A 117,463-nucleotide genomic window follows, 5' to 3' on the forward strand; every position below is an offset into this window, starting at 1 on the left:
GGAGTCCACCCAAACCCATGTCCATTGAGTCGGTGATGCCATCCAACCATCTCATCCTCTGTCGTCCCCTTCTCCTCCTGCCCTCAATCTTTCCCAGCATCAGGGTCTTTTCCAATGAGTCAGTTCTTTGCATCAGGTGACCAAAATATTGGAGTTTCAGCTTCAGCATCAGTCCTTCCAATGAATATGCAGGACTGATGTCCTTTAGTTTAGACTGCTTGGATCTCCTTGCAGTCCAAGGGACTCTCAGGAGTCCTCTCCAACACAATTCAAAAGCATCAATTCTTTGGCGCTCAGCTTCCTTTATAGTCCAACTCTCACATCCATACATGACAACTGGAAAAACCAAAACTTTGACTAGATGGACCTTTGTCAGCAAAGTAATGTCTCTGCTTTTTAATATGCTGTCTAGACTGATCATAGCTTTTCTTCCAAGAAGCAAGCGTCTCTTAATTTCATGGCTGCAATCACCATCTGCAGTGATTTTGGGGCCCCCCAAAATAAAGTTTGTCATTGTTTCCCCATCTATTTGCCATGAAGTTAGTTTCCTGAATGTTGAGTTTTAAGGAAAATTTTTCATTTTCCTCTTTAACTTTCACCAAGACGCTCTTTAGTTTTTCTTCGCTTTCTGCCATAAGGGCGGTGTCATCTGCATATCTGAGGTTATTGATATTACTCCCGGCAATCTTGATTTCAGCTTGTGCTTCATCCAGCCCAGCATTTCTCATGATGTACACTGCATATAACTTAAATAAGCAGGGTGACAATATACAGCTTTGATGTACTCCTTTTCCTATTTGGAACCAGTCTGTTGTTCCATGTCCAGTTCTAATTGTTGCTTCTTGACCTGCATACAGACTTCTCAGGAGGCAGGTCAGGTGGTCTGGTATTCCCATCTCTTGAAGAATTTTCCAGTTTGTTGTGATCCACATAGTCAAAGTCTTTGGCATAGTCAATGAAGTACAAGTTAGATGTTTTTCTGGAACACTCTTGCTTTTTCAATAATCCAACAGATGTTGGCGATTTGATCTCTGGTTCCTCTGTCTTTTCTAAATCTAGCTTGAACATCTGGAAGTTCACAGTTCACATACTGTTGAAGCCTGTGCAAAGATGGGCACAATAAAGGACAAAAATGGTATGGATCTAACAGAAGCAGAAGATATTAAGAGGTGGCAAGAATACACAGAACTGTACAAAAAGATCTTCATGACGCAGATAACCATGATGGTGTGATCACTCACCGAGAGCCAGACATCCTGGAATGCAAAGTCAAATGGGCCTTAAGAAGCATCACTACAAGCAAAGCTAGTAGAGGTAATGGAATTCCAATTGAGCTATTTCAAATCCTAAAAGATGATGCTGTGAAAGTGCTGCACTCAATATGTCATTAAATTTGGAAAACTCAGCAGTGGCCACAGGACTGGAAAAGGTCAGTTTTCATTTCAGTCCCAAAGAAAGGCAATGCCAAAGAATGTTCAAACTACTGCACAATTGACTCATCTCACATGCTAGCAAAGTAATGCTCAAAATTCTCCAAGCCAGGCTTCAACAGTATGTGAACTGTGAACTTCCAGATGTTCAAGCTGGATTTAGAAAAGGCAGAGGAATCAGAGATCAAATTGCCAGCATCTGCTGGGTCATCAAAACAGTGAGAGAGTTCCAGAAAAATATCTACTTCTGCTTCACTGACTACACCAAAGCCTTTGAGGGTGTGGATCACAACAAACTGTGGAAAATTCTTCAAGAGATGGGAATACAGACCACCTGACCTGCCTCTTGAGAAATCTCTATGCAGGTCAGGAAGCAACAGTTAGAACTGGACATGGAACAACAGACTGGTTCCAAATAGGGAAAGGAGTACATCAAGGCTGCATGTTGTCAACCTGCCTATTTAACTTCTATGCAGAGTACATCATGGGAAACACTGGGCTGGATGAAGCACAAGCTGAAACCAAGATTTCTGGGAGAAATACCAATAACCTCAGATATGCAGATGACACCACCCTTATGGCAGAAAGTGAAGAAGAACTAAAGAGCCTCATAATGAAAGTGAGAGGAGAGTGAAAAAGTTGGCTTAAAGCTCAACATTCAGAAAACTAAGATCATGGCATCCGTCCCATCACTTCACGGCAAATAGATGGAGAAACAATGGAAACAGTGACAGACTATTTTTTGGGGGGCTCCAAAATCACTGCAGATGGTGATTGCAGCCACGAAATTTTTTAAAAGATGCTTGCTTCTTGGAAGAAAAGCTATGATCAACCTAGACAGCATATTAAAAAGCAGAGACATTACTTTGCCGACAAAGGTCCGTCTTATCAAAGCTATGGTTTTTCCAGTTGTCATGTATGGATGTGAGAGTTGGACTATAAAGAAAGCTGAGCGCCAAAGAATCGATGCTTTTGAAATGTGGTGTTGGAGAGGACTCTTGAGAGTCCCTTGGACTGCAAGGAGATCCAAGCAGTCTATCCTAAATGAAATCAGTTCTAAATATTCATTGGAAGGACTGATGCTGAAGCTGAAACTCCAAAATTTTGGTCACCTGATGCAAAGAACTGACTCACTAAAAGAGAGTCTGATGCTGGGAAAGATTGAAGGCAGGAGAAGGGGACAACGGAGGATGAGATGGTTGGATGGTGTCACTGACTCTATGGTCCTGAGTTTGAGTAAACTCCGGGAGTTGGTGATGGACAGGGAGGCCTGGTGTGCTGCAGTCCATGGGTCGCAAAGAGTCGAACACGACAGAATGACTGAACTGAACTGAACTAAGCCAACCCACTGTGCGGGCTAGACTTGTGATGACTTTGTGGTCAGTTCTTAACCTTCAGTCTCCTGTTTCAAACTGGGAGGAGTAAGTGCCTAGCTCAGTGGCATTAGATCTAGTAAAGACCCGGCTAACTGAGGCTGTTGATCAGGCGCCCACTACGCACAACACAGCATTTTCTAGTCACCATCCTGCTTTCCAGAATCTAGCTTTAGGGGTGTCTGATAGGTTGGGGCCCTCTTTGGGGGTCTCACTGTCAGATTCTCTGGTAGCTTTCTAGGAAAAGTAGTTGTAGGGGAAATAGGACTGAAAAGGGAAAGATTCTCACTCTTCAATCCCACTCACTGGTGTAGTCTTCCCTGAAAATAAGAATGTGAAGCCACACGACCATCTGTCTGAGCACGAATAGTGTTGCTGGTGGTCAGGGAAAAACATGGGCTTTCATTTTTTTTAACACGGCCCCCAAATACTGGAGCATCTGGTGCCAGTGCTTATAGGCTCCGTTTTCCACTGCTGTATTCCTTGTGAATTTTTCCCCCAGGAGAAAAAAAGTTTTAAATCAACTCAAATATGCAACAAAAGGCACACCATCTCTTTTATTTCAGTGTTTAACCTTTTCGAATTCTGCAAGAAAGTGCCACTTCGTTATTGGATTTTTCTTTTGGTAAGAGATTAAGAAGTGGTGTCTGCAATACACACTAGTACTGAACAGATATACTCATGTTTGAATTGCAAACATAACCGCAACTGTGAGAATGAGGATGATGCTCGAAGCAAAACTTGTTTCAAGTTATTTAAAAAAAAAAGTTTAATGGCAATACTTGAATAAAGCAAAGAAATTTATTTTTGTTTCCAAATTAATCTGAAGCCTTCTTTAAATAAGATGTCTTGCTTTCGAGTTCTATTTCTCTGGTATGAGATTTAACTTGACTAAAAACTGATTTAATCCAATTCATTGATGGAATGTAAATGTGTAACAATTAAGTTTCACAGTGCTTGGAGAGTATTCTGGTTTCTTTATAAAAAGTGAAGAAATATTAAAGCTTGCAAAATTCCAGGACATACTATTTCAATCACATATTCCTAATATAGTTCTTTTATTACTCTGAAGTACTGTGTGAATTCCCAGACTGCAATAGGTACTGAAAATCAAATAAAAATGCAAATACATCCCAAAGTAAAAATGGGTTATTTTAAGACTACCCACTAATTTAGTGTCCATATTATTTGATCCTAATAAAAACTTCAGATGAGGGAACATGCACAGTATCTTGAAACTTCACAAAAAATGTTTTCTTGAACTCAGCATCCATATTTAAATTCTTCCCCTTAATTATAGGGTTGAGAACCAGTGGACTGGAAGGTGAAATGGTTCTACTGCCCATCCTTAGCACCTATCGGGGGAGGACAAAGGGAAACTTTGACTAGGGGACCTATTTTGTACATAAAAGAACCACTAGGAATATTAAAAAAAAAAAAGAACAAAACCTTTTACGCAGGCCCCATCTGCCAGAGATTCTGCTTTAATTAGGCATCTGTATTTTTAAAAGCTCCACGAGTGATCCTAAAGTGCAGTCAAGGTTGAGAAATACTGATCTAGGTAAAAATGTTCCATTTTTTTCCCTTATGGGCTGAATAAGTTAATAAAAGAATTAAACAGTTTTAAATAATATCAATAAGGAATTAAAAAGATTTTCCCAATGAACAAATCAAGAAACTGTATAATGGATCTGTGTATTTAGAAATCTGAAAAAGTGAAGTAAAGTATAATCAGTTCTCAGACGTATTTGACAAGTTGTCTTTAATGTAATAATGTTTGCAAATAATCAAATCAAGGCCAAAGGTAAAGACATGACTGGCATTACCCTGGTCACTGGCTTCCTATCTAACAGTGATGAAATATGCAATGGTTTTTGCTGGTGTGAAGAAAACAAAAAGAGATGAGGAAAAGTGTTTATCATGCTTTCAAATAAGTACATTTCAAAATGTTTTGCCTTTGGGGAATTCCTTGACAGTCCAGGGTTTCCTTGATAGCTGAGTTGGTAAACAGTCCACCTGCAATGTGGGAGACCTGGGTTCGATCCCTGGGTTGGGAAGATTCCCTGGAGAAGGGAAAGGCTACCTACTCCAGTATTCTGGCCTGGAGAATTCTATGGACTGGGGGTCCATGGGGTCGCACAGAGTTGGACACGACTGAACGACTTTCACCTTCCTTCACTTTGGCAGTGCAGTCGTTAGGGCTCAGTGCTCCCACGGCAGGGGGACAGGTTCAGCCCCTGGTTGGGGAGCTTAGACTCCGCATGCTGGTCAGTATGGCCAAATTAAAGCAAAATACAGTAAAATGAACTTTCCACTGCAAAAAAAAAAAGAAATTTAAAAAATTGCCTTTAGAAGTTAGTCCTTTGGCTTCTCCTGTCTATCTTATTAATATATTTCACTTTTTGTTGGCACTAATACTTTATGGAGAAGGCTGACAAGTTAGAAAATGAAGTTGTTAGATTCTCTGTGGATTTCATTTTTCTGGTCTCTTCATGGCACAATTAGCATCAATAGTTAAGAAACTCCTGTATCAAAATAAAATATTAATTATACTTTACAATATATAAAGCAGCTGGCTAAATAATGCCACTGGCATAACAATCTGAATCTTTATCACTGAAACTCTTGTAACCAAAGTCACACCCTTTACATAATATTTATTCTGTATAGGATTTATTATCCACATACAATGACGTCAGCTTTAAAACAATTGTTACTTGTATAAACTCATCTTATAAAATAGAGTAATACACAACACACCTCAGTGATTTAAGCTGATATTCTAGGATTCAGAAAATCTGATTATTCTAATTCCAATTTCTGCACTGTTTCACTGGGTTGTCTTAGGTAGGTTGCTTTATTGTTCTGTGCCTTAATTTCTTTACCTTTCATGTGATAAACATCCTATTTCATAGATACTTAAAGAATAACATAAAAATTATTAAATACTTTGCAAATATAAAATGCTATATAAATGATAAATAGTAATACTGATCCATTCTAATATAAAATAACATACAACTTTCCATTTATAAAGTTTGGTCCTCCAGTACCTACTAATATCAAGCTTCCCAGTTAAACACATCTTATGCTATTTTTTTTTTTTTTTTAGTGATTTTTTCCATAGCATGAAGTTTAGGACTCCAAATACGTATAACCAGTATGAGTGGAAATTTCAATACATCTTAGCAAGACTTGGCAAAATAACTTTAATGAATTGAGTTCTGAGCTCATAAGTAACTGAAACACTAAACTTTTTATCCATTCAGTGGTAACTTGGCCACATAAAAGAAGTAACCATGTTTGATTTCATCATTCAAACATACAATATTGAAAAATTTTTTCTGAAAAAGGTCTTAAGATGTGGTAACTCTAGAGGAAACCTTGTAAAGATGTGATTTGCTGCTCTAAGAGATTCTATGGTTACCAGCTTAGAAGTGCCAGGAGTAGCAGGAGTAATAAAGTGAGAGTGTAATGCTCAAAGGGAATTTAAAAAGTGATCCAGTCCAGGGTTTTCAGTGTTGGACTCCTGAGCTCTGCAGAAGTGTGTGGGGAAAGGCTTGCAAAGAGCTTTAACCAGAGCAGCTCTGTTATTAGTTTCCTTTAAATGCTGAACTTCTCTACGAAACACTTTATTTGAAGAAAGGGTTTCGTGAGTTAAAAAAAAAAAAAAAAAAAACCCTTTTAAACCACCAACCTAGTCTATTTTGCTTCCTCCAGACACTAGCCATGACTGCAGTGGTGCTTTATTTTTGCAAAACTTCATCCCGTCAACCAGATACTCTTGAGGACCATAGCCTTACAAGGGTATTCAGAAGCTGACAAACAGCATTATTGTAAGAGCAAACTTTGGTCTAACCAACTTCCATTATTTTCCTAATGTTAAAAAAAAATCTTGGCATAAATCAAGTTTATATTAACAGATTATACCCCTATGTAACATTTTCCCACATTTAAGAGCCAAAGAATTCAGTTTTCTTAGAAACCATTAATCGACAGTTTCACTCTAGGAAAGAATTGGTCTCTAAAGTCTTAGATAAATATGATATGATACTGTAGCTATTATTTACAACTTACAAACATGTCACAAATGTTCTTTTATATACTAAAATAACAGAACAGATGTGCTATCTAATTTGGTGAATCTGATAGCTGTTTTATGGGGATTGCTCAATGCTTGTTATAAACAATTATGAGAAAGCATATCTCTGATAAGGCTCTACAAGTGCTGGTGGCACTGTGTTCCGTGGACGTTGCTGACATTCATGCTGATGTTTGCATGCAGAATATAGTAGCATTAAAGAACATTTAGGTCATAGACTAAAGTGCGTTAAAGTATACACATGCACGCATGACTTCATTTCTATAAATAAAGCTCAAATCAGTCATTTTTCTTATTGGCTCCAATGGTTCAGAATCATATTATGCTTATGTTTCCTCTCTCATGTGTAACAGTTTAATTGTTAAGACTCCTGATTCAGGAATGGTCATACTGGGAGATAACAAACGCAACGCACACTATCCAGTCTTGAAGCAACTGGAAATTACCATCAGGACAATCTCGAAAAAAAAAAAATCAGAATTAAGTACCATAAAACAAAGTGGTTATCACCTATTAATTTAAAAAAATGAAAGAAATTAACCACTTTAGCCCACAAATTGGTGTTAAGGACAATCGTTAATTAAAGAATAAGAGAAAATAATAATATAAAAACTATATTGAGGTATGTCATGGCAGTTAAAAATACAGAGTACTACATGGAGCCTCTCTCTATCAAAATTAAATTAAAAGAAGCTTAATTGGGATAACTTGCCAAGACTTCTATGAAGGACAATTTTTACTTCTAGTATTTAATCTTTACAACTAAAATAATGCTTCTTCACTTTGACTGTAATTTTGGAATGTTTTATAATTTATGTAGGGGAGGAGTTAAAACTTCATTTTGCATCCTAGTAGAAAAGTTTGTTTTAAAAAATTACATAAGCAAAGATGTTTAAAGAACTTAGGAGAATAACTTGTTCAAATAGTTTTATACATAAATTTTACATATAAATAACATAAAAACATGTCAATAGATACTGTAGGGACATTGCTTGACACTTCTTGAATAGCTCTAGTGCAAGGTATTATATGTTGTCGAAGGTGATTAAATTCTTCTTCTTTCATATGTTCTCATTCTCATAGGCTTCTTTTATAATTATTGCAGACTGGTGAGGTTTGACAATTCAAGGAGAGACAGTTGAAAGAGGACTATTTAAAATCAAAACCTGTCCAATCTCTGGTCCCACCACTTACACTTTCTGACCTTAATTTCCTTATTTGTACATTAGAGACAGTGCTATCTACCTTGCTGATTAGGTGGGGAAATGCAAGAAAGAGCACTTTATAAATAATAAAGCAGTATATATATGTAGGAAATTACTCTTAAGAACTGGTAAGAACCTCCAGTTTTCACTCTTTTTTTTCTTTAGAGAGGAAGATAGCTATATTGACCGATCTTCAAAAACTACGTCGACAATATTAGGTTCCCGCTTTCAGAAAATGATGTCTATATATAATCTCTGGTCAGCTTCTTCTTTTTTTTTTAAATACTGACTACATAAGAGTAACTTCTAATTTAATGACAAAAATTTCAAATATGAATGACTTCAAACATTTAGACTTGCCTTCTGCCATAATCCTAAAACACTTTGCATATTGGAATTATGATAGGTCATTTTAGATCCAAAGTTAACAGAAAGTCTAATTAGTTAAGTCAGGTAGGTTTCCAGACCCTTAAATGTGCTCTGACCTAGTTCCCTGCGAAAATTTAATAGTGGTAGTTTACATGTTTGTGAAATACTTTGAAATTATTTTATATAAAGTTTGGTTGTGGTGAATTTATTGAAAATATTTTCTTTGAAAATAGTTCCCTAAGTAGATTTTTCAATATATTTTTTTAAAAGGTATTTCTGTAACACAATAAAAGTAAGAGGATTAAATTGTTCATCCAGCGTGTCAACTCAAGCTAGGTCTTTCTTTCTAGTGCAGCAACAGATTTTAGGGCAGTAAAGTTCAGAATGGATACAATGGCCTGTTCAGAAAGCATGCAAGTGGTGTCAGGCCATTACTTTTAAGTTGATCTGAAAATTTGTTGATTAGACTCTGACCGTGGAAAGAGAGTGACACATGAACGTCAGTGTAAGCTGCAGGCCCTGTTGGTTCACATTCCAGCTACCTGATGTTGGGCTTTATTTCCTTTTCTTCTTCTTCTTCACTATCATCCACCTGTTGTATGACCAGATCGGCAGACCCATCCTCGACTATCTCCACGTACGATCTGTTCTCATCTTCACCCATGTGCCATCTGGAATCCTTATCTCCATCTGATGGGGACATAAGATGCTGTTCAGCTTCCAGATCAATGGGGAGGCTGTCTATGCCAACTTCAGCAAGGCACTCATTACAGAGTCTGTAGCGCCTGGTTCCTTCCTGTACCACTTGGCCTGTTAGGTCAGTCACGTGGCGCTTGCATTTTCTGCAGATAAGTTTGCATGCCTGGTGAATCTGTGTAGAGAATTAAATAGCGATTAAAAAAAAAAGATTTTTCAAAAGCAGAATAGTTTGATATTCTAAGTACCAGTTCATAAATTTAACATGTTCAAAGCCAAGCATTAATATTAAATTAACATCTAGTTTATTAGAAAAAGGTCACAGGTTTTGGTAATAAAGTAATGTCACAGAAATATCAAACACTAGCTTTCTCTAAATTATGTCTATTATGTTTTCATGGTTAATATTACATACTTAATAATTTCACATATCCCTTAATCCAATAGTATTTTTATTTCTGAGGTAAGTGAAGTCGCTCAGTTGTGTCCGACTCTTTGTGACCTCATGGGCTGTAGACTACCGGGCTCCTCTGCCCATGGGATTTTCCAGGCAATAGTCCTAGAGTGGATCGCCATTTCCTTCTCCAGGGGATCTTCCCAACCCAGGGATCGAACCCGGGTCTCCCGCATTGTAGACAGACGCTTTACCATCTGAGCCACCAGGGAAGTCCATATCTGAGGTAACATGGGACATATTTCCAGAATAATAATTGTAAACACTTAATATCTGCCATATACTATTCTAAGGACTTTACATATCTTAATTCAGGAGAAAAAACTATTTTGTTATTTTGCTTGAGGAAGAAAAAATAATGTCCCAAATGTAAATTTATAAAAGAATATTTTTTGATGTAAGGATTATTGCCACTTTTATTAATGAAAGATGTTGTAGAAAGAAGACTGGTCTCTCTGCTTCTGTTATTTTCTAATCTTGTCATTTACTAACCATGTATAGTGAAGCAAGTCATTTAAAACAGAAACCTGCCTCCAGGGTGACTGTCAAAGTATTTAGAAACTGGTAAGGTATGGGTACCACGCAAACAGAATAGAAGCTTGATGACCAGAACGGATACTAGTTATAAACAACCAAGATGGTGGTTCTGCTACATATTGGTCTATTACTATTCGCAACCGCTCCCTTATTACCAATAGGGATACACTTCAGTTTGTGTGGACCAAATGAGTTAATATGTGTGAAATGCTTTGCGAAGAGGTTATAATTGATGAATAATTATATATTATAGTTAGTAATAAATAACTTTGTTCAATAACTATCCGAGTAGTAGATTATAGATTCTAGCCTAAAAATTATTGCATAATATTAACTATTTAATGCTAAATTAATATTTATGGCATATTCATTCAGATAAAGTTGGAATGCTATGAAGTAGACCACCAAATACAAGTAATCAAAAAACCCAAGAAAACTAATGCGGTCGGGTAACATAGCTAAGAATATGTATGGGACTAACACTCAGTACACTTATTATCTTCTGCTTAACCACTGACATATTACTCACTAAATGCTGAAAGTACATAATTTAAGTGTATCTTTATTTCTCCTGAGACAGTAGCAGTATTATGGTTATCATCAGGCATTATTCTTGTTATAAAGTTTGGACACAGATTCATGTTCACCCACCTTCAAATCCAACACAATTAAGAAGACAAAGAAATTAAGTGAAACACTGTAATGTTAAAATTGAAAATATTATCATGAACTTGTTATTTTAAAAATTCGCATCTTCTAGCTCAGAAAGGGGCTTCCCTCATAGCTCAGTTGGTAAAGAATCTGCCTGCAATGCAGGAGACCCAGGTTTGATTCCTGGTTTGGGAAGATCCCCTGGAGAAGGAAATGGCAATCCACTCTAGTATTCTTGCCTAGAGAATCCCACAGACAGAGGAGCCTGATGGGCTATAGTTCATGGAGTTGTAAGAGTTGGATATGACTTAGTGACTGAACGATCACCAGCTCAGAAAGAATATAAAAAGAATGCCCTAATAACAGTGAGCGCCCTGGGTGTTCAAATGTTGGTTTCTAATTTCATCCCCCACTGAAATGTACCATAGCTCCTTTGAGAAAAGGCTGATTCCAGTTTTGTGTCTGGGGAAGTACAAGACTGGCCTAGGGCTCTTTTAGAGCCAGAAAACTAATTCACTTTGAAAATTTAATGGGTTGTGAGCCAGCTTCAAGGGTACCCACTGCACAAATTTGAAAACCTGAGTATCAAAAAGAATAACTGTTATGGATCCAAACACAATGAATCAATGAAAATTCATGTAATAACACTGTATGTTATTAAAAAAAAAAAAGCCAGAAGAAACTCATACATCATTTGAGGCTACTATTAAATCAACTCCTTACTCTGAAAATTGCTAATTAAAGGGAAATAAACATTTATATGCTTTTTCCTGTAGGAACCCTATTTCAAAGTAACCTAATAGCCCCAGGTGATGAAGAAAAGCTTTACTTTATAGAATTCCAGCTAGTAATACAGAAGGAAGGATAAAATCAGTAAATCATTTCACAACTCCAAGTAAAATTAATCATTTGGACAGAGATTACCAATTGGTATTAATATTATTAAATGAATACTGATGGGGAAATAGTAATATAATACCAAAGTAGTTCCACAGAGATTCTTTTCTAATTATAATGCAATGGTATCATCACCCTAATCCAGAGATCGATCGTAACGGGAATGATGGGTCCACCAGATATTATGTGTCTCCTAAAGTGCTGTGCTGTGCTTAGCTGCTCAGTCATTTCTGACTCATAGCGACCCCATGGACTGTAGCCCACAAGGCTTCACTTGTCCATGGGGCTTCTCCAGGCAAGAATACTGGAGTGGGTTGCAATGCCTTCCTCCAGGGGATCTTCCCAACCCAGGGATCAAAACAGGGTCTCCTGCATTGCAGGTGGATTCTTTACCAGGTGAGCTACCAGGGAAGCCCGTCCTCAGGTGATACAATAAGAAATACATAATTTCTTCCTTGATGAAAGTATTTAACTTGAATCCATTAAGCCTTTAGACTAAACTTCTAGTTTTTGGAAAATGCAGGGGGGATAGAAGGACAAGCTAACTGACACCATGTAGAAGCAAGCAGAGAAACCCAGATGTAGGATATTTTGTAAAACAACTGGCTCAGTAATCTTCCCAGACCAGGGATCAAACCCGTGTCTCAGGCACTGAACCACCAGGGAAGCCTCATGATAAAGTGTTAAGAATGGTACTAGCTAGGTGGTAAATATGATATTTTTATTTTCTTATTCTTACTTCTGTTTATTTTCTTACTTTTTATAATGCATATTTATTGCTTCTGTAATAATAAAAGGTTATTTTAATTTTTGAAAATTTAGCTTCAGAAATTAAGGAAGGCAGAGAGTTTGTTTTGCTCACTGCTGTATATCTAGCATGTAGAAAAGGGTCTGGCCCAGAGTGTGCTCAATATATATTTGTTGAATAAATAACTATAAAGTAATGCACCAAGTGACCCAATGCCCTTCAAAATTAAAAGGAGTTTGTATAAATGGAATGAAAGTATGAATAATACTTTTATTATTATAATACTTATAATACACAGATTTTGAAAAAACTTCTTGCTGCAAGATGAACAGTGGAATAAATCCTGTGTCACTACCTTATTAAACCACCAGAGCACCGAACAGAAAATTCCCTGGGATCTTTCTGACTGTTGACAGCCTACTCCCTGATTGACAGTCGCTCTCTAACCCTTCTTATTCCTTTCCTTGAGGAGACTAGAGAAACTGGAGAGGCGTGATGGAGAGGGCGTAGTGTGGAGAGGTCAGACAGCAGAAACCAGACCGACAGCCTACCAGAAAAGGATTCAAGAGTTACCAGTGGATGCCGAGTATCTGCAGTGGTGATTCTGACCTAGACATTTTTATAGCTTACGTTGTCTTCAGCTCTGAAATGACTGGGATATAAAAACACGTTAGATTTTAAGTGAATTGAGACGGATATTCAAAAGAACGTCGCTTGGACTTTCCTGGTGGTCCAGCGTCCAGAGTCTGCCTACCAATGCAGGGGACACAGGTTCAGTCCCTTGTCCAGGAAGATTCCACGTGCCACAGGGTGACTGGGCCTGTGCATGACTGCACCTGCGCGCTAGAGCCCCTGCTCCGCAACAAGGGAAGCCTCCCCACACACCATAACAGAAGTAGCCCCTCACAACTAGACAGAGTCTGCTCGAAGCAACGAAGATTCAGCACAGCCAAAGATACATAAGAGCTTTAAAAAAAAGAACATCCCGTACTTCAAGGTTTCAAAGGAGACTAAGAAAATCTGTTTTTAAAAATGTATAGGGACTTCCCTGGTGGTCCAGTGGTTAAGAATACCCCTGCCAATGCAGGGGACAGGGGTTCAATCCCTGGTGCAAGAAGCTCCCACATGTTGGGGGGCACCTAACCCAGTGGGCCACAACTACTGAAGCCTGTTCTCTACAGCCTGTGTTCCACAAGAGAAGCCGCAACAGTAAGAAGCCAGCACACCACAGCTAGAGAGTAGCCCCTGATGGCCGCAGGAGAAAGCCTTCACGCAGCAACAGAGATCCCGAGCAGCAAAAAAATAAAATCAACAAATAAGACAATGCATTATGTGCAAAGTAAAAACATTAAATTAGAAACTTAAAAAGATACTGCAGAGTTATACGAAAAGATTTTCCTAGTAAACTAAATCATCCTAAGGCAGATAAATGCATATATTTCCTAAAAGTGAAACAATGTAAAACCATGTACATACTGTTCGAAAATGGCTACTTAGATGGTCGAGCCGACTAAATCTTTTCCCGCAGGCTTGACAGGGGTAGGGTCTTTCTCCAGTGTGACAACGGAGGTGGCGCTTGAGGTCTGCCTTCCGCTTCACCACATGTGTGCAGTATGGGCACTTGAACCTCATCCTGGGCAGGTCATCTGTCAGGAGACAGTTTGATTAAATCACCAGAAAGTTTGTCATCACAATCCTAATAACATCAAGAATCCAAAAGGGGCTGGAGAGTCCAGTCTCAGAAAGGTAGGCAAAAAGGAGAAGGAAGACATTTAATGAAGACTAGATTGTTGATGTTATCCTAAGTACAGAACTATAACTTCAGGATCTGATTTATTTACAAAGTCTGGGTAATTTACACTGTCCAACTTATCTTTTTATTTAATGTCTTAGAGTCACTAGATTTGAAAAGCAAAGTGGTAGCTGCGTGTTTAATCATTCAATTGTGTCCGACTCTTTACAACCCCATGGACTGTAGCCCACCAGGCTTCTCTGTCCATAAGATTTTCAGGCAAGACTACTGGAGTGGGGTTGCCATTTCCTTCTCCAGGGGATTTTTCCCTGCCCAGCAGTCAAACCCATGTCTCCTGCACTGGCAGGTGGATTCTTTACGATCTTAAAATTGTAGACACACTCCAAAAGTTAAAGTGATCACTGTTTATGTTTTTAAGTAACTCATTTTATTTACACATATTTATCCCCCCTGCTTTTACTTTTCATACAGTTGTACTGCTTTTCTTTCAAAGGTGAAAAAGTTTCAAGGATATTTTACCCTTTAGTTTCAAAACTCATATGGATTCAAAATGTTACTTGTAGTTGAAGGCAAACATCATCAATTTAGTAATAGTTAAATTCAGCTGTCATTACTCATTTTAAAAATTATTTTCTCATTCTTACTGTCATTTTGCTTGTATTTTTTGGCTGTGCTGTGTGGCACATGGGATCTTAGTTCCACCGCCAGGGACTGAACTCTTGCTCCTTGCACTGGAAGTGCAGAGTCTGAACACCTGGACCACCAGGAAGGTCCCCCAGTGGTTCATTATTGAAGTCAGATTTAAATAACCTAGAATGATAAAAGGGCAAAGCCCAAGAAACCATAACTTTTTTGCTGTTTTAAAATACAACAAAGATTTCCCATATTTGCTGTTATTTCTGTCTGCCTTGGCCAGTGGTAGAGTGCCTCAGGATTTTCAGTAAGCTCTGCAATATGATACAATCTTAAGTATTTTCATGGTAGCATCCTACAGGAAAATGTGATCAGTAAAAGTCAATCGGGATGAATATTATTTTTAAATGTTATCTACAACAAGATTATTTTCTAAAATTTATATCACAACCAGGGAAATGTGAATATTGACTGGCTTTTAGTGATATTAAGGACTTGTTAATTTTATTTACATATGATGATAATGGTATTGTAGTTTTTTAAGTTTATATTTTAGGGACACATTCTGAAATATTTACAGATGAAGACATATGATGTTTGAGATTTACTTAAAAAGGGGAAGACCTGGAGAAGGAAATGGCAACCAACTCCAGTATTCTTGCCTGAAAAGTCCCATGGACAGAGGAGCTTGGTGGGTCCAAAGGGTCACAAAGAGTTGGACATGACTGAACAAAGCAGAGCAGACATACAGTGGATGCTGTTCTAAAATAATGTACATAAAAATTGTTTGTATTCTGAATATCCTATGTACAATAAAAGATTATTAAAATAAAAAGGGGGAAGAGTCAGGAGCAGAGGTACAAGACTGGTCATGAATGGGACTGGGTAATAATGGGTGCATGGGGTTAATTATAGTATTCTCTGTACTTATATATATATATTTGGAACTTTTCTAAAATTAAAAAATTTAAATATATAGTCTAAATATTATGCTCTGCAGTTTAATTTTATCACAATTTTCCTTTAAATTCACATGTAAACTATTAAGCATGGCTTCCCTGATAGCTCATTTGGTAAAGAATCTGCCCGCAATGCAGGAGACCCCAGTTCAATTCCTGGGTTGGAATGATCCGCTGGAGAAGGGATAGGCTACCCACTCCAGTATTCTTGGGCTTCCCTTGTGGCTCAGGTGGTAAAGAATCTGCCTGCAATGAGGGAGACCCTGGGTTGGGAAGATCCCCTGGAGAAGGAAAAGGCTACCCATTCCAGTATTCTGGCCTGGAGAATTCCACGGACTGTACAGTCCGTAGGATCGCAAAGACTGGGACGTGACTGAGCAACTTTCACTTTCACTTTTCAAACTACTAAGCAAATCTGCTAACGATTAATTGGGGGGACTAGATGATATGCCAGAGAAGGCAATGGCACCCCACTCCAGTAATCTTGCCTGGAAAATCCCATGGATGGAGGAGCCTGGTGGGCTTCAGTCCATGGGGTCGCTAAGAGTCGGACACGACTGAGCGACTTCACTTTCACTTGGCAACCCACTCCAGTGTTCTTGCCTGGAGAATCCCAGGGACGGGGAGCCTGGTGGGCTGCCATGTCTGGGGTCGCACAGAGTCGGACACGACTGAAGCAACTTAACAGCAACAGCAACAGATGATATGCATTTCTAATCTTTGTTCTCTACTTTGAAACTATCAGCCTACATAATCTCTCTGCATTTTACTATCATAGAAATGAGATATCTCATGGTGTTGCACACAGAATTACAGTATAAATGTTGTTTTTAAAAATTATGCATTAAAAAATAAAAAAAAATTAAAAAATAAAAATTATGCATTTATATCTTAATAAAGATTTAATTTATTTTAGGTATTAGGGCTGTAAACCTTTGCCAATATGCATGATTGCTCTATTTAATTTTTCTATATAAAAATACTCCTCCTGAGTGAATACTCAGAAGAAAAATAAACTAGTTAAAGTGAAAGTGTGATGTATAACTGAATCACTTTGCTGTACATCTGAGACTAACACAATACTGTTAATCAGCTGTTCTCTAATATAACTTTAAAAAAATAAATTGAAAATATGTTTCTTAAGGACTGAGCCATTTAAAAAATAAATTAAAAATATGTTTCTTAAGGATTGAGCCATTTACAAAAGAATTTTAAACATCTAACAGTAATCTAATAATCTACAGAAAAGCAGGTCTGGAAAATCATGGGTTTCTGACCCTCAGAACTCTATTGTTTTGACTTACTAAATTTATCCAATATTTTAATTTTAAAAATTAACCTTTTATGTATAGAAGTCCTTCTCTTCATTAGAGAAGTATGACCTTTTAAAAAGAAAAAAAAAAAAAAAAAACCAGACTTGGTTCAACTGCCCTAAAACCAAGGGCATGTTGAGACAGGATTGATTTACATTGGAGTCTTGGAACCTGACTGAAAGGACTAATTCTCTATTTGGGTACCTGGAAAACTTCTTGACGTGACATCAGATCCTTGACCATACTGATAGCTAACAGGAGTAGAGTCCATTTCGGCATTCATCTGCGCCTGTTCTTCAGACTGGGAAACGTGGCTGGAAGAATCAGATGTCCGTGCTTCTCGCTTGCTTGACTTATAATGAGTCATTTCAGAAGGCTGTGACAACCTCAAATGTTTGGACTTTTTAATGGAATCTTTCCTTTGTTCATGCTTGGTCAGAGGCTGTTGAGTATTCCTTTGGGAGGCTGGGTGGTAATTATACTTACTCCAAGATTTCCCGCTTATTATACCTGCTCCTTGATCTGGGCTTAGGTGAGAACGAGGAGAACTGCTTTCATCTTGCCAGCCACTGCTATAAAAAGAGGAGCGTTCTACACCATTAGAACTGGCATCTTTATCAGAGAGGCTGAAATAGCGATCCTTTTCTTTCTCACTAATGTCTAACGAAGATTTAATAAAGGTCTTACATACACTGATGACATCAGTCATCTGAAGGAAGCTAGCAGCTGACATCACTTCTATGACATTCTGACCTGTGAGAGAGAGCTTGCCGGAATAGACAAAGTCCAGGATAACTGTAAAAGTGTCAGGAGAGAAGGCCTGAAACGTTGCTGTGGTTGGCTGACTTGTCTCCTTGGAGTTCTGAGAAAGAAGCATTTTAAAGTAGCCGCTACTAGCAAATAAGACATTTCGATGGGCTTTGAAGACCTTCCCTTCAACCAGAATACTGCAGTCACAAAATACATCCTGCCTGCGCTGCTCATTCAGTTGTTGCAGGAGGTGAGACTGATGAGAGGAGATCTCCATTCTAGAGAAGAAAAGACACAGTGGTTACCAACACTGGAGTAACACTGCTTCTCTAAGATGAGCCAAGTGAAATGACAGAAACCTCTGTCCTTTTTCCATTAAAAACACTTCTCCTTAGAGAATATCATCTCCCAGACATAGAAGATAATAGGTTTTAGGATACCAGGTAATACTTCTTTTATGTGGAAACTTAGTTCCCTGACCAGGGATCGAACCCATGCCCCTGGCAGTGGAAGTGTAGAGTCTTAACCACTGGACAGGCAGCGAAGTCCCTACTCTACTCTCGTGCGTGAGTGCTCAATCGTGTCTGACTCTTTGAGACTCCATGGACTGAAGCCCACCAGGTTCCTGTGTCCATGGGATTTTTCCAGGCAAGAATACTGGAGTGGGTTGCCATTTCCTTCTCCAGGGGATCTTCTTGACTCAGGGATGGAACTGGCATCTCCTGCATCTCTTGCATTAGCAGGCAGATTCTTTACCACTGAGCCACTTGGGAAGTCTTCTGACTATTTGCGATCCCATGGACTATAGAGTCCATGGAATTCTTCAGGCCAGAATACTGGAGTGGATAGCCATTCTCTTCTCCAGGGGAATCTTCCCAACCCAGGGATCGAACCCAGGTCTCCCTCATTGCAGGCAGATTCTTTACCAGCTGAGCCACCAGGGAAGGGTAGTTAATTCTACTCTTAGTTGTTTGATTTTTAGACAATTATTTGTTCAGTCATAGAACCTGGCTTGAGCATCTTCTATAAATCAGGCCTTCTGCTATATGGTAAATTAAATAGGCTTCTTTCTTGCATCTTATGTAGTTTTTGACCTAAAGGGAGTATCAGCATTAAACAAATATTCATGTGGAGTTATAAATGACAAGTGCTAAGACAGAAGGAGGTTACTCTTGGTATAAAAGTATAAACTAGTTTAGATTGGGATGGAGTGTGTTAGGGAAGGTCTCAGAGTGTGACCTCTCTGAGAAGTGCTAAGACAGAAGGAGGGTGCTCTTGGTATAAAAGTATAAACTAGTTTAGATTGAGATGGAGTGTGTTAGAGGACTCAGAGTGTGACCTCTCTGAGAAGTCACATTTAAGTTGAGACCTCAAAGGCATAATTAAGTTGAGACCTCAAAGGCATAATTAGCCAGGTGAAGAATGAAGGGAGATGATTTCTGACCTCAGCAAAATGGTGGTCTAGAAAGTATTGAAACTTCTGGTCACAAATCTCTAGAGATGCTAGCTAAAATTCAGTCAAAACTTTAAAGGTATGGTTGAGTTGCTGGGGCAGCAACATGGGCTCTGGTTTTCATCAGTAACAGAAACTGGAACTCTCTAGTCAAGGCTATGGTTTTTCCTGTGGTCATGTATGGATGTGAGAGTTGGACTGTGAAGAAGGCTGAGCGCCAAAGAATTGATGCTTTTGAACTGTGGTGTCGGAGAAGACTCTTGAGAGTCCCTTGGACTGCAAGGAGATCCAACCAGTCCATTCCGAAGGAGATCAGCCCTGGGATTTCTTTGGAAGGAATGATGCTAAAGCTGAAGCTCCAGTACTTTGGCCACCTCATGGGAAGAGTTGACTCATTGGAAAAGACTCTGATGCTGGGAGGGATTGGAGGCAGGAGGAGAAGGGGACGACCAAGGATGAGATGGCTGGATGGCATCATGGACTTGACGGACGTGAGTCTGAGTGAACTCCGGGAGTTGGTGATGGACAGGGAGGCCTGGCGTGCTGCGGTTCACGGGGTCGCAAAGAGTCGGACACGAGTGAGCAACTGAACTGAACTGAACTGAAGGGTTCAACCTTATTGAAAATGGAATAGTAAACTTTGCCCCTAAGTCCAGAGAAAAAGCAAAGAAAGCTTGTCTTGGTTGAGAGGAAAAAAGTCCCTAGGTGAGATATCAAATCCAAGGTTGTGCTTTGTGAAGTTCTGGAGTCCAAATTCATTTTGCTTGCTTGGTGTGGAAAACCTCAAGCTGAAAAATTAACATGGGAATGAGTCTTGGGCTGGTGGTGTCCGTGGGGACACCTTGCAGAAGCAAATGCCAAACTGCTTAGGAGGGAAGCTCTCAGAACCCGAAAAAGTGAAAGTGTTAGTCACTCAGTCATGTCTGACTCTCTGGGACCCCATGGACTGTAGCCCGCCAGGTTCCTCTGTCCACAGAATTCTCCAGGCAAGGATACTGAACCAGGTGGAAAATAAGCTCTGCTTAAACTGAACTCAAAGTCATTCTCTTCGCTATATAGAGTGGCTGGCTCATTTCCAGTATTGTACCACCACGATGTCTAATATCTCCTACCTTAAAAACTCCCCTTAATGGTCCAGTGGTTAAGAATCCGCCTGCCAATGCAGGGGACACAGGTTTGATCCCAGGTCCAGGAAGATTCCACATGCCTCGGAGCAACTGAGCCCGTGCACCACAACTACTGAGCCACCGCGCTCTAGAGCTCCGCAACAAGAGGCCACCACAATGAGAAGCCTGTGCACGGCTCAGAGTAGACTCCACTAGCTGCTGCTACAGAAAGTTTACGTAAAGCAGTGAAGACCCAGTATAGCCAAACAAACAAAAAAAATAACAAAAACATAATAAGCTCCCATTGATTTCACATCTATTTCTAGCCAGAAATAGATTTCTACTCCAAGTAGATTTCTACTCCATTTCTCTGCTTGCCTTACAGAAAATTCATTGAAACAGTTTTTGTCTTGTTTTTTTTCATTTGCTAGCTTCATTGCTCCTATTCTCATCAGGTTTTCATGCCCATCCATCAAAACCCATTTTTTGGAAAGACCATTATTAGTAACTTGCACGTTGTCAGATCCAGTGGTCACTTCTTTGTCCTCGTTTCACTGACCCAGTGGATCATTCTTTTCAACCTGAAACCCTTGTTTCACTTACTTGGCTGCCAGGATACCACTCCTTCATGGTTCTTCAACTGCCCACTCCTCAGGCTCCTCTCCTGATTCTTCCTCGTCTAAGCTCTAAGTGCTATGGGATTCAGGACATGCTACCCCCAAATATGGCAACTTGCTAGTGAATGTTATGAACTGAAGGAGTCTGAGTAAATAGGCAGAAGCAGGAAGGTCACTCTGATACCCCCTCCCCTCTCTGCTGCATCAGATCACAAATCCCAGGTGAGAGGTGTCCTCCCTAGACACAGAGGAAAGGAGCCTCCTTATCTCAGGAAATGAAGGGATGCCGAGAAGAATCTGAACAAACAGGCTGTACTGAGTGTCCCCAGTTCACTGAGTTTACCTCTTACTCCTTATCTACCACATTCTTTCCCACGACTGTCCACTCTTCATCAAGCCTAGCAAAAAACACACAGATCTGTCTCTTTGGGTCTTCATTTCCTTCTGAAGCCTACCTACTTTGAGTAAATTCATATACATTTCTCCTGCTAATCTGTCACTTTAATTGTCAGACACAGGCGAGGAGGAAGGTCAAGGAAAATTTTTTCTCCTCTATAGCTGGAATGTCCTTGGCCTCAGGCTCAGACCTTTCCTCTACTTATATCATTCCCTATGTGATCTCATCCAGGCTCATAGTTTTAAATACCATCTTTGAGCTTATAACTCACAGATTTACACATCTAGCCCTGACGTCTTCCCTGAGCCCCAGACTTTTATATTTATGTGCATCACCACTTAGATATTTAATAGGCATCCTGAGCTCAACATATCCAAAACCATACTCTTCATACATCCTCATCTTAAACCTGCCTTTTCTATGGTCTTATCCATCCCAGGAAATGGTAACTTCATCCCACTTATTCAGACCCAAAGCATTAAGAGTCATCTTTGATTCGGTGTTGTCAGCTTTACCTTCAAAATAAATCCAAATCCTACCACTTCTGTCCACTACTGCAGATACCGCTTCAGTCCGCCACCTATTATCAACAGCCTCCAAACTGCACATGGTAGGTGGTCAAGATGTGTTGGTTGAAACAATGAATAAATAAGTAGTCAAGTTAGGACTGAGTAATAGGTAGAAGTAACTGATTTGAAGTGAAATTGGCAGAATTTTAAATACTTTTTGGTACATACAAAGAAATATTTAACAAATATTGGTCATTTGTTAGTAACAGGAACTACTTAAAGAATCAGAATCCCCAAATCTTAAAAATGAAGATATCCTTAAAAAAACCATGGGACATCTCTGCACAAGAAGTTTTCCTAAGCTAGGTAAGGAAAACCTGATATAAATTCTGGTGCCATAAATACCAATTTAGGCATTTGTTGACCATGCAGCTTCATTTGGACATTGGAAAGACCTGGGGTGCCAGCATCTTCAAGGTTTTCTTGTTGAGTGTTGTCTTCAAGAAGTTGCTTTTTTCTTGTCCTCCTTATAGTTAACCTTGATGTCATGGAATCATCCTTCACAAAGTGCAGATTTTCTCCAGGCTGCATAATATTCAAATTATGCTTATGCCATAATTATCATGTTAAAAAATAACCATGGATTAAAGACCTAAATGTGGAACTGGACACTTTTAATATAAAACTTTCAGAGGAAAACATAGGCAGAACATTCTTTGACATAAATCACAGCAATATCTTTTTTTATCTGTTTTCCAGAAGAATGGAAATAAAAATAAACAAGTGGTACCTACTTAAACTCAAACCTTTTGCATAGCAAAGGAAACAATAAACAAAAATGAAAAGACAACACATGAATTGGGAGAAAATATTAATATTTGCAAATGATGTGACTGATATGGGATTAGTCTCCAAAATTTACATACAGTTTATGACACTTAACAGCATCAAAACAAACAGCCCACTTAAAAAATGGGTAAGAGACCTAATAATCTCTTCTCCAAAGAAGACCTGAAAGTGAAAGTCACTCAGTTGTGCCCAGCTCTTTGCGACACCATGGACTGTATAGTCCATGGAATTCTCCAGGCCAGAATACTGGAGTGGGTAGCTGTTCCCTTCTCCAGGGAGTCTTCCCAACCCAGGGATTGAACCCAGGTATCCCGCATTGCAGGAGGATTCGTTACCAGCTGAGCACAAGGGAAGCCCAAGAATACTGGAGTGGGTAACCTATCCCTTCTCCAGCAGATCTTCCCGACCCAGGAATTGAACTGGACTTCTGCATTGCAGGCAAATTCTTTACTAGCTGAGCTAAAGAAGACAAACAGATAGTCAATAGGCACATGAAAAGATGTTCAACATCCCTAATTACTAAAGAAATAGAAATAAAAACTATAACACTTCTCTTTAAGCCACTCAGAATGGCTATCATCAAAAAATTCACAAACAGTAAGTGCTGGAAAGGTTGTGGCGAGAAGGGAACCCTCCTACACTGTTGGTGGGAATGTAAATTGGTACAGCCACTATGGAGAACAGTATGGAGGTTCCTAAAAACACTAAAAATAGAGCTACCAAATGACCCTGCAATCCAGCTCCTGGGCATGTATCTGCAGATAAACATGATCCAAAAGGATACATGCACATCTGTGTTCACTGAAGCACTGTTTACAATAGCCAAGACATGGAAGCAACCTACATGTCCATGGACAGAGGAATGGATAAAGAAGATATGGTACAAACGTACAATAGAATATTACTCAGCCTTCTCTTCATTCAAAACAAAGAATGCCATTTGCAGCAACACGGATGGACCTAGTGAGTGTCATACTGAGTGAAGTCAGTCAGACAAAGAGAAATATCGTATGATATCCCTTATATGTGGAATCTAGAAAGAAATGATACAAATGAACTTACTTACAAAACAGAAAGAGACTCACAGACTTATAGAAGGAATTTATGGTTGCTGGGGGGAAGGGGTAGTTAGGGAGCCTGGGAAGGACACATACACACTTCTATATTTAAAATGGATAACAAACAGGATCTAATAATGTGTAGCCCATGGAACTCTACTCACTGTTATGTGACATCCTGGATGGGAGGGGTTTTGGGGAGAATGGATACATGTATGGAGGTAAAGAACCTGCCCGCCAATGCAGGAGACTTAGGAGATGTAGGTTCAGTCCCTGGGCTGGGAAGATCCCCTGGAGGAGGACATGAAAACTGCTCCAGTATTCTTGCCTAGAGAATCCCAAATCCCATGGACAGAGGAGCCTGGCAGGCTACAGTCCACAGGGTCACACAGAGTCTGAAGCAACTTAGCATGGCACAGCATGGAGGGTTCCCAGGTTGTGAAGTGGTAAAGAATCCGGCTGCCAATGCAGGAAACACAAGAGACGCAGGTTCAATCCCTGGGTTGGGAAGATCCCCTGGAGTAGGAAATGGCAACCTACTCCGGTATTCTTGCCTGGAAAATTCCATGGAGCCTGAGAGCTACAGTCCATCAGGTCACAAACAGTTGGACACGACTGAGTGACTGAGCCTGCACACGAGCACGGATACAGGTATGGCTGAGTTCCTTCACTGTTCACCTAAAACTATCACAACACTGTTAATCCTCTATACCCCAATACAAAAGAAAAAGTTCAAAACAAACAAACAAACCCAAATAACCATTATATTTAAGATGTAATTTTTAAAATGGCACTTCATATCTTACACAACACTTTTCTCTCCTAGAATGAATGTGTGGAGTGTCTAATCTGAACAGAGCAGCCAGAGCAACCTTTCTACAATGCAAGTGAAATCAAGTCACTTCCTGCACGAAACCCTCCAAAGTTCCCCATCCGACCCCAAAGTGCCTCTCTTGACCTGCGAGGCCCTACACCATCTGCGCCCTGTCCCTCGCAGTACCCCTCTGCCCGCATCTCCTCTGCTCTAGCCCTCACACACCGCATTCCAGCTCCAAAGCTCATTCCCAAACATGTAAGGCAAGTTCCTGCCACGAAGCCTTGTGGTACTATTCCCTCTGCTTGGAAATTCTTCCCCCAGATACACACATAGCTCCCATTCTCACATTTCTGATCTCTGCTAAAATGTCACCTTATCAGAGGGGCTTTCCTTTACCATTCTATGCAGCTCCCCCTACTCTTTACCCACTTATTTGATTACTCTCTGTTTTCTCCTTAAACTTAACGTCCTCAAGAGCAGAGAGTTTGCCTGTTTTGTTTACTTATATCCCCAGGTCCCCCTGTACAGCACTTGAGCACACAACAGGTGCTTAATCAATCCTGTTGAATGAAAGAGTCAAAAATATTAAAAGATATAAAGAAGAATTAGCAGGCATGACAAGCAGGGAATTAGAACCCCCCAAATTTGAGTAAAACAGAATAAAAATCTAATAGGCCATTAAATAAGCATGTTTAAAATGATCAAAGATAAAATGTGACATACACTAGCATATAGTCATGAACACAGACACTAGAACCAGGTAGCTTGACTGAAAGTCTGGCTCTTTCACTTAATAGCTATGTGAACGTGGGCAATGTATTAATATTTAACCTTTGTATCGCTGTTTCCTTATTCTGTAAAATAGAAGCAAAAATAGCATTTATTTCATAGGATTACTGTGAGGATTGAATGAGTTGAAGGACTGGGTTAGCCAAAAATTCTCTCAGGTTTTTCCGCAACATCGGCTGCAAAAATCCAAACGAACTTTTTGGCCAACCCAATATCTAGAGCACTTGAAACAGTATTTGGGACATAGTAAGTATTTCACAAATGTAGTTCTTTGTGAGGTACTACTTTAGCTATTCTTCTTTTACTTTATTATTATTATCCACAAGAATGGGGAGAAAAAAGAAAAGGCAGGTTTGAAAAGGAATCAAATGAACATATGAAAAACATAAGTAATGAAATTAAAACACCTCATGCTGCAAGATGAGTGCCCCATGTGCAGCTTCACGTCCACATTCCTGGCAGGAAGAAGGTGAAAAGACAAAAGGCAATTACCAGGCAATTTTAATCTTTTTTATTAGGGGAAAAAAAAAGTTTTTTCTAGATGCCACCTCCAGGGAACTTGCAACTCGATGACTAGAATCATGTCACCTAGTCTCTAGGTGCGCACTTTCACTAATGGTATAGATCAATTTCTACTTCTCAGTTTCTGCCAACACTTAATATCATCAGACTTTTAAAATTCTGCCAATCTCATGGACATACTGCTGCTGCTGCTGCTAAGTCACTTCAGTCGTGTCCGACTCTGTGCGACCCCATAGACGGCAGCCTACCAGGCTCCCCCGTCCCTGGGATTCTCCAGGCAAGAACACTGGAGTGGGTTGCCATTTCCTTCTCCAATGCATGAAAGTGAAAAGTGAAAGTGAAGTCGCTCAGTCGTGTCCGACTCTTAGCGACCCCATGGACTGCAGCCCACCAGGCTCCTCCGTCCATGGGATTTGCCAGGCAAGAGTACTGGAGTGGGGTGCCATTGCCTTCTCCAACAAAACATACAATGGTATGCTATTGCTTTTATTTGAATGGGCTGAACAACTTTTAATGTTTGTTGACCTTGATTAAGTGAATTTCTTTGCTCATTACAATGTTGCTAAGTACCACTGCATAACAGCTAACTACCAAAACAATGTTATACAATAATTAAGTATTCATTTAGCTCATGCGCTTGTGGGTTAAATGTGGCAGCCTGTCTGAAGTGGCTGTTACTCCATGGTCTGACATCTTCCTCCCAGGACTAGTAGGCCAGCCTGGACAATTTCTTCTCACAACAATGGCTAAAGGACATAAACCCAAGTGGAACTACATGAGGTCTCTTAAAGCTTAGGCTTGCAGCTGCCACTGTGTCACATGCACCACGTCCTAACAAACTAAAGCAAATCACATGGCCGAATCTAAAGTACAGAGGAGAAGAAATATCTCCTGGTCTGTTAGTGGGAAGAACTGCAAAATCATACAGCAAAGAGTGTGAATGTTGGTAGAGGGTGATGAACTGGGGCAATAATGCTGTCTACACAATATCCTTTCTTATTTTTTAAATTGGTTATCTTCTTCTTATTGATTTATAGGTATTCTTTATATATCCAACAAACTAATTGTTTATTGGTTATAAGTCTTGCACATATCGTCTCCCATCTGTGGTCTGTCTTTTTAACTCCCTTAACGGTGGAGTTTTTATTAAACAGCAGCTTTTAGTGTTAGTATGGTCAAATGCATCAGTCTGTTAACGTGCTTTCTCTATCTTGTTTGAGAAATCCCTATCTCAAGGACATAGAGTTTTTTTTTTTTTAAATTAACAAAGTTCTGTTTCTCACTTTTAGGGTTTTAACCAACTATTGATTTTGCATATGGTATTCTAATATTTTTCATAAAGATACCAATCTTTCTGGTACTATTTATTGAACAGAAAATCCTTTCCCTGCTAATTTGTAATGCTACTTCTGTTATACATCTAGTTTCCATAAATTCATGGGTCTATTTCTAAGCTCCTTTTTTGGTTCAATTCATCTATTTCTCTCCCCCAATACTGCACAGCTTTAATTACTAAAACTCTAAATTGAGTTTAAATTTAAACTCCAAATTTAAACTAAATTTAGAAAACTAAAACTCTCCCTCATAAGTCTTCTTCAAATAACATTAAAAAATATGATTGTCTCTTGTTCGTCTATAGAAAAATTATGATAAGCTTATCATATTTCACTTTTAAAATATCCTATAGGGATTATTTCTGGAATTGAATTTAGAGATTATGTGAGACCATACATCTTTATAATACTGAGTCTTTTTCCTAAAAAATACTCTTTCTTTTTTTTTCCTTGGCCACACTTCACAGCACGTGGAACTTCCCCAACTAGAGACTGAACCTATGCCCCCTGCCATGGAAGCATGGAGTCAATCACGGGACCGCCAGGGAAATACCTCTACTATTGTCCTATTATCCATGAATATGGTATAAGTCACCACTCATTTAGGTCTTCCTGCATATTCTTCAGTAATGTTTCCTTATTTTCTTTATGATCGTGAATGTTTTTTGTTAGATTTATTTCTGTTGCTTATAGGTTTTATTGCTATAGTGAATGGGCTAGTAGGCTTCATGGGCTGAGTGGAAATGCTGCTAAAATCTTACCATTAAGAATGTTTTGGGGCTTCTCTGGTGGTTCAGTGGTAAAAGAATCCACCTGCCAATATAGAAGACAGGGGTTTGATCCTTGGTCCGGGAGGATCCCACATGCCATAGAGCAACTAAGCCTGGGCACAACTATTGAGCCTGTCTTCGGGAGCCAAGGGATTGCAACTACTGAGCCATGTGCAGCAACTACTGAGCCCACCAGTCCTAGATCCCACGTTCCCCAACAAGAGAAGCCCGCACAGTGAGAAGCCTGTACACCACAAGGAGAGAGAAGCCCCTGCTCATCACGAGAGAGAAGCCTGAGCAGCAACAAAGACCCAGAACAGCCAAAAATAAACAAACACATTAATTAAAAATCGGTATCGTAAATGAGTGCTAAATTGTATTGAATGCTTATTCTGTATTTATATGCTTTTTTCTCTTAATCTGGCTATTGGTTTCCTAGGGCTGCTGTCAACAAAATACCATCAACTGGGTGACTTAAAACAACAAAAACATACTGTCTCACAGTCTGGAGTCTATCTAGAGATCTGAAATCAAAGTCAGCAGGGCCAGGCTCCCTCTGAAATCTTTAAGAGAGGAGCCCTTCTTTGCTTTTCCCTGTCTTCTGGTGGCCCCAAGTGTTCCTCAGCTTGCGGCTGCAGAACCTCCACCTTTGCTGCATCTTCACAGGGCTATCTTCTCCCTGTGTGTCTCTGTGTCTCTACAGGGAGATCTCTCCTGTATTGTCACAATGTCTTCTTATAAGGACCCTAGTCATTTTGAATGAAAGAGCCATACTCCAGTATGACCTCATCTTGATTAATTACACCTGTAACAACCCTACTTTCAAAGACGGTACTGTAGGTTCGGACTTCAATATATCTTTTTAGGAGGAACACAATTCAACCCATAACAATCTATTAAAATGACATATTACATTAATGGATTTTTTGGATATTGAATCATCTTTGCATTCCTGGAATACACACTAACCCAGTCTTTATTTTTCTATTTATTTAGAGGCTGAAAAGATAAATCTTCTGCTTTTTCAATTTTCCAATAATATATGTATAAACCAAGTAGTGGGTTGAATACTGTCCCTTCAAAATTCATGTCTACCTGGAAGCTCAGGATGTAACCTTATTGGAAAGAATGTCTCTGCAGATATAATTAGAATGAACTCATACTGGATTAGAGCATGCGTTCTAGGTTACTTCAGTCATGTCCGACTCTTTGTGACCCCATGGACTGTAGCTCTCCAGGCAAGAATAATAGAGTGGGTTGCCATGCCCTCCTCCAGAGGATCTTCCCAACCCAGGGATCAAACCCGTGTCTGTCATGTCTCCTGGATTGGCAGGCGGGTTCTTTACCACTAGCACCACCTGGGAAGCCCATACTGGATTAGGGTGGGCCCTAAGTCCAATGACTGGTGTCCTTATACCAAGAAGAGAGGATGCATAAATACACACAAGAAAGAAAAGCCACGTGAAGAGGTAGAGATTGGAGTTATGCAACTCCAAGTCAAGGAATACCTGCAACCACCAGAAGCTGGAAGGATTCTCCCTGGAGCTTTGGAGGGAGTGTGGCCTTGCTGACACTATGGTTTCTGACTTCCAGTCTCCAGACTGAGAGAATAAATTTCAGTTGTTTTAAGCCACCCACTTTGTGGTGCTTTGTTGTAGCCTACCCTAGGAAGCTAATATAAACTGCATGAAATTGCCAATATCAAACTGTAATAAATAAAAACAGTAATTTCACTTAGTTGACCTAAATCTTGATTTAAAATGAACTGGTGAGGGGCTTCCCTAGTGGTCCAATGGTTGACTCTGTGCTCCCAGTGCAGGGGTCCCGAGTTCGTTCCTTGGTCAGGGAACTCAATCTCACATGTTGCAACTAAAAGTTTGTGTGCTGCAACTAAAGATCCTGCATGTGGCAACCGAGACTGAAGACCTCGTGTGCCACAACTAAGACCCAGCACAGCCAAAAAAATAAATAAATATTTTTTAAAAAAATAAATGAATTGGTGAAAAGGGAAAGTATTTGTTTCCATATTAACGGAAGAAGCTGTAGCTATTTAAAGTTGCTATTCTAACTGTTTCAAAGGGCACTTTTGGTTACCAGCTTGTTATGTAATTTCCCTTCTGTTTACTCAATATTCTATTCCTACTACTCCCCCTACTCATTCAATACATTTTTCTGGAAATATCTCCTCAACTTTTCTTAAGAAGATCAACCCTTCACTTCTTCAGTTCTTATGCGTCTGGAAGATATTCACCTGACTCATCATTCCAGAGGGCAACTTGTGACCTTGACCTGGCAAATCGGAGTACTGCATTCCCATGGCCAGTTATTGGTTTGGGGATGGACATATCAAACAAGGCCACAAAAGGAGGTTCAATCAAAGCAAGTCTTAGCATTTTTTATTGGAGCAACTAGGAAAGAAGACCAGTCTTATGAGGATGTGAGCCTGGAGCTATGCAGATTTTCTGCCACCATAAGAGAACCTACACGAGAAGGAATCAACCCTCGGGAAAGCAGAGCAGAGAAATAGAAAGACCAGATCCAATCGACATCAATTTTTCTCTAGACCAGAGGCTGGTCATTCATTTCTGTAAAGGGCGAGATGGGAAATATTTCAGGGTTTGTGGGTGTGAAAATGTGATTTATAATAAATATGTATTTTGGACTTTGTCCATGGTTCCTGGCTCACAGTTCTCCAAACCCCTGGAATTTTCTAAGCAGTGAGAGCAATGGGAGCATCTTTTGTTATAATATTTGAAATCATATCAGAATCATGAAGGTGAAATGGGCATCTTGTTACTTATAACAAGTCCCTTTCAACCATAACTGAGTTTATGTTAATAAGGTGACATTTTTTTGACTATTTATTTGGCTGCACTGAATCTTAGTTGTAGCATTCGGGATCAAGTTCATTGACCAGAGATTGAACTTGAGCCCCCTGCATTGGGAGTGCTGGGTCTTAACCACCAGACCACCAGGGAAGTCCCAATAAAGTGACTTTTGGAAGTCTCCTAAAGAATGGGGGATTGCCAGGGAGAACAATTAGTGGATTAACAGTCCTACCTCATGACCTCTGAAGAAGAAAGAGGGGCTGGAGGTTGAATCAATCGCCAATGGCCAATGATTTAATCAATCACGCCTATGTGATGAAGCCTCCATAAAAACCAAGAAGGATGGGGTTCTGAACTTGCAGGCTGGTGAGCCAGAACTCACCCACTTGCCAGCTCCAAACTCCACAGGACAGAAGCTCCTGGTTTCAGCATCTTGTCCTATGTCTCTGTTCATCCAGTTGTTCATTCATGACCGCTTAATACCCTTTGTAATGAACCAGTAAGTAACTAGTTTTCTGAATTCTGTGATTCACTCTCGCAGATAAATCAAGGAGGGGGTCCTGGGAACCTCTGATTTATAGCCAGTTGGTCAGAAGTATAGGGTATAATCTGACTTGTGATTAGCATCTGAAATAGGGGCAATCTGACTTTTGATTAGCATCTGAAATAGGGGCACTCTTGTGGGACTTGGGGTTAAGGGGGAAAACCCACAAAACATAGTGGTCATAGATCTCTTTCACAACTATTCAGCTTCACCACTATGCTTCAATTCAGAGCATAAAAACATCAAGACAATATGAGAAGGAATGGGCATGGCTGTATTCCAATAAAGCTTTATTTACAAAAATAGACACAGACAGGGGACTTCCTTTGTGGTCCAGTGATTAAGACTCCACACTTACAACATATGGGCCTCCAGTTCAACCTCTGGTCCGGAACTAAGATCCCACATGCTGTGCAATATGGCCAAAAATCAAACAAACAAAACCAGACACTGGCTCCTTTCGCTGACCCCAGCCCTAGGCTCAGTCATGCCTTAAGCTATATCGATCCTTGGACTTTTAACTTACTTGAGCCAATAAATGTCCTTTTCCTTAAGTCAATCTGAGGTGGCTTTCCTTTTAACTTGTAACCATATAATCTCAACTTATGTTATATCTGAAGATTCTGAATTCTTTGTTAACTTTCATCTAACTATTAGTGTAACTATTCTTTAAAATCCATTCTTAACCCTGAAAGGAATCAAAGTTGGTTTCATAGAGGAAAGATAAATTGATGACCAAGTCATTGCCAGTTCCTTTTCAGACATGTCTTACATAAACACTAATTCTATTTTTAAAAGATTTAATAAAAGTTAATTCCTTGGGGGAGAAACAGATTTTCTTTTTCAGTCTAACTGTCAACAAGAATTTGCTATGCAGGCAATTTGTAGACATTCAAAGTGAGCATCAGTATTGTTAAGAGTTGCAAACAGTAGTCACTGTGTACAAATTTAAACAGGCTCCTCACTGAGAGTTGATGGGGAGTGGGAGGATGTTAACAGTGAAAGTAAAGTGGAAAATTATCTTCTCCTCACTGCAGAGATTTGAACACTGTTTTGAAAAGCAGAAGAAAGAAGAGGACCTCTGAAAAGGCTGAGAGCAGGGGGAATGACTTTAGCAACTGACTGTGTCAAAGGGCAGTCACATGATTCTTCCCTAAAGTGAAATACCTCAAGTTGGCAGATGAACTCCTAGAGCTGTGTACTCCAGTCCTGAAAATAAAAGTATACTTTCACGACAGGATGGAGACTGAGTTCCAGGGGCTTAATGAAAGGATTCCAATAGATAAAAGGAAGGAGGTAATTCACACACACACAACCAGGTAACAAACATATGGCAGGGAAGAGAAAGAATGATCATGGATGACTCCAAGCTTTATGGCCTGAGTACTGGCAAAAGGGACTTGCCATTTGCTGAAATGGGAAAGGCTAGGTGAGAAACAGGTGGTAGGGGCTGGAACCTGGAGCTCAATTTCGGACACGTTAAGTTTAACATGTCCCGTTATTCATCCAATAAGAGATGAAGAGTGGGCAGCTGGGCACATGAGTAGAGTTAAGAAAATAGGTCTAGGCTGGGGATATAAGACTGGGAACCATCAGCATATAGATGGTATTTACAGTCATGAAATTAGATGTGATTACAAAGGAGGAGACTACATAGAACAGATACAAGTCCTTGGCACTCTTAACATTTAGAGAATACAGAGATGAAGAGGACCAAGCAAAGATGCCTGAAAGGAAAGCCAGAAAGATAAAAAAGAAATATCCTGGAGGGGAAGAAAGTGTTTCAAGGGAGAAAGGGTAGATCAACTGTGTTAGTTTTGGTAAGATGAGGACTAAGGGTTGACCACTGGATTTATCAGTGGAGAGTATGTGTATATGTGTGTGTTAGGGCGGGTTTAAGGGAGAATGGGATGAGAGAGAGAAGCACACACAACTCTTTTCAAAGAGTTTTGCTATAAGGAGAAAGAGAATAAGGGAGGAAGCGATAGTAAGGGAAAGTGGGGTCAAGGCTGAAGAAGAATTTGAATATTTTATAAAGAAAAAGAGAGATAACTGAAGAAATAAATTTCCAGATGAAACAGGAAGATTGAGAACACATGAAAACGGTTACTATCAGAAAGGATTAGTGAGGGATGGGAGGGATGGATACCCTCTTTGCAACAGGAAGAGACAGTGACAGAGTGTACAGTGCTCCCTTAGAAGGGAGTAGGATGGGAGCTCATTATGGACGCCTTTGGTCTCTAAGTAAATATCACTATTTGTGAAAATGATGCAGATGGAGTAATACAGTAGAATTACAGTTATTAAATATAAAAATGTTTATCTGATCTTTACTCTGATTTATACTTTTCACTCAAATCACAAGATTAAAGTATCACAAGATAAACTGAGCTTAACCCATATTAGATAATAAATATTCAGTGGATTTGTATTGGTGAAACTGTTGCATTGCTAGACTATAGCAACTGACAGGCAGGAGAAATTGCTGTTTTTCCTTAATCTGCCCATCTAGGGTTAAGTAAGTTTGTTCTTTGCTCTTGCCAGGCTTTCGTAACTAAGGCAACAGGTTTTGGTTTCTGTACTGATCATTTTTTCGATAATCCAGCTAGCAATTTGATCTGTGGTTCCTCTGCCTTTTCTAAAACTAGCCTGAACCTACTATGCCAAAGCCTTTGACTGTGTGGATCACAATAAACTGTGGAAAATTCTGAAAGAGATGGGAATACCAGACCACTTGACCTGCCTCTTGAGAAACCTGTATGCAGGTCAGGAAGCAACAGTTAGAACTGGACATGGAATAACAGACTGGCTCCAAATAGGAAAAGGAGTACATCAAGGCTGTATATTGTCACCCTGCTTATTTAACTTATATTCAGAGTACATCGTGAGAAATGCTGGGCTGGATGAAGCACAAGCTGGAATCAAGATCAAGATTGCTGGGAGAAATATCAATAACCTCAGATATGCAGATGACACCACCCTTATGGCAGAAAGAGAAGAAAAACTAAAGAGCCTCTTGATGAAAGTGAAAGAGGAGAGTGAAAAAGTTGCCTTAAAGCTCAACATTCAGAAAACTAAGGTCATGGCATCCAGTCCCATCACTTCATGGCAAATAGATGGGGAAACAGTGGCTGACTTTATTTTTCTGGGCTCCAAAATCACTGTAGACGGTGATCGCAAACATGAAATTAAAAGACGCTTAATCCTTGGAAGGAAAGTTGTGACCAACCTAGACAGCATATTAAAAAGCAGAGACATCACTTTGTCAACAAAGTGATGGTAGTCACTAGTCAAAGTGATGGTAGCTTCTAGTCAAGGCTATGGTTTTTCCTGTGGTCATGTACGGATGTGAGAGTTGGACCATAAAGAAACCTGAGCACCGAAGAATTGATGCTTTTGAACTGTGGTGTTGGAGAAGACTCTTGAGCGTCCCTTGGACTGCAAGGAGATCCAACCAGTCCATCCTAAAGGAAATCAATCCTGGGTGTTTACTGGAAGGACTGATGTTGAAGCTGAAACTCCAGTACTTTGGCCACCTGCTTGCGAAGAGCTGACTCATTTGAAAAGACCCTGATGCTAGGAAAGATTGAAGGCAGGAGGAGAAGGGAACGACAGAGGATAAGATGGTTGGATGGCATCACCAACTCAATGGACATGGGTTTGGGTGGACTCTGGGAGTTGGTGATGGATAGGGAGGCCTGGCATGCTGCTGTTCATGGGGTCGCAAAGAGTTGGATACAACTGAGCGACTGGACTGAACTGAACTGAACTGATCATTTTTACCTATAGCATACCTATTTAAGCCAAACAACTGCCCTTTTGTATTCCCCTATGTTCTGATAAGTAGAGTCTGGGGCCAAGAGTCTGAAATCTCATGACCCAGGATCTTTCATCAGTTAATTTCCTGTAAGATATGCTAAATGGGTCAGAATGGAAACAGAAGACCAGAGGAAGAGAGAAATTTCCACCTTTTAGCTCTCACAGTTGTAACAGTAGCAAGATGGGATGATTCTGGACAGCAGATGAGGCAGATACAGAATCTTTTTGGTGATTCAAGTTCTGATTGAGGTGGTAACTCTTCAGCAGATCCAAGACTGATTGTGTCTCCAGAAGGGCAGCAGGCAGCACATGCTTGTGGGTTGAGCTTTAAGGGCTTGTGAACTCTCAAGCCCTGTGGTCTCTGAGTATCTTCTCCTTCTTTTTTGTTCCTCCAGTCCCCATCCTAATTTGTGCTCTTCCAGATCTTCCCACACCCTTGCAGTTTCCTGTAGTATATTATCTCTGTTTGGAATATCTGGAATGACTTCCGTTTTCTGGATAGGACTCTTACTAAACAATCTTAACAACAGAAAAGGTCCCAGGAAAAATAGACCCTCCAAAATAGGATTTGGGGATTGGTTTGCTGACTGCTTGAGCTTGAATAGAGTGATGGGCTTACTGTCGATGGAAAGTGGAAATGTAGGGGCATTATGATTACCTACCTCATCACTCATGTTTGCTCAGGATAAAGTCCTATCAAAGGCAATGCTTTGGGAGACCAAGTGGCTGCTGCATTTGACCAGCATGATAGTAATGATGACTACAAGGACTTGGGAGACCATCTGCTTCTGACTGTACTGAGGCACTTACAGAGAGGAAATGATACGTTCCAGTCTGTAAACTCAAGTCACCATAAGAGAATCAGAGAACTCTGATGATGACCCGAAACAAAGCTAAGCTCTCTGTGAAATCACATGGTGCATATAGCTGAAAATTAGACCCCAAATGTGTGGGTGGCAAAATAACAACACAGGTTGTTTTAACATCCTGACCAAGTCTCTGATGCGACAGGCACTGATGGTGAGGGAGACCCTAAGACTTGGAATGGGAACATCTGAATAGATTCTGAGAAACTTGAACCTCTAAATTCCTAAGAGCCAGACATACCTCCCCACTTCCCACTACCACCAGACCACGGCCAGAGTCAGATCCCAGTATTTCCCAGGGAGGATAATGTAAAATTATCATGTAGGAAGAGTTGTTAGTGAGTTAAAGCACTTAGGAATGTCTCTGAAAATGTTTCACTGGCTGACCACAACTTGACCTCAAGACTGAACTATATTCAATGAAGTTGAGATGCCAAAAATTCTGGAATGTAGAGGAAGAAACCCAAATGTCCAGAGGACACTTCCTTCACTTAGATATGGAGGTTATCATCTGTAGGATGGGGATGACAGGAGAAAAAGTCCTCACTAAATGGGATGATAAGATCCCAGAGTGCAAAAGGCCAGGTGACAGTGGTTAAATGCTGGTGATGATGTGCATCTGATCACCACAGTCTACAGCAGGGATCAAACTGCCAACATTCACTGGATCATGGAGAAGACAAAAGAGTTCCAGAAAAACACCTACTTTTGCTTCACTACTACACTAAAGCCTTTGTGTGTGAAGAGAGTACATCAAAGCTATATACTGTCACCCTGGCTTATTTAACTTATATACAGAGTACATCAAGTGAAATGCCAGGATGAACGAATCACAAGCTGGAGTCAAGACCCTCCTGGAGTCAAGCCAGGAGAAATATCAACAACCTCAGATATGCAGATGATATCACTCTAGTGACAGAAAGTGAAAAAGTGAAAGTGTAGTCGCTCAGTCATGTCCGACTCTTTACAACCCCATGGACTGTGGCCCACCAGCCTCCTCTGTCCAGGGAATTCTCCTGGCAAGAATACTGGGGCAGAAAGTGAGGAGAAACTAAAGAGACTCTTGATGAGGGTGAAAGACGAGAGTGAAAAAGCTGGCTTGAAACTCAAGATTAAAAAAACTAAGATCATGGCATCCAGTCCCATCACTTCGTGGCAAATAGGGAAAAAGTGGAAATAGTATCAGATTTTATTTTCTTGGGTTCCAAAATCACTGTGGATGGTGACTACAGCCATGAAATTAAAAGATGCTTGCTCCTTGGAAGAAAAGCTATGATAAGAAAAGCTAGAACAGCATATTAAAAAGCAGAGGCATCACTTTGCTGATAAAGATCCATATAATAAAAGCCATGGTTTTTCCAGTAGTCATGTATGGATGTGAGAGTTGGACCATAAAGAAAGATGAGTACTGAAGAACTGATCCTTTCAAACTGTGGTTCTGGAGAAGACTCTTGAGAGTTCCTTGGACAGCAAGGAGATCAAACCAGTCAATCCTAAAGAAAATCAACCCTGAATATTCATTTTAAGGACTGATGCTAAACTGAAGCTCCAGTACTCTGGCCACCTGATGCAAAGAGCCGACTCATTGGAAAAGGCCTTCATGCTGGGAAAGACTGAAGGCAAAAGAAGAAGGGACTGGAAGAGGATGAGATGGTTAGATAGTATCACTGACTCAATGGACATAAATCTAAGCAAACTCTGAGAGATAGTGGAGGACAGAGAAACCTCACATGCTGCAGTACCTGGGTCACAGAGTCGGACATGACTTAGTGACTGAACAACAACAGCAGGGCTGGATCTTTGGTGATGACTAACTGATCTTGTTGTCTCTGGGAACTGTCTAAACAAACAGCTTACTGGAGTATTAACTCGGTCTATATAACAAAAAACCAACCAACCACCAAACAGAAACTCTAGGTCTACTGAGCAGGAATCTGACTTGTTTGTCTGTTTTTAGGAATCTGATTTGGTTTCTCATATTGGAGTATGATAGCCTGCCATCGATACCTCAGACCTAAGCTGCTTTCAGTTCAGTTCAGTTCAGTCGCTCAGTCGTGTCCGACTCTTTGTGACCCCATGAATCGCAGCACACCAGGCCTCCCTGTTCATCACCAACTCCCCGAGTTCACTCAGACTCATGTCCATCGAGTCCGTGATGCCATCCAGCCATCTCATCCTCAGTTGTCCCCTTCTCCTCCTGCCCCCAATCCCTCCCAGTATCAGAGTCTTTTCCAATGAGTCAACTCTTCGCATGAGGTGGCCAAAGTACTGGAGTTTCAGCTTTAGCATCATTCCTTCCAAAGAAATCCCAGGGCTGATCTCCTTCAGAATGGACTGGTTGGATCTCCTTGCAGTCCAAGGGACTCTCAAGAGTCTTCTCCAACACCACAGTTCAAAAGCATCAATTCTTTGGCGCTCAGCCTTCTTCACAGTCCAACTCTCACATCCATACATGACCACTGGAAAAACTGTAGCCTTGACTAGATGGACCTTAGTTGGCAAAGTAATGTCTCTGCTTTTGAATATACTATCTAGGTTGGTCATAACTTTTCTTCCAAGGAGTAAGCGTCTTCTAATTTCATGGTTGCAATCACCATCTGCAGTGATTTTGGAGCCCCAAAAAATAAAGTCCGACACTGTTTCCCCATCTATTTCCCATGAAGTGATGGGACTGGATGCCATGATCTTCGTTTTCTGAATGTTGAGCTTTAAGGCAACTTTTTCACTCTCCTCTTTCACTTTCATCAAGAGGCTTTTTAGATCCTCTTCACTTTCTGCCATAAGGGTGGTGTCATCTGCATATCTGAGGTTATTGATATTTCTCCCAGCAATCTTGATTCCAGCTTGTGCTTCTTCCAGTCCAGCGTTTCTCATGATGTACTCTGCATAGAAGTTAAATAAGCAGGGTGACAATATACAGCCTTGCCGTACTCCTTTTCCTATTTGGAACCAGTCTGTTGTTCCATGTCCAGTTCTAACTGTTAATTCCTGACCTGCATATAGGTTTCTCAAGAGGCAGGTTAGGTGGTCTGGTATTCCCATCTCTTTCAGAATTTTCCACAGTTTATTGTGATCCACACAGTTGAAGGCTTTGGCATAGTCAATAAAGCAGAAATAGATGTTTTTCTGGAACTCTCTTGCTTTTTCCATGATCCAGAGGATGTTGGCAATTTGATCTCTGGTTCCTCTGCTTTTTCTAAAACTAGCTTGAACATCAGGCAGTTCACGGTTCATGTATTGCTGAAGCCTGGCTTGGAGAATTTTGAAGCTGCTTTACAGAACTGGATTTATAGAATAGCTGATTGAAGAAGGACACTACACTCCCACAAGTACATATTAAAAATCTCCTACAAGTCTTCCTCAAGGGACCTGAAATAATGTCCTAGTAGGTCATTACTACGGAGAAGGCAATGGCACCCAACTCCAGTACTCTTGCCTGGAAACTCCCATGGATGGAGGAGCCTGGTGGGCTGCAGTCCATGGGGTTGCGAAGAGTCGGACACGACTGAGCGACTTCACTTTCCCTTTTCACTTTCATGCATTGGAGAAGGAAATGGCAACCCACTCCAGTGTTCTTGCCTGGAGAATCCCAGGGACGGGGAAGCTTGGTGGGCTGCTGTCTATGGGGTCACACAGAGTTGGACATGACTGAAGCGACTTAGCAGCAGCAGCAGCAGCAGCAGCAAGTCATTAAATGAATATAAGTGAAGCCATTTACTAGGATGACTGAACACTAGGAGAAAGGAACTATCTAGATCTTTCAGGGACTGAGAGATACTGGTTCTGAATGGGCATTAATCCTGGGGTACCCAAAACGCCATTGTGATCCACCAATCAAAGTAGGTATTTATTGAGGCAATGTTAATGGAGTTCTGGCCTGTGTCTATCTCACCCTATGGTCATTTTTCCTATTTCTGAAATACATTTCCAAAAACCCTACTTAGCAACTGGCAAAAACCCCACTGTAGCTCCCTAATCATGGTATGGGGGCTGTTATGATAAGGGGCTTCCCTGGTAACTCAGCTGGTAAAGAATCCACCTGCAATGCAGGAGATCCTAGTTCGACTCCTGGGTTGGGAAGATCCGCTGGAGAAGGGATAGACTACCCATTCCAGTATTCTTGGGCTTCCGTGGTGGCTCAGATAGTAAAGAATCTGCTTGCAATGTAGGAGACCAGGGTTCAACCCCTGGGTTGGGAAGATCCCCTGGAGAAGGGAATGGCTACCCACTCCAGTATTCTTGCCTGGAGAATTCCATGGACAGAGAAGCCTGGGGGGCTACAGTCCCTGGGGTCACAAAGAGTCAGACACGACTCAGAGACTTTGAAACAAACAGAAATTCTTAACTTTCCTTTCCTACCAGCATAAACCAAAACCAATACTAAATCCCTTGAAATAACATAGATTAGTGCCACCTTCAAAGGCTCCAAAGATGTTAGGGTAGTGATTCCTATCACTTCTGCATTTAATCTGCCTCTCTGGCCTCTGCAGAAGGTGGACAGGTCTTGGGCACTGAGTGTAGATTTTAGTATGCTTGTTCGTCATTCAGTCATGTCTGATTCTTTGTGACCCCATGAACTGTAGCCCGCCAGGCTCCTCTGTCCGTGGAATTTTCCAGGCAAGAATACTAGAGTGGGTTGCCATTTCCTTCTCCATTAGTATGCTTAGTCACTGGGTAATTCTGACTGTAGCTGTTGTTCCAGATGTGATCTTTCTATTGAAGCAAATCAACATGGTACCAGGCCCTTGGAATACAGCCATTGACCTGAGAGATGTTTTGTCTCTATATGGATTAGCAGCAGTTTGTTTTCACCTGTCAGGGACAACAGTTCACTACATCGATATTATAATGCTGATTGGACACAATGAGAAGAAAGTAGCAAGTATCTTAGATACCTTAGTAAGAAAAATGTATGCTAGAAGGTAGGAGACAAACACCATGAAGACTGAGAGTTTTGCCTCCTCATTGACATTTTCAGAGGTCAAAGGATCTGGGACATGTTGGGATCAGTCCAATCTAAAGTGAAAGACAGGACTTCCCCAGTGGTCCAGTGGTTAAGAATCTGTCTGTTAATGCATGGGATGTGGATTTGATCTCTGGCCCAGGAAGATCCCAGATGCCTCAGGGCAACTAAGCCCGTGAGCCACAACTACTGAGCCTGTGCTCTGGCGCCTGCGAGCTGCAACTACTGAGCCCACGTGCAGCAGCTACTGAAGCCCATGCACCCTAAAGCTCATGCTCCACAACAAGAGAAACCACCACAGTGGGAAGCCCACGCACTGCAACGAGAGAGCCCCTGCTCTCCCCAACTAGAGAAAGTCCTCACACAGCAACAAAGATCCAGCATAGCCATAAATAAATAAAGATAATTTTTAAAGACTTGTATCTAGAATAGATAAAGACTTCAAAAAACTCAATAAGAGGACAAACAACTCATTGGCAAATGATTTGAACTGATATTTCACTAAAAGATACACAAATTAGCACATGAAAAAATGTTCAATATCATTAACCATTAGGGAAGTACACAATGAAAAATGAAAGGTCATTACACACCCACTGTAATGGCTAAAACTAAGAAGACTGACAGTACCAAGTGTTGACAAGGATGTGGAGAAACTGGATCTCATACACCGCTGGTGGGAATGTAAAATGGTACAATTACTTTGGAAAACTGTTTAGCAGTTCCAGTAAAGTGAAACCTACTCCAGGACCCCAAAATTCCTTTCCTAAGTATTTACCCTAGAGAAATGAAAATATATGTCCACAGAAGAGGTTTGTACAAGAAATTAGAGCTGCTTCATTCACATTCATCCTCATCTAAAAAGAAATGTCCATCAGCTGGTGAATGGATAAATTGTGGTACATCCATACCAAAGAACAGCAGTGAGCAACAGAAAAGAACAAACCTCTGATACACAAAATGACATGAATGAATCTCAAAAGCATTAGCCTCAACAAAAGCTAGATACAAAACAGTCAACAGTGTGTGATTCCAGTCACATGAAATTCTAGAAATGGGCAAGACGAATAGAGAGTGACAGAAAGGAGGCTGATCAAAGGCATGGGGGGGGGAATAAGAGGGAAATTCTGGGTGATAGAAATGTTCTGTCTCGTTTATGGTGACTGTTACACATGAAAACACATCAAAACCCACTGAACCTGTACCCTTAAACACAGTACCTCTTACTGTATGTAAATCATACCTTAATAAAGTAAAAAAAAAATACAACAAAACACTCCTAGAAACAAGAGAATATACGAAGATATCCAGTTATAAAACACACAAAGTGAACACACAAAAATGAGTAGCTAGCTATCCAATGCAATGAAAGCTTCTCACAAAATTGTTAAAATTGAATATCTTAAGAAATATGCAGGAAGTTTAAGAAGCATATGATAAAACTCTATAAGGAGGATCATAAAAGAACACTTGAATAAACAGACTAATGCCTTAGCTTTCTTTCTGGCTCTGCTTTTACCAGAGGGATCTGCTAAAATATAAGCCATGCCGTTATCATTCCTCTTCTCAAAACTTCCAGAGGTTTTCTTTTCAGAAAGAATTCCAAAATCATTACCCTCCTCTAAAAGGACTGCAAGATCTTTCCTCCCATCCCCTATCTGCCCCTAGCTCTAGCCTCAATGGTTTTGATGTTTCCCAATGTGCCAATGCACTCCTGATAGCCCCTGTGTCAGGAACCCTCCTCACCCAGATCTTCACATAACTTGTTCCCCAACTTTAAACAAATCTTTGCTTCAATATCACTATTAGAGGTTACCTTGGCAAGTCCATCTTTAGTATGGGAAGTTTCAGTTGATCACTATGACTCAACAACTGTTGTCATAGAAACTATGTCAGTTTAGAAACTGGGAGAAAAGATTAAAAGGAAACATGACAGTTGTCTTCCAATACTGAAGAACAATTATGTGGAAGAGGAAGCAGAACTATTCTTCCAGCAGCTCCGGTAGACGAGTCCTCTGGACTGATCACTAGAACGTTAAGTTCCACAAGGGCTGACTGTTCAGCATCCCTAGCACAGAGCATGTCTGGCACACAGGTGCTCAGTCATATTTGTTGAATAAATGTTTCAGTGTGGTTCTGAAAAGCAAAATGGACCAATGGATAGGACTAAAAGGAGGCAGAGATTAACTCAACATGAAGAACAGTTTCTTAAAAATGAGAACTTGATGGGATTTTTTGAACTCAGGTGTCTTGATCTAGTGTCTTCATATTTATACGCAAGCACACTAAGGTTTGGGAAGTTTTAAGTCGGTGGTTATTTTACTGCTTATCTCAGTCCATTAGTGGGCTGTGAAATCAATTTAGTGGCTACAAGTAGGATTTTAAAGAACGCAAAATAGAATTTAAAATATTAGAGCTTATTGCAAGTAGTAAGAATTCTTACATGAATTTTCTGTTTCAGATAGAGAGATAGATTAATATACAGAATCCCAGGTGTGTACAGGTCAAGATGTGCTGTGTTTAGTCGCTCAATCGTGTCCAGTTCTTTGGGATCCCATGGACTGTGGCCTGCCAGTCTCCTCTGTCCATGGGGATTCTCCAGGCAAAAATACTGGAGTGAGTTGCCATGCCCTCCTCCAGGGGATCTTCCCAACCCAGGGATCAAACCCAGGTGTCCTGCATTACAGGCCGATTCTTTACCATCTGAGCCACCAGAGAAGCCCAAGAATACTGGAGTGTGTAGCCTATCCCTTCTCCAGGGGATCTTTCTGACCCAGGAATTGAACCAGAGTCTCCTGCATTGTAGGCAGATTCTTTACCAGCTGAGTTACCAGGTAAGTCCCGGTCAAGATGTGAAATGTAGTATTTCTTATTGTTTTGGTAAAAAAACACCGAAAACTGTTTTGAGTAATACCAGGTTAAGCTGCTCAACACAGAATTTGCCCCCTTGCAAGTAACAAAGTTCTATTTGCAGTTGAGATGGAGGTAGAATGTCACTAATTTAGGATGGAACCACTTGGGGAGCGGCAGCAGTAGATGGTGTCAGGAATTTATATTTTTTCATTACATTTGTGTATATTTTCCAAAATGACCATACATCTTTTTAAAAGTAGTTTTAAATACATATATATGAAGCATACTTTACAATAGAAATTAGAAATTTAAAATGGAGATGAGATGGTTTCTGTAGGTTTATATTGAGCACCATTTGTACTGTAATCCAAGGCAAAAAACAAAACAAAACAGAAATAAAAACAATTTATATAATGCTGGCAACATTTGCCCACTATGAAATGAATTTTTCTGGTGCTAACTTCTAAGAGGAATCTGTATGTGAATTCTTCTGAGGGCATTAAATGTCATTATAGAGAATAGTCGGACCAATACAATCAACTTCCTAACTGGTCTCCTTGCCTTTTATCTTTTACCCTTCAATCCATCCTGAAGTATGTGATTTTTCCAGATTCTCCTGTTTAAAATTCTTTAGTGCTCCTTCCTGCCTCCTTGATAAAGTCCATATTTCTATGAATGGATTTAATACCCCTTGGGACCCAACTTCTGCCAATCTCTGTATGCTCATCTCCTTCCAGCTACCTACCTCCCACTCTTAAGATCTATGCCATTCCCAGGTACATTATACCCTTCACGCTGCCAAGCTTTTTATATATTGTTCCTATGCTACAATTAAAACCACGCTTCTCAGTCTAAGAAGCTCTTACTCTTCCTTCAGAGTCAGCTCAAACACAGCATCACTTGGGAAGCTTTCCTTGACTTTCCTGGGTTCATACTAATTGCTATTTCTTCCAGGACCCATTGCACTGTATACATGTATGCCATGGCAATTGCTGGAATGCATTTTATTTGCCTGCTTGGAAATAATCACATGAGGAGAGACCATGTCTATGTGTATGGTGGTGGTGATTTACTCGCTCATTTGTGTCTGACTCTTTGCAACCCATGGACTGTAGCCAGCCAGGCTCCTCTGCCCATGGGATTTTCCAGGCAAGAATACTAGAGTGGGTAGCTATTTCCTTCTCCAGAGGATCTTCCCCACCCAAGGATTGAACCTGGGTCTCCTGCATTGCAGATGGATCCTTTACCACCAGGGAAGCCCAGCCTTGATTTAATGTTTGAGACATTCAATAAATATCTTCACTAATCTCCTTATTGAAATAACAAGGTTCTTTTTTAAAAAATTTACTTTTGATTGGAAGATAATTGCTTTATAATGTTGAGTTGGTTTCTGCTGTACAACAATGTGAATCAGCCATAAGTATACATATATCCCCTCCCTCTCCAACCTCCCTTCCACCCCTCTCCTCATTCCACCCTTCTAGGTTGTCATGAGCTCCCTGTGTTATACAGCAACTTCCTGCTATGTTACATATGGTAATGTATATGTTTCAATGTTACCCTCTCAATTTGTCCCACCCTTTCCATCCCCTGCAGTATCTATATCTCTCTATTACTGCCCTGCACACATACAATGGAATATTACTCAGCCATGCTGCTGCTGCTACTGTTGCTAAGTTGCTTCAGTTGTGTCAGACTCTGTGCGACCCCATGGACGGTAGCCTACCAGGCTCCTCCATCCTTGGGATTCTCCAGGCAAGAACACTGGAGTGGGTTGCCATTTCCTTCTCCAATGCAGGAAAGTGAAAAGTGAAAGTGAAGTCGCTCAGTCATATCCGACTCTTAGCGACCCCATGGACTGCAGCCCACCAGGCTCCTCCGTCCATGGGAGTTTCCAGGCAAGAGTACTGGAGTGGGTTGCCATTGCCTTCTCCGACTCAGCCATAAAAAGGAACAAATTTGAGTCAGTGCTAGTGAGGTGGATTAACTTAGAGCCTGTTATACTGAGTGAAGTCAAAAAGAAAAAAAAATATTGTATATTAATGTATATATATAGAATCTAGAAAAATGGTTAATAATGAACCTATTTGCAGGGCAGGAATAACAAAGGTTATTTATATGACTTTCCCTATATCCTGACTTCAAAGTTAAGGACATTCTATAATTAATTCAATGAAAACATTTCAAAGGCAAACTAAGCCAACACGTTTGGAGTACACTGTTCTTTAGGATTTTCTCTTGACATGGGGTTCAAGCTGATTAGTTATCACCTTTTGTGTGTGTCCCCATTGCAAACTATACATAACTTTACTGTGACACCTTTCACACTAATTTTTGTACTTATCTTTTCCTATAAACTCTTTGAAGGCAGGTATAGTCACATTCATTTTATTTTTTTAATCTCCATTTTATGGCACAGAGTCTGGTCTATAATCTATTAAAAGTTTGATCCTGATAAAAATATATCTATTTTAGCCCCAAACCTAGCATTTGATAGAAGTTACCCAGTAAAGTCAGCAACAGAACAAGGATGATGCCATCTATTCCCACTACATACTATTTAACATCGTTTTGGAGACATTAGCCAATGCAATAAGGCTTGAGAAAGAAACTAGAGAAAGGAAAAGTAGAAAGTAGGAGGTGAAATTACCACTGTTGTGGATATGACTGTATACCTGGAAAACGATAGGGAATCAACTGCAAAATTACCACAAACAAAAAGAGTATTAACAGGGGGCAGGAGATTATGAAGTTCATATTAGAAATCATTAACTCATTAACTTTTATATATATATATGTGCAAAAAAAACATACCAGGTAAGAAATATAATGAAATAAAGGACTCCTATTTTCAACAGCATTAAAAATACAAAATACGGAGGAATAAATTTAACAAGAAATGCATAAGGCTCATGAAAAAAACTTAAGGACACAAGAGAAGACTGCAGAAAATCAAACTCTTTGAATAGGAACGTTCAACATATTATTAAGATATCAATTCTTCCTAAGTCATTTTATAATATAACATGATCATAATAAAAATAACAGGAGGTCATTTTAAGATCAATACAACTTGATGCTAAAGTTTTATGGAAAAGTAAATATACAACAGCCAGTTAAATTTTGAAAAAGAACAAAGAGAAGGAATTAGCACCAACAGACATTCAGTTATATTATATACTTCACCAATAATTAAAACTGTGATGCTGATGATAAAGACAAAGACAGACCAGTGGAGTATACTAGGAAATCCAGAAAAGCATCCCAATATATGTGGGAATTTAATATATGATGAACCTGCGTTAAAAAGATGAGCAATTTACTAAGTGGCATTGGGACAATTTTTCGCCTTCTGGAAAAAAAAATAAGCTGGATTTACACCCCCATCTCATACCACAATAAATGCCATATGGATCAAAGACTTAGGTGTGAAAATAAGTCCATAAAAGTGCTAAGAAAATATATAGAAGGTTTATAAACTCAAATTGGGAAAGGCCTTTATAACCATGACTCAAAATACAAAAGCCATAAATGACTGATACACGTGACGACATAAAGATAAAACAAAATTCTGTATGACAAAACATACCACAAAAAGGCAAAAGACAGATGACAACATGGCAAAAACACCTATTAGAGAAATGGCAATCTCCATAATATACACGAAGCTTCTAAGAAATTTGCTAGAAAAGAATGATAACCTAAGAAAAAATAAGACAAAGAATAGTTCACAGAAAATGAAATACAAATATCATATGAAGGGATGTTCAACCTCAGTCATAAAACTATAAATGCAAATTAAAACTATACTGATGTTTCATTTTTCCTCTCTCAAATGAGCAACAAAATCCAAACATTTGATAATACTGATGGCTGTGGGAAAGTAAGCACTTTCAATCTTGACTGGTAGGAATATAAATTGGTGTCATTCCATGGAAGGCAATTTGGCAACAGTTCTCAAAACAATGAATGCATATATTCTCTGACCAAGCAACTTAACTCCTGGGAATTTATCCTACAGACATACTAGTACACGGGGCTTCCCAGGTGGCAAAGTGGTAAGGAATTTGCCTGCCAATGCAGGAGACGCAAGAGATACTGGTTTAATCCCTGGATCAGGAAGATTCGCTGGAAGAAGAAATGGCAATCCAGTCCAGTATTCTTGCCTGGGAAATCTCATGGACAGAGGAACCTGGCGGGCCACCGTCCACGGAGTCACAAAGAGTCAGGCACGACTGAGCGACTGAGCCCTAGCACTGGCATACTGGTGCATGATCGAGGTGACACGTGCACATAGTTATCCACTGCAGCACTGTCTGCAACAGCAAAAGACTAGAAAAATGCCCATCAGCAGGGGAGGAAAGCCATATGGAAAGACGGCTAAGATACAAATATGACACATGATACACATAGCTAAGTCTTTTTAAAAAGCAAGGAACACACACACAAAATATAAGGGAAAAAAGTGGAAACTCTGGAAAACCAGGATGGTGATTGCTAACTGGAGGCAAGCTGGGATCTGGGACATAGAGGCAAAGATGGAGGGGAGACGTTATATGGTATACTTTTTTAACATTCTGAGTTTGGAATCATATGAATATATATTAAGAAATTTTTTAAGTGTGTCAAACAAGTGGGTGAAATGTTAACTATCAGTCTCACATTTATCCATATCTAGGTTATAATTCATGAGTAAGATATCTTGGGAGCTCACAGGGTAATAATATTCTGTGTCTACTTATGTCAAGATTCATGTGCCAGATGAACAAATGACAAGCTCACATTCCATTATGAAACGTCAGGAAGTTATATTTCTTGGAAGAAAGAGAGAACAAACCAAGCGAGTGCTCGGTGAACAAACAGCTATACTATTGCAATTGTCAATCTGCTTACTGGTCTGAACACAGTGATGATGGCAGGAATGGCAAGGAAGGGAAAGATACAAATGACCTGAATGGGATATAAATCCATGGGTCTTGATGGCGGATTGAAAAATTCTACTGCATATGTTCAGAGAGCCCCACTGCAGTCTCCAGAGCTCTTATAACTCTTATTCGACTTGCCTAATTGTACCAAAGTGTACCATGATTTGTAATTGGCTGTGGAAGGCTAGAGAGAAAGAAAGAGAACTCAGTGATTTGGTGTTTAGCAGTATCACTAACAGATATTAGAAAGCCAGAAGGAAGAAAGCCAAGTTAGGGAAAAAGCAATGACTTAGGTTTTAAGTACATGGTGTCTGATGTGAGTGGGAAATCAGTTAGCTATGACCAGAGGGCTACTGGAAATCCTAGTCTGAAGTTCAGAGAGGACGTCAGACTTGAAGGTGGTGATGTGGGAGAGATCTATGGGGAGAAGCTGGAGGACTGCCCTGACTGTGGAGCAGAATGGGAAAGAGAAGGCAGAGTTACAGACAGAGAAATATAAGAAGAATCAGGAGAGCATGTGACAGGTACACCAAGGGTGAGGAGCTTTAAGAAGCAGTGAAGGGGTCTACACATTGAGAAATGAAAGGACCACAGCAATAATAACAGTAGCAATGTGCTCTATCTCCTGAATCCTGACACAGCAACCTAGAAGGTAGACAGTATTGTTAGCTCCATTTTACAGAAAAGAGTAACCCAGGGAATTCGCTGGTGGTCCAGTGGTTAGGACTCAAAGCTTTCACTGCTGAGGGCTGGGGGTTCAATCCCTGGTCAGGGAACTAAAATCCCAAAAGTTGCAGTGAAGCCTAGATGAAAAAAAAGTGGGGAGGATATTAATTCAGAAAGTGACTTCAAAGCTGCAGGATGTAACTGATGAGCTATCGTCCTTCAGTGCTTCCTTGGGAGAGCTGGGAGATCAGAGTTCTGCCACGAGTTCCGCCACTAAATTAGCTACACGTGCAGGGACAAGCAACTTCACCTTTCTAGGTTTCATTTCCTTCTCTGAAAATTGAGGGGATTGGTCTAGATAATCTCTAGCTCTTATGTAATATGAGTCTTTGATTAAAGCCAAATGGAAGAGGGACTCCCCTGGCAGTCCAGCGGTTAAGAGTCCACATTGCAATGCAGGGGACTTCGATTTGATCCCTGACTGGGGAACTAAGATCCCACATTAACTGCAACTACTGAGCCTGTGAACTCTGGAGCACATGGGCCACAACTAGAGAATCAACATGCCACAACTAAGACTCAACACAGCCAAATAAATAAATAAATAAAATTTTTTTAAAGGCAGAATGGTAGAGATATATATATACAAGATGGGCAATGAATTGAACATTTAGCCATAAGTGAGTAGGGAGACCTGACCAAGATCAGAATGCTGAATGTTTTATATAGTGAATTTTCAAGCAATAAACCCATACTCTGATATATAAAATCTATAATTGAAAAACTTTTTATCTATATATTTCAGTTGGGTATAATATCAGCAATTAAAATTTTTCATACCTGGAAATTTATAAATACTGTTCTTGAAACCCTGCTAAGCTGGCTGAATAGAATAAAAATAGAAGAGTCCAAGTGACACAGTCTGTATATGAAGGATTGTCCTGTAGAGAGAGAAAAGAGCTATTTATAATAAACATTTGTAATAAGAGACAGAAACAACTGCTAAGGTACATAAATATTTATGGAAATAAATTATATAGGAGCATTTATCAAGTATCATTTTTTTAGCATGTAAAAACAGATCTAGCACAGAATATTAGTTAATGGGAATCCTGAACCTCTTAATATTAAAGTCTGTAATAAAGATTTCCAAAATTAAAATATATTATGGCAGACTGAAAGCAAACATACTTTTCAACTTTAAGAACAAAATAAACTTTTAAAGACAACAGCTGTTCAAAGGCTGGCCAACAGATGAAATACCAAGACAGCAACATATGTTCTATTACCCTTTTCCTACAAATGACATCAATATGATTTGCAAGAAAACCAAACAGAATAGCTTTAAAGATTCAACTTACAAAATTAAACATTTCTTTAAAACTCTATGGTTAACAGGGAAGTGGAGGAAAAAGTCCTACTACATATGTTCACAAAGTCCCATTCAGTTCAGTTCAGTAGCTCAGTCGTGTCCGACTCTTTGCAACCCCATGAATTGCAGCACGCCAGGCCTCCCTGTCCATCACCAACTCCTGGAGTTCACTCAAATTCATGTCCATAGAGTCGGTGATGCCATCCAGCCATCTCATCCTTTGTCGTCCCCTTCTCCTCCTGCCCTCAATCCCTCCCAGCATCAGTCTTTTCCAATGAGTCAACTCTTCGCATGAGGTGGCCAAAGTATTGGAGTTTCAGCTTTAGCATCAGTCCTTCCAATGAACACCCAGGACTGATCTCCTTTAGAATGGACTGGTTGGATCTCCTTGCAGTCCAAGGGACTCTCAAGAGTCTTCTCCAACACCACAGTTCAAAAGCATCAATTCTTCAACACTCAGCTTTCTTCACAGTCCAACTCTCACATCCATACATGACCACTGGAAAAACCATAGCCTTGACTAGACGGACCTTTGTTGGCAAAGTAATGTCTCTGCTTTTTAATATGCTCTCTAAGTTGGTCATAACTTTCCTTCCAAGGAGTAAGGGTCTTTCAATTTCATGGCTGCAATCACCACCTGCAGTGATTTTGGAGACCCCCAAAAATAAAGTCTGACACTGTTTCCACTGTTTCCCCATCTATTTGCAATGAAATGATGGAACCAGATACCATGATCTTCGTTTTCTGAATGTTGAGCTTTAAGCCAACTTTTTCCCTCTCCTCTTTCACTTTTATCAAGAGGCTTCTGAGTTCCTCTTCACTTTCTGCCATAAGGTTGGTGTCATCTGCATATCTGAGGTTATTGATATTTCTCCCGGCAATCTTGATTCCAGCTTGTGCTTCTTCCAGCCCAGTGTTTCTCATGATGTACTCTGCACAAAAGTTAAATAAGCAAGGTGACAATATACAGCCTTGACATACTCCTTTTCCTATTTGGAACCAGTCTGTTTTCCATGTCCAGTTCTAACTGTTGCTTCCTGACCTGCATATAGGTTTCTCAAGAGGCAGGTCAGGTGGTCTGGTAGTCCCATCTCTTTCAGAATTTTCCACAGTTTATTGTGATCCACAGAGTCAAAGGTTTTGGCATATTACAGTCACCCAGATCTTTCATTTGTTTGCCAGACTGAACCAGTGTTCAATTTGCAGAAGCAGCTGCAAATTTAATTCTTGTGCTTCCCTGATGGTCCACTGGTGAAGAGTCCACCTTGCAATGCATGGGACACCTGTTCAATCCCTGGTATGGGAAGATCTGACATGCCATAGAGTAACTGAGCCCATGCGTTTCTGCTCTAATCCAAACCTTTTTCATTACCAAAAACAAAAAAAATCTGTTCAACTATTTTGCTCACCGATGAAGTTTTGTTAATGTAGAGACTGTTAAGGCTTTACATTCATAGGCAGTGGGAAAATGAATTAAATGCTTTTTAAATCAATCAATTAAGCTAGGAATTCCCATCTAAATAATTTTGACTAAATTAGTGAAATCATTTTAAAAATAATACAGGTTATTTCTAATTTTAAAAAGGTATTATAGGGCTTCCCTGGTGGCTCAGAGGTAAAGAATCCACTTGTCAATGCAGGGGACACACGTTTGATCCCTGGTCCAGGAAGATCCCACGTGCCACAAAGCAACTAAGTTCGTGCGCCACAACTGCTGAGCCTTAGTGCTGCAACTGCTGAAGCCCACGCTCCCTAGAAGCTGTGCTCCGCCACAAGAGACACCACTGCGATGAGAAGCCTGCACACTGCAACGAGAATAGCCCCTGCACAGCAATGAAGACCCAGCACAGTCAAAACTAAATAAATTCATTAAATTAAAAAATAAAATAAAAGCATTATATACTTTTAGAAAAAGTTTAAAATATAAGCAATTATAAAGAAGAAAATGGAATGAAATAACTTTTAAATAAGCATCCTGAAAACACCACCAGACAAAAGATAACTGCTCAAATATACTTTAGTTAATAAAATAAACACATTAGTTACCCACTCATGAGGAGGTCTGAATTCTGGCAAATTAAAGCATTCAAAACACTGACCTGGAAGTTAACAACAACAAAAAATTTTGAGCAGCAACCAAAAGAGAAAAGAGCCAAGATGATCTGAGTATTCCATAAAGTGCAATGTGATTTCCTCTTATGACTGGCAAAGTTTATGTAAAAAAACATTCCCACAGTCTCTACAGCTGGGAAGAATGGGAGACTTAAATTTTTTTTTTTTAATAAAGGGACAAAAAACAAGCTGAGAGCAAAAGGTGAGGGAGCTGGGAAGCAGCAAACCTGTGGAGATGGGTTGTGTTTACATTTGAAGTACAGCAAAGAATAGAATTGGCTATGAAAAGGATTTTAAGAAATACCCATCATTAAAACAGCAGGGTCTAATTCAGAGGTAAACTAGGACTCTGTAGTTGGGGGAACAAAATACATAACCTGCTTTTTTTTCTATATTTTTGGCTGTGCTGAGTCCTTGTTGCTGCATGGGCTCTTTTCTAGTTGCAGCAAGCGGAGGCTACTCTCCTTGCAGTGGCTTCTCTTGTGGAGAATGAGCTCTGCAGTGCGCAGGTTTCAGTAGCTGTGGCTCCCAGGTTCGAGAGCACAGGTTCAACAGTTGTGGCGCACAGGCTTAGTTGCTTTGTGGCACGTTGGATCTTCCTGGACTAGGGCTCGAACCTCTGCTCCCTGAATTGGCAGGAGGATTCTTTAAGAACTGAGCCACCAGGGAAGCCTAATAACTTTGGAGAACAACTCCTCCCAACCCTAAAATCTCATCCACTCTTAGCCCCAGTGAGTAAAAAGGGCACTCAGTAAAGGGTATTCACTTTGATAGCTTTAATAGCTATAACTATTTAGCTTTAACTATTTCAACAATATTATTTAAGAAAACGAACTAGCACTGTCCACTGTACTGGGTCTGTACAGAGGCAAGTAAAGTTAATTCTGGGGTTTTTTAAAGAGAATTGACTTTTGAACTTAGTCTATACCAGAAACAGTTTATATACACTGATGAAATGTCATCTTTAGTGATAACCACCAAATTCTACCCTGGCAGAAAATTATCTGAGTAGATTTGTGTATTAACCCCCAGCATCCTTTCTAACTTCCTTGTGGAAAATTAAAATGCCCATTTCCCAGACTCCTCTACGGTTATGCTTCCCCATGTGAAAGGAGGTCTATCTGTCAGCTGTTTCGTGAGATTTGGAAGGCAGAAATGGGGCGGGAGCCATCTTTCTGCTCTTCTGGCTGTTAATCCTGGCAAGCACATTTATGGAAACATTGGGTTTTTCTGCAGTGTTCCAGCATCCCGAACCTCACAACTATCAAGAGACAAGTTTGGTGGAGATAGCTGTCTCTAGTTGGTGGGTGTTGAGGGGCAGTTTCAGAATAGCAATTTCCTGACCCTTGAACTGCAGCAAGCAATGTCATCTGGAACTCAGATGTGGCTGGGGTGGCCTCCTGAGACCGTCTCCTGGAGGGCCTGATAGGTAGTCTGGTGCTGGAAATAATTTCTGAAGGCCCACGCCTCCCAGCCCTTCCAGTGATTCTGCAAACAGACTAAAATGCTAGAGTGGTTTCTCTTTCCTGCAACTAGGCCCAGATGACATATTAGCACATCAGTTGCCTCAATACATAAGCAGAAGGGTGATTGGTCTGTCTGTGAACTGCAGTACTGAGCAGCGTGCTTGATGATATATGCTCTGGAATCAGACTGCCACGGTGCAAATTCTGGCTCTGCCATACATTAACCTTCCTGGGATGTTAACATCCCTGTACCTTAGTTTCTTCATCTGCAAAATGGGACTAGCAATAATATCTTCCAGTTATGGGACATAGTAAATGAAAACATAATCTAAGTAAAGTACTGGTTTTTCCAGTAGTCATGTATGGATGTGAGAGTTGGACTATAAAGCTGAGTACCAAAAAGTTGATGCTTTTGAAGAGTCCCGTGGACTGCAAGGAGATCAAAACAGTCAAGCCTAAAGGAAATCAGTCCTGAATATTCATTGGAAGGGCTGATGCTGAAGCTGAAACTCCAATACTTTGACCATCTGATGCAAAGAACTGACTCATTGGAAAAGACCCTGATGCTGGGAAAGATTGAAGGCAGGAGAAGGGGACAACAGAGGATGAAATGGTTGGATGGCATTGCCAGCTCTATGGACATGAGTCTGAGTAAGCTCTGGGAGTTGGTGATGGACAGGGAAGCCTGGCATGCTGCAGTCCATGGGGTCGCAAAGAGTTGGACACGACTGAGCGACTGAACTAAACTGAACTGAAAGTGCTTATAATAGTGACTTGTCTTAGAAGCGGAGAAGGCAATGGCAACCCACTCCAGTACTCTTGCCTGGAAAATCCCATAGACAGAGAAGCCTGGTAGGCTGCAGTCCATGGGGTCACTCAGAGTCGGACACAACTGAGCGACTTCACTTTCACTTTTCACTTTCATGCCTTGGAGAAGGAGGTGGCAACCCACTCCAGTGTTCTTGCCTGGAGAATCCCAGGGACGGGGGAGCCTGGTGGGCTGCCACCTATGGGGTCGCACAGAGTCAGACACGACTGAAGCGACTTAGCAGCAGCAGTCTTAGAAAAAGCCCGAGAGATGTTAGCTATTATCACAGTAATAATACTACTAGTTATGCAGACCACTTTAAAACACTGCTTTGAGTAGAAAATGTAAACATTTAGAATTTTTAATTTTAGAATTACCATACATTTTATTGTGACCTCAAGGATTTTAACTTACACACAAGTGGTCACAGAAAAGATCTGACTGGTTTCATCATATATGTATACCCAGAGAGAGTGACGATTTCAGAACCACAGTGTACCTGAGGATAGCAAACTAGCCAACTAATTAGTTACTCTAACTAGTTTTTGAGGGTCTCACCCTAAGGAAGAGTAATTTTCTAGTAACAATTTTTGCCATTTTCCCATTACAAATACTACCTCATTAATTATGCTCTGACTTTATCTTTTGGGGCTCCAAAATCACTGCAGATGGTGACTGCAGCCATGAATTAAAAGATGCTTACTCCTTGGAAGCAAAGTTATGACCAACGTAGACAGCATATTAAAAAGCAGAGACATTACTTTGTCAACAAAGGTCTGTCTAGTCAAAGCTATGGTTTTCCAGTAGTCATGTATGGATGTGAGAGTTGGACTATAAAGAAAGTTGAGTGCAGAAGAATTGATGCTTTTGAACTGTGGTGTTAGAGAAGACTCTTGAGAGTCCCTTGGACTGCAAGGAGATCCAACCAGTCCATCCTAAAGGAGATCAGTCCTGAGTGTTCATTGGAAGAACTGATGTTGAAGCTGAAACTCCAGTACTTTAACCACCTGCTTGTGAAGAGCTAACTCATTTGAAAAGACCCTGATGCTGGGAAAGATTGAAGGTGGGAGAAGCGGACAACAGAGGATGAGATGGTTGGATGGCATCACCGACTCAATGGACATGAGTTTGAGTAAACTCCGGGAGTTGATGATGGATAGGGAAGCCTGGCGTGTTGGGGTCCATGGGGTTTCACAGAGTCAGACACAAGTGAGCTACTGAACTGAACTGATAAACCAGGGTGTGCGTTATTCAGATTTTTTTTTTCAGCTTCATTAAGATAGAACTGACAAATAAAAATGTAAGATATTAAAGTGTACATTATGGTATTTGATATACACATACATTGTGAAAGGATTCCTCCTACCTAGTTAATTAATGCGTGCTGATTTGCTGAGTTGTGTCTGACTCTTTGTGACCCTATGAACTGCAGCCCACCTGGCTCCTCTGTTCATGGGATTTTCCAGGCAAGAATATTGGAGTGGATTGCCATTTCCTCCTTCAGGGGATCTTCCCGACCCAGGGATAGAACCTGTGTCTCTTGCATCTCCTGCACTGGCAGGCAGATTCTTGACCACTGTGCCATCTTTACCTTTTCTTTCTTTTTTTGGTAAGAACATTTAATTTCTGCTCCCTTAGCAAATTTTCATTATACAATACAGTGTTATCAACTATAGTATCTATGGTATACATTAGATCCTCAGAGCTTATTCATCTTATAGCTGAAAATTTTGTGCCTTTTTCACAATCTCACCCTATTTTCCCCACCCTCCAGTCCCCGGCTACTTTTCTACTCTGTTTCTATGAGTTGGACTTTTCAGATTTCACATATAAGTGATAACATGCAGTATCTGTCTTTCTCCACCTAGCTTAATTCACTTAGCATATTATCTTTTGGGTCCATCCATGCTGTCACACATGACAGGATTTCTTTTTAGTCATGACCGAATATTATCCTATTATATATAAACCACATTTTATTTATCCATTCGTCCATTATCAGACACTTAGACACTTATTTAAAACTTAGATTGTTTTAAAAATGTTACCAGAGAGGAGACTTCATGAGAATGAGATCAGTATTCTGTAAGATTTGAAAACTGGAAGTTTAAAATTTTTTAAATTTAAAGTTCTAAGTTTAGGCTTAGAATGCTATTCTAATGTGCTTATTAAGAAGGTCTTAGATAAAATTATGGCCTGGTTTGGTGTGCAGAAGTGAATTCTGTGTTAAAAAAAAAAAAAAGTGTATTCTGATGATAAAAAAAGATTTTGGAATAAAGCTCCCCCCACAATATGCTGAAATTGTAAGAACCCTGTGTTTCACCTTATCCAACAACCAGTGGGAGAGAGTGCCCTGAAGCCAATACAAAAGTGTTTGCTGTACCCTCGACAGTTCAGATGCTGCAGAAAGTCCAAGACTCAGAGCAGTGAAGATTTACTGAAGGGTTAGAAAAACAATGGAAAGAAAGAAACTTCATGCTTTGATACAATAACTACTTTTACACTGTTCTGAAAATCATACAGCTATATATATTTTTGGGCTTCCCTGATAGTGTGGTTGGTAAAGAATCCACCTGCAATGCAGGAGACCCTGTTTCAATCCTTGGGTTGGGAAGATCCCCTGGAGAAGGAAACAGCTACCCACTCCAGTATTCTGGAGAATCCCAAGGACTGTATAGTCCATGGGGCCTGCAGAGTCAGACATGACTGAGCGACTTTCACTGTCATATATATTTTGTTCTTTTTTAAAAAAATATATGATTTTTTGGTTGTGTCAGGTCTTAGCTGCAACGCTTGGGATCTTTAAGTTTGGGCATGAAAACTCTTAGTTGTGGCATGTGGGATCTAGTGCCCTGGGCAGGGATGGAACTTGGGTCCCTTGCATTGAATGTGCAGTTTTAGCCACTGGACCACCAGGCAAGTCTCTCTTTCCCTTTTTTTTTAAGAAAAAATCTTTTATTTTCATGAGAACAGATATTCTGAAATGTGAAATGTATTCATTCAATATCTATTGAGCACCTGCTCAATGCCAGGTGATCCCTGGCCCTGGGAATACAAACCGGATGACACGTCAAAGATCAGTGCTCTACAACACCTCAATGTCCATCAGCAGAGGGAGAGAAAGAGAAAGAAAGTACTCCTAGGAGAAGGAAACTATAAAACCAAGGAAGCAAATGACTTTGCCTGGCAGTGTCCACATGTGTGCATGCCAAGTCGCCTCAGTCACGTCCAACTCTTTGCAACTGTATGGACTGTAGCCTGCCAGGCTCCTCCGTCCATGGGATTCCCCAGGCAAGAATACTGGAGTGGGTTGCGATGCCCTTCTCCAGGAGATCTTCCTGATCCAGGGATTGAACCCTTGTCTCTTAAGTCTCCTGCATTGGCAGGAGAATTCTTTACCACTAGTGCCACCTGAGAAGCAAGTCCACAAAAGCTTCCAAAAGGCAGTAACAGTCGAGTCTTGAAGGATGAATAAAAGTTCATAATGGAGAAGAGGACAAAGGACATTCTAGACAGAAGCCCCAAGGGCAAAGGCATAGCAAGTATTAAGAAGCATGACCTCTTCAAAAAAGTTTGCTATGGCTAGAGACTCAGGGCCTGTGAAGGGACAGTGGGAGATGAACAGAGAACAGTATGTAGGTGTCAGCTCCTGAAACCCCTCCACTTCTGTGGGTCTGGACACTTTTGAAGGATTTTAAGAAGGGTGACATGGTTATAGGTCTACCAATGACTAGCTATGTGACTTAGTCAAGTTACTTAACCCTAAGCACCAGTTTCCTTTTTTGTAAAATGGAGATACTGACTGCTAAGAGGCGCTAAGGAAGTCTGTTGAGAGGATTAAGTAAGATAATAGCTAAGATAAATAAGATTAACAGCAATAAGAAATAAAGACAAACAACAATGAGCATGTGAAGATATGTTTAGCATCAGGAGTCATTAAGGAAATGCAAGTAAAAGTCATAGTGAGATATGACTTCACACCCATTAGGCTACTATAAACACACACACACAGGAAAATAACAAGTGTTGGCCAGGATGTGTAGAAATCAGAACCTTCACGTACTGCTGGTTGGAATGTAAAATGGTACACCCATTTTGGAAAACAGCCTGGTAGCTCCTAAATGATTAAACATAGAGTTACCACAAGACTCTGCAATTCCACTCCTAGGTTTATGTTTAAGAGAAATGAAACTATATATGCCTGTAGAAATTTGTATACAAATGTTTATAGCAGCATTATTCATAACAGTGAAAGGGTGGAAACAACTCAATGTCCATCAGCATTTGGGAAATGGACAAACAAAATGTGGTAGATCCATACAATAGAAAGTTATTCAGCCATTAAAAAGGAATGAAAAACTGATTTCCTATTTGCTACCACATGGATGAAACTTAAAAACCTCAAGCTAAACGAAAGAAGCCAGTCACAAAACACCATATATTTTATGATTTCATTTATATGAAATATCCAGCATGGGCAGGTGAGAGACAGAGAGTAGGTTAGTGCTGTCAGGGGCTATTAATGGATATGGGCTTTCTTTATGTAGTAAAGTGTTTCTATAATTAGAGAGTAGTGATGGCTGCATAATTTTGTGAATACACTAAAAAACACTGTATTGTACACTTTAAAAGGTGAATTTTATGCTATATGAGTTATATCTTCATAAAAGTAAATCGCTAATATTTGAAGGTTTACTAAGCACAGTAGTAAGCATTTTACACCCATTATCTTATTTCAGTCCTCACAACAGCCTCATGAAATAAGTGCTACTGGGATTCACATGGTGTAGATCAAGAAAGAGAGACACAGAGGAATAAAAACAAAATCTTCTCCAAGACTGTACATGAAGCAAGTGAACAGAGACTGGAATTCAGGCTGACTGACCCCAAACCAGCACTCTTTTAAGTCCTGCACTTTTTTTCTGGACATAATGTATGCAAAAGGCCTAGCAAGCAGGTGGGTGTGTGTGCTCATTCACGTCCACCCAACTCTTTGAAACTCCATGGATCAGGCTACCCTGTCCATGGGATTTCCCAGGCAAGAATACTGGAGTGGGTTGCTATTTCCTTCTCCAGGGGATCTTTCCAACCCAGGGATGGAACCAGTGTCTCTTGCCTCTCCTGAACTGGCAGGAGAGGCATTATTTCTTTACCATTAGTGCCACCTGGAAAGCCTAGTATGCCATTTGTCGTTGTTCAGTCGCCAAGTCGTGCCTGACTCTTTGCGACCCCATGGACTGCAGGACACCAGGATTCCCTGTCCCTTGCCATCTCCCGGAATTTGCCCAAGTTCATGACAATTGAATCAATGATGCCATCCGACCATCCCATCCTCTGTCACCCTCTTCTCCTGCCTTCAATCTTTCCCAGCATCAAGGTCTTTTCCAATGAGTCGGCTTTTCACATCAGGTGGCCAAAGTATTGGAGCTTAAGCTTCAGCATCAGCCCTTGCAATGGATATTGTATTCAGGGTTGATTTCCTTTAAGATTGACTAGTTTGATCTCCTTGCTGTCCAGGGGACTCTCAAGTCTTCTTCAGCATGACAGTTCAAAAGCATCAATTCTTTGGTGCTCTGTCTTCTTTACGGTCCAGCTCTCACATCCATACATGACTACTGGAAGAACCATAGCTTCGACTAGATGGACATTTGTCAGCAAAGTGATATCTTTGCTTTTTAATATCCTACTGGCTCAGCATGCAGTTAGGGCTCAATAATTATTAGGTATTATTGTTATGATGAGCCAGTTTGTATACCCTGAGAAAAAAACCCAGAACAGCATGGAGAAATAGTGGGAGAGGCAGGGCCAGGGAGATTAATTTAAAGGCTTAATGAAGTTGTCAAAGTAAGAAATGGTGAGGAACTAAATTAAGGCATAGAGACTGAAAAACAGAAGTGATATACAGGAATTTTTCCAAGAAAATAGGAACTGTCCTATAAATTGGGGTAGTTACAACTCGATATACTAATATTTACACCTACAAAGCGTTAACGTAACTTGCGCTTATAATTGTACTTTTTCTTTTTTTGCCAGTTTGCTTGTTTTTTTGATGCCTGGATGCTCAGGCCTTGACCACATATTCCCAGAGTGGGAACAGCCATTCTTTCCACCGCTGCTTCTTGGTCTTCAGGTTTTGTTCATGCTCGGTGCATGGCTCGCGTTTTCTTGGGTCGCAGATCAGAGGCTTCTTGCCCTTACAGATTTCCTGAAGTTCTCTTTCTGAGTCTGGTTAATGACGGTGAGTACCCTGGCGATGGATTTGCAAATGAGAATCTTGGAGAGTTTGGAAGGCTCACTGCCTGTCACTTTCGCCACAAGCAGCTGGGATAGCTCCACCTTCAGGTCTTCCAACTTTCTCAGCAGCTCCTCATTCTTCTTGCCACGAAGGTCTTGAGCCTTTATCTCGGCCATGGCTGTATAGTCTGCCTCTGCAGCCTTCTCGGAGGGAAAGAGCCATAACTGTATTCTTGAGTCAGCAGGAAAGGTTTAGGTTATTCTCCAAGTATGTGATTAAGTCATGGAAATGGGTAATACGTTTCAAATTTTCTTTCCAGCAGATTGACCTTATAAGTTGAAACAGCTAGTTATACTAGTTCATGCAGACAGTCAAAATTCAATTGAGGACTTCAGAGTGGTCCAGTGGCTGGGAATCCGCCTGCCAATGCAGGGAACATGGGTTCAGTCTCTGGCCCGGGGAGATTTCACATACAACTAGAGAGTAGTCCCCGCTTGCCACAATTACAGAAAACTCGCACACAGCAAGAAAGACCCAGCGTGGCCAAAAATAAATACACAAAAATTAAATTTGAAACATTTTAAATATCTGTAAGAGTTTAATTTATAACAGTCCTAAGAATACTAAAGAATTAATGATTCCCACCAAGTTCAAGATCTTTAAAGGTGGATATAAAAGGCAATATACATATTTTAGGAAACGTTAAGTTAAAAAGAATTGATACTTTTGAACTGTGGTGTTGGAGAAGATTCTTGAGAGTCCCTTGGACTGCAAGGAGATCCAACCAGTCCATTCTAAAGGAGATCAGTCCTGGGTGTTCTTTGGATGGACTGATGCTAAAGCTGAAACTCCAATACTCTGGCCACTTCATGCGAAGAGTTGACTCATTGGAAAAGACTCTGACGCTGGGAGGGATCAGAGGCAGGAAGAGAAGGGGACGACAGAGGATGAGATGGTTGGATGGCATCACCGACTCGGTAGACAAGAGTTTGGGTGAACTCCGGGAGTTGGTAATGGACAGGGAAGCCTGGTGTGCTGTGATTCATGGGGCCGCAAAGAGTCGGACACGACTGAGTGACTGAACTGAAGAGAAGTTAAAAAGTCTTTGGAATAGAAGGAAAAGACATGCATTTCCACAACTAAAGGAAAAGATTTAGGTAACAAATATAACTCTTACTACGGTTGTGGACCGGTTAAGACCATCTTTCTAAAGGCATGTGTATGCTCAGTCATGTCTGACTCTTTGTGACCCCACAGACTGTGGCTGCCAGGCTCCTCTGTCCGTGGAACATTGATAAGAATACTGGAGTGGGATGCCATTTCCTCCTCCAGGAATCGAACCTGCATCTCCTGTGTCTCTGGCATTGGCAGGTGTGTTCTTTACCACTGAAACACCAGGGAAGCCCCCTTTTAAAGGTACATAGCTATTAATTAAGAATGTAATGTATCACCAACACAAAGGTCACAAATACAAAGTTCAGTCTCCTCAGGATAAATCCCTGGGCCATGAGAAACTTCAGCAAACTGGCGGGGTAATTGTATGGATACATATCTATTAACCCTGTAAATTAGAATTAAACAATTGGAATCAGAATTACATATAAAAATGTTAAAAAAATAAAAACCATAGTTGAGGAAAGTCAGTGAGACGATGGCATTTAAAGTAAAGTCCAAAGATGGTAAGAGAGTTATTCAGATATCTGGAGGAAGGGTGTTCCAGGCAGATGGAACAACAAACGCAAAGGCTCTGAAGAGAAGCAGGCAAGGAGGTTGGAGAAACATCAAGAGCTGGGGAGGACTTCCCGGGCACTCCTGTGGTTAAGACTCAGTGCTCCCAATGTAAGGGGTATGGGTTGGATCCCGAGTCGGGGAGCTAAAAGAAATGTAGAAAATGGAGGGCTGGGGAGAGTAAGGAAAGACGGAGTCAGAAAGGAACAATAGATTGTGGGGCAGTAGGACATCCCGGGGCTCACCTTGTGGCTCAGCTGGTACAGAATCTCCCTGTAATGCGGGAGACCTGCGTTCAGTCCCTGGGTTGGGAAGATCCCCTGGAGAAGGGAAAGGCTACCCACTCCAGTATTCTGGCCTGGAAAATTTCAAGGACTGTATAGTCCATGGGGTTGCAAAGAGTCGGACACAACTGAGCGACATTCACAGGACATCGTGGGACCAGTTCCTGTGGACTTGGTAGACTCTTTAGGGCCTTGGGCTTTTGGTCTGAGTAAGACGGGGACCCACTGAAGATGAGGAGCCACTGACCAACTCTAAGCAAAAAAGTGACAGGAACTTTCCTCAAGGGGATCAAAACACTCGCACCAAATTCTTTATTATAAACAGATAGGTCACTGAAAAGGTTAAGCCTATTAGACATAAATTCCATTTTATCTAGAAAATAAGATTTAAATGATACAGGATGAATCAAGTATTACCCTATCTTACAAAGTTTGGGGGCTCAAATCATCATCAACAGCAGAGCTGGTGATTTCAAGGCCACAAGATAAGTTCTGGCAGGCTGCTCTCTTTCATGGGGAATTCAGGACTTGAAAGAAGCCAAGGTACTCAGGATGCCCCGGTCTAATATTTCACAGCCTAACCCAAACATGCCCATTTGGCCGGGGGTGGCAGGTTAGATTCTCACTTCCCATTTACCATTTGTGTGGCCAGGGGCACTACCAGGAATAAAGGTATCTGATTCCTGGTTATACTCTGCCTGACAGCCCTTCAGTGAAGGGCTCTTGCTCCAGGGGTCCCACAAATTCAAGCCTTATCTGAGACTCGGGGAAGATTAGAGAGGAAGTTTTGAGCCTAAGGTTTATTCTGCTGAGGATTTTAGACTTGTTTCTGATAAGATCGGTTAAGGGCTTTAGAGCATGGGAATGATATGACTTGCTTACTTAAAGAATATGGAGGTGACTTTAGGAGGAAATGAAGAGCAAGAACAGGAGGCAAGGGCGCTGGAAGCCTGCCACTGTTCACCTCCTGGCTTAACGTTTAAATGCTTAATGCGTTTCCTCACCTAGAAAGTGGAAAAACCACCGGCCTGACTAGATGGTTGTTTTATGCGAAAATAAGTGAAATAATTCATATAGGCGAAAGCACTCCATTTACTAAAGTTCTTCAAATATAGAGGCTTATTAAGAACAGAAGTAATACTGATGTGCGTAGTTTAAAAGCCCAATAGGTGAGAATCTACCGCTTGCAAACGCATTTTGTACTAAGCCTAACATAAGGTTATATGTCTACTATATTTCAATTTTAAAAGAAAAACGAAAGCCGGGGGCGGGGGGGAACCGCCTTTGAAAGATACAGAACCTGGCTACTGGCACAATCAATAATAAATAAGCGCATTTGAAGGCGAAGGTGCCAAACCGCTATTAACTTACAAAAGATGCCGTCTACATGGGCAGAAGGTGCGTATGTGTGAGTCCGTCATAAAACAGTAATTACAGCACAATATTAGTTAGGTATAGTAAGTCTGCTTGGGTTCTAAGCCCGGATCTGTCGCGTCACGATATAAAACCAAAGGATGGAAGATGTACGGAGAAACTCGGACTCCTGGCCGCAAGTGACAAGCCCCAGACCTCGGCCGCCCCATCCGGCGGGCCACCCATCACTGGCCGCGCAGCCCGAGCCCCGCCGGCCGCCGACCCTCCGGGAGTCTGCGGCGCCCGACGGCTCCAGACACGCCCGGCACCGGCCCCGCGCCGCCTTCCCGCCACCGCCGCCAGGAGGCTCCGCGCGCCTTCCCGCCTTTCCCCGCGCCACGGCCGGGCCGGGCCGGGCGGCCAGGCGGGCGCGGCGCTCGGCGGGGGCGGTCGGGCGGGCGCGGGCGGCGACGGCGCGGCCATTGTCCCGCAGCCCCTCCCGGGCGCGCAGGCGGACAGGGCCGGGCGGCAGGGCGGGCGCGGCGGCCGCGCAGTCCGGGAACCGGTGCGCCCCGCCGCCGCCGCCCGCCTCTCCTCGCCGGCCACCGCAGCGAGGCCAGGTTCTCGGCGCCGGCCGCCCGGCCGCGCCTCCTTTGTGACCGTCTCCAGCCCCTCAGACCGGCGCGCCACCGCCGCTGCGCCCGGGGCTGCAAATGGCGCCCGCTCGCCTCTGCGCCTCCCGCCGCTCTCCCAGCCCGGGGACGTCTGGGGGCGCAGCGCCCGGGCCGTATCCCGCCGCCACCGCCCGGGGAGCAAAGCCCGCGGCGCCTTCGCCCGCGCCTCCGCCCGCAGCGAGGCTTGCGGGCCCGTGCGAGGCTGCCCCGACGCCCCGCCCGCCCTCCGCCCGCGCGGCGCGCAGCCACTTACCGCGGGCCGCGGCGCAACGGCGGGTCGCGCGCGCGGGCTGGGGGGAAGATTCCCGGTTCTCGGCGGGGGAAATTCCCCCTTTCGAAGCCGTTCCTTTGCGCCCCAAAACAAGTAGCCCCAACGTGAGAGAAACAAAAGGTATTTGCTGACGTGGGCGTTGGACAGAAACGCCCGAGGGCTGGGGACACAATTAAAGGGGCAACGCACAGATTTCAGGCACCAACCAGCAGCTTCGCCCACTCCCCCTGCCCTTCCCTACACCCCGCTGCACGCTCCAGAGGCGCTGGGGTGCCCAGATCCCCGAGCAGTTGGCTACGGAATCATTATTTAGTCAGGAGCTTAAATTTTAAATTGTACTTTACGTTGGGAAAGGCGCCTCCGGAGGGCAGAAGGGCTGGATTTCTAGGATCTGGGGAATTTGGTTTAGGAAAGAGGGAGGGACTTAGGCGTGCCCACAATTACTGTATAAGTACATGTGACATTATTGTACTTAAGTTTAGCAGCGTCAAATGGAAGAGATCTGTACAGAATTTTTCCTTTTATTGAGGCACTCATTTTAGTCGGGGATACCTTTTCTAAACCTCTACAGGTCACAAGCATTGCATTTTCTTTGAAGAGGCTAACTCAAGAAGCTGAGATAAGAGAAAATAATTCTTGGTTAAGTTCAAAGAAAATAAAAAACTAGTAAGAATAGCAGATTTTGTGTTTTCAAATACAAAAATTCATTGTAGATCAAGTCTTTCTTCTGACATATTTATGTCCCTAATATTCAGAGTTCAGACGTCAGATTATGTATTTGCTAAAATCTTTATAATCACTGAATTTTCATTGTTACTATAGAAACAATTTTATAAATTAGTTTTCTAGTTCCTTATGTTGGAGTAAAGTACTGAAAAGTTCTGTGATATAGTAAAACAAACAAGACTCAAAATTTCAAAATATTTAGTCTTTGATGGACTTCTCTCATGTCATATTCAGTTATACTGGACAAAGTTTGTTACTTTGGTTTCATCATAATTAATTATGTGCTTTGAGGACCATATTCTCTACTAGAAGGGCTTCCTTAGGAGCACAGTGGTAAAGAATGTTCCTACAATGCAGGGGATGCAGTTTTGATCCCTAGGTGGGGAAGATCCCCTGGAGAAGGAAATGACAACCCACTCCAGTATTCTTGCCTAGGCAATCTCATGGACAGGGGATCTTGGCAGGCTACAGTTCATAGGATACAAAACACAACTATCTCTTAATATCACTTCTATATTACTCTCCAGTTATTTTGCTATTTAGTTCCATTTCCTCACATCATTCTGCACAGATCATTAAAAATGTGTTTGAAAACCATTAGGTATCAGGAATGTTGAATGTACTCAGACTATTTTACTAGCATCCCCATTGATAATTCTCCTAGATAGACCTGGGCATTGTTATAGAAAAGATTTTGGTGTTTTTTTTTTTTTTTTTTAGCTTTAATTGAAACTTGCAAAAGAGTTCTACAAACTTGTTCCTCAGTAGAGCACATCAGATTAGTGATAAACTCTTCGTTGCAAGAAAGAAATCAGTTCAGTTCAGTTCAGTTGCTCAGTCGTGTGACTCTTCGCGACCCCATGAATCACAGCATGCCAGGCCTTCCTGTCCATCACCAACTCCAAGAGTTTACCCAAACTCATGTCCATCGAGTCGGTATGCCATCCAGCCATCTCATCCTATGTTGTCCCCTTCTCCTCCTGCCCCCAATCCCTCCCAGCATCTGGGTCTTTTCCAATGAGTCAACTCTTCTCATGAGGTGGCCAAAGTATTGGAGTTTCAGCTTTAGCATCAGTCCTTCCAATGAACACCCAGGACTGATCTCCTTTAGGATGGACTGGTTGGATCTCCTTGCAGTCCAAGGGACTCTCAAGAGTCTTCTCCAACACCACAGTTTAAAAGCATCAATTCTTCGGCACTCAGCTTTCTTTAGAGTTCAACTCTCACATCCATACATGACCACTGGAAAAACCATAGCCTTGACTAGGCGGACTTTTGTTGGCAAAGTAATGTCTCTGCTTTTGAATATGCTGTCTAGGTTGGTCATAACTTTCCTTCCAAGGAATACGCGTCTTTTAATTTCATGGCTGCAATCACCATCTGCAGTGATTTGGGAGCCCAAAAAAATAAAGTCTGACACTGTTTCTGCTGTTTCCCCATCTATTTCCCATGAAATGATGGGACCAGATGCCATGATCTTCGTTTTCTGAAAGTTGAGCTTTAAGCCAACTTTTTCACCCTCCTCTTTCACTTTCATCAAGAGGCTTTTGAGTTCCTCTTCACTTTCTGCCATAAGGGTGGTGTCATCTGCATATCTAAGGTTATTGATATTTCTCCCAGCAATCTTGATTCCAGCTTGTGCTTCCTCCAGCCCAGCGTTTCTCATGATGTACTCTGCATAGAAGTTAAATAAGCAGGGTGACAATATACAGCCTTGTCGTACTCCTTTTCCTATTTGGAACCAGTCTGTTGTTCCATGTCCAGTTCTAACTGTTGCTTCCTGACCTGCATATAGGTTTCTCAAGAGGCAGGTTAGGTGGTCTGGTATTCCCATCTCTTTCAGAATTTTCCAGTTTATTGTGATCCACACAGTCAAAGGCCACGGAAGAAATAGTAAGATTTTTTTCCCTCAACTTCCCCCTCTAGCTTCTGAAACTCTTTTATATAGTTGGAGAATTCCTTACATTATGAGTAATTGGTGGGAGGTTGAATTGGCCATCTGCAACAGAATCTGGAAATGCCAGTGGTTTGCTTTCCCAGAATCTTTTGTGGTTAAGACAATGACCATGGTCTACACTTTGATAGTCAGATGCACCCTCCAGGGACTTTGAAGAGGGAGCTGTAAGAAGCAGGAAAACTCAAAGAATCTTTTCTAGCCGTGGTGACAGTTGCAGCAAGACAGAATCTCCAAGGTGTCCAGTGCCAGTGCTATCAGTGGGGCCAGCTGCCATGGAGAAATGCTGGTATCCTCACCAGGCCAGTTCTATGGTATGACTTGGCTGTTGTTTCTGCCTGGTTAACATAAGCTCCAACCCCTGCGCTTTGCTCTTCCTGTGAATCTATGGACTTTTAATGATTCACTTCTGTTTAAATCAGTCAAGGCCAGTCTTTGTGCAACCAAGAACCTGGTACAAAATATGAAAAGGCATTTGGACATATAGCCATATAGCTTTTTACAACAGATGAAATTGTTGGAGGTAAAATGTCATCCCTGTTATATAGATGGGAACTAAAACCATAGATATAGATGGAGAGAGAGCCTATGAAGTAAGAAGAGGAGAAACTCAAAACCAAACATCACCAACTTCATCATCTAGTGGCTGGCTAGAGGAAGGTGAAACTGTGGTTAAGTCTTAAGAAGTGATTAGAGTGAAAGGAAGAGATGTGGGATAGTGTGGTACTGTAAAAACTAGAAGAGAGTAATTCAAGAAGGAAGAACTGAACAGGAGTGTTCAATACATCTCTTCACACTCTAAGAGAAAATATCTATTAACAACTTGGAAATCATTAATTTCAGAGAACGCTGTTAGGCTTCATTTAAGGGAGCAAATTCCAGATGATCGGACTATGTGGGGATGGAGAAATTGAGATGGAGAGAATAGGCAGTTCTTGAGAGATTTGGTTACAAAAGTGATATTCCAATTACTATTGCTGTGTAACATGCCAGCCCAAACATCGAGGCATATGTCAAAAGACTTTGATTATGCTCATGGATTCCATGGGTCAAGAATTTGACTAGTCCCAGCAGAGATGGCTTGTCTCTGTTCCACAATGTCTGGAGTCTAACTGGGAAGACTCTTGTGGCTGAGAGTGATTTAAACTGCTGGAAACTGGAATCATCTGGAGGTTTCTTCATTCACAGATCTAGTACCTAGGCTGGTGTAGCCAAAGTTTGGCCTCTATACCCTGGTACTGAGTTGAACCTCAGAGACAAAATGTTGGATAAAGTGTAAAAGAACAGACTTTACTGCTTTGCTAGGCAAAAGGGACCACAGAGGGAAAATGCCCTCTAGACTGTATGCCCCAACCTGGAAGGGATAGTGAGGAGTTCTATAGTATATGTTAGTCACTCAGTCATGTGCAACTCTTTATGACCCCATACACTGCCGCCACCAGGCTCCTCTGTCCATGGGATTTTCCAGGCAAGGGGACTGGAGTGCTTTGCCAATTCCTTCTCCAGGAGATCTTCCCAACCCAGGGTTTGAACCTGGGTCTCCTGCACTGCAGGCAGATTCTTTACTTAGTGAGCTAATGCTGACTTTAAAATATGCACAACATGAGTCTCAAGTTTCATGTGGGAAAAAATGAGGACTGCAACCCAGAACACAGCATTTCAGATAACTGAGAAACTGCCTTGAGGAGGCAAGAGGAGAAGCTAAAATATATAGGAGTTTTCTAACAAAGGGCGGGTAGTCAGAAACATCAAAAGATTACTGTTAATTAAAGAAACCAGATATGTCAAGTTAAGGAATTTAGTGCTTTTCTATATATGGGAAGATGCAAGAGTCTGGACTAACTGAAATTATTCCTTTGATATTTACCACAGCTATCTGGAGTCAGCATCTTATGTTTTCAAACCCTGAGTTTCATCAGGGCTCAGCATAGGGAGTGGCTCTAGTCTGCTGCAGGCTACTGTGTGTGTGTGTGTGTGTGTGTGTGTGTGTGTGTGTGTGTGTGTGTGTGTGAGACTCAGTTGTGACCAACTCTCTGTGAGCCCATGGACTGTAACTCGCCAGACTCCTCTATGAAATTCTCCAGGCAACAATACTGGAGTGGGTATCCTAGCCCTTCTCCAGGGGGATCTTCTCAACTTGTAGCCAAGCGTTCTGGGAAACAAACTCACTCATAAGGACAATGCAGATAGTGGAGTGCAGTTTATTACACCAGCGGGCCCAAGGCAGAGTCTCCTCTTAGCCAAGGACCCCGACCAGCATTTATGAAAATCTTTTATACCCCATGTGTACATGTCTGAATCCACCGCTCCAAATTCCTTGAGACTTCCATAAACCAGGGAAAATACAATCCCAATAACCCCATCATTCACGTGCTATGTGCTCAAGTGCTCAGTCAAACAGTTAGCCAATAATCAATAAACCTGAGGTTACACTCTGATAGACACAGAAAAATTTATGGCCTGTCTGGAGGAAGGGGTGATTAGTGTATGTTTTCTCTTAGGCGATGAGTAACCTAGATACGATCTTCAAGGTTCCCCTGTCTGGAGGGGGTCTTATCCTTCCTTCTGTTGTTGTTTTCATAGGCACTAAACACAGAGTTCAGAGTCCATTGGAAAGGTGGCTGAGCATGATCAGCATGAACAGGCCTAAGATGGAGTCCAGGCCCTATGAATTCCTTCTTCAAACTCAGGAATCTAACTGGGGTCCCCTGCATTGCAGGCAGATTCTTTACCAGCTGAGCTACCAGGGAAGCCTGTTAAATAAGATAGTAATGTGTATAGCTACACATTCTATTACCAAAGAAGAAAGGGAGAAAATGTAGTGAAGGACAGATAATAGTCTTCTATAATCACTATTGTTACTTGTAGAGAATAGAATCCACTCTGGGTAGTTTAAACAGAAGGGACATTATTAGACAAAGTTAGATGGCTGGTGAATCTCTAGGTGGTCCAGAGAATCATGTTTAGTTGCTCAAAGTTTAGGACATTAGTAACCAGGGGAAACTGCCAGCTACATCACCAGGCTATAGTCATAGAACTCTCAGTGCTGCCGCTTCCCGATGCTATGACATTAGAAATAGAAACGGCAGTCACTGCCAGAGCTGCCCTAGAAGAACCAAGTGCCTTCAGACTGCTTGCAAGAAGAGCGGATCTACCCATGGGCATATCTTCTGCCTCACATTTTTCATTTCCTCCTTTCCAGACTCATGTGGATGCATCTGTTTGAACTATATAGCTTCAGGGGAGTCAAAAATGTAGTCTTTAGCACTCCAGCATATAAGAAGGCACACTAGAAGGGGATTGGAAAGTAGTGAACCAATACACATTCCATCATTTTGTACACTAGTTATTCATACAACCTTTCCATACTTAAAAAAACACCAATAGCAATGAAATGTTCCCACTTAATATAACTCACTTGTCATTATAGGAAAAAAGCTTCTCACCTTGTCTGTGAAAGGGAATACTCAGTGTCTCATCAAGAACTTCATCAATCCCTGGGAAATGTTCATATCTTATCTGCACAGTCATAAGATGGTTTTCTGTGATCAAGAAAGAAAATGGGTATAGCTAATACAATCCTTATTCCTGAAACTGGTCCCAAGGCAATAGTTAACATTTATAACCTCTTTCATCTATTCTCTATTCTGTGTTCCACATGTCATAATATCTTTTGTCTCTTACAATCATTTCTTTCCCTTAAATCTATTACATTGGATATTAGGGATTACTGTCTTCTGGATTTTTTTAGTTCAAAAATACCTGTCATAGATTTTTCTATCTTATTTTAAACCATTCCTTTAAAAAATATATATATATATTATATATATATATATATATAATATATATATATGCCTTGGTAAATCATATTGTTGAATTTTTAACTGTTCTGAGAGTCTGGGCCTTTTACTTTTGAATTTAATGCTATTGCATTTATTGTATTTACATTTAAATTAGGATTTGCTTCTGTCATTTTAAAAATTCATTTCCATCATAGTTTATTATAGGATATTGAATATAGTTTCCTATGCTATACAACACAATTTTATTATTTACTGTCATATTATTTTGTATTTTATTTATTTATAGCTCTGAGCAGGAGCTTTAAGAGGCATCTTATGTTTCCACCAACTTTCTTGTTCTTCCACTCTGCTGCAAGACTTGTTGTTCAGTTACTCAGTCATGTCCGACTCTGCAACCCCTTTGACTGCAGCACACCAGGCTTCTCTGTCCTTCACCATCTCCTGGAGCTTGCTTAAACTCATGTCCATTGAGTCAGTGATGCCATCCAATCATCTCATCCTCTGTCATCCTCTTTTATTCTTTATTCTTTATTCTTTCCCAACATCAGGGTCTTTTCCAATGAGTTGGCATTTGAATGGTGGCCAAAGTGTTGAAGGCTCAGCTTCAGCATCAGTCCTTCCAATAAATATTCAGAACTGATTTCCTTTAGGATGGACTGGTTGGATCTCCTTGCAGTCCAAGGGACTCTCAAGAGTCTTCTCCAACACCACAGTTCAAAAGCATCAATTCTTCAGTGCTCAGCTTTCCTTTTGGTCCAACTCTGACATCCATACATGACCATTGGACAAACCATAGCTTTGACTATACAGACTATTTTTGGCAAAGTAATGTCTTTGCTTTTTAATACACTGTCTAGGTTTGTCATAGCTTTTCTTTCAAGGAGTGAGCATCTTTTAATTTCACCTTTTAAAGTCACCATCTGGAATGATTTTGGAACCCAAGAAAATAAAGTCTGTCACTGCTTCCATTGTTTCCCCATGTATTTGCCATGAAGGTATGGGACTGAGTGCCATGATCTTTGTTTTTTGAATGTTGAGTTTTAAGCCAGCTTTTTCCCTCTCCTCTTTCACATCCATCAAGAGGCTCTTCAGTTCCTCTTCACTTTTCTGCCATAACGGTGGTGTCATCTGCATATCTGAGGTTGTTGATATTTTTCTTGGTGATCTTGATTCCAGTTTGTGATTCATCCAGCCTGGCATTTTGCTTGAAGTACTCTGCATAAAAGTTAAATAAGCAGAGTGATAATATTCAGCCTTGATGTACCCCTTTCCCAATTTGGAATCAGTCCATTGTTCCATGTCTGGTTCTAACTATTGTTTCTTGACCTGCATACAGGTTTCTCAGGAGGCAGGTAAGGTGGTCTGGTATTCCTATCTCTTTCAGAATTTTCTGCAGTTTATTGTGACCCACAAAGTCAAAGACTTTAGCATAGTTAATGAAGCAGAATTAGATGTTTTTCTGGAATTCCCTTGCTTTTTCTATGATCCATTGGATTTTGACGATTTGATCTCTGGTCCCTCTGCCTTTACTAAATCCAGCTTGTACATCTGGAAGTTCTTGGTTCACATACTGTTGAAGCCTAGCTTGGAGAATTTTGAGCATGACCTTGCTAGCATGTGAGATGAGTGCAATTGTGTGGTAGTTTGAACATTCTTGGCATTGCTCTTCTTTGGAGTTGGAATGAAAACTGATCTTTTCTAGTCCTATGGCCACTGCTGAATATTCCAAATTTGCTGGCATATTGAGAGCAGCACTTTCACAGCATCATCTTTTAGGATTTGAAATAGCTCAACTGGAATTCCATCACCTCCACTAGCTTTGTTCTTAGTGATGCTTCCTAAGGCCCACTTGATTTCACACTTGCAGAATGTCTGGCTCTAGGTGAGTGATCATATCATGGTTATCTGGGTTGTTAAGAGCTCTTTTGTTTAGTTCTTCTGTGTATTCTTACCAGCTCTTACTATCTTCTGCTTCTGTTAGGTCCATACCGTTTCTGTCCTTTATTGTGCCCATCTTTGCATGAAATGTTCCCTTAGTATCTCTAATTTGCTTAAAGAAAACTCTAGTCTTTTCCATTCTGTTGTTTTCCTCTATTTGCATTGTTCACTTAGGAAGGTTTTCTTATCTCTCCTTGCTATTCTTTGGAACTCTGATTCAGATGGACACATCTTTCCTTTTTTCCTTTTCCTTTTGCTTGTCTTCTTTTCTTAGCTATTTGTAAGAGCTCCTCAGACAACCATTTTGCCTTCTTTGCAATTCTTTTTCTTGCCTCCTGTACAATGTTACCAACTTCTGTCCATAGTTCTTCAGGCCCGCTGTCTATCAGATCTAATCCCTTGAATCTATTTGTCCCTTTCACTATATAATCATAAGGGATTTGATTTAGGTCATACCTGAATGGCCTAGTGGTTTTCCTTACTTTCTTCAATTTAAATTTGAATTTGGCAATAAGGAGTTCATGATCTGAGCCACAATCAGCTCCCTGTCTTGTTTTTGCTAACTGTATAGAACTTCTTCATCTTCAAATGCAAAGAATATGATCAATCTGATTTTGGTACTGACCATCAAGTGATGTCCATGTGTAGAGTCATTGTCTCTTGTGTTGTTGGAAGAAGATGTTTGCTATGACTAGTGTGTTCTCTTGGCAAAACTCTGTTAGCCTTTGCCCTTCTTCATTTTGTACTCCAAGGCCAAACTTGTCTGTTATGCCAAGTATCTCTTGACTTCTCACTTTTGCAGTCCGGTCCCCTATGATGAAAAGGACATCTTTTTTTTTTTGATGTTACTTCTAGAAGGTCTTGTAGGTCTTCATAGAACCATCCAGCTTCAGCTTCTTCAGCATTAGTGGTTGGGACATAGACTTGGATTACTTGAATGGTTTACCTTGGAAATGAACTGAGATCATTCTGTTGATTTTGAGATTGCACCCAAATACTGCATTTCAGACTCTTTTGTTGACTAGAAAGTCTACTCCATTTCTTCTGAGGAATTCTTGCCCACAGTAGTAGATATAATGGTCATCTGAATTAAATTCTCCCATTCTTGTCCATTTTAGTTCACTGAGCCCTAAAATGTCAATATCCACTCTTGCCATCTCCTGTTTGACCACTTCCAATTTACCTTGATTCATGGACCAATGTTCATAGGAAAATTCCAGGTTCCTATGTGATATTTTTTCACAGCATCGGACTTTACTTTCACCACCAGACACATCCACAACTGAGCATTGTTTCTGCTTTGGCTCAGCCTTTTCATTCCTTCTGGAGCTATTTCTTCTGCTCTTCTTTAGTGGCCTATTGGACACCTACTGACCTGGGGACAGGGGCTCTGGCAGCAGCGGTCCTGGGAGGTGCAGTGTGGCATAAGTCCTCTTAGAGGAGGTCGCCATTAGCCCCACCATAGAGCCACCAAGCAGATGACCCACAAACTAGAGAACAATTGTACCAAAGAAGTCCTTGCCCTGTTGCAAAAGTTATAGGGCCCACAACAGATTTCCCAACCTGGGGATCCAACAAAGGGACTGAGAAACCCCAGGGAATTTGACTTTGAAGGCCAGTGGGATTTGATTACAGAACTCCCACAGGACTGGGGAAACAGAGACTCTTGGGGGGCAAAAACAAACCTTGTGTGCACCAGGACCCAGGATGAAGGAGCAGTGACCTCACGAGAGACTGAGACAGACTCGCCTGTGAGTGCTCAGGAGTCTCCTGGCTCAGGAGTCTCCTGCGGAGGCATGGACCAACAGTGGTCTGCGCAGGGTTAGGGACACTGACTGCAGCAGTCCTGGGAGACGAGGCATGCTGGCATAAGTCCTTTTGGAGGAGATCACCATTACTCCTACCATAGTTTGGCCATAGGCCAAACTACAGGGAGGGAACACAGCCCTACCCATCAACACAAAACTGGATAAAGATTTACTGAGCATGGCCTCTCCCACCGAAGCAAGACCCAGTTTTTCCCATAGCCAGTCCCTCCCTTCAGGAAGCTTCCACAAGCCTTTTATCCTCATCCATCAGAGAGCAGACAAAATGAAAACCACAATCACAGAAAACTAAGCAAATTGATCACATGGATCTCAGCCTTGTCTAACTCAATGAAACTATGAGCCATACTGTGTAGGGCCACCCAAGATAGACAGGTCATGGTAGTGAGTTCTGACAAAACGTGGTCCACTGAAGAAGGGAATGGCAAACCACTTCAGCATTCTTGCCTTGAGATTCCCATGAACAGTATGAAAAGGCTGAAAGACTAGTGTGACCCAAATAGGAGCTGTTCTTACAGCCCAGCCTATGCCTTAGAGTGAAACACATAGAACCATAGAAGCTGACTTGCAATCACCAACATATAATAAGCAACAAAATACTTGTTGGTTGTTGTAAACCATGTGTTGGCAAAGTACAATCCATGGGCCAAATCCAGTCTATTGTCTTTATAAGGCTTAGATTTTTTCTTCATTTTTGAAAGATTGAAAAGTAATCAAAACATGTATATGTGGTCAATTAACTTATGACAAAGGAGCCAAGAATATAAACTGGAGAAAGACCTGTCTCTTTAATAAATGGTGTTGGGAAAACTGGACAGCCACATGCAAAGAAATGAAAATAGACCACTATCTTATACCATACACAAAAATCAGCTCAAAATGGATTAAAGCCTTGAATGTAAGACCTGACACCATAAAATTCCTAGAAGAAAACTCTTTGGCAGTAAGCTCCTTGACATAGGTCTTGGTGATGATTTTTTGGATTTGACACCAAAAGCAAAAATCAACAAATGGGACCACATCAAACCAAAAATTTCTGCATAGTAGAGGAAACAATTAACAAAATGAAAAGGCAACCTACTGAATGGGAGAAAATATTTGCTTATCATTAAAGAAGTCATACAACTGAATAGCAAAAAAATGAACACTCTGATTTTAAAATGGGAAGTGGATCTGAATATATATTTTTAAAAAGAAGACACACAAAGGGCCAACAGTATATGAAAAGGTGCTCAGCATCACTATCATCAGGGAAATGCAAATCAAAACTTACATCTGTTAGAATGGCTGTTCTAAAAAAGACAAGAGATGAGTTTGGGTGAGGATGTAGAGAAAAGGGAGCCACTGTATGCTGTTAGTGGGAATGTAAATTGGTCTACCCATTATGGAAAACAATATGGAAGCTCCTCAAAAATTCAAAAATAGTGCTACCATATGATCCAGTATCTGAAGGAGACAGGAACACAAGACAAAAGACACATGCACCCGCATGTTCATTTGCTGCACTATTTACAGTAGTCAAGGCATGGAAGCAAGCTAAATGTTCATCTATGGATGAATGAATGAAAGAAAATGTAGGGACTTCTCTGGTGGTCCAGTGGTTAAGAGTCTTCCTGGCAATGCAGGGAACACGTGTTTGATCCCTGGTCTGGGCAGATTCCATATGTCACAGGGCAACTAAGCCCATGCACCACGCCTACTGAGCCTATGTTCTACAGCCAGTGCTCCTCACAAGAGAAACTACCGCAATGAGAAGCCCACTAACCACTACAACGAGTAGCCCCCACTCTCTGAAACGAGAGAAAGCCAAAATAATAAATAAAATAAAAAGAAGTATTCAACTTTAAGGGTTTCCCAGGTGGCACAGCGGTAAAGAATCCGCCTGCCAATGCAGGAGACATAGGTTCGATCCCTGGGTCGGGAAGAACTCTGGAGTAGGAAATGGCAACCTGCTCCAGTATTCTTGCCTGGAAAACTCCATGGCGAGAGAAGCCTGGCAGGCCACAGTCCACGGGATCACAAAGAGCTGAACAGGACTGAGCAACTAAGCACACACGTGTACATTTCACTTAAAAAAAGAGAAAAAAGAAAACATGGTATAGGTATACAATGGAGTATTATTTAGTCACAAAAAGAATAAAATTTTGTCATTTGCAACAATACAGATGACCCTGAGGGCATAATCATGCTAAGTGAAATAAGTCAGAGGATATGTAAATACTGTATGATCTCACTTATATGTGGAATCTAAGCAAACCAAAACAAAATGAATGAGCTCATAGACACAGAGAACAGATTGGTGGTTGCCAGAGGCAGGGAGATGGGGAATGCGCAAAATAGGTGACCCCACAGAGGTCCAGGCTTTCCTCATAGCTCAGTTGGTAAATCATCTGCCTGCAATGCAGGAGACCCAGGTTCAATTCCTGGGTCAGGAAGATCCCCTGGAGAAGGAAATGGCAACCCACTCCAGTATTCTTGCCTGGAGAATCCCACGGAAAGAGGAGCCTGGCAGGCTATAGTCCACAGGATTGCAAGAGTCGGACACGACTTAGCGACTAAACCACCACCACCACTACCCCAGAAGTCCAAACTGCCAATTATAAAATAAGTCATGAGGATGTAATGACAGTATGGTGACTATAGTTAACAATACTGCTTTGTACATTTGAAAGTGGCTAAAAAAGTAGGTCTTAAACATTCTCATCACAGGGGAAAAAATTTGTCTATGCGTGGTGACGGATATTAAATAGGCTTATTGGAATGATCCTTTCACAGTATATACAAATATCAAATCATTATGTTGTATACTCTAACATAATATTATATGTCAATTGTATCTAAAAAAAAAAGTAATCAAAAGAAGAATAATATTTTGTGACATGTAAAAGCTATATGAAGTTCAAACTTTAGTGTTCATATAATATTGTCAGAACACGGTCACACTCATCCATCTACATATGTTTCTGGCTGCTTAAATGCCACAAGGGCAGAGCTGAGGAGCTACAACTGAGACCCTATGTCCTACAAAGTCCAAAACATTGACTGTCCAGCCCTTCATGCAAAAAAATTTCCAGCCTCTGTTGTAAGCTACAGAGATATTGAAGTTGGTTGTAACCTCAGCAAAAATGACTAATATAGTCAAATAGAGTTTAAGGGGAGAGAGGGGACTAGCTCTGGAGAAGGGAATACCAGGCACCACTGAACTGCTCTGGATCATTCCCATGTGCTGCCCTGGTGGACACGCAGCCCTTCTGAGCTTTTACCTTGCCGCTCTTCCAGAGAAGCAGCACTGGCATGAAGTGATCTCTTAGCTTGTAATTCCTTAGTCTTGGGTATTTGGAAGACAGAGAGAATACCCTCCTGCTGTAGTCAGCCCACGCTACCATCTCTAATCTCCCAGAAGGACGTGGCACTGCCTTGGCACTTGATATCAGTCTGTTTATAGCCTGGATTCTTGCTCTTTGCACTGCAGCCTTCTCCTGTTAAAAATACCTTTATTTTTCTGGGCCCAACTCAAAGTTTATGGTCCTTCGGGTTACTTGGCAAAAGGATCAGAGCAACATCCACATGCACTATATGTTGCCTCCAAAATTCATGCTCGTACAAGTGAGTCTCAGCCCCTTCTTCTTCTCCTTCTCCTTCCCTCCACATCCTCTCTCTTATCCTTCCTCCCTTTCCTTTTTCTTACTCTCCTTTTTTTCTCTATTTAAAAGCACATTTATTACCTGAATTTCAATTTCAGCAGGAATAAAGAAAACTATTTACATTTGTTACTTGTTAACATATTTACTGTTTTTTTAATTTGTTTTTAATTGGAGTATAATTGCTCTATAGTGTTGTGTTAGTTTCTGCTGTACAACAATGTGAATCAGCTGTATGTATGTGTATATCCCCTCCCTCTTGAGCGTCCCTTCCACTTCTTCATTGCAGTAGAGTTGGCATACAATATTACAAATGTGCTTCATTGGAAAGTGCAGCAACTTGCTTTTACTTGAAGGAGCTCTCTATCCTTCCCTGACTTAGGCCATTGGAATCTAGAAGGTTCCCCAAGATGGCAGGCCCCTGAGTCATCATGGGAGTTTACCTTGTATCCTCTTGCCTGTCTATGTTTGGCTAATGTATCTGGATACTTGTTCTTTCTCTTCACCAGGTCCTACTGCTACAATGCCATCACTGATGTAGCAGACATCTCATGCGACTACGTTACTCAGTAAAACCAACTAGTTGGAGGAGAACCTCAGTGGAGGGCTAGCCAGACCTCCAAACAGGAGTGGTGATGCCTGTGGTTGGGCTTCAGGATCCAGAGCTACAAGAGGTCGTTCCACCCAGGAGAGCTACAGAGAGTCAAAGATGATTTCCAAGCCAAATCCTTGGAGACAACCCAAAGTTAAGCCAGGGAAACCAAGTTCAAATGGTGGAAATGGTATAAATAAGGGTTTTGGAACAGACTAGGAGAAAGGTAAGGCACGAGCCTTCACGTATGAATAGTATCTTTGTTGAAGGTAGAACTTTCAGATCACTCCTCTTACCAAGGCCTGTAATGTTACATTGTCTTCTGGATTCCAGTTTTGCTAATGAGTTGTTTGATGCCAGTTCAGTTCCCTTTTCTTGATAGGAAAGCTATTCTTGCTATCTAGAAGCTTGTAAAATTTTCTTTGATCCTTGGAGTTCAGAAATCTCACCAGGATTGGGCTAGATGTGGCACCTTTTTCATTTGCCTCTTTCCACTCTCTCCCTCAGTCATTCGACTTCAAGTCTGACAAGCCAATTTCTGCCTCAGCAGCTCTCCCTCACCCAATAAGTCTCTATCCTTGTTCTCTAACCTTATCACCATCTGAAAGTTATGTTACATATGTTTTATTATTGTCTATCCTCCCAAATAAAAATGTATGGTTCATGCCTTGTCTACCTTGATTACTATTGTATTCTTAGCCTATAGGACAAGTCTTAGGAAGTGTTTGTTGAAAAAATGAGTGCTATGGATGGAGGAGCCTGATGGGCTGCAATCCATGGGGTCGCTAAGAGTCGGATACGACTGAGCGACCTCATTTTCACTTTTCTCTTTCGTGCATTGGAGAAGGAAATGGCAACGCTCTCCAGTGTCCTTGCCTGGAGAATCCCAGGGACGGGGGAGCCTGGTGGGCTGCCGTCTGTGGGGTCGCACAGAGTTGGACACGACTGAAGTGACTTAGCAGCAGTGGAATAGTATGTGTGTTTCTCTACAGTGGGCTTAGAGCAAACATTTGGCAAGCTGGGATCACTGTCTTGAGTTATGTGGACGTGTCCTTTTTGTTTGCTGGAACCCAGCATGACGGCTTCCCCCATGCTGCCTGCATCTGAGCATACAATAGGAAGCAAGTAGACCTCAGGATCATTGCCCCAGCTGCCTCCTGGGGGAAAATTCTGTCTTTCAACCTTGCATCCTTTGACCTCTCCTGATCTCTGCTTCATTTTGCAAATTCTTAGCAGGAACTCAGGTTCTTGGATGTACCTGAGATCTCCTCCAGACTCCAACAGTTGGTCAGTTACTGAGTAGTTCAGCTGTCCCAGCAGAGAGTTGAAGGTGGAGGAGAATGTATGCATTCTGATTTGTCTTCTTAAGTGGAAGAGAGTGAGTTTGAGGCAGCAATACACAGAGCCTATTTTATCTATGCCATAGATGGCAATGAGCAACTGTTACTGAGGCTCCATTGATAGTTACAGCAGCTTTGAATCATAGATGCTTTATTACACTCTCAAATTAAGGGAGGGTTGTTTCAACAAAAACCTAGCTTAGATAAGGAACTAACATGAATGTGAACATCAGCTGTTCTGTGTCTCTTGGTGCAAAATAGGTTGAAAATCTCTGTCCTAGAGCCCCAAATCCAAACTCCTCACAGTGAGTCGCAGGACCTTTGACGTTCCTTACCATCCCCTCCAGCCTCCTCTCCCACAGCCTGTGGAGCAACCTCACTTACACTCCCCCAATGTAATGTGCTTCCTCTGTCCTCTGAACATACTTTCTTTCCTCCATCTGAATTTTACTACTCACCACCTCTGTTTTCCTAGAACAGTCCTATTTTTCCTTTAAGACTCAGTTGAGACATCACCTGTCCTGTGCAGCTCTCTGATACTTCTAGAGGTAAGTGCTCCTTCTTCTCTGCGTCTCTGTGGCTCTAGACAAACACCTCCATTACTATCCTTATGAAAAGTTTTCATAACTTTTCCTTAATCTGTTTCTTTCAACTACTGAGGGCAAGCATTTCATCTTATTTTACTACATAATCTCCATGTACATGCCCTGTATCATATACACTGCTGATGTCAATCAATGCCTGCTCAGGAGACAGAAAACACAACATAAGTTTAGTATAAAGAAATTGTCAACTGAGAATTCCCTGGTGGTCCAGTGGTTAGGACTTAGTGCTTCCAATGCAGGGGCGCAAGTTCAGTCCCTGGTTGGAGAACTAAGATCCTGCAAGCTACAAGGCCAAAAATAAGAATTATTAACTACTAAATGATACAGATAGGTAGGTATATACATAATATAAATAGATAAAGAGATAGATATATTATAAGGATTATGTGATTATGGAGGCAGGCAAGTCCATATCTGCAGCATGGGCCAAAAGGCTCGAGACTCAGGAGAGTCAGTGTTTCAGTTCCAATCCAGTGGCAGTCTGTTGGTGAGTTCCCTGTTACTCATGGAAGCCAGTATTTTTGTTCTATTCAGGCCTTCAGCTGATTGGATGAGGCCTATCCACATTATGGAGGGCAATCTGTTTTACCCAAGGTTCACCAATTTAAATGTTCAGTTTAGTCACTAAGTCGTGTCTGATTCTTTGGAACCCCATGGGCTGCAGCACACACCAGGCTTCCCAGTCCTTCACCATCTCCCAGAGTTTGCTCAAACTCATGTCCATTGAGTCAGTGATGCCATCCAACAATCTCATTCTCTGTTGTCCCCTTCTCCTTCTGCCTTCAATCTTTCCCAGTATCAGGGTCTTTTCCAATGAGTAGGCTCTTTGCATCAGGTAGCCAAAGTATTGGAGCTTCAGCTTCAGCGTCAGTCCTTCCGGTGAATATTCAGGGTTGATTTTCTTTAGGATTGACTGGTTTGATCTCCTTGCAGGCCAAGGGACTCTCAAGAATCTTCTGCAGCACTGCAATTCAAAAGCATAAATTCTTCAGCACTTAGTCTTCTTATGGTCCAACTCTCACATCCATACATGACTACTGGAAAAACCATAGCTTTGAAATGTTAATCTCTTCCAAAAACACCCTCTAAGTTGACACATAAAATTGATCATCAGGTGGCCGTCTACTAAAAGGGTAAAAGAAAACTTCAAAGACAACAGGAATAGCAAGTGTCGCAAATGGCAAATTAGAAGCTAACATCTCTAGGTTTGAAGGGGAGTGCTTGAGGAAGGAACAAATTTGCAAGGCTCCCCAGTCTTCCTCATCCCATGACAAGGGTGAGATTCAGCTGACTGTGTATCTTTAGTCCACTGGATGATGAAGTTCACTGAGGTGTCACAAGCCTGGACTGGAGGATCAGAGGTCAGTTACAAGGATGCCAGGAAGTCTTGCCAGAATGTGAACACTACTACCCTTGCAGCTGCTATGTAAGGCCAAGAAGAAAGGTCCACTGGGGCCAGAACAAGAAGCCCCTGCCTCTCTTTGTGTAGTGTCCCTCCAGTGTCCTCTATTAACTAGGCTTAGCATAGCTTTAGCTGACAAAGAAGACTTGTCTACAGGGTCCAGCTCATTTCACAAAGCAGGGCAAAGAAGGGCAGATTCAGAGCTAAGTGACAATAAATGGATAACTGGCTACAGTTGAATAAATAAATGTCTTCATCACGCAAAACTGTAACTAATTAGAAGGGTCATGTGTTGTCTTAGATAATCAAATGAGAACAGTTTTTAAATTTAATGAAGGGAGTGGGGCTCTTCAAGGGAAGAAAAGGGAAATACAGGCTATAAGACAGGACCATGGTGACCAAGGAGATAACAGACAAAGTACTAAGAGGACACCAGGTGGGTCAGAGAGCTGTGAAGGTGCACCAGCTCTTTCACTTCAGTTCAGTCGCTCAGTCGTGTCCGACTCCTTGCAGACCCCATGGAATGAAGCACGCCAGGCTTCCCTGTCCATCACCAACTCCCGGAGTTTACTCAAACTCAAGTCCATCGAGTCCATCGAGTTGGTGATGCCATCCAACCATTTCATCCTCTGTTGTCCCCTTCTCCTCCTGTCCTCAATCTTTCCCAGCATCAGGGTCTTTTCCAATGGCCAAAGTATTGGAGTTTCAGCCTCAGCATCAGTCCCTCCAATGAACATTCAGGACTGATTTCCTTTAGGATGGACTGGTTGGATCTCCTTGCAGTCCAAGGGACTCCCAAGAGTCTTCTCCAACACCACAGTCCAAAAGCATCAATTCTTTGGTGCTCAGCTTTCTTTATAGTCCAACTCTTACATCCATACATGACTACTGGGAAAACCATAGCTTTGACTAGACAGACCTTTGTTGGCAGAGTAATGTCTCTGCTTTTTAACATGCTGTCTAGGTTGGTCATAACTTTAACAAAAGTAATTATCTTATCCTCTTCCCAGAATTAAGGCTTCCCTTATGGCTCAGATGGTAAAGAATCTACCTGCAATGCAGGAGACCTGGGTTCAATCCCCAGGTTGGGAAGATCCCCTGGAGAAGGGAATGGCAACCCACTCCAGTATTCTTGCCTGGAGAACCCCATGGGCAGAGGAGCCTCACTCTGTGTGCTTGGAGCTTTCATGGTGGCTCAGTGGTAAAGAATCTGCTGGCCAGAGCAGAAGGTGCAGGTTCAATATTTGGGTCAGGAAGATGTCCTGGAGAAGGAAATGGCAACCCACTCCAGTATTCTTGCCTGGGAAATCCCATGGACAGAAGAAGCCTGGAATGCTACATATAGTCCGCATGATTGCAAAGAGTTGACACAACTTAGCAACTAAACAATAGCAGCAATTCAGTATGCTTATTATTCCAGTGACCATAAATTCAGTCCCATGCCGCAGCTCAAACACATTATCACAACAGACTATTTTCCAATTTTTGAATTAATTTTCATGAAACCATTTACAAAGGGAATAAAAACAAAATCTCACTTCATTTCATGTAACATATTGCTGTAGACCCAGTGGTTAGGACTCTACGCTTTCATTGTCCAAGACCTGGGGCTTAATCCCTGGCCAGGGAACAAAGATCCCACAAGCCACACAGTGCAGCCATTAATAATAATAAAGTAAAAATAATGTGTTGCTTTATCCAAAATAATATCTCAAAGTTTTTTATTAATGTAATAATAAGCTAGCATTTCCATAATTTATTCTATCTCCCTATACTATTAGCTACAAAACGTTACCCAAAGAAGGGAAAGTCCTGGTTTACTGAGATCAGTGGTAGACCCAGATTTGATCAGTGAACTTTTCTCACAGTGTTGTTGAAGACTCCCCCAGAAGGATTGCTTGGTAGTAAGCACATTCCTCTAGGATGCAGGAAGGGGGCTGGCCAAGCTCTGAAGGCAGAGGCAATATTGTCTTGGTGCTCCCCCAGCTGTCCAGGAGGGCCTACTCTGGGGACTACTCTTGCCTCCCCCCACAAGTTGCTCACAGACACAACCCACCCTTAAGCCTGAGAACTAGCCCTGGGGCTCACTGGGTGGTGCTGAGACAAAAATGTTCTGCAAGATCCACTCAGCACCCATGATTCCAGACTGACTGGTTCCAGAAATCTGAGGGAGTTGATGCTTTTTGGGGGGTATACTTTGTCTAGTGAGATACAGAAAGCAGCAGATACATTCTTCTCCCTTCCTCCCCACCATGGACAGTTAGGGGCTGCGCTAATTTGATACAGCCTTGCTGATGACATCCCCAGAGACCAATCACCTGTTCTTGGTATGAAGCTGTGGCCAGCACAGTAATGCATGTATGTGAAGTGAAGTGAAAGTCACTCAGTTATGTCTGACTTTGTGACCCTGTGGACTATAGCCCATAGTCCATGGAATTCTCCAGGCCAGAATACTGGAGTGGGTAGCCTTTCCCTTCTCCAGGGGATCTTTCCAACCCAGGGATAGAACCCAGGTCTCCCACATTGTAGATGGATTCTTTACCAGCTGAACCACAAAGGAAGCCCAAGAGTACGGAGTGGGTAGCCTATCCCCTCTTCAGTGGATCTTCCCGACCCAGGAATCGAACCAGGGTTCTTTACCAACTGAGCTATGAGGGAAGCCCCTATTTTACTGAATTCCTTCCCTGCTATACTCTCCTTTCTCCCTCATTCCTGCTTCCCTGGGATTGCACCATTCCCCAAAGAGTTAACCCATAAGCTTTTGTCTCAGGCTCACACCACCCTTATGGCAGAAAGTGAAGAGGAACTAAAAAGCCTCTTGATGAAAGTGAAAGAGGAGAGTGAAAAAGTTGGCTTAAAGCTCAATGTTCAGAAAACGAAGATCATGGCATCTGGTCCCATCACTTCATGGGAAATAAATGGGGAAACAGTGGAAACAGTGTCAGACTTTATTTTTGGGCTCCAAAATCAGTGCAGATGGTGATTGCAGCCATGAAATTAAAAGATACTTACTCCTTGGAAGAAAAGTTATGACCAACCTAGATAGCATATTCAAAAGCAGAGACATTACTTTGCCGACTAAGGTCCGTCTAGTCAAGGCTATGGTTTTTCCAGTGGTCATGTATGGGTGTGAGAGTTGGACTGTGAAGAAGGCTGAGCGCCGAAGAATTGATGCTTTTGAACTGTGGTGTTGAAGACTCTTAAGAGTCCCTTGGACTGCAAGGAGATCCAACCAGTCCATTCTGAAGGAGATCAGCCCTGGGTGTTCTTTGGAAGGAATGATGCTAAAGCTGAAACTCCAGTATTTTGGCCACCTCATGCGAAGAGTTGACTCATTGGAAAAGACTATGATGCTGGGAGGGATTGGAGGCGGGAGGAGAAGGGGACGACAGGTTGAGACGGCTGGATGGCATCACCGACTCGATGGATGTGAGTCTGAATGAACTCCAGAAGTTGGAGATGGACAGGGAGGCCTGGTGTGCTGCGATTCATGGGGTCGCAAAGAGTCAGACACAACTGAGCGACTGAACTGAACTGCTTTCTAGAAAGCTAGGCCAAAACACCAATGCTCTCATTCTACTTTCTACCCCCAAAAGGTTACTATTGTTAACAGTCTAATACAGATCCTCTATTAATTGACTCACCTAAGTGAGGTTGGTATTGTTTAGCTGGGTTTTATTAGAATAAAATTTTTTTGATTTTTGTCTGTTCATTCACTTTTGGCTGCGCTGGATCTCTGTTGCTGCATGGGGGCCACTCTCTAGTGGCAGTGCATGGGCTCCTCACCGTGGTGGCTTCTTTTGCTGTGGTGCATGGGCTCTGGGGCACGCCAGCTTCAGTACTTGTGGCTCGCAGGCTCTGGATCACAGGCTTGGTAGTTGTGGCACACAGGCTTACTTGCCCTGCTGCATGTGGAATCTTCCTGGACCAGAGATCGAGCTGATCCCCTGAATTGGCAGGCAGATTCTTAACCACTGAACCACCAAGGAAGACCTATTTAGTTGTTTTACGTCCATGATATCATACTACACTTTACCCCTGAGGTTGTTATTTTTTTTTTATTTTTCTTTTTTATGTGGACCATTTTAAAAATATTTATCAAATTTGTTACAATATTGTTTCTGTTTTATACTTTGGTTTGTTTTGGTCAAGAGGTATATGGGGTCTTAGCTTCCCAACTAATGAAGTGAAGTGAAGTGAAAGTCATTCAGTTGTGTCCGACTCTTTGCGACCCCATGGACTTTACAGTCCATGGAATTCTCCAAGCCAGAATACTGGAGTGGGTAGCCTTTCCCTTCCCCAGGGGATCTTCCCAACTCAGGGATTGAACCCAGGTGTCCCACATTGCAGGTGGACTGTTTACCACCTGAGCCACAACGGAAGCCCTTCCTGCTAATGATGGAACCCAGATCCCCTGTGTTGGAAGTGCGAGTCTTAACCACTGAACCACCAGGAAGTCCCCCCATGGCTTATTTGTAACAATGTGTTTTGGTTATCTCACCATGTCTGTAAACACAAAATTGATCTCCTTCTTTTTTCCCCCCAATATTTTATTATGAAAAATTTCAATCGTACAGCAAAGTTGAAAGAATTTTACAGTGAATACCCATATAGACACCACACAGACCCTTCCATTAATATTTTACTAGATTTGCTCTATTTTTTATCTATCTATCTCACCATTCCGTTCGTTCATTTTGCATTTTGATGCGTTCCTAAGTAAACTGCAGACATCAATACACTCCCCCTGAAAAAATCAGTATCAGTTCAGTCGCTCAGTCGTGTCCGACTCTTTGCGACCCTATGAATCGCAGCACTCCAGGCCTCCCTGTCCATCACCAACTCCCGGAGTTCATTCAGACTCACGTCCATCGAGTCCGTGATGCCATCCAGCCATCTCATCCTCAGTTGTCCCCTTCTCCTCCTGCCCCCAATCCCTCCCAGCATCAGAGTCTTTTCCAATGAGTCAACTCTTCGCATGAGGTGGCCAAAGTACTGGAGTTTCAGCTTTAGCATCATTCCTTCCAAAGAAATCCCAGGGCTGATCTCCTTCAGAATGGACTGGTCGGATCTCCTTGCAGTCCAAGGGACTCTCAAGAGTCCTCTTCGACACCACAGTTCAAAAGCATCAATTCTTTGGCGCTCAGCCTTCTTCACAGTATAAATATCATTAATTAGAGTGTAGTGTTTATACTTCATTTTTTGTTCCAGGTAAAACATACATACAATGGAATACACAAGTCTTAAGCCTGCTTTGGCTGATTTTTAAAAATTCATACACTTGTGTAATCAAAACCCATATAAAGACAGAAGACATTATCATCACTATAGTAGATTCCCTCATGTTTTTCTCCAGGTCAATTCCTGCCTTAATGGCCCATTGTGATCATTGTTCTAATTTTATTCCATCAAAGTTTATTCTTACCCGTTCTAAATTCTCATATAAATGGAAGTATAAAATATGTGTTTGTTGTGTAATAGTTATTTCACTAGGTGTAATGATTTGGGGATTCACCCTTATGTATTATAATCACTGAGTACTACTCCATTGTATGAATAAATGTATTTATGTATCCGTTCTCCTATTGATGGACCCCTGGCCTGTTTCCAGGTTTTTGGCCATGATGAATAGAGCTGCTATACACATTCCTGTAGAAGTCTTTTTATGCACATAAATTTTTATTTCTCTTGAGTACAAATCAAGGAGTGGGATTGCTGGTTTATAGGATAGAAATTTGTTAAGTTTTATTAAAAAAAAAAAAACTGCCATACTTTTTTCCCAAAGTGGCTATACCACTTTACACCAAAAACAAAGTATGTGAGAAGTGGTTACTGCACATCCATGCCAACATTTGGTGTGTCAGTCTTACTGATGTTAGACATTCTGGTGGGTGTGCAGTGATATAGCATGGTGGTGATCTCATTCTGTTTAAGGACTTCATAGTATTTCATGGTATAACATACGTTTCTTAACTATTACTCATCAACAGACATTAGAGTTGTTTTCTTTGTTGGGCTAAACTACATTTCCCAGAATTTCTTTTCCTATATGCTTCCTTCAGAGTGGCCCGCAAGTGAGATTTGAGGGACAGAAGGAAAGCAGCAGGCGTTTTGTAGTTGATACACATTGTTGGTGATTTGCTAATTAATCTCCTTGGAAGTGAAGTAGCAGCTGAAACTGCAACTTCTCTACCTTCACCTGGATCCTCTTTCAACTTCTCCAACTCCTGGGCCAGTTGCACGTATTTTGCTCTGTAACAAAGGCTCTGGCTCCTGCAGGATGCCCGCATCAGCAAGACTGGAAGCAGTGAAAACTGACAGGAGTTCCATTTCATCCTTGTGGAATGCTAGCTCTTGCTTGTGGGCCAAGTCTGCTCCTGATCTCAACTCACCTCCATCTTCCCTTTCACACTGCCTGCCTGCATCCTGTAAAATAGATTCCCTAGAAGTAGAATTGTTAAATCAAACTTCAGCCTATTTAAAGTTTTGACACAGTGACAAATTGCCCTTCAAAAGACTCTACCAATTGTATTCTTACAAATGGTGTATCAGGGTGCTCATTTTCCCGAAAACCAAGCTGGATTATTATGAATCATTTTAATTGTTGTCAATTTGATTGATTAAAAATAATAACTGTCTATTGTTTAAAGCTGCAGCTCTGCTGATCAATGAGGCTGAACTTCTTTTCATATGATATTGGGTATTATCTTTCTTCTATAAATTCCTGTCTTTTTTTCTGTTGAGATATATGGGCTTTCTTTCATAGAGCTCTTTATGTATTATTGATATTAATCCTTTCTCTGTTATATGTTTGGCAAATACATGATTCTAATCTTCCTTACCTTTTAACTTTACTTGTAATGTCATTCACTTTACAAAAAATTTTGATGTGGTAAAAACTGTTTATCTTTTACTTTTAACATCTCTGAGTTTTCTGTTCTTCCTTAGGTAAGATTTTCTCACATAAAGATTATAAAACATCATATTTTGCATGCTGTGTGCTACGTCGCTTCAGTCATGACTTATTCTTTGCGGCTCCTCTGTCCCTGGAATTCTCCAAGCAAGAATATTGGAGTGGGTTACCATGCCCTCCTCCAGGAGACCTTCCCAAGCCAGGGATTGAACCCGATGAAAAGTTGTTGCTACCAGCCCTGAATGACACCAGGATTCTTGGCCTTAAGAGGAGAGGAATTCAATCTGGGACCAGGGATGAGGCTTGATCACACAGAGTTTTTTTGTAATAAAGTTTTATTAAAGTATAAAAAAGACAGAAAAAGCTTCTGACATAGACATCAGAAGAGGGCAGAAAGAGTGCCCCCTTGCTAGTTTTTAGCAGGCTATATACCTATTAGCTCAGTTCAGTCACTCAGTCGTGTCCGACTCTTTGCGACCCCTTGAATCACAGCATGCCAGGCCTCCCTATCAACAACTCCCAGAGTCCACCCAAACCCATGTCCATTGAGTCAGTGATGCCACCCAACCATCTCATCCTCTGTCGTCCCCTTCTCCTCCTGCCCTCAATCTTTCCCAGCATCAGATCTTTTCATATTAATAAGCTGCTAATTAGAGAAAGGAAATGTCTCAAAACTCAGAGAGTGGCACCAGGCCCCTTACCCACAACATGCATTTTGAGATAGCATTGGCACAAGGTGAGTCATCCTGGGTCATAAAACAATTGGCATGAATCTTGAAGGAAGGCAAATTTCCAAGTAAATACATAGTTCCATTAACATAGATTAAGAGAACATTTCCATGAGTAAAACATACTGGTTTGTTGAGCTATTATCAGTTCTGAGTCTTAGGCAGAACCAACTTGAAGCAAGGCATATTTTAAGGTAAATACATAGTTCATTAATATAACTTAAGAAAAACATTTCCATAAGAAAAACCGCATTGGTTAGCTCAAGGTTTGAGAAAAGTTAAGTTCAGGTGGAACCAGGAGTCGTCATGGCAACACAGAATTTTAAAAGAAACCTTTTAAATTTGTATAGAGAAGGGGGAAAAACAGTCTGACGCTTGTGGTTTGATTCCTCTGCTTGGGGACCCCTAGCCTGCCTGCCTGTTACCCTCTCACGAAGTGTCTTATGTCTTCTGCGTTTGCAGGCAGGTTCTTTATCATTAGTGCCACCTGGGAAGCCCCTTAATACTTCTATAACTTTGTCTTCCTATGTTTAAAATCCATCTAAATTTTGTTTTGATGTATAGGATCTACTTCTTTTTTCCAATACACCTATCCAGTTGTCCCAGTGGTATTTGTTGTCCTTTCCTTATGGGGTTTCCACGGTGGCTGAGATGGTAAAGCGTCTGTCTGCAATACAGGAAACCCAGGTTCGATCCCTGGGTCAGGAAGATCCCCTAGAGAAGGAAATGGCAGCCCACTCCAGAACTCTTGTCTGGAAAATCCTATGGATGGAGGAGCCTGGTAGGCACAGTCCATGGGGTCGCAAACAGTCGGACACGACTGAGCGACTTCACTTTCACTTTTCCTTATGGGTTTGAAAAGTCGCTTTTATCAGATATTCAATTTACATATATTCAAGAGTCTTTTTCTGGATGTGAGACTCTGTCCCATTCATCGATTATCCATTGATGTACCATTGTACTGTTTCGATTATTGTAGCTTTGTGTTATATTTTGCAACATTAATTTTAAGTGAAATAACTTTTTTATTAAGGCTTAATATGGTACATTTCCTTTTCTGGCCACTTTAATGCTCGTTTTTACGCTAAAAATAGCATTAACCTATCAACGAGTCCATTCTAAAGGCGATCGGTCCTGGGTGTTCTTTGGAAGGGATGATAAGATGAAACTCCAGTACTCTGGCCACCTCATGCGAAGAGTTGACTCACTGGCAAAGACTCTGATGCTGGGAGGGATTGGGGTCAGTAGGAGAAGGGGACGACCGAGGATGGGATGGCTGGATGGCATCACCGACTCAATGGACGTGAGTTTGAGTGAACTCCGGAAGTTGGTGATGGACAGGGAGGCCTGGTGTGCTGCAATTCATGGGGTTGCAAAGAGTCAGACACGACTGAGTGACTGAACTGAGCTGAACTGAACTGATATATATTTGTATATAAAATAAATAATCAACAGAGACCTGCTATCTAGCACAGGGAACTCTACTCAATACTCTGTAATAAGTTATATGGGAAAAGAATCTGAAAAAGAATAGATATTAGGTTGATGCAAAAGTAACTGCAGTTTTGCATTGTTGGAATTTGCTGTTTGATTTTGGAATATATTCTTAAGTAAATGTGGATATGTTATACATCATTTTAATGCACGTTTCTCACTTTATGTTTCTTCTAATGACTTGTTACCTGCCACTTATTTTATATTTATGTTAGACTATGGAAATGATGTTAGACAAAAAGCAAATTCAAGCAATTTTCTTATTCGAGATCAAAATGGTTCATAAAGCATCAGCAACAACTTGCAACATCAACAACGCGTTTGGCCCAGGAACTGTTAATGATTTACAGTGCAATGGTGATTCAAGAAGTTTTGCAAAGTAGGTGAGAGCCTTGAAGATGAGGAGTGCAGTGGCTGACCATTGGAAATTGACAACGACCCTTTGAGAGAATCAGTGAAGCTGTTCCTCTTACAACTACATGAGAAGTTGCCAGAGAACACAACACTGACCATTTTATCGTTTGGTGTGTGTGTGTGTGTGCTAAGTCGCTTCAGTCATGTCCGACTCTTTGTGATCCTATTGACTGTAGCCCACCAGGCTTCTCTGTCCATGGGGATTTTCCAGGCAAGAATACTGAAGTGGGTTGTATCGACTAAAAAAGATGTAGTTGCGAGTTAAAGTTTTATTTGGGGCAAAATGAGGACTGCAGCCCAGAGGCAGCATCTCAGATAGCACTGAGAGACTGCTCCAAAGCCACAGTGGGAGAAAATCAATATATAAGGTTTTGGTGAAAGGGGAGTTCAATACCATGAGGCACGCATTTTACAAAAGTTTTTTTGTTAGTCATGAAGATCTGATGTCACCATGAAGGGATTTAGAGCTTCTCTAGATATGAGGAGATGCAAGGATTGAGATCATAAAATCTGTTCCTAAAAACATCCAACTATCTAAAGACCTATCCCACCAGATTTCCTGGAGCACAGAGGGTCTCACTCCACCCTGAATTCCCCCAGGGGTTGGTGAAGGTCAACAGCTATAGCAGCATGGGGTTCAATCTCGGTAGAGGCAGGTGGCAAAGGCCTTTGCTGTTCAGTTGTTGGCAACGCTCTTGGTAAGTGCCAGTTTGTAGTTGACATGGCCCCCTTGTGGTCATAAATCTGACCATATTCTGGGGGGCATTTCATGACCATTTTGTCTCACATTGCTGGGAAGGCTCGTTCCCAACTCTAAAGAAGGTTTTTGTTAATAGGCCACTCAATGTGCTATTACTGGACTAGGTCCTCATAGCCACAGGTCTCTGGACACCTGTTCTCTAGTTGTGGTCCAGGAAAGTATCCCCTTTTGTTGCATCTTCCATATCTAGAGTTATACTATTACAATCATTGATCATATATCAAGCTATGCATTTGAGCAACTGCTTCAAGTCTAGTCATCATTTTCACTGGAGGCTCAGTCATACAGCTGGTAATACAAGAAATAATAATCTTGTGAAACAAGCAAAATACAAATGGTATAGTTAAAAACATTAGTGGAATGTAAAGTAAATATTTTAGCCATGAGCCTCCCACACCAAACCAGTTTTTTTAAAAAAAAGATCAAGACTAGGGAATGGGACACTTAAAGCAGAAATCTGATTTCTCATGTGATTCATCAAATGTGTTACATTAAAGGATTTATCAGGTACGAAAATATAGCATTCACTTTGAACTAGAGCACAGATATCTTCCTGAGAGGCTGTCAAGTGTCAAGGGCCTTGCAGTTGTGTAGCACTGCCTTTCTCATCATAGATATCTTGGAATTCAATAGGCTAATGGCCCAGTTGTTATCAGTTAAAGCTTTATGAACGTTCTTTTTTTTAAAGCTTATGAAAGTTATTAAGGACATCCTCTAACCCCACTGAAGGCGCACACACAAAAGCTGCCAAATGGTCATACCAGTAGAATACAGATCCTTGACCCACTGGGATCATACCAATGGTAGATTGGTTGGGGTTACCTCTAATTTGTTTACATGTATGACCTTAAATTCATGGGAGTGAATTTAAGGCTATACCAGGCTATACTTTCCTATCCATCCCTGTATATGTGAAAGCCATTAACTAGTGCCACAGATCCACTGAGTTCCATACCAATCACTAATAGACATAATTCATAAAGCACCCAGCCTTGCCTCATAATTACCAGGTTGATCATTTTTAGCATGATTTAACCCTTCCCAACATACAGGACCTTTTAAATTTAAATGACCATAAAGTGAAAGTGAAGTAGCTCAGTCATGTCCAACTCTTTACAACACCATGGACTGTAGCCTACCCAGCTTCTCCATCCATGGGGTTTTCCAGGCAAGAATACTGGAGTGGGTTGCCATTTCCTTCTCCAGGGGATCTTCCCCACCCAGGGATCAAACCCAGGTCTCCTGCATTGCAGGCAGATGCTTTACCCTCTGAGCCACCAGGGAAGCCCTAAATGACCGTAGCCTGGTGTTAACCATGTAGACCCATGCCATAATTGTGGGAGTTTTCCATTTAATAGATAAGAGGTTAATTTTTTATTGATACTTAGCTTGTCACTCTGACTGAGTTTGAATGACCCTAAGAGAAAACTTAAATTTATGGTCTGCATCAGAGGAAGTGTTATTAATTGGCCAGGTGAGAGGATCCCATCTGGTAATACCATGAATAGACAGAACAGGATTGAACATTCATCTAAAATAAATTTCCTAGGGGGTATCCAATCAGAGCCCTAGAGAACAGAAATCCACCAAGGTAACCCAGAAATACTAGACACAGGTAATTGGCCACAACCCAACAATTGGATTGAGCTTTAAACTATCACAGAACCATGTCCGTGATAGAAAACATTTGATTTATAGGGATAGGTCAGAGGAAAATCAAGAAAACATTATAAATGATCATACAAGTCAGGTCAGCATCTAGGGCAAGCTGTCTGCTCCTGATGTCTTCTTCTCATCCTAGTATAGTGTAGTTTCCTCTGAGCATTGTTTTAAGGTGAGTTTGAGGTCAGCAGGCCTCTCTATAGACCAGTCCAGATTTGGAAGTGGGAGTTAACCCAAGAGTCAATTTCCCTTCAATTTCACAGAGTGTGCATGAACTACTCATAAGAGTACCTGATAGACAGGTCCTTCCATCCAGGTTGGAGACAGTTCCTTAAATTATGTCTTCTTCCAGTCTTGGTTGCTGATCATGTATGAGGCATCTGATCTTAATCCAAAGATAGATTACTGAGATAAGCTTCAGAAACAATCCTAGAGTATCCTTTAATAATCAAATTAAATTTTACATTAATATATGCTAACAGCAAAGAACTATCCAGGAAATGACTCTTAGTAGATCACAATAAGTGAAGTGAAGTCGCTCAGTCGTGTCCAACTCTTTGCGACCCCATGGACTGTAGCCCACCAGGTTCCTCCTTCCATGGGATTCTCCAGGCAAGAATACTGGAGTGGGTTGCCATTTCCTTCTCCAGGGGATCTTCCCGACCCAGGGATCGAACCCCGGTCTCCCGCATTGCAGGCAGATGCTTTAACCTCGGAGCCACAAACTGGAAAATTCTGAAAGAGATGGGAATACCAGACCACCTGACCTGGCTCTTAAGAAACCTGTATGCAGGTCAGGAAGCAACAGTTAGAACTGGACATGGAACAACAGACTGGTTCCAAATAGGAAAAGGAGTACGTCAAGGCTGTATATTGTCACCCTGCTTATTTAACTTTTATGCGGAGTTCATCATGAGAAACGCTGGGCTGGAAGAAGCACAAGCTGGAATCAAGATTGCTGGAAGAAATATCAGTAACCCCAGATATGCAGATGACATCACCCTTATGGCAGAAAGTGAAGAAAAACTAAAGAGCCTCTTGATGAAAGTGAAAGAAGAGAGTGAAACAGTTGGCTTAAAGCTCAACAAACTAAGGTCATGGCATCCAGTTCCATCACTTCATGGGAAATAGATGGGGAAACAGTGGAAACAGTGTCAGACTTTATTTTGGGGGGCTCCAAAATCACTGCAGATGGTGATTGCAGCCATGAAATTAAAAGACACTTACTCCTTGCAAGGAAAGTTATGACCAACCCAGACAGCATATTAAAAAGCAGAGATATTACTTTGTCAACAAAGGTCCATCTAATCAAGGCTATGGTTTCTCCAGTAGTCATGTATGGATGTGAAAGTCGGACTCTAATGAAAGCTGAGTGCAGAAGAATTGATGCTTTTGAACCATGATGTTGGAGAAGACTCTTGAGAGTCCCTTGGACTGCAAGGAGGTCCAACCAGTCCATTCTAAAGGAGATCAGTCCTGGGTGTTCATTGGAAGGACTATTGTTGAAACTGAAACTCCAATACTTTGGCCACCTGATACAAAGAGCTGACTCATTTGAAAAGACCCTGCTGCTAGGAAAGATTGAGGGTAGGAGGAGAAGCGGACGACAGAGGATGAGATGGCTGGATGGCATCACCGACTCAATGGACATGGTTTTGGGTAAACTCCGGGAGCTGGTGATGGACAGGGAGGCCTGGCATGCTGCGGTTCATGGGGTCGCAAAGAGTCAGACATGACTGAGTAACTGAACTGAACTTTATTTAAAAGGTAAACTTAATTAACTTTGTTTTAAACTTAGTCCTAACCACGTACAAAATTCTTTCCACTTCAACATCATTCCTTCCAATGAACAATCAGGACTGATCTCCTTTAGGACAGACTGGTTGAATCTCCTTGCAGTCCAAGGGACTCTAAAGAGCCTTGCTTTCTTAGACAGAACATTTTAAGATGGCACCAAACATCATTTATTTTTAATTCCAAATCTCTTTAGTTTCTCTGTAACAGGAAATTAGTGTTTAGTAGTAACTGTTTCAAAATCTTATTTGGAAATGACTTAGCTATTCAACAAAGACTTCCAACACTTAGTTTAGCACAACCCTTAGAAGTTCAAGTTATCCCAATCTGGAGAGACTATTTTAGACACATATTCCTAAAAAGCATAATTATTTTTAATGGAGTCTATCTAAAGGCTCATATCTCATTTACATTTTTTTAAAGTTTCTTCACTTAAGGTAATTTCCTTGCTAACAAACTTGCAACAGATATAATAACATTTAACTTATATTAAATCTAGTACAACTTGGACTGCAAGGAGATCCAACCAGTCCATTCTGAAGGAGATCAGCCCTGGGATTTCTTTGGAGGGAATGATGCTAAAGCTGAAGCTCTAGTACTTTGGCCACCTCATGCGAAAAGTTGACTCATTGGAAAAGGCTGTGATGCTGGGAGGGATTGGGGGCAGGAGAAGGGGATGACCGAGGATGAGATGGCTGGATGGCATCACCGACTCAATGGACATGAGTTTGAGTGAACTCTGGGAGTTGGTGATGGACAGGGAGGCCTGGCGTGCTGCAATTCATGGGGTCGCAAAGAGTCGGACACGACTGAGCAACTGAACTGAACTGAACTGAACTGACAATGAAAATATGCTGCTTAGTGTTAATTACTCTTAGACATGTCTACATTAGTTAGATCAACAAACAAATATTAATATCTTCCAGGCAAGAGTACTGGAGTGGGGTGCCATTGCCTTCTCTGATTTAATATTGAATATTTCCCAGTTCACATGAACCTGAAATTCATTTAGGTTAATTTCTCCTGTATTTAGAATTATTTGATTTGTAAGTGCTTAACCTTTTTTTTTTAAGGCCAATTAGGTTAGAGCTCATTTAAAAACTGATCTTAGCAATCAGCAATATTATCCAAAAAACAAAGACACACATTGAGACATACATATATCCAAATAAACACAAGAGATCCTATAGCTTTGTTTTCCAAACTTAGTTATGAAGAAAAAATGGTTGGAATAAGATTTTTAAAGGCTTTGTTCCTCTTTTTTTTTTTTCTTTTGGTTTCAGGAATTAGAGATGGTCTAGATAAGTGATCCAGAGAACTCTGGTCTAAAAGTATAGGAGGAGTTATTTCCTCAGGGCAAGAATTCTTAAAGAGATAATTTTTTTCTTCAAGAGCTTCCTCTGGAGTCTAAAGAATATTGTGACCACATTGTCAAAAATTGTATTTTTCTGTGACCATAGTTTTATAGCAAAAATTTAGACCAGATAGTGCTCAACTTGGCCCATGATAACAAGGGCAGATTGGTCCCAGCAGGAATTGTCCCTCCGGGGAAGTAAGGGTCTAAGTTTGATCAGCACCAGTCTGTTGATTACAGGAGGAAGTCCTGGACATAAGGGAACTTCAGTCCACTTTCCTATCCTATGTCAATAAAGATACAATATTTTTAGGCCTTTTTCTTGTCATTGGATCACAGCTATAGATTGACCAGTCAAAAAAAACAACAACAAAATTTTCCCCCCCAAGGGGTTCCCAGGTGGAGTGTGGAACCTTAGAATGAGCAAATTCCCATATTAACTTGAGCAGTTTGTACCAGATGTCTGTGCACTCAAACCAAACCAACAAAACCAAACTGAACCAGAACTTCACGGGAGTCACACTCCAAATGAAACAAAAGGTAGAGATGCCCAGAAATGAAAAGCCAAGTAACAAGAGTGCCCTGAAAAGATGGTAAAGTGATGCCCAGAAATCAAAAGCCAAATGGCATAAATGCCAAACGTGACCTCCCACTTCTACTAGACCTGTGACCTAGCAAAGTCAGTGCTAGCAGCCTTTTTCAGTTCTGATATAGTTTCAAGCAATTTCTTGTTGGTTTCCTGCAAAGAAGTTACTCTATCATTTCCTGTTTTAGAAGCTTCTAGATACCAGTCAAAGCATGGCCAGCCTTTTCTAATTGTGCGCGCAAAAATACCAATTTTGGAATATCAAAAGAACCCCAATTTGGCTATTTTAGCTTAAGATCTCTTTTAGTATAATTTCTCCAATTAACTAGGTACTTGCAAGTATGAGCTCCATACCTATTGTACATGAATCTGGCTGGAGTGTTGGTCAGAGGCTGGCTTTCTGATACCCCTTTGCTTTTGTTTTTGAGAGATTCCATTTCCCATCTTAAGCTGAATTTGTCAGGGATAAAAATCACTAGTGAACTTGTGTAGTGGGCCCATGTGCTGCTTGTGAGCTTATCTCCTCCAGGAGTCACCCCAGAGTCATTTCAGCTTGTCTTACATGTCTCAGATTCTGCCTATCGCAATCTAAGACCACCGTGCCTGCTCAGGTCGCTGAATGGCCAGCTCTTATGCGTGACCCCCGGAAGAACAAGTCTTTTCATTAATGAGTGGGTTTCCCTATAGGGCCACTGCGCGGTATGAGGACTAGGCCTCCACCACTCCCATAAATTTCTCAGTCGCCGGAGAAAATGGAAACCGGCCAGGAGGTGACTTGTCTCTTTTCTTTGGAGCAAAGCTCTCAAATATTTTCCTCACTTTTATCCTGACAAATTCTATAATGACAGTCAAATTGAGGAAAAGTGTCAGATCAGCCTCTTACTTAACCACTCAGCCAAGACCATTCAGTCCCTTACAACGGAGCAACCTCAGCATCTTTCAGCTAAACCTGGGTATTCCTCAATTTTTTCCCAGTTGAGCCCCTCTATCCAGTACCTTTCCACTAGGTGGGCAATTCTTCTGGCATCTTTCAGCCAGCACGCAACCCACTATGTTTTGACTGGGTGGGAATTTCTCAGTGTCTTTCAACCAAGCCCCAAATTTGAGAACCTGGAGAGACTTACCCAAATTCATCTGCACTCCCCAAGGAGGTGAATGGGCACAAGGGGCCACTGTAGGTACCAAAGCTCTGGTTCCTCGTGGAGTCCAGTCAAAGAAAGGAAGTTCACTCTGGGTCCCTTCGTGGTCGCCATAACTGTCAACTGAAAAAAGATAGTTGCGAGTTAAGTTTTATTTGAGGCAAAATGAGGACTGCAGCCTGGAGGCAGCATCTCAGATAGTGCTGAGACTGCTCCAAAGCCACAGTGGGGGAAAATCAATATATAAGGTTCTGATGAAAGTGGAGTTCAATACCATGAAGCACTCATTTTACAAAAGGTTTTTGGTTAGTCATGAGGATCTGATGTCACCATGAAGGGATTTAGAGCTTCTCTAGATATGAGGAGATGCAAGGATTGAGATCATAAAATCTGTTCCTAAAAACATCCAACTATCTCTGGTGGCTCAGTGATTAAAGCATCTGCTTGGAATGTGGGAGACCCGGGTTCAATCCCTGGGTCGGGAAGATCCCCTGGAGAAGGAAATGGCAACCCATTCCAGTACTCTTGCCTGGAGAATCCCATGGAGGGAGAAGCCTGGTAGGCTACAGTCCATGGGGTCTCAAAGAGTCGGACACGACTGAGCGACTTCACTCACTCACTCACTCACTCAAAGACCTATCCCACCAGATTTCCGGAGCACAGAGGGTCTCACTCCACCCTGAACGCCCCCAGGGGTTGGTGAAGGTCAACAGCTATAGCAGCATGGGGTTCAGTCTCGGTAGAGGCAGATGGCAAAGGCCTTTGCTGTTCAGTTGTTGGCAGTGCTCTTGGTAAGTGCCAATTTGTGTTGACAGTTGCCATGCCCTACTCCAGGGGATCTTCCCAACCCAGGGATCGAACCTGCACCTCTTATTCTCCTGCATTGGCAGGTGGGTTCTTTACCTCTAGCACCACCTGGGAAGCCCCTATCATTTGGCATTTGAAACAAATTGGAAAGGTGAAAAAGCTCAATAAATGAGTGCCTCATGAGCTGTCCAGAAATCTAAAATATCATCAATTTTGAAGTGTCAGCTTCTCTTATTTTACACAACAATGAACCACTTCTCTATCAGATTATGATGTGCAACAAAAAGTAGATTTTATACGACAAACAGCAACGACCAGCTCAGTCACTGGACCAGAAAGAAGCTCCAAAGCACTTCCCAAAGGCAAACCTGCACTACAAAAAGGTGATGGTCACTGTTTGGTGGTTTGCTTCTGGTCTGATCCACTACAGCTTTCTGAATTCTGGTGAAACCACTACATTTGAGAATCATGCTCAGCAAATTGATGAGATGCACTGAAAACTGCAATGCCTGCAGCCGGCATTGGCCAATACAATGGGCCCAGTTCTCCACACAACACTTGACCACACGTCACACAACCAGTGCTGTAAAAGTTGAACAAATTGGGCTACGAAATTTTGTCCCATCTGCCATATTCACCTGACCTCTCACCAACTGACTACCACTTTTTTAAGCATCTAAACAACGTTTGGCAGGGAAAATGCTTCCACAACCAGCAGGAGGGAGAAAATGAGTTCGTCAAATCCCGAGGCACGGATTTTTACACTACAGAAATAAACAAATTTATTTCTTGCTGGCAAAAATGTGTTAATTATAATGGTTCCTATTCTGACTAATAAAGATGAGCTTCAGAATAGTTATAATGATTTAAAATTCACAGCCCAAAACTGCAATTATGTGCACCAACCTAATATATGTATAGCTAAATCATTTTGCTGTACATTGAAAACGAATACAACATGATAAATCAATTATTGTTGTTGTTGCTTAGTCATTAAGTCATGTCCAACTCTTTCGTGACCTCATGGACCTTAGCCCGCCAGGCTCCTCTGTCCATGGGATTTACCAGGCAGGAATACTGGAGTGGGTTGCCATTTCCTTCTCCAGGGGGAATCTTCTCAACCCAGGAACTGAACCTGGGTCTCCTGCGTTGGTAGGTGGATTCTTTACCACTAAACCACCTGAATAAGCCCAAATCAACTATACTCCAATATTAAATTTAAAAAATTTAATGTATGATTTTAGCAAGTAACCTTGTACAAGAGGATTTCCCTGGCAGTCCAGTAGTTAGGATTTCATGTTTCAACTTCAAGGGGTCCAGGTTCAATCCCTAGTTGGGGGAACTAAGATCCTGCAAACTGCACAGTATGGCCAAAAAAAGCACTAAGAAATATTTATTATTGTTATTACTTCCTATGCAGTCAATCAACTTTGACTTATTGCCACAATTTTGTGGGCTTTTCATACTAGTCTAGAATGAATGAGTTTAAGACTAAAGTCACAAGTTGGGTTTTCTGGGAAGTAGATGCTGAGTTCAAGTTGGGAATATGGAAGGATTAACAGGGAGAAACACCTGCGAAGGAAAAGGAGCAGACGCAGGCTTGAGAAAAGAGATCAGTTAGTGACAGCGTTTCTGCCAGCCCATTGAGAATCTCCAGAGCAAACATTGCCTGATGAAGGAGCCCCAGATTTTGGCTGGGCTTCTGGAAAGCTGAAGCCCTCGAAGGCACTAACTGCAGGAGGCTGTCAGCAAGTTCTTTCGTAAATGGAGATCTCAGTGGCACATCTCTCCAGGTCTGCCACATGGCTCTTCTCAGTGTGCTGGTGAGCATGGGGAGGTCTCTTAGTCATTCAGCAAACACTCAGTAAGCAGTTCTTCAGTGATCCCTTAAAGGAAAATCAGAAGGGACTACCTGAGAAATTGGGCAGAAAAGTCTGGCTTCCTGAGCACCAGGTTTGGTTCCCCTCATAGTTGCTCCCAAGCACTATGCTTTGGTATGTAACTCTAACCCTAACCCTGATCTAACTGCATTAAAGCGCGTCATTAATTTGTTGGTCATCCCCAAAGACCACAGGATACTTGGGGGTGTTAGGACCAAACTGAAGCCAGGACAGGCTCTAAGGGGCAGGCTAGGCCTGAGGAAAGCTGAGGCTCTGGGAACTCCCACAGGCAGTGTAGCTAGACCAATCAAAAAAATCCCCGTACCACCCCCCCCAACCCCCCCACCGCCCCCCCACCTGCGCCAGACCTGAGCCAATCCAGATAGGGATGCGAGGTTTGGCAATCAGCTATGCTGTTACAGAAACAAAGAACGGTCTGTATAAAAGTATATGTGATTCAGAACTCGGGGCCCTTGTCGGATTCCACTGTGCTGGATGAAACCTGGGCCCTGGCTCGAGCTAGTAATAAACCCCTTTATGCTTTTGCATTGCTGTGGACGTCTTATCCTCTCAGTTTTGGGGACTCGGACTCTGAGCATAACAGGGGCAGGTTGTGTCTCATTCACCCAGGTATTGAGACTGAGCAGAACGCTGTGGGGTTCCTGGGCACAAAAGCATTTGTGTTCCCTTCCCTGAGTTACCAAAGGGCAGGTTCAAATAGCTGCTGACCAAGGAAGGCAGGGGATGCAGGGACAAGGGAGGAGCTGTCAAGAAACAATAGTGCAGGACTTCCCTGGCTGTCCAGTGGCTGAGAATCCACCTACTGGTGTGGAGGACATGGGTTTGATCCCTGGTTTGTAAAGATTCCACCTTCCTAAGGGCAAAGGGGCCCATATACCACAAGGCCCAGTCGTGCTCCAGAGCCCAAGAGCTGCAGTTTCTGAGCCCGAGTGCTTCTACTTCGGAAACTCAAATGCTCTAGAGCCAGGGTTCTGCAATAGGGGATGTCACCGCAGTGAGAGGCCCTCGAACCGCAGCTGGAGGGTGGTCCCTGCACTCCACAGCTGGAGAGGGCCCACACGCAGCAGTGAAGACCCAGGGCAGCCAAAAATTTTTTTAAATTAATAAACACATTAAAAAATTTTTTTAAGAAAAAAAAAAAAGTGTAGCCTTGGGGGCAGCTTCCTGGCTCCCTCTCAAGGGATACACATAACAACATCTTTGAGCTTTTCTGCAGAACTAAAACCCTAACCAAATGGAAGAGGTTAACTGCTTGGTGAAGCATTTTCATTCCAGAGAAGCTCACAATTCACCCATCATCACTTGCAACCAGATGTTCTCTGGATTGAAGGAATGTAGGACCTGCGTGTTCCTTGATCCTTATTAGCAACCCTTCCCATTGACTATAAAACTCCTCACAATCTCCCACCACCACCCTCCTCCTCATTGGGATACAGCTTTGAGGGCATTAGCTGTGGCCCCCTTTGCTTGGCAAAGGAATAAAGCTATACTTTCCTATTTCACCTAACACTCTATCTCTGAGATTTAATTCAGTGTCGGGATAAATAGGCCAGATTCAGCTTCACCATCCCCAGCGCCTAGAGGTACTCAACAAATATTAGAAGAAAGAACAGTGGTGAGGGTCATTAAAGTGCGTGTGCTATATTGTAATTGCTCCTGGCACAGAGCCCCTAAAACTCTTGGAATTTCGTAAATGATGAGAGCTCAAGAGGTGTCTTGATACTTACACCGAACTCCTTTCAGCTTTCTTAATGAGGTGACTTTCAGAAAGCACCTAAAGGTGGGGACTGGTTACCAGGGGAAACAACCATGTGATTAGAGGTTTGGAACTTTTAGTCCCAGCCCCCTGACTTCAGAGGAAGGAAGAGAGGCTGGAGTTTGACTGAGTTGACAAAGGCCAATGATCTAATCAATTGTTCTTATATAATGAAGCCTCTATAAAGTCCCAAAGAATGGGGTTTGGAGACTTTCTGGGTGTAAAATAAAATTCATGTTTATGGCAAGACAAGAAAAATTTAGACATAAAACATTTTCTCACTGGACTTCCCTGCCTGCCAGTGCAGGAGACGATGTGTTCGATCCTTGGTCCAGGAAGATTCAACATGCCAAGAGGTAATTAAGCCCAGGAGCTGCAACTACAACAGCCCATGAGCTCTAGAGCCCTTGCTTCTCGTCTGCAATAAGAGAACCCACCACAATGAGAAGCCCTTGCACCAACAAAGACCCAGGACAGCCAAAAATTTTTTTCTTTTCCCTTTGGCTTCCCCTCTCTCCCCACTGTGCTTTGTGTGCCTGCATTTTACATTGACCAAACATCTCTGATCAGCAGGAACACCGGTTCCATCATAGACAGCAACATTCTTCCGGTATCAACAAGACAACTCTTTAAAAGACTACGTTCCTTTTTGGTCTTATAAAAGGTCACATGTTCTCCCCCATGATTGTGTTTAAATCTAGATTACGTAAACTGTCAAACATATGCTATTTAATGAGCCCTCTGTCTCAAAAAATTTAGAAAGACTGTGTCATGACTTCTAGCGGATGGAACAGGTCTCAGAGATTTCTGAGGTACTCTTCCCAGGTTATAGTCCTCAAATTTGGCTTGAATAAAATTTTCTGATTCTTTCTTAGATCAACTGATTAATTTTTCATTGACACAGGTTGGTGGATACCTGGAGATTGGGAAGGACTGACACACTCAGAGAAGGCATGGAAGCTCTGCGCCCCTTCCAGCACACCTATGCATCTCTTCCGTCCGGCTGTTTCTGAGTCCCATTTTTTTTATAATAAACCTATAATTTAGTGAGTAAGCCTTGTGTGTGTGCTCAGTCGCTCAGACTCTTTGTGACCCCGTAGACTGTAGCCCTCCAGGCTCCTCTGACCATGGAATTTTCCAGGCAAGAATACTGGAGTGGGGTGCCATTTTCTACTCCAGGGGATATTTCCAACCTAGGGATTGAACCCACTTCTCTTGCATCCTCTGCACTGGCAGGTGGATTCTTTACCACTGTGCCACCTGGGAAGCCCCAGTGAGTAAAGGGAAGAGGAGAAAGTCATTGGAACCTCCAGTGGATAGCCAGGAGGTCAGAAGCACAAGTGACAATCTACACTTGAGATTGGCCTCTTAAGTGGGCAGGAGTGGGGGTCAGTCTTGGAGGACTGATCTGATGTTGTCTTCAGGTGGTGTCAGAACTGAGTTGAATTGTAGGACACCCACCTATTTGGTGGTGGAAAAGTTGCTTGGTGGGGCTGGAAACCCCGTACACGTGAATTGGTATCAAAATTGCAACAAACAAGGCTTGGTTCCTGCCCTCCTGGAGCAGGAATCTGGAGAAAAGGAAGTCCACTAGGACCAGGTCTAAAAGGGGAAGTACATTTTCCCCAGGGTGAAGTGTATAGGGTGTGTGGAGCGAGGAAGAGATAAGACAGCAGAAGAAAATGAGAGCAAACGCAACATGAAAGGGAGTGGTGTTTTCAGGGAGTACCACAGATGATGCAAGGGGGAGCGTGAGGTCGCCTTTGAAGATGATGCCAGTTTGGATGAATTAGCAAAACTATGACTTCTTTGAATTAATATTTTTATAACTTTTCACTGTTTAATATTTTTAAAGTCTGATCATTTTAAGTAATATATTCTACTTGGTGAAAATATCCTACTTACTTAATGCTTTTACCTTTTTTCAGATCATGATCTAGACCTGTACAGTCTGATATGGTAGTCTCTAGTCACAAGTGGGTACTGAGCACTTGAAATATGGTTGCTCCAAATAGATTTCCCTGTAAGTGTAATCTACAAATTCCTGAGACTTTGTATGAAGAATGTAAAGTATCTCTTTAATAATATCTTATATTGATTACATATTGAAATTATAATACTCTGAATATATAAAGTTAAACAAAATATATTATTATATGAATATTATTATTATTGGCCACACTAGGAGGCATGTGTGATCCTAGTCCCCTGATCAGGGATTGAACCTATGCCCCTGCAGTGGAAGGATGGGGTCTTAACCACTGAACTGCCAGGAAAGTCTCTTAAGAATATTTTTTAAGGAAAACTTCAGCCCAATCTCCGTTCTGTAGCTTTGCCTTCATGATGAGATGTTGTGGGCACTGCAACTTTGTCTTCTTATGTTTTAAAGAGAGTAAGGGACCATCAATCAACATCACAGAATTCCTGCAACCCAGATATTCACCAGAAAAGTTATCTTTTAATGATTGGCTGCTGACAAGCCCTTATCAAAAGCCTGGTCTGTATGGTTGTCCAGAGGGTCAAAGGAATGTGCTATTTCTTCCTCTGGATTTTATGAGCTCGGTCTCCATATCAAGCTAGACAGTACAAGTTTATGATTTAGTGCTGTGTACTTGGAGCTTATTGAAGGTCCATATTAGAAACAGCCCTTGTGAATTCTGTAAAAACCCTCAGTAAAGAATTTGACCATGATATTTTTTCAATATCCGTTTTAGAGGGAACCGTGTTAATGAATTCCTTTTAGAGTTTAGTGCCAGAAAAACTTTTCTCCTGACAAATAGCTATTTTCCTACTATTATACAATGAGAACCATTGCACTTAGCAATCTCTCTGTTTATAATTTTAGCTGTAAGAAAACTCAGAACTATATTTAATATTCAGTTCTACTAACAATCTTTAGCTTTAATTATCCTTCCACTCTCCATGGCTTTTCATTGCTTATACTTACTGTACAGTTTAATGTGAGGTCCATATTGAGACAGTGTTGTTTCAGTTACTTTTGCTATACAACATCCATCCCAAACTTGGTGCTATAAAGCAATCACCATTAAAAAAAAAAAAAAACCAATCACCATTTTATTGGGCATATTGACTTTGTGGCTTATGAATTCTCAGAGGGCACAGTGGGGGCTGCCCTTTTCTGCTGCATCCTGTTCCAGGCTTCAACTGGTGACTTAACAGCTAGGAGTTCTTCAAACGGCTTCTTCATTCACTTGGCTGAGCCTGGTCTGGAAAGGCTGAAGGCTGGGCTCCGCTGGAACTATTAAGCAGAGTGCTTATGCACATGGCCTCTCCATATGGCTTGGCTTTTCACTGCACGGTGTCTGGGTTCTCTGGGACTGCAAACCCAGAGGGAGTGTCCCAAGAGTCAGCATTCAAAGAGAGCTAGGTGGAAAGAATATGGCCTTTCCTAGCCTCCAAACATCACTTCTGCTATATGCTACATCGTAGAGCAGTCACAAACCCACCTAGATTTGAGAGGAGAGTATAAAAACCTCACCTCTCAGTAAGTATTGAAATCATTAATTGCTACTTTGAAAACTACAGACATAAATAATAAAAATAATAAACTCATGGCTCTTCTTGAGTCAAAGATATCTAAACAAAAGGTTTCTCAGTATTTATCCTGTTCAGACCATGTGGCTAGAGGTGGGAGAAGAAAGGTAGGAGAGGCCTCTTCAGCCCTCACCATCTTCCCATGTTTGTTACAGAGCCAGGGTTTTATTACTATTGTTGTTTGTAGTTGTTCTTGGCTACCTGCCCAGCAACTTGTATGATCTCAGCTCTCCAGCCAGGGATGGAACTCCATGCCCCCTGCAGTGGAAGCCCAGAGTCCTAACCACTGAACTGCCAGGAAATTCCCTTGAATTTTTTTCATTGAATGAAACATTCTTTCATTTCTACAGTGCTTTACAATTTCAAAAGCTTCACACATATAATTTCATATAATCCCATAATAACCCCTTTTCCCTAGCCCTGTGCTGCCCCTCTTCCCTTCCCTCTCCCCACTGGTAACCGCTAGCTTGTCCTCTACACCTGTGAGTCTTATAGAGCCATTTTTACAACTCACCAAAGCTTCCATAAAGGGGAAAGCCTAGCTAAAAGTAGACACATTATCAAATTGGTAACAATAAGATTATTTGGGCCCCAAATAATTGTTCCAAAGGACTTTAAGACATTATTATTTTAGTCATGAAAGATTGATAACAGACATCTTTTTTAATGACCAGGGCAAAGACATCTTTTCTAGTAGTTGGAAATAATAAGTTCAGCAAACACCTGAAAAGAGACAAATCTAACAACCATCATTCCTCTTCCTTGTCCTCCTCCTATTTCCTTCTCTTCCTGAATTATTGGGAAGAAATTCCCTTAATAAGCACCTAAAATATGCTAAGTATTATTGTTGTCATTCCCATAATGTTTCAAAGCACAGATTTAGCAGCTAATTTAAGAACATGATTAATATCTAATATTTCAGGGGTTGGCAAACTTTTCTGTAAAGGGCCAACTAGTATTTTAATTTATACTGGGTGGGTGATACAGCTCTTCGACAATCATTCAACTCTGCTGTCCTAGGGAAAAGCAGCCATGGACAATTTATAAATAGATATGGATGACTGTGTTCCAATGAAACAACTTACGGACACTTACAGTTGAATTTTATCCAATTTTCACATGTCACAGAACAGTATTTCTCTTTTGATTTTGTTTCAATCACTTCAAATTTAAAAACCAATCTGAATTCTTGGGAAAAAACAGGCAGTGGGCCAGGTTTGGCCTGTGAGCTGTAATTTGCCTACTCCTGCAAAGTCAAATGAAAAAAGGAGGGTACAGAATTGTATTCATGGTATGATTTCCTATAACTTAAAGGAGGAGACCTACATATAAAGAAAAGGCTGAAAGTACACTTACAAAACATGTTTTTTGTTTTTAATGTGGAGATTATGGTTGATTTTCCTCATGTGGTTTTTGGTAGTTTCAGATTTTATAGATTGGAATATTTTACCTTAAGGATGGAAATAGAAGTTTTTGAAAGAATAAATGTAGTCATACTTCCTCTTAACAGCACATATGCCAAAAATCAAGAACAAGGAGAAAATCAAAATGAATTCTGCGGTGTTGGACTGGAATTAGAGTTACCTATCTACGTCGATCCATCTATCAGTCTATCCAAGGAAATGTCCACTGAGAGGTCCTGAAAACAACTCTTCATAAGCAACGCGCACACCTGGCATCCAGGTCTTGGTTTCTTTCTTTCTTTCTTTCTTTTTTTTTTTTTTAATACTTTTTATTTTACTGTCCTGGGTCTCAGTTGCAGCACCCAGGACCTTCCTTGCAATGCAAGGGCTCAGTAGTTTCAATGCAGACTTATTTGCCCCACAGCATGTGGGATCTTAGTTCCTCCACAACAGGGATTGAACCCAAGACCCCTGCATTGGAAGGAAGTTGGTCTGTTTTTTTTTTTTTTTGGAGGATAAGTGCTTTACAATGTTGTGTGGTGTCTGCCATACAACAATGTGATTCAGCTATAAGTATATCCCCTCCCTCTTGAACCTCTGTCCCACTCCCAACCCCATCACACGCCTCTAGGTTGTTACAGAGCAACAGTTTGAGCTCCCTGTGTTACACAGCAAAGTCCACTGGCTATCTACTTTGTTTACGTATGGTAATGCATATGTTTCAATGCTACTCTCCCAATTTGTCCCACCCTCTCCTTCTTCTGCTGCGTCCACACGTCTGGTCTCTATGTCTGTGTCTCTACTCCTGTCCTGCAAATAGGATCATCAGTGCCATTTTTCTAGATTTCATACATATGGGTTAATATACAGTCTTTGTTTCTCTCTTTCTTACTTCACTCTGTATAACAGGCTCTAGGTTCATCCACCTTATTAGAACTGACTCAAATTCACTGGAAGGCAGATTCTTAACCACTGGACCACCAGGTAAGTCCCCAGATCTTGGTTTCTAAATAATGGCTCTTCACTAAAAAGAACCAAAGCTTTTTGGAGAAGTATGTGATTTGGGGGCTGGGGCAGGGAAAAAAGACACAGTGAACTTGGATGCCAACATAAGAGATGACAGTTAGATCCCTGGGTCGGCAAGATCCCCTGGAGAAGGAAATGGCAACCTACTCCAGTATTATTGCCTGGAAAATCCCATGGACAGAGGAGCCTGGTAGGCTACGGTCCATGGAGTTGCAAAAGAGGACACGACTCAGCGACTAAACAACAACAACAAAGAGCCTGGAACATCTTGTGTAAGAAATGAATAAAGTGCTCAAATAACCATATGAAATCCAATGGACACAAAAGTTCATCTGAATGGGCTTTCACTGGCCAAATCTGGGACAGTTTGAATATTAAAATAAATGACAGCAATAGATTACAGCCCAAAAAATAAAACAGAAAACCATGATCCTATATGACTTAATAAGTAAGTAGGTTTGGGAGATTAAGAGGTATAAACTTCCAGTTGCAAAATTAAATGAGTCATGTGTATGAAAGGCACAGAGTGGGGAAATATAGCCAATAATTATGTAATGCATTTGTATAGTGACACATCATAACCAGACTAATCACGGTTTTCATTTGGAAATGTTTAGAAATGTCTAGTCAGCTATTTGTGTAAAGAAAAGCTATGACAAACCTAGACAGTATATTAAAATCAAAGACATTACTTTGCCAACAAACGTCCATCTAGTCAAAGCTACGGTTTTTCCAGAAAGTCATGTATGGATGTAAGAGTTGGACCATAAAGAAGGCTGAATGCCGAAGAATTGATGCTTTTGAACTGTGGTGTTGGAGAAGACTCTTGAGAGTCCCTTGGACTACAAGGCAATCAAACCAGTCAATCCTCAAGGAAATCAATCCTGAATATTCATTGGAAGGACTGATGCTGAAGCTGAAGTGTCAATACTTTGGCCACCTGATGGAAAGAGCCAACTCATTGGAAAAGATCCTGATGCTGGGAAAGAGTGAAGGCAGGAGGAAAAGGGGACGACAGAGGATGAGATGGTTGGATCGCATCACCGACTTAATGGACATAAATTTGGGCAAGCTCCAGGAGTTGGTGAACGACAGGGAAGCCTGGCATGCTGCAGTCCACAGGGTCACAAAGAGTCAGACACGATTGAGTGACTAAACAACAAAGTCAAAATGGACAAACATCTGTTTACAAGATAAATAGGTACTAGAGATGTAATGCATAACATGATAAATATTACTTACACTTCTGTATGTTATATATGACAGTACATTGTTGAGAGTAAATCTAAGAGTTCTCATCACAAGGAAAAATATTTTTTCTATTTCTTTAATTGTATATCTATATGAGATGATCTATATTCACTAAACTTACTGCGCTTACCATTTCATGATGTCTATTAGTCAAAGCAATATGCTATACACCTAAACATATACAGTATTGTATGAATACAACTGGAAGGAAAAAATAATAAATAAAATTTTAGCACTTTGATGAGAAATGAGCGATTTACGGAGTTTCAAAATATTTAATACCTCCTGGCTTCCCTGGTGACTCAGACTGTAAAAGAATCTGCCTGCAATGCAGGAGACCTGGGCTGGATCCCTGGGTTGGGAAGATCCTCTGAAAAAGGGAATGCCAACCCACTGCAGTATTCTTACGTGGAAAATTCCGTGGACAGAGGACCCTGGTGGGCTACAGTTCTCGGGGTCATAAAGAGTCGGACTGAGTGACTAACACTATGTAATACTTTACAAATAATAAAAGCGTAACTTCAGAGTACTTTGGCCACCTCATGCGAAGAGCTGACTCATTGGAAAGAAAAGACTCTGATGCTGGGAGGGATTGGGGGCAGGAGGAGAAGGGGACGACAGAGGACGAGATGGCTGGATGGCATCATCGACTCGATGGACGTGAGTCTGAGTGAACTCCGGGAGTGGGTGATGGACAGGGAGGCCTGGCGTGCTGCGATTCATGGGGTCGCAAAGAGTCGGACACGACTGAGCGACTGAACGAAACTGAACTGAACTGAACTTCACAGTGGAAAAGCTTGTCAGGCGTCATTTTAAACAAGGATCAACATGAACATCGTCAGTAAGGAGGCAAACTGACAGACTGACAAGGGGTCACTGATGTGATGCTTTGAGAGGAACGCAGCATCTCTTCTGTGATAGTCCTGTCGGAACGCATAGCCTCAATCTAGTGAGAGGAGACACAATCTTTGTGAGATGAGGCACACAAAACCAAATGGAGAGTTTACGAATTAGCTGGCCTGCCCCCACCAGGCTGCCCCATCCTCGCTGCGCAGCCCGGGCGCAGGAGGCCGCCGACCCTCTGGGAGTTCGCGGTGCCCGACGACTCCAGACACGCTGGGCACCGGCGCCGTGCCGCCTTCCCGCCGCCGCCAGGAGGCTCCGCGCGCCTTCCCGCCTTTCCCTGCGCCGCGGCCGGAGCGGCCGGGCCCTGCGGCCAGACGGGCGCGGCCAGCAGGGCGAGGCGAGCGCGCAGGCCAGGAACCGGTGCGCCCCGCCGCCGCCCAAGGCCAGGTCTTTGGCGCCGGCCGGCCGCCCGGCCGCGCCTCCTTTGTGACCGTCTCCAGCCCCTCAGAGCCGGCGCGCCACCGCCGCTGAGCCCGGGGCTGCAAATGGCGCCCGCTCGCCTCTGCGCCTCCCGCCGCCGCGCTCCCGGTCCGGGGACCTCTCGGGTACCCCGCCCGGGGCGCCTACGCCCTCATCGAGGCTCGCGGGCCGGTCCTCAGCTGCCACGACGCCAGCCTGCCCTCCGGCGGATACCTAGGGGAGTCCCATATATATATATATATATATATATAGTGGGGCTATATATATAATTGTATATATAGAGAGTATATTGTATATATATACAATATATGTATTGTATATATATAATTGTAAAATGCATATAGTATAAACTTTGTTATTTTGAAGTACAATTCAGTGACATCAAGTACATCAAGTACAGTTCACAGGGTTGTACAATCATCACCGCTGTTTAGTGCCAGAACTTTTTCATCACCTCAAAAGGAAACCACCCATTAGCAGCCATTCCCTCCTCCCCACCCAGCTGCTAGCAACCACCACTCTGCTTTTTTGTCTGTATGGATTTGCCTGTTTTGAGTATTTTCTATAAATGGAATTGTGCAATACCAGTGTCCCTTGTGACCAGCTTCTCTAGCTGAACTTAAGGTTCTCAAGGTTTATCCAAGTTGTGGCATGCATCAGAACTTCATTCCTTTTAATGGATGAATAATATTCTGTAGTATGCAGACACCAGAGTTTGTTTATCCTTCCATCTGGTCATGGATACTTGGGTGTTTCCACCTTTTGGCTATTATGAATAGATCTGCTAAGAATGTTTGCATTCAAGTTTTTGTTGGAACACCTGTTTTCAAATTCAATTCTTTGTGGTATATAACTATTTTGCTCATTTAAAGGAAACAGCTACAGCCATGTACAGTTCTGCCATTGATTCTCAGAGTTCCTGGAGCTGTATAAGGCATGCTCCCCCAAATTTTCCTGTCTTCCTTGATATTCACGGTATGGGAGACATATATATCGTTGTACCTGTCCTCCCCAGTGCTGCTTCTCAGGGGATTTGCCAAACTTCTAAATAACATCCCCTAACCCCTCCAGCCCTCCAACCCTCATCTCCAGACTGAGCCATCTTCTGCCCCAGCTACTACTGACCTGAGGGAACCTATCCTTTGCTGGGCAGAAACCGAGGTGTTTTCCTTTGGAGGACTTTTTAAATAGTTTTTTTTTTTTTATAATTTTATTTATTTTTGGCTGTGCTGGGTCTTCATTGCTGCATTCAGGCTTTCACTAGTTGCAGCGAGCAGGGGCCACTCTGTAGTTGGGTCACTCTGCAGGCTTCACATTCCAGTAGTTTCTCTTGTTGTGGAGTACAGGTTCTAGGGCATGCAGGCTTTAGTAGTTGTGGGCGGATGGGCTCAGTAGTTGTTTCCCAGGCTCTAGAACACAGGCTTAATAGTTGTGGGGCACAGGCTTAGGTGCTCTGTGGCATGTAGGATCTGCCCAGATCGGGAATCGAACCTGTGTCTCCTGCGTTGGCAGGCAGATTCTTCACCACTGAGCCACTGGGGAGGCCCCACCTTTGGAGGATTTTAACTAAAGGACAGATAGGGGCTGGAGCAGTCATTTAGAACTGATGAATGGTGGCAGAAGGAAACTAGTCTGAGAATGGCTGGGGAGCCTGACACAGGCATAGAGAGGCAGACAAAGACCATGAACCAGAACCCTAATAAGCCTCACTCCTGACTCAAATTTTGGGTGATCTGCTGACTTGCTCTCCTAGGACACTCATAATGTCACTCATTTTTCTCTTGAAATAAATGCTCTTAAAACTGTTCTCAAGCTTTAGTTTGCATCCAAATGCCTCTAGGAATGCGGCTGATGTTGCTAGAACTAGAACCATACTTTGAGAACCATTGTCTTAAGCTTGCTTGAGTGCCTGTTCCTTGAAACCAAAAGTGCCCTGACCAGGAAGAGCACTTGCTTGTCTGCTGCTGCTGAATTCATGCGTGCCTGGGAAAGCTGACATCCCACCTGCCTCCAGTGCTCACCATTACAGGCAGTCCAGCTGGATGATTGATTGATTTGGCTGCACCACGCAGCTTGCAGGATCTTAGTTCCCCAACCAGGGATCAAACCCATGCCCCCTGCAGTGGAAGCAGAGCGTCCTAACCAGTTCCCTAGATCACCAGGGAATTCCCTATCCAGCTGGATTTAACCTGTCTTGCTACTGCCTGCGAGCCACAGCTGTGCTGAGAATACTGGAGTGGGTAGCCTATCCCTTCCCCAGGGGATCGTCCCAACCCAGGAATCGAACCGGGGTCTCCTGCTTTGCAGGTGGATTCTTTACCAACTGAGCTATGAGAGAAGCCCACTGAGAATACATCAAGGAAGTGCAGAGTTACAGAAGTGCAGAGCAGTCAGTGTTCCTGCCCTCCCACTTGGTATCAAGCTTTGGGCATCAGATGTTCACAAAGTAGTGAAGTTTGAGCTCCTAGCATCTCATTCCTAGCATCTTGCTAGGAGTTTGAGCTCCTAGTATCTTGCATCATGCTCATTTAGTTTCTGCCTGTAGCTCTCACATTGAAGGGTCAGGCATACTTCGTTGGAGCTGAGATAAATGACTTGTTTTCTCCTGGTCAGATCCTTCCAGCGACTTCCCGCCAATGCTTCATATCCATCAGCTGCGAACCTCCACTGATTCTCATACATACCAGACTTGTTTAGATCTTAGTGATGTTCACAGATTGGTTTAAATTCTGGTTATGCACATCAGATCAATAGAACTTACCTCCCCTTCATCATTTCTACATAAGGAATAACAGATTTCACATCCTGTCCAACATTCTAGATCACAGGTGGGCCAACTCTCTATATAGAGCCAGATAGCAAATATTTTGGGCTTCGTGGGTGAAAAGTCTGTTGCAACCACTCAACTTTGCCACCGTAGTGCAAAAGCTGGCATATACAATATGGAAAAGAATGGGTGAACTTGTGTTCTAATAAAATTTTATTTGCCAAAACCAGGCAGCTAGCAGCTTTGACCCAACCTGTGCTCTAGACAGTAACTTTTTTTGCCTATTACTAAATGAAATTGAGTCTTCAAACAGATGTAAGGTGTATTTAGTGTTAGTAGTTCTATATTATTATGTGGAAATTGTTTTAAAGTCTATAAGCTATAAATGTTTTTCTCAAGAGCTGGCAGTGAGCCCAGCCAATCTTAAATAAACCTGCCTCAACATTTTTTAAAATGTAAAATTATATCAATACGTTGCTAACACTGAATCAACTTCCTGTCTTTAGAAGATAAATATTTGAAACTATTTAAGCAGAAGTAATTTTTAAAACAAAAATATGCACACGACTTAGAGATTTATCTTAAAAATGGAATGTCAAAACAATAGAAATGAGGTCAGATCTAGATTATATAGATTATATCCACCAATTTATTACTTCATTCTGTCTTATTTTTGGTTCTTTATAAATAAAAAGTAAAAATAGCAAAACAACACACAATGTGGACAACACTGAATCGTATAAAATATCTGGTACATAACCACTATAACATAAAGACCAAATCCATTCCAAAGAGCAGAAAGTTTCCCACTCCTTTAAAAAAAGGAATCAGTTGCTATTGTTTTAATGACGAGGATCATTTCCAACTTTGTCTTTTTTTTTCTTTTTTTGATAGCAGTATTGACAAGTGCCTTTGTTAAAGGAACTAATCCACTTGGAAACTTGTGGATTAAAAATAAGTCAGTTTCTATTTTTCTTTTAAGAGGTGTTGGAAAGTGTATGCCTGTAGAGCTAAGCACTTAGAATGGCTGTGCCTCTTGATTTTTGTGTTCTCTGCCATAGTTTCTGCTTATTTTGCATCACCCACTCATCAAGGGGCGGCCAGTCTTCTGTCACAGAATCTAAAATGTCCTGGCTTGGAAT

General features: G+C 41.6%; 1 protein-coding gene and 1 pseudogene across 2 annotated transcripts; both read right to left on the bottom strand.

Moving 5' to 3' along the window:
- Nucleotides 1-3,585: 3,585 nt before the first annotated feature.
- ZBTB8A (zinc finger and BTB domain containing 8A) lies at nucleotides 3,586-65,987 on the bottom strand. Of its 2 annotated transcripts, XM_027965343.2 has the most exons (5): nucleotides 65,841-65,987; nucleotides 50,396-50,496; nucleotides 17,325-18,148; nucleotides 13,939-14,108; nucleotides 3,586-9,350 (listed from the first exon to the last, which is right to left on the bottom strand). In XM_027965343.2, the coding sequence occupies exons 3-5, from the start codon at nucleotides 18,145-18,147 to the stop codon at nucleotides 9,018-9,020; spliced, it is 1,326 nt and encodes a 441-aa protein (XP_027821144.1). In that variant the 5' UTR covers nucleotide 18,148; nucleotides 50,396-50,496; nucleotides 65,841-65,987; the 3' UTR covers nucleotides 3,586-9,017. The 2 variants fall into 2 exon arrangements, with proteins under 2 accessions (XP_027821144.1, XP_060266530.1); XM_060410547.1 differs by lacking the exon at nucleotides 50,396-50,496.
- On the bottom strand, nucleotides 56,906-65,987 carry LOC101113130 (large ribosomal subunit protein uL29-like; annotated as a pseudogene).
- Nucleotides 65,988-117,463: the final 51,476 nt, after the last annotated feature.

This window comes from Ovis aries, chromosome 2 (assembly GCF_016772045.2).
Source record: "Ovis aries strain OAR_USU_Benz2616 breed Rambouillet chromosome 2, ARS-UI_Ramb_v3.0, whole genome shotgun sequence".
In the NCBI taxonomy this organism is placed as follows: Eukaryota; Metazoa; Chordata; class Mammalia; order Artiodactyla; family Bovidae; genus Ovis; species Ovis aries.

Excerpts from the sequence above, each read along its gene's own strand:
- ZBTB8A (XM_060410547.1), bottom strand. The coding sequence starts at position 18,147 with ATGGAGATCTCCTCTCATCAGTCTCACCTCCTGCAACAACTGAATGAG. Across the intron at positions 14,109-17,324 it reads CACGTCAAGAAGTTTTCCAG|ATGACCTGCCCAGGATGAGG; the intron begins GTACCCAAATAG and ends GTCTCCTGACAG. Across the intron at positions 9,351-13,938 it reads TAAGTAGCCATTTTCGAACA|ATTCACCAGGCATGCAAACT; the intron begins GTATGTACATGG and ends TTCTCTACACAG.